The sequence below is a fragment of the Marmota flaviventris genome, chromosome 1 (assembly GCF_047511675.1).
Source record: "Marmota flaviventris isolate mMarFla1 chromosome 1, mMarFla1.hap1, whole genome shotgun sequence".
NCBI lineage: Eukaryota > Metazoa > Chordata > Mammalia > Rodentia > Sciuridae > Marmota > Marmota flaviventris.
Window position 1 is genome coordinate 147,931,086 of NC_092498.1, and position 105,692 is coordinate 148,036,777.

Below are 105,692 nucleotides of genomic sequence, written 5' to 3' on the forward strand. Positions count from 1 at the left end.
AGAAGGAGGGATTGAAAGCGAGGATGATCGCGTCCTCCTTCAGCCAAAGCAAAAGGACAATAGTTGAAGCAGCAATTTCCTTTGCTGAGATGGTTCAACTCAAGTTTTTACAGCTCTCTCATGTCAGGATCTTTTTGGGTGAAAATCAGAGCCACCCAAATCAACTAATAAGCTAAAGCAAAAACTAAATTGATTGGCTCATGTGACTTCAATGCCTGGCCCAAGAGTGTGAGGCTAGATGCTCGGTGTCATCAGACTTCGTACCATGTTATCTTCCGATCCCTTGTACCTCTTTGCTTCTGTATTGGCTCAATGGGTAGCAAAGATGGCCCTTAACAACTTAGGCAGAAATCCTCAAGAGCTGTGGAAAAAGGCCTAGAGATACCTCTCATGGGTCCAACTTTGGTCACACGTTCTGTCCTGAACCAATGCTGCAGTCAGAGGGATGGAAAATGCAGGTTGGCCAGGTGCAGATCATGTGCACACCCCCAGAGCAAAGGCATGAGGACCCCATAGGCTAGGAGGAAGCGGTGCTTTCCCACTGGTCACCAGCTATAGCTGGAGGAAGAGGGAACAGATCCCGGGCATCCAAAACCTGACAGCGTCAGCTCTGTGGTGATGATGAGATGTCTGGAGCTTTCTCTAGCACCCCTGAGCTTTCTCCTGGTGGTCACTTGTTGCCCAGTACTCCTTCTGTATCTTCTCCTGGCTCCTGGTGGTATCTTCAACTTTCCTAAGGCTGAAGTTCATTCTGAAGGTGACTCACCCCAGATACAGACACAATCCCCCCCTTTCACTCCCTAAAGCACTCTTAATCTAAGGTGTTGTACATAATCCCCTTTTACCAAACTTTTGGGGTTAAGATGGATTTGGAATTATAACAGCATAGGAAGCCACAGAAACCCAAATACCAGGTATCACTGACTGTCCATCCTGTGAGCCTCCTGATATCTTGATGCTGGATTTGGCTTCCTCCCAATCCAGTGCCTTCTCCCATCTTTGATATCATCCTCTCTCGAGGCCCTCACCACATGTCTCTTATTAGATACCAGGTAAAAATCAGTATTACACACAATAAAAATGTGGAATAATTTAGCTGTCTTTAACTTTCTGTTGCAGACTGTGTTCTGGGCTTTGCCTTTATAACTGAAAAATCTGCTAAAAGTATTTTCCTATGGGCTGGGGCTGAAACTCAGTGGCAGAGCACTTGCCTAGCATACATGAGGCACTGGGTTTGATCCTCAGCACCACATAAAAAATAAATTAATTAATAAATAAAGGTAGCATGTCCATCTACAACAAAAAATATTTTTTAAAAAACTATTTTTCTAAGCCAGTTACAAACCATTTCTTTCCTAAGTTAAAATTGATACCTCTGAAGTAAATCAAATCCATAAAGAAATACCATTCCATACCCAATAGGATGGCTATAACTTGAGAAGAAAAAAATAAAAACAAGTCCTGGCAAAGGATGTGGAGAAACTGGAACACACATGCATTGCTAGAGGGAGTGTGAAGGGGTACAGTCACTGTGGAAAACAGAAGTTGAGATATAGAACTACCACATGACCAGCAGTTCTACTCCTGGGTATATATTTCAAAGAATTGAAGACAGGGGCTCTAACAGATATTTATATGCCAGCGCTCACTGCAGCATCATTCACAGTAACTGGAAGGTGGAAACCACCCAAGGGCCCATTAGTAGTTGAATGGATAAACAAGATACGTATGTGCACATAGCAGAATAATATTTAGCCACAAAAGGAGTGAACCTTTTACATATGCAACAACATGAATGGACCTTGAAAACATGCTTAGTGAAATACGCCAATCATAGAAGAATGAATATATATGATACCACTTATACAAAGCACTGAGAATAGTCAAATTCATAGACACAGAAAAAGAAGTTTCTAGAGATTGAGGGTAAGGAGGAAGAGTTATTGTTTAATAGAGGATTTTTCTTGGCAATAATGAAAGGTTTTAGGTCTAGATTGTGGTGATAGTCACACAGCGTTGTGAATGTATTTCATGTATTTGATGCCATTGAATTGTTTGCTTACAACTAATGAAAATGTAATGTTTTATATATTTATTTAACATTAACTAATTAATTAATTGGAAGCTACCACATGACCAGATTCTCCATTTTTTCTTTTGTTTCTATAGAAAAAAAACTATAATGGGAGTATGTCTCCTGAAATGTTGTAACCTGAATATAAGTCCCTCAGTCTGTAGTCATGCAATTATTCATTGCACAAGAGTTTATTGAGCACCTACTGTGTGTAAAACACATGCCAGCTTGAACATGGGAAGAGAAGGGTAGAGAGGTGAATAAGTTCCAGATTATGCTCTGAAGGTAGGGTCGCCAGATTGAGCAAATAAAAAATATAGAATATGTTACCCCATGCAAATCTTTGGGATGTATCTTTACTAAACATTATTTATTGTTTATCTGAAATTCAAATCTGGATGTCCTGCAACCCTGATAGAGGGAATTTATTGTCCAGTTAGGGAGATAAGAGTTGTTCTGAAATCACCAAAATGCAAGGTATAATGAACCAAGCATCAAAAGATCAAGAGCGGTGAGAATTTTGTAGCCAAGATTATTATATTTAATTCTGAGTGGTCCACTCTGTTGGTAGTGTGCAAACATATGTGAAGTTCATAAGTGGAGAAAACAGGCTGTTTTTTAAATATATTATGCTTATATTTTTTAATATCTTTATTTTATTTATTTATTTCTCTATTTTTATGTGGTGCTGAGGATGGAACTTAGGGCCTTGCACGTGCTAGGCGAGTGCTCTACTGCTGTGCCACAGCCACAGCCACAGCCCCTCCTTCAACCCTTTTTGACAAACATGTTTCTCTTTTACTTCCTCAACATTATTGCTTCACATCCACTCAATACATATTTGAAGATATGCTCTGTTGTAGGCATTGCTCTGGCACTGAGGACAGAATAGTGAACCCGATGTTGTCTCTCCCTTTGTGGGGTTCAGAGGTAAGAGAGGGAGACAATGACAACAGAAAAAAATGAGAGAATAAAATGCAGACAGTGGTGAAAACTAGACAGAGTGACTGCAGGGCTTTGAGGTTTGAGGCATGGGCACCCTAAGGAGTGCTTCAGGCAGAGGCCTGCTGGGTACAGTTCTCAAGAAAGAGCACTGTAAGTAAATCACACTGCATGACCTTTCTGTTCCCGCCTCAAGATTTTTGAGGTGAGAACAGAAAGGTCATGCAGTGTGATTCCATATAACACATTTTCTTTAAACAACTGCTTATCCTCCTATGTCTCTTTTGCACATCCTTTAATTGAAGGGAATTTGAGAAATAGTTCAATGATGGGCAGCACAAGAAAGAATAGAAATCGAGGCATCTCAATAAGACACAAACTATTTGACTACATGACTTCTAGGGTCCATTCCAAACCCAGTTTTCTAAGGCATATTTCCCCAAACAAACAAACAAAAATGATAGCTAACATGTAAGCCACTTACACTGTGTGATGTCAACTACAAGCATTTTCTTAATTCAGTCCTCTAACAGAGATCAATTCTCTTATCCTCATTTTCCACATACAGGCACTGAGGCTCAGAGAGGTGAGCACTGTGCTCACTTAACTACTAATGCTTAGGTGTTACTCCATTCCACGACTTGCTTCTACTTTTAAATACATTAGAACCCAGCATGAAATAACTGACCTGCCAGGAAACATCCCAAAGAAGTTAAAGAGGGTCCTAAACTTGTCTAAAGAGAACCATTCTCTATCCTCCTCTCAGATGGAGGTTCTTTTAGTGCCCTACATTCCACAGTTCCCAGGACCAGATCTCACAAAGCTATTCCACCAGCCTGATGGGAATTGCCTCCCTGATGTGTAAATTCAGTACCCTGTTGTTATTATTTCTCTTTATAGCATCCATTGCTATTTTGAATCATATAATTCTCTTTGTGATCCTTGATGATCTGCCTTCCTAACTAGACTAAAAGTTACATCAGGACACACAAGTGGTAAGCGCTTAATTTTTCTTTTCGGTACTAGGGATTAAACCCAGGGCCCTGTTGCATGCTAGGTAAATGCTCTACCACTGAGCTACATTCCCAATCCAATTTTAAAATAAATATATAAATGAAGACCTGTGAGATCTCATGCATTTGGGTATAACTAGTTAGAGTTGGCAGAATGCTTTCCATTATCTCTTTTGCATGCCTTGTGTTTTGTGAGGTAGATAGTACTAATCCTACCACAAGTCAAACCTGAACAATGACATGAGACAGTGGGTGAACTGGAAAAGCCTCCAGTTTGAGAATGTATAATAACGGGGTCAAGTTCTAGCGCTGCCGCTTACAATATGTAGCCTTGGGGCAAAACACTTTAAGCGCAGTGTCCTCGCTTGTTCAGCAAACATCCATTGCACATCCTGTGCTACTCTTCTCTCTGCGATAGAGCAGTGAGCAAGAACAAAACCACTGCCTCCTGGAATTTACATTCTAGAGCGGAGGGCAGGAATATCACAAAATGTACATCAAGTGTAAAAGGTAAATGGTGGTGAGTTTAAGGACACTGGGGATGAAAGAACGAGGGTAGGAGTGTGCATTCTGAGGCAGAGGGAGGGTTGCAGAGTTAGCTAAGGACTCCCTCAGGTGGTATCTGTAAAATGGGAACACTATTTTTCAGGTCTGGTGGAGATTTAGTAAGAAAAGGCATGGATTGGTACACACACACACACACACACACACACTTCCATAGGTCCAGAATGGACCTAAGAGACTCCTACCGAATGATGCCTCTTGCAGCCCAACGCACGGGGCGACGTGGGTCCCGGAGGATCGGTAAAGACAGTGGAATGATGCCCGGAACGTGCGGAAAATTTGCCTGGGCGGAACGTTAATCCATAGGGAACCCTTGCAGGTTCGGAACATTAGCGGGGAGGTACTGTCACCCTAGCAACGACACGCACCGGGCGGATGCAGGCTGCGGAAAGCGGGCCGCGGCTGGAGGCAAGGGCGGGACTTACGGCGGAAGTGGCCTCTTTACCACTAGTGCCGCGGAAGATGCTGCGTTCGGTGTGGCTGTGGCTGGGTCTGGGCCTGTGCAGCCTCTTGCTGGGGCAGGCGAAGGCCCCAAGCCCAGTGGAGCCGTCGGAGCGGAGCCGGCCGTATGCGGTGCTGCGCGGACAGAACCTAGGTGAGCAGCGGCGGGCGACAGGCGGTGGGTCGCACTTCCGCTTCTGCAGCTTCGGTCCGCAGGAACCTGCCACACAGGGTGGGAGATGTGTGAGGGCCCCGGGGCAGGTGGGGACTCTCAGGAGCCTCGAGACCCTGTCTCCGAAGGCCTGATGCTCAGCACAAGGCCCGGTAATTTGTTATTTTCCCGGAATGTGCTGGTTGTGCCTAAATGAACCGGAATCGACAACAGCCTGCATCTCAGCCTGGGCCCCCTCCTGTGTGGTTGCGAGGGCTAGGCAATGAGGCGCGCCCTAAACCCCTGAGCACCCTGCGAAGTCGCTTCCACACGTTGTCAGGATTTCTTACCCTGGACACTACTGACATGTTGGATCAAAAGATTCTTTCTCAGGTGGAGGGAGCTACCCTGAACACTGTAGGTTGGTTAGCAATACCCCCACCCTTTACCCTGTAGATGCCAATAGCCCACCCTGTTTAGATCATCGAAATGTTTCCAGTGGTTACCAGTGACCTCTGGGTGAACATCCCCAGCGCTGAGACCAGTGCTGTAGATCAGCACTCCTCCGAGGGTGGTCTGCAATCTAGGTTATCTTCAAAGAGATGACTGCAGAAATTGAGTGTTTCAGAATTTAACACAGTGATGTTGTAACATCCCAGCAAGTGGAGAACAGTTTTAGGTATCTCTAACCTGGAACGCTTCGCAGGTGAAGGGAGCTGCAGGTCTGGGCCATAAAGCATAAAAACTAGTCCTTTACCATTGGTAGTACCAGAAACATGGCCCTAGACAGTCCTGTGCAGTGGGTATTTTTACCTAATTTTACAGACAAGGAAACAGACACGGAGGTTGGATGACTTGTGTAAGCTTATGTAGCTTGAAAACATACATGGAAACCCAAACCTGTGCCATGTTGCTGATCTTGACAATAGTAACAGTGCTTATTATATGTCCAGCAGTTTGTTGAGCACTTTTTTATTTGGCCCTCAAACTTTTTAAGTGGGTGTCATTTGTCCCATTTGATGGATGCAGAAAATCATGCTCCCTTATGGGAACTGACCCATAAGAATGGAGTGAAATAGTCTAATAGGTTCTGTCTGGACCTGCCAGTCAGATAACTGATATTACATGGAAAGTGCAGAGAGAGGTGGTGAGCAGGAGAATCAATCAAGCCCCAGATGGATTGGTAGCTGTCCCAATGGACATTGTATACCTCATAACACATGCTTTTAAGCTGTTTTTAATTTATTTTAAGTAGATTTCCATCCCCCATTCCAATCCTCAGAATTTTTGCTTTGGGAGTTTAAATTTTTTAGATCCCTTCTAAATTCAAGAAAATGGCTTAAGCAGAATAAGACGGTTTTGAATCTAATTACAGTCGGAATTTTAGGAACTTGGAATTCAAGACTTTTGAAAATTGGGGAAGGTGTTTAGGAAACAAGGGCTATTTGAGATATGATATTTAGCTCACATAAGATGTAGATTTTGTTTAATAAAGACATTAAAGTTACTTGTAACCTTTTGGAGTTATGGCACACTGTCTTTGTCATCTCTTCTACCCTTCTGCTCTCCCTCACTCACCTAAAAAGATGAGCTTCCCATGCAATAATTGGGTTAAGTGTGGATGATGATGGGGCACTGGGGGAAATACTCTGAAATTACTGTTTCGAAGAAAACTGGTGAAATGTTGGTTTTCCAGAGGAACAGTAACTTGATTGGAAAACAACCATGGTTAGGCCCCAGCTGGAATTTGAGTTGGGCCCACTTACTTACAAGCACATATAAATATACTTGCTTATTAATGGTAACAGCATTTTGAATGCTTCCTAAGATCTCTGTTATGGAAACACGGTTGCACATCACTACTGCTGTTGAGTAAACCTTCTGGCAGGTGACTGGTTAATATTTTAAAGCACTGGTCCTTATCATCCTGTACCAGCAAAGCTCAACTTGAGTAAATAGTTGTAGATCCCACTTCTCACCTGAGCACCTTGAAAATTTTAGTTGTGAACTTTATTCTCAAAAACATAATAGGTTTGTGCAGTTGGTTAATTGCTTCTTTGGTGAGAAGATCCTGGTCAAGACAATATTAAGAGACTGAAATATTTTATTGTTTACTGAATTTCCAGGTCTTACTAGTGGCTTTCCAGACATAGTTGGGCTCCCTGCACCTGTTACCTGTCTGTAGTCAGATGGTTCTCCACACAGCAGCAAGAGGGATCTTTTCCCCAGCAAAATCCAAGCATGTCTCCCTTTGCCTTCAGTCCTCCTGAAGCTCCTCTTTAAATTTTTGCAGGGAAGTCCTTATTTTCTTCATGGGCTCCAGGGCCCTACATAAACTGGCTTCAGCCTTCCTGTCTGGCCTCTTTCCTTTCTCTCTTTACTCCTTCATATTTGTCTCCTTTTCTTCTGGCCCTTCTCTGATCCTTGGGAGGGCAATGCTCTCCCTGCAGAGCTGCACACAGCTGCTCCTTCCTGTTATCAGGGGCTCAGCTTGTGTATCACCTTTGAGCTTCCTCCTCCACCCTACCTGCTGTTGCCCGCCATCCCATCACCATCACAGCACTGTTTTCTTCACAGCTTATCAAGGTATGTGAAAGGCTTTTACTTATGTCTCACTGCACAAGGGTTTATTCACAGCTCTCTCCCCTCCTCCTGGCACAGTGCCTGGCAGTAAGTGGCATTTGAAAAATCATAGTCAACAAATGCATGAATTGCAGAATCTGTGTGCCCTTAGGAGTAACATATTTTCTCTTTGCAGTGTTGATGGGAACCATTTTCAGCATCCTGCTGGTGACCGTCATCCTTATGGCATTTTGTGTCTACAAGCCCATTCGGCGTCGATAACAGCCAAGCAAGCAAGTTCCGCCACAAGCTTTTGGGAACAGGATAAGTTGTGTTGCACATGGGCCAATGGAGAAGTTGGAATCAGAACTTTTCTATTTGGAAATGACCTTTGGTCATTTGTTAAAAGCTAAATGGTTTAGAAAAAAAATCTACTAGTGATTTTTTTTCCCCTAACATCCTAATGCAAGTAATTTGGCTGCTGAGCTGCTTCTTGATGTTTCTTTTTATGTCTGACTGTACTTGTAAAAGACCTGATGCTCCAAGGTTCAGGGCAAAGATGGAGTATTCACAAGAAAGAAAACATGGTAACCCTGTACCCATAAGAACCACACTGGAAAGGACTACCATTAATGCTTGAAATAGTAGTAAGAGGAAGGCTTAACCTGTAGAGACACTGCCTGCACTAGAGCCATCTGCTCACAGCAGATTAAGAATCACAATTTTCATTATACTGAGTTGACTTAGAATGCCCTGGTTGCAAAGCAGTGTCCACTGTAGGGAACTTGAGCCTGTGACTCTCTATCTGCATCCAACTCTGTATGTGGATGTCCCCCAATGAAGTCAGGGTCGCATCAGGTAGGCCTATTACTGTATGCACCCTTGGCATAGAAAGCTCTGGGATTGAACTGGAAGTGTTTAGGTGGCCCCTCAGGAAAAGAACTCCATCCTGTTCAGACACAGTGATCCCTTTGTTTAGTACTTAAGTCTTTCCAGCCCTAAAACTTGTGTTAGCTTTTCAGATGGGGAACCGAGACTCAGCAGGAACCCTGTTCAGCCCTGGGTATGGGGGGGCTCAACCAAGAAGTACATTTCCACTGTGGGCTGCTGTGTGTTTACATAAATTCAATCTCAGTTTTGAAAATGCTGAGATTAGTTAGTTTGCACTGCTGGTAAACTGGATTTTTTACCCCTATAGAAATGATACTTCCACACTTATAGACTGGTTATTAGTATTTATTTTAAAGGTGCTAGATTTAATTTTGTTATGAAGTTGAAATGCTTATCTTGTGCTTTATTTAGCACAGCACTGATATTTTCTTTTCTCAACAACCTGCACTTAATGTGAAATAACTGATGAGGCATACTGTAACAGTGTGACCTAAGGACTTTGTTTAACCTTGTAACATTGAGCCATTGAGATGTTCTTCGTTCTGTACTTTTGAGCAAACTGTCAATTAAAATGAAAGCCAAACCCTATGTGCTGTTTTACTCTTAGTAATTACTTCCCAAGTGTTAAAGTGCAGGTAGGGATGTGTGTGGGTGGGTGTGGGTGTGGGTGTGGGTATGTATGTGTGAACCTGATTTCTTAAGGAAGCACTATGAAGTGGAATTTTAAATTCATGTGAAACAATTTATTGCCACTAGACAAAGGTACTAATTTTAAAAAACTGAACCATGTACTTCAGGGTCAAGATTTAACAGTTCTCACCTTTTTGATTTTGATTTCTACTTTGACTGACTATACAGGTACTTAGAAGGTATTTTTAATGTTCAAATGTATGCGTTTTACCAAGGATTTAAAATTCAAACTTTATGACTTTGTGGTTACAAACTGTGATCTGAATACTGCTAATTTCTTGGAAAAAAATTGATTTAGGTTTCTGATCTCCGTGGTGACCTTAGGAAAATTAATTCTAATATTCTGTATCTGTTACATCAAGTTTATTTACAGCCTTTTGCTTTATTTTATCTTAGTGGGTTTTTTTCCCTCAATGTTTATTTATTATTTTTATGTGGTGCAGTATGTGATGGAAATTCAAAGTCCAACCTTGACCTATGTCTAGAAATAGGTAGGCATGGGTTAAGATTGACGTCCAGTTGAGAAAAGTATAATACACGAATAGTACCCAAGAGTCCTCAGATCTCAATCAGCACTGAAAGGCTTCTGAATCTCAACTTTAAGAAGTTTATTTAGTGTTGCTAACATTTTCTTATTGGTGCAGGTTAAACACGTGTTCATCTGGCTACACAGGTAGTATTCTGAGAATGGTTTAGTTATGTGGTCTAGGGTTGACAAGCATACCTTCAGAGATGAAGACTAGGGAAGTAATCTATTTGAAAGTACTAGATGGCTAGTCTTGACTGCATAAAAGTCAAAAACCCAGGGTCTCACACATGCTAGGTGAGTGCTCTCCCCGAGCCACAACCCCAGCCCTTATCTTAGTGGGTTTTTTAATTCATTTCATCTACTTAATCTATCAATCACCAAGAAAGATTTTAAAGTATCACAAAATGGAAGTCCATTTTTTAAAAATTTCCTTTGATTAACCAATTAATGCGTACTTTATGCATTTGAGACTGTGTTTCAGTAAATATAATAATTTTAAAGAAAAAAAAAGGAAACTAGGCCATAATCAACTCTCAGGCTGGATCCAGGTAAGGCTTGGATTCTTGTCCCATCTCCAATTATAAACAGACTTAACCTCTCTAGAGCCTCAACTTTCTAATCTGTAAAGTGGTGATATACACACTCTCTTAATTATTGTAAAAATCCAATGATGTGAAAAATAATACAAATGGAGGAAGAATCACCACAGCTGGACCATCCCATAGAAGTCCTAGGTTACTGACTGAGGAAGAAGGGGGTAGGATACAGAGACTGGCATTTACAAGAGTCCAGTCCTAGGAATACATAACCATTACCATCTCATCTGGAAGAACATCTTCAAATACTGCTATGATGTTCATTGCCATTTTTAGAATTTTAAAATGAAACAGTAAAAACTTGTCAAACAGTTAAATCTTGTGACTTGCTTTTCGCTTAGAATTACCACTCATCTGTTCCAGTTTTCTGAAACAACTGTGCAATAATGATATTCTACACACAAATCCAAGACCCAGTCTACATTTATGTTCCAGTTTCATCATCTGTATCAATTCAACAAAATAATCTTTGCAGAAAGAGGCCTTTTGTAGAGGGAATTCTGGGGGGAGATAATTATCCCCAAAACTTTTATGCAGTCAAGACTAGCCAACTAGTACTTTCAAACAGATTACTTCCCTAGTCTTCATCTCTGAAGGTATGCTTGTCAACCCTAGACCACATAACTAAACCATTCTCAGAATACTACCTGTGTAGCCGGATGAACACGTGTTTAACCTGCACCAATAAGAACATGTTAGCAAACACTAAATAAACTTCTTAAAGTTGAGATTCAGAAGGCTCTCAGTGCCGATTGAGGTCTGAAGACTCTTGGGTACCATTCGTGTATTACACTTTTCTCAACTGGACGTTAATCTTAACCCACACCTACCTATTTCTAGACATAGGTCAAGGTTGGACTTTGAGTCCCATCACCAGTCACTTGTAATTTTCATAGCCCATCTTTTTTAATGCCATCTGTGGTCAGCAGGAGGCTGGAAAATTTACGTTTCCTTTCGATATTGAGAACAGACTTTTCTATTTCTTTGACACCTCACATCATGTGCAGTGTGACAGGCTTCTTTATGGAACAGAAAGTCTTAGAAACTTAAAAGTTGCTTAGTTAAAGTTTCTGCTGATATTGGGTCATTCAAACTTGAATGAACCTAGAGTTAAAAAAAAAAAGAAAAAGAAAACTATTGTTACATCATCTGATCATCCTTCTATCAACTATTGTTAAATCATCCATCCACTTGACCTAAGGAGAATCATTTTCTTTTCTTCACAGTGCTCTCATGGCTCAGTGAATTGGTATCTACTTTCCCACAAAAGCAAAGCAGCTTTTTCACATCCTCCCAGAAATATCAAAGCCTCATTTCCAGAACCCAAACAATTTTTACTGGCCGTAAACTACCTTTTGTGACTTAGTAAAACGTATTAAGTGTAAGATGAGTCTGGAAGCCCTAAGTATCATCTGAATGTGTAAAAATAGCCTCCCAAAGCACACCAGGGAAGGAGTGTTCAGCGGGCCCTCCTGTCCTCCTCCAGAGCCAGTGCGCCTGGGGACACTGCTGCAGGGCTGGCTGAGCAATCCAATGTGGATGCTTTTCCTTTTCATCTGGAACAATTTGTGTGGCACATGTGGTCTGTGTGAGTTGGTAGGAAGGTTGACAGAAGTGTGCCACCTTGTCATGGTATACAACCGAGCAACTTGTTCCAGTGATGAGAAGAAAATGCAAAAAAAAAAAAAAGAGACAAGACTCAGGGCTGGGGTTGTGGCTCAGTGGCAGAGTGCTTGCTTCGCACATGTATGGTACTGGGTTTGATCCTCAGCACCACATAAAAATAAACAAACACAATGAAGATATTGTGTCCATCTATAACTTAAAAAAAAATGTTTTAAAAAAGAGACAAGACTCGGACTGAATAGGATACTGGATGAGCACCCTCTACAGAAGCAGTCTTTATTTGCATTTTAAGAGAACACATAGGAAAAACGCTTTGACAGGTTGACATGTTGCTCAGTCCCTTTTTAAGTGACTTCCTAGGGAGAAAGTCAAAAGACTTTGGGAAGCAGAGCAATGGAATGCAAACACAGAAATTGCCTATGATTCACCTTAGTGAGTAAATGACGTGGCCTAACTAGAGCCATTCCCCAAAAGTGTCTTCGCTCACAGTAAATGCCAAGTAAACAAAACGCCAAGCTGCATATGAAACAAAAGTGATGTTGCCTGTACTGGCCTCCTGTGCAGAGAAGGAATTTTGGTCAGACCGTGACAAAAAGGCAGATGGCAATATGGAATTAAAAGCACAATTCTTTGTGTGTAGAAACCTTCTACTGGCAACACTAACTGTAGGATACAGACATTAACTGGAACGGTAGTATGTTTCTCTTCCTATCCTGAAAGAAGCGCAACAGGAAATAGATGTGGAACAGAGGAGGATATTGTTTACCAGGTTATTTCAGTGCAGCCTGTGGGAATAAATACATGGGCCAGAGGGAGAGGTGCCCTCAGCTGTATTCCCCAGGGGTCTGTCTGTTATGCGATGGGTATTTACAGGAGGGTTAGACAAAATAGTTAACTACTAAAAGTATCCAAAAAAGGCCTGAGAAAATCTGGTTAAAATGTATAACCTTGTATTGCTACTGATGGGAGTAGTCATTTTTTTTATATCTTTTAAAAATAATAAAAAGATTCTGTTAAAAAATATATTCATCCAGAAAGATGTTGATTTGAACTCTAAAAAGCAACATGGAATCCCTTTTTCCCTTTTGAGTGAAGAACCATTTGAGCTCTACATTAACTCCCTTTCTAATTTCAAATCCATCCCTATCCTTTGGGTGACATGTGGCCCGTTTTTCCTAAGTGTCTTTCTGGAAATTCTTACCAGACGAGGTGCAGAAGTCACCCTGGTTTAGTTCTCTGCTGTTCTGATACTGTGGCCAGCTCCCCCAGTTCAAGAACGAGCCATGGCTTCCTCTAGCAGCTCCTTCAGGGACAGGATTAGCTGCCTTTGATTTAGCCTGGAGGATCCTGCTCCCAAAGGAGCTGCCTTTACAAATTCAAATCAGATCCCTCAATACATGGAGTGAGGTGGTTTCAAACTATTAGTGATTTTTAAGGCTAAGGCAACATCCGTGGTCATCTGTATATCTTAATTTGATGCAAATAGTTAACCATAATCTAAAATAGATCCTGTACATATCTCCTCTTTAACTTTAGCTGGGGGTGGAAGGAATGGAATAAGGTGGAGATGGAGGAGGAATAATGACAATGTTCTAAAAACCCTATATATAAAGGTAAAAATAAAGAATAGATCCGCACAACCCATTTCTTTGGTGAACAGTAAAGAAGGTCTCAGATTCTCATAAACCACTCTACAGAGGCTGCTGCTGCTGCTGCTGCTCTCGTATATAAAAGCACCCTGACTCTGCAATAACTTGTTTTGTTATCACTCCTTGATAAAAATGTATCTATAGACCTGCAGGGATTGGGTTTTTGTCTAAAGCTGGTAGTAAAAATGTGACCTGCAAGCCATACAACTAATGGAAAGTGACAATGTTCTTCTCCCCTTAGCCTGGAGATGGGGCCTGCCAATCCCCCACTCTTCTCCACTCTGGGGAATGTCCTGGATGGGCCTGGTAGTCCCTGGTCCTGCACTTCTGTGTAAAGAAGGGGCAGCTGTCATCTGCAGAAGTGTAGGTCCTCAGCCCTGAGGCCTCAGTTGACACAGCACTAATGTGCAGCCCAGAGCCTCTGCTTTGTGCAGCCCGCGGGCAGCAAGTTCTACTTCTCAGTGAGTGACAGTTGTAAGACTTGCTGGAGCTCAGCCTCCTCCTCCTGGAGACGGAGCTCCTGCTCCTCCAGCTCTTTGGCAGAGAGCTCCATGGCCAGCTGCAAGTCGCTGTCGAACCGGCTCGTGTCTCTCAGGGCATCTGCGCACAGGCCTTCTGTGCTGGTGAGGAGGCTCTCCTGGATAGCTCTGTGTTGGAAAAAGAAGAGAGATGCTTATTACTAAGGTCATGGTGACAGCTGCATTTTGTAACTGCTTCCCAGGTTCATGCTGTGTTTTGTGTGCACAACGCCATCTTAACCTGAGGTGTGCCAGTGCTGAACACGGATGAGAAACCCAGTACTCAAAGAAGACTGCCTAAGCTTATCCAGCTACTAAGTGATGGGGCTGCAAATTAAATTTGAGTCTGTTGTGAGGCAAAACCCAGGTTCTCCATAACAGTTTCTCATACATCCTTAAAGTATAAGAAAATGAATCAGTTTTTCCCTTAAAAAGTGATTCTAATCATCTCTGTAGCTCTTACTCCAAGTGTGGTGATCTTTAACACTGTATAAACTTCCCACTAGAGAAACTTCCCCTGTGATCAGACATTCATAGAGGATCAAACCAATCAGAAAACATTTCCTTGATCTTTTTTGCCAATGGCACAGACCTGGGAACCAGTCGGCATTACCACCCCTTCCTGGAAAGGCACTGTCAAGGGTTCAGAGCTGGTTTAACGACTAACTGCCAAAGAGGAAGCAGCAGAGCTTACACATTGTCTCTCCTGCTAGGGGCTGGGCCATGCGTCTGCCTGCGTTATTAAGTGCCTTTGTCAACTTTGGTTTGACAAGAGCCACATCATTAAGACTCATGTCAATTACCTCTCGTACTGGGCCTCATAGCTCTGTGTTGGGCTGATTCCTCCATTCGAAGCTGGTCCAGAAAGTTCCTAGCAAAATCAAACATGACTGACATGAATACCTCTTAGAAGGAATAGTTACCACACTGATAAGGAAACCAAAGCAGCAAGAAACAAAATTTTAAATATTTACATGCCTATTATTGGTAGTCTGGTGTGAAATACTGACAAGGACTTGGGTTACCTCAACAATGACACCAAATGTCAGGTCACAACCGTACCACCATGCAGTGCTACCCTGATGAACAACTACCACCATACTTTACACAAAAATCAATCTAATGAAAACAGCTAAACTTGGGCAACATTTAAATGACCAAAGCAGGTTTTTAGGGCAGAAGACATAATTCAATATTTGTCATACTGAACTTTGGCTACTCCCCTTTTCAAAACTTAGGTCAATAAAGTTTCCATAGATACTGGGTTTGGAAAAGCTAATCCTACTTACAGAAGGGACGGAAGGAAGGGTGTGCTGGGCTGGCACTGAGATTTGGGGCCGAGATCTACCAGGGAGCCTCCCAAGGGAAACATGCCTGCTCTGGGATCTGGCCTTCAATCCAGCAGCCTCAGAAAACTGAAGGGTCTGTGAATTGGTCTATGGTGGTAGCAGGGAATGTGAAGGAGGGGACTCGGATTACTCAAGCTTAAGACTTGATAAACTCAATAAGTAGAGGTGCTAAAATGTGGGTACTACTCTCCAAGCTTAGCAGCCCCAGGAGGATGGGACAGGGCTGCCTCACCAAAGAATTCCCAGCACACTCTGCAAATACCTGCTGAGAGAACACTGGGAGGAAAGAAAAAAGCAGCAACCAAACCAACGGACAGCAGGAGCCCAGGGATTCCATCAGAAGGTGGAAAAAGCAGACCAGACCCAGCAGAGTAGAGCAGAGAACCAGAGAAGGGAAAGGACAGAAGGAGCCAATGATGGGGGAGGAGCTGAGGCTCAGACTGTCCCGGGCAGGTGAAGTCTGCAGACACCACCAACAGGACATAAGGCCACTATTCTTACCCAGGTCTCTCCTGTTCCTAGCTCCACTTTTTGCTAGAGAAGCAGAGAGTTTAAGGGGATGACGCCTCTCATGAGTCAAAAAATTTGCATACTTCAGAATTAAGAGCCATTTTCATCACCTACTTACTGGGGAACCACCACCCCATGTTGTTCTTTCTTGGGGAGGAGGTGGGGATTAAAAGCCCATTACTACCTTCATCTAAGTCTACTGACAAATAGTATCTCAGGAAAAAGACAATAGTGTAAGTTACCCTGAAATTACCGCTTCAATACTAGAAAATTATAAAGCACACCCTGAAATGTACATAATCATTAGTTACCCGGGTGAACACAACAGAAAAAGGAAAGCCTGTCTGAAGGCACCTTGTGAGTGATGCTGACTGGGATTACGTAGATGGTCTCGAACATGACGAGCTTTTGTAAAAGACCTGGTTTGTAGAACATTGAATGATCTCTGGATATACCCGATGCACCAGACTTGCTATTTAGGCTAAGTCTCTGGTGATAGCTGAAACCTGAGGGTAACACTTCCAAAGCCCTGTCATTTATCCTGCAAACGCACCGGGCTCCTGCTGGACTCCAAGAGGCTCTGCTGGATGGCAAACTGCATTATCTCATAATCTTCATCCTGCAAATGCACATTTCTGCCATTGTCTTGAATGTGATAAGATTCGGGAATTTCAAACACAGACTGATCAACCTCAAAATTGGTGACCTGGGAAGCTGAAACACAAAAGGCAACCATCCAGCGTCCAAGTTAATTATAACAACTTTCCAGTCAAACTTCGAGGCGGGTAGGGAGTTTGTTTTGTTTTGGAGACAGGGTCTCACTATGTTGCTCAGGCTGGCCACAAACTGCTGGACTCAGAGCAGTGCTCTGGCCTCAGCCTTCCAAGTATCTGGGACTATAGGCACTCACCACCATGCCAACTTAAAAAAAAAAAAAAAATTTAATTAAATAAAAGAATGAAAGGATCAAAGTTGAATAATCAAGGTTTGCTATTATGTAAAAGATTTTGAGAAAATAATTATGACAATAAAAAATATCATAATGCACCTTTTTCTTTTGCCTTGATTTTAGCAAACAAATTAATGCAGTTATAAAAAATAAAATACAGCACAGTAGCATATGCCTGTGATCCCAGGGACTCAGGAGGCTGAGGTGGGGGGGTTGCAAGTTTGAGGCCAGCATCAGTAACTTAGCAAGACCCTGTCTCAAAATAAAAAATAAAAAGGGCTAGAGATGTTAGCTCAGTGGGAAAGCGCCTCTGGGATCAATCCCAAGTACCAAAAAATTAAAAAAAAAAAAAAAAAATAGAAGACTACAGAATGAAAAGTGAAGATTTCTCTCCTTAATTCTATTTCCAAACTCCAGAGGTAACAAGGGTTTCCTTGTGTGTCCTTTGAGGACTGCGCTATATGTATGTCTACATGGGAGTGTTTATGTGTCTTTATACAGGGAGTCACACTAATGTGTTTTTCCTTTTAAAATAGGAAATATGGTAAACATATAAAAAAGGGAGTATATGAACTATCTAAACACTTAAAAATGACAACCATAAAACAAATGCCTGTGTCTCCTTCCCTAGCCTAAGACATGGAATACTGCCCATGCATATCCCAAGTGTACATCCCTTAATATCCCCTTCCTCCAACTGCAGTTTTCACTACCTTGCTCTTCTATGGAATTTTACTATATGTGCAAAATCTGAGTGGTTTGTTTAACCCGTTTTCAACTTGACTTAAATGGAATCATATAGAATTATTCAAACTGGTTTTATTTTTCATTCAACACTATGTTTTTAAGTGTTGCTACACTTGGCTATAAATTTTTATTTTCACTACTGTATTTTATTCTGTTGTATTATGTAACACAATTAGCACATTCTGTGATCTCATGACATCTATGTAGTTTTCAGATTTTCACTATTGTAAGCAATTCTGTTGGCCATTACTGGGCGTCTCCAGATGCCCATATGAATGAGTTTATCTGGGGGTAGATACCTAAAAATTGTTAGATCATAGAGTGTCACATCTTAATTTACTAATTAATGCCAGGTGTTGTTTTTTTCAAGAAAGTATTCCAATTTACACTTCCTGCCAAAAGTAAATGAATGTTCCTTTGCTGCACAACCTCATATTACCCAACTTTACTGCCACATGGGAGTATAAAATTGTATATTATTGTTCACTCCACAACTTTTTTAATTTCAAATTTTAAGTTATGTACACTAAAATGCTTCATCAGACTGGTAGACTAAAAGGAGAAAAACCATATGACCACCTCAATAGTTGGAGAAAAAGCATTTAATAAAAATCAGTTAACAATGGTAAAAACCCTCAACAATGAGCTTGATCCCCAATACCTCAAAACCACAACAGAACAAAAACAACTCTCAACAAACTAAGGATACAAATGGAGAATCTCCTTAACCTACTCAAGAACATCTACAAAGAAACCTACAACTAATATACTTAATAATGAAACAGCCCTTGCTCCACTAAAGTCAGGGACGAGGCAAGGATGTCCATTCTTACCACTCTTATTCAACACTGTACTGGATGTCCTAGCCAGTCTGACAAGGCAAGAAAAAGAAATAAACGGCTTAAAGAATGGCAGGGAAGAATTATAACTGTATTTATTCACAGACAAAATGATCATGTACATAAGAAATTCTAAGGAATCTACAAAAAAAAACTACCAGAATTCAAGTAAATTCAGTAATGTTACATGATAACAGGTCAAAATTTAAAAATCAATTTCTATATAATATAACTGGACAAAATAATAAAACAGATCCATTTATAATAGTATCCCAAATATGAGTTGGATTGACGCAAAGGAACATGAGGAAATAAATAATGGAGACACCTAGGAATGCTCTCTGTCTTGATTGTGGTGGTGTCCAGTACACATTCATTCAAATCCACTTTAAATGGGAGCATTAGACTGTACGACATCACTCTTAATAAAGCTGATTTTTAAGAATATACTGTCTTTTTAATACGAGTAGGGTCATACATATTCTACAAGTCATTTTTTTCATTTAATTTAAACTAAATCTAATTTTTCTTATCCAACAGAGATCTACTTCACAAGATACCCCCATTTCAAACTGAATAATTAATTTAATGACTAATATATGAACTTCTTTTAATCACAAAACAACTTTGCTTTCTTACCTGAATCAGCCTGGGTCCCTTCATTTTGCGTTTCTTCAGCAGTGCTGCAGCCATTAACATTTCCAAAAGTAATCCGTGCATTTAAGACGTGAAACAAGGGAATTTCTATAAAAAGTAAAAATTCTTATAAATAAACTTCTTGAGAAGAATACTGAAAGTATTCCCTTACTGTGTCCTTACTGGTACTATGCCAAGCACTTCTTACCATTATGATTTCACTGAAACCTCCTAACAACATACAGGGAAAACAGTAGATTCAGAGTTAAGCATTTTCTTCTTGATCACAGCGATTAAGTGACTGACCAGAATTCAAATGTCAGGAATGTTAAAATTCCTCACAAATCATATGGATTATATAAAACATCATACATACTAGTTCAGGCCCTAAAATATATTTATGTTATCAAAGGATCTTGGTGTCAATTGTCTTAAGTAATTATCAAATTTGAAGTTTCGCTGACAGTTGACATTAAAACAATGAATTCTTCCATGCCTTTTTAATCTGTCAGCACCATATATAAATTGAACTGATGGTTGGAGATCCCCAAATTTTGTTATGTAAAATGAACTTATTAGCATCATGACACTTCTTTAAATCAAATCAAACCAGAGAATAATTCAGATCCCTGCATTATGTTTATTGTGTGCTACCCTGTACCAAAAGTGCTCCAGTTCTGTGATTCTGTCATCCACAAAAATGGGCAGAACTTACAAGTGTTCCTGAGTTTTATTTAATGATACCTATTTTAACAGGAAATCCAGGTGGGAATTCCAGCTTGATGAAATCTCTCAGTCTTGCAAAATGAGCACTAGTTCGAGCCATAAGGTCAATGATAGGAATGACCTGCTCCACCAGGGAGAGGGGAAACTCTTCGCACATCCACAGCATTGCTTTAAACCTGTAGAATTCGATCAAAGAAATACTGAGGCCAGGGCTGGGGTTGTAGCTCAGTGGTAAAGCACTTGCCTCGCACGCATGAGGCCCTGAGTTCAATCCTCAGCACCACATAAAAATAAATAAATAAAAATAAAGATATTGTGTCCATCTACAACAACAACAACAACAAAAGAAATACTAAGGCTACCTCCACCACGTGGGGAGAGCACATTATTGCTATGCAGTAAGCTAGACAACACCAGCCTCCTTATTCCACATTCTTCCCCATTATCTCTTTTTTTTTAATTTACTTATTTGTTTATTTTAATTAGGTATATATGACAGCAGAATGCATTTTGATTTGTTGTATACAACTGCAGCACAACTTTTCATTTCTCTGGTTGTACACAACAGACGTAGCATCGCACCTTATGTGGAGCCACACATGTACTGAGGGTAATGATGTCCATCTCATTCCACCATCTTTCATGCCCCTATGCCTCCTCCCCACCCCACCCTGCCCTTTGCCCAGTCAAAGTTCCTCCATTTTTTCTCTGCCCGCCCCCCCATTATCTCTTAATTCAGAACTACTGAGGGACTGGACCCATGAGGAATTCAGATCACCCTGGAATCGGGCAATGGGGAAAACTGTCTATATTACAACCTACTCTTACAGCAGCCTTAACTGATAATAAGCATGAAGAAATTGATAGCTGATGGAAATAATTTCATTTGATTGGCCAAGATTTGTTCATAATAAAAAAATTAAATAAGAAAAAAGAATTCTTTTTCTCTTTTCTTTTTTGGTACTGGGGATGGAACCCAAAGGCACTTTACCACTGAGCTACATCCCCAGCCCTTTTTTATTTTTTTTATTTTGGGACAGAATCTCTCTAAATTTCCCAGGATGACCTCAAATTTACGATCCTTATTCCTCAGCCTCCCAAGTAGCTACTTTTACAGTGTGCACCACTGCACCCGGCAGAAAGAATTCCTATATCTACTCTATAGTCCATTTGGAAAAGGGACAATCTACAATTAGTTTTCATCAGACAAAGTAATTTAAAAATTCTTTTGAAAGGAAAGGAGCAGAGGAATGACAACCTAACACCATAAAACAGCACCTCTGAGAAAAATCCATCAGTTCAAAGTAGCAACCAAATCATTCTTACTTTTGTGTTCTAATTGTCAGCTCTTTTGGCCTTCCAATATCCCTGTCTTTCAGATCAAACTCTTCACTGAAGTACTCTTCAGGCGTGATGGCCGTGGGGTTGTTTGCAGTGGCACACTCTGTGGTGAGGTCCTGCTGAGCCAGAATTCAGGAGAGTCAGAAGTGCCAAGTAATACAGGTTTCCACCTAGTGTACCAGGTCTCTGAGGCGGATATGTTAACCAACTACAGATCAAGAGGTTCCAGTCATTAACCTTTTAAAATTAAGTTACTGCATGGAACAAGAAAGTCTATAAAGATATTACCATGGCAAGTCTAATGTTTCCCAACTTTAAATTTTTCTCTATTCTCCTCCTGCTTATGAAAAGAAAAGAGAGAGGGAGATAGAATATCTGAAAGTGTGTACGACATGAAAGACTTGAAGTGCTAGTTCTATCATTCTCGAGTTTCAACACTGCAAAGAAAATTTATTCTTTTTTTTTTTTGGAACTTCACCCAGTAACATGGATTGTACCAACTGCACATAGTTTATTGTGAGGAACAAATCAGAAAATGTTTGTTAAGATGCTCTATTACAATACGGTCCCAAACCCTTTTTTAAGTGCCATTTTAATAGAAAGGACCATAGTTTATACTGGATGAGTGACTGCGAAATCGAGAGCAAGAACACCTGATTTCTATACTCTTACCCCTCCTCCAAAACCTTTATTTTCAAAGACTCCCTCATCTAATTCTCATCCAAAATTATACCTCCAATTCCAACTTGGGAGTTCTCTAACATTTCTGAAGAGAGCAGCCTAATCAGGATCCATCACAAGCACACATAATTTTTTTTTTCATTAAACTGAGCTGAAAGCATGTGGCTTCAACTTACCCCTTGAGCACCAAACTGGTGTTCCACAGTTCCCAGCAGAGATTCCAGTGGATTCCTGTCCGCTGCAGAGGGAGGGAATGTTTAATGTCTAATATTACAATTGACTATGACTATAGAAAAAGTTCCTTATCATATTTTAATGTTTGGATCCAAACTACCTGCATTAGGAAACCCATTTATAGTCAGGCTGATAAAAATCATCCATAACTCTAATTTATCCTTTACAGAACATTTTTTATTAAGATCACTAAACCAAGAATTCAGCAGAATAGTAGAAAGAATTCAGCAGAATAGTAGAAAGAGTCGTGATTTAAGAGTGAGCCAGATCTGGATTCTAATCCCGCCTCGGTCACTCACTGCCATATGTTCTGGGCCTTAGTTTCCTGTCAAACTGAGCAATGGGCACAGTCATGGTGGTGCTGGTGGTAAGCGGCAACCCACATGCTTACCACATGCTTACCACATGCTGCACGTGCCGTACTAAAGGTTTGCACGTGGCTGCTCATCTCATTCTTCTCAATAACTGAAAAAGGACCAGTATCACATTCATTTTACTACCAAGAAAATTTAGGCATGGAGCATGTGTAACTTCACAAGGCCACAGAGCTGACAGAGTCAGGATGTGGCAACTGTTTGGCTCAGAGCCCAAGTTCCATCCAAATCTTTCACTGCAATAGTTAAGACTAAATCACTTATTCCCAAGATACTATTCTCCCACATCCTTATCTACATTTTTTTGGCTGAATATAACAATTGTTCATCATAACACATAAACAAACCCTCATGAATGGCTTTAATTACAGCTGAAACAACTACGGGGAAACACTCCAAGAATGAGTCAGTCTCAGGAAATTTTCATAAAAAAGAAGTCAGGCTTAGGATTAGCATGTCCAGATCACATTACTGCAAACTTAACAGAACAAACAAAGGCTCTCTCTAGATTGAAAAATACAAGGAAAAAGAGAAGAAGAAAACCAAAGAGGCAGGAGGGTGGCGGTGATTACCTTTGTACCTCTTCTTTTCCTCCTCAGTCAGATGTTCTGTGCGTATTTTGGTTATCACATTCACATTGTTTACTGTGTAGACCTTGAGAGATGTGTGCAAAAGAAAATAGTGACACAGGGAATCAAATCTCAGAAAATAAGCACAGCAAGAACAAGAATGCTGAAGCCAAAAAAAAAAAAAAATCTAGCAAAATAAAAATGATAAATGGTTAACAATCATTAGGAACCTTTAGAGAAAATATGTAACTACCACTTAGAAATGCATCAGCAGATACTTTCCATATTTGACAGTTTAACACCGAGGAGTGAACAGCGACAGATTGCATCTTCCTACCTGGCCTTCTTGTTGCTAAACAGTCTCAAATGTCCTGCAACTAGGATTCCCACCTGGGCTCCTACTGTACTAAGGTACCCAAACCTGACTCCCAAACTCCCACTGATCTGTGGTAATCTGACAGTACTGCCTTAAAGGAAAAGGAAAGAACACAGGTTCTCTAGACCTGCGAGAGGCAGGGAAAACCAGCAAATCACTACTGGAAAGGTATTCTGTGTACTGACAAAATATACACATATATCTATTTTATAACTGCCAGAGGAAATGCTGTTAACAGGAATGACTGAGGAAAATCAAATATAACAGTTAACAGACAATTAACTGTAGATGCCATGTGTGGATTCCCAACATTGAAAGCTGCAGAAAGTACACTCAGCACCAGAATGACTATTTCTAAATGCATCTTGCTGAGCATGACATAAGCTTTCTCTGCTCACTCAGAGGCCACCAGAGGACCTTGCAGCACCTGGCACCATCCCCACAAGCCATCAGTCCCTCTGTACTGCAAAACTAAGGGAAGGCCAGCAAACAGCCTTCCTTCCATCTGACAAAAGGCCAGATGACTCAACAGACAATCATCTCCGCCATTACAGCGCTTTAAAGTCACTGATGTCATGCAAATAGGCTGTGAGCCTTTGGTTACAATTAGGCTGATTTTTTAAAAATAGAGGCTTAGAATCAGCTAAAGACATAAGTTAAAAAAGAAAAAAATACAAGTAATAGAGACACAAAAGCTATCATGATTTAAAAAAAAAAAAAGCACTCAGGTTATTTTTAAAAATGAAAAAGCATGTGAAATCTAATCCCTTTTCTTTTTTCGAAGCATTAATGACTAGCTTGTCCTTCCCACTGGGACAACTGGTACCTATACTCATTTCTCTACAACATTGTTTCTCTTTGGCATAGCTACAGACCTCCTCAGAACATGCTATCCCTTTTTCTGAAAGTCAATAAAACAAACATCCAAGTGAGAGACACATTAAACAGTATTTAATCCCCAGAGGACCTTCATGGCACAGATGCATGAAAAAAAATCTGAACAGACTCCTCATTTGCATAGAAGCTAAATAGCTATATTAAATCTTATTTTAAGAGTTTCCTTTTACCTTTGCTTCGTAACCATTAACAACTTCTGCTTTATCTGTCCTCCAGCCCCAGAATCCGGATTTAGTTCTGATAAAAAGTGAACACCACAAATTTCTACATGTACAATATGCCATTCAGATTTATCCCTGCAGCCTTTACAGTTTTTCCCCCAGCTTAAGTTAGTGAAGGACACTTGGAAATCATAGTCCTATTGTCCACAAAGGATGCTATCAATGACAGATGGCTTAAACACCCCCATCCCCCACCCACAGTTATTAATCAATTTGCCTCACTCCAGGCGCAGACAGCCTCTGTTCTTGGCTTCTTTACAAAAACTGCCAGCAAAGAAGACAAGGGTGGTGACATTTATTGGACAGCTGTCCTAAAGAAGTGAGTGGAGAAGACCAGCATTCAAGGACTTGCCACAAGGAGATATCTGGGTCAGAGCCTTTATCTGGGTCATCTTAACTATGAGTATGAGCAGAGGCTCTGTCTGCATTAGCAGCCACATCTCCATCGAGGAATCTTAAAACAGTGAAGCACAGAGCATTCTGCTCTTTGGAGGAACGTGGATGGGCAGGAACTCATCACTGCGGCGAGCTGCTTGGAGAAGCCATTAGAGCTGTGAAACGGCCTGTGTATCACACATTCTATCTGGCCTAGTACAACAGGGGCAAAGGACGTTAAAAATGGCTTTGCAGCCCAGCTGTTGACTCCAGTCTATGGAATTTCTTCTAAAGTAGCCCAGCATTCCAGGGGCAGCTGCAGCATTGGTTTCACACCCAGAAACCCAGTTATTCAACTTTGTACTCCTGGGAAGGGGTGATTAGGAACCAGGAAGAGCCAAGAGGTTCTAATTCTTCTTCAAAGCAGCTTTTTGCCTGGGAAATGCTACCATTCAGAGGGGACTCCTGAGCAGCCCTGCCATTTGTCTAGGACATCACATCCTAGCTCTACTTGGCCCTGTGCCTTCTCTGACCCCTAGTGAAGCAGGACATTGTGCAGGAAGCTCAGGGAACAGGCAGGTTATCCAAGTCACAAAGAACATATGTGGTCATTTACATTTTGTGTTTTCAGTCTGCTTTCCTCCCAATGAGATTTGGTAATTGACAACAGCTATCAAATTTGTCAGATGGAACATAAATGGGATGTATGTGTGTATTTTAGCCCAACACAGGAGGAGGGACCAGGCTTCAAGATTCCCCTTGCTGTCTACAATAAGTGAAAAATGACCCCAGCAGGGATGGACAGGAATCCTAAAGGGATTACCCCAAATGCTAGCTATCTCTAACTTACACTTCAGAAACAAAATAACAGTCACAGGACAGGGGACAGGAGCTATACCTGACTGATTAATGAACCACTATAATTGATAATCAAGATATTTCTTTCAATTAACTAATTCAACCCTTGGTTCCTCATCTTTACGATGTCAGTTGATGTCTGAGGTGGGAAATCACTGCTCCCTGGCACACAGTCCTCTGAGGGAGTAAAGAGTGACACCGTCTGCTCCACCTCATCCTTCACGTGTCTGAGAAGATGGAGCTGCGCTGTGCCCTGGAGGATCACAAGCTCTTCAGTCATCCACATCTACTCTGAGCCATCTTGACTTCCACTGCCCACTCTGACAGCAGTTTAGTTAATGAACTCAGTGGCTATGCCTGATTTAAAACCAAGATTCTAATAACTCCTGGGCCTTGGTTGACCCTGCAGCTCAGGCATCTGAAGATGACAGAATTCCTGCTTCCCTCTCATGCCCTTTCCACCTCTGCACATCTCCCCTGAGACAACCACACCAAAGGCCACTTGGCAGGCACTGTGGATTGGTGATCCTTCCACAATCTGAAGGAAAGCTCTGAAGGTGGCAGGGAATGTTTTATTTGAGGTGGGAAGAGCAGAATCTTTCAGAGAAGAGAAAAATCCAAAGGGCAACCAGAGCACATGCTGCAGGCCAAAAATTCTTCAAGCATCAAGTCTTGAGTAACAGACTAGAAGAAAGAAATGGAGGAAAGTGACTATCATAAAATGGGAGAAAGCCACGCCTTCCACACTCAATCAATGAACACTCACAACTCAAGTTAGAAGAAGTTGAGCAGACTTTTCATATTAGCAAACCGCACGCTTAAGAGTGGTTCAAATCCTTGCTCGATGCCTGACAAGCTCACTGATCACCATAAAAAAGCAGCTCCTTCCAGGAGCCCCCACTCAGCAGCCCACTGTCAGCTGTGAAGGGAGAATTGGCAGAAGGTCTGAAAACCCTGTGACCATGCTGTACACAGCGTACCTTCCTCCTCAGTACAAGTGGAGTGGCTATCACTTCTCATCTGTACTCGGGGGTAAAGCCGGTAACTGCCACACTCCCTTCAGAAATTACACTTCATGACAAACAATGACTCCAGCAACTCCACTAATGAGCTACATTAGACACAATGGCTCTTAGTCACAGACTTTACAGACTTCACCTCAAGACTCATTCATTTTCTTCTTTTGGCTAAGGAAACAGAAAAGCAGAGATAAGGCTACTTGCCCAAAGCCACAGTGATTTATACCTGCTGAAGCACGCAGTCTCTCCCATTCTCTTCTCAGGGCTGTGGTGATGAAGGCAGCCTCCTCTACACTCTGGGGTCACGAGCACCCCTGAACTGAAGGTACCCTCCTGTCTGCAGAGGCACATGCTGAAGCCTAGAGATACCTTTCCAACACTCTTCCAAGTAAAGTTATCACCAGTCCCTAAACCCTACTGTCCCAGGACAACAACAGCTATCAATGGTGAGACTGGTACCAGGAGGCTGATGAGGGGACTTCCCTGCCTCAGGGGATAGTCCTACCAACTATGGGCTCCTACCAACACAGAAGAGTTGCTGGACAACACACAGGCTGCACATTCTGGTTTTTCTTTCTGCTATTGATACCCTAATTCCACAGCCCAATCGAAATTAGAAATTATTTGACTAAATAGAAATCTCTTAGTTTTATTAACCATTTTTTTAATTGGAAATGAAGAAAAGAAAAATTTTAAGAGGACAGTGAACATACTTATGAAGAGAATATAACATCTAAATCCAGGATAATAGTGTCCATTTTAGCTCAGGTTAAGCTACTTTGTTTTGCAGAGAGCTGGATGTGACATCCTAGGCAAACACTAAAGGCTCTTGTGGGCTCCCTCAGCTCAGTGTGTTCCACAGTAAAGACACTGTGACGGATTCTACCTCCCCTACACTTAAATGCTCTCCATTCCCTCTGTGGGACCCAGACCTAGATAAACAGGAATGGTGCTCTCATCTGGATTAATGAAGACACAGACCTATCTAGAGAATTTTTTCCATAGAATCTGGAAGAGAATTGAATCCCCTCCAGACTCTTGCTCCAAACTATCAGGTCTTACATGCAGAAAAAAGAACCATACTTAACTATATGGTATGTGTAAATCTGACTGGCTAAAATCAGTACAACAAAATTCAATACTGGGTCAATTCAACTTCCTGAAACTCAGAACTCCACACTTTAATTAAAGAGTGTTGTGGATCCAAAAATACCAAAAAATAAAATAAGATCCAACTAAAATCTACTAGGCAGGGCCCATAATAGAACATGAAGACACTTTCCCAAGACTTAACCAATGCTGAACTATAAAAATGACAGGCAAGGTAGGATATATCCACTACCGTTTATATTTGGTTAGCAATCAATCTTAAAACCCACTAGTGTTATTACATCATAATAGAAAAAAATCCTATATTGTCCATAATTTCCAGTTAACACATACATGTCACTAAAGATGGCAGCACAGGAAAGACATTAAAATTTGGAGTCTAAATTCATACCTTTCAAAAGCAATGTTTTTAGTATCGAGGCTGGTGTTAATGACTGGGCTTGTGAGCCGCCTCTCAACTTCCCTGCTTTTAGGCTTCATCAAGTCCAGAGTGAGGCGCTCCATTTCTTGGGAAAGATCAAAATGTTCGGAGGTGACCACTTTGTCATCGTGGTTGACTTCCATCAACTCTGCCCAATTGTCTGTTAATAGAAACAAAGACATAACTACGGGCAATGCAAGGAAGAGGCACAAAAAAGGATGGCCGTGTATTACATGTATGATTGGGGCTGGGGCTGGGGCTGGGGCTCAGAGGCTCGGTGGTAGCACACTTGCCCTGCCTGCAAGCACCACATAAAAATAAATAAAGATATTGTGTCCATCTACAACTAAAAAGTTTTTTTTAAAAACGTATTATCAGGGCTGAGGTTGTGGCTTAGTGGTAGAGTGCTCATGTGGCATGCTTGAGGCACTGAGTTCGATCCTCAGCACCTCGTAAATGTAAAATAAAGATATTGTGTCCATTGAAAACTAAAAAAGTAAATAAATATTTTTTAAAAATGTATCATCGGGGCTGGGGATGTGGCTCAAGCAGTAGCGGCTTGCCTGGTATGCATGCGGCCTGGGTTTGATCCTCAGCACCACATACAAATAAAGATGTTGTGTCCGCCAATAACTAAAAAATGAATATTAAAAAATTATCTCTCTCTCTCTCTCTCTCTCTCGTTAAAAAAAAAAAAAATGTATCATCAATCACTTTTTCCTCCCAGATGCTATCTGATGAAACCTAAAGAGTAATGATCATCAATTACTTACTGGCACTGGGATTATCTGGCCAGCTTTCCCCAACTCCTAGGTGTCTCCAGGCCATCTTCCCCAAAGACATAGATTTTTTAAATAACTTGCTTTCTTTATTAGGAACACATTAGTTGTCTATGATCTTTATAAAATACATTATTACGGAATTAGTATAAACTATTTGTGTATCCCATTGGGTGATCCTCCATTAGAAGGATCGGGCCTCAATATAAAGACACTCAAGACAAGAGACTTGCACTCAAAGCCTTGAGCTGTCCCACAGGTCAGAAGGGTTAACTGGTACATGACAAATCACATGTGCAAGAGAACTAGCCAGAAAAGAACTAAGAGGGATGGAGAGCTGAATACTTAATAAGAATAACCAAAAACAAAGGTCCCAGATAGGATCAGACAGACTAGGCACAAGAATATGAACACATTTTGATGGTGAGAAATCACTGTAATTTTAGCTCAAGCAGTGATTATTACAATGGAATCACTTACCTTCTCCCTTAAATATAAAACTACGCCTCCCTCTTATCCAGCTCATGTTTTCAAATCCCAGCAATGTGATATCAACACGCAGTTTGGCACCACTTTTCCAAATTCGACAGACATCATTAGGGCATATTCTGGAAACCAAGGGCACTGGAGGAGAGAAGTGTACTACTGAGAAAACCTAAAGGCCAAGCAGAACACCCAGGCCAAGAATTCAGGATTATGACTTTAATAAAAGGAGACGAGTGGCAAGATTGTGACTGCTAAATAGAACTAGATTTCTTGCCCCTGTATCCCACTTATCATATAGGAAGTCACCTTTAAAAATAAAAATGGGCTGTAATCCCAGAAACTCAGGAGGCTGAGGCAGGAGAATCACAAATTCAAAGCCAGTCTCAACAACTTAGCAAGGCCCTAAGCAATTTAGTAAGACCCTATTTCAAAATAAAATAAAAAATAAAAAGGCTGGGGATGTGACTCAGTGGTTAACTGCTCCTGGGTTCAATAAATAAATAAATAACAGTAAATTAAAATTGGCCAGGCACTGTAATGCACATCTGTAATCCCAGTGCCTTGGAGACTGAGGTAGGAGGATCACAAGTTCAAGGTCAGTCTTAGCAATTTAGTAAGGCCCTCAGCAACTTCGTGAGACCCTGTCTCAAAATTTTAAAAAAGGGGGGCTGGGGGTGGGGGTGGGGATGTAGCTCCATGGTAAAGCACCCCTGGGTTAAATCTCCAGTGCCAAATAAACAAAATATGGAGGTGTGGGGGTGCAGCTCAATGGTAGAGTGTGTGCTTAGCATGCACAAGGCCCTCAGTTCAATCCCAACACCAAAAAAAAAAGGAAAAAAAATTAAATTAAAAATAAATAAAATAATGGACCTTCTGTTCCATTGTTGAGAAAACTCTAAATGAATATCCCAAGAGTATTCTCAATTCCAAAGTGAACTCCACTTATGACCCCCACCAGGGCTATTGAGTAGGTCCATCTGGCCTTTCTCACACACGTCCTACTCTTGCCATATGGACGCGGCCTTCCATATTGACATATCCACCATTCAAAATATCAAATGTCTAAAACGTATCACTCTTCAACAAAACCTGAAATCAGAGTGGCTATCTGTATGAGAAAAGAATCCCTTAGTTTCTCAGAACAATCCCATCCTCTTCCTTTATATACTTTTTACCTCACTTGTTTCATTACAAATAGAACTTTTTGCCTGCAAAGAAAAAAAAAAAAGTCTGGAAATGAAAATAGATGAAATCCTGGGAGTTTGGAGTTACTGTTAATGGACAGACAAGAAGTAAAAGTAGAACACCTATGAAAACATATACCCAATTGCCTTATATAATACTCTGGAGAAATATATCCATTTGGTGAAACACACACCATTCCAATATTTGCCTCATCTTCTTCCCTAGAGTAAGTTTGAAAGAATCAAGCTGAACCATATATAGAAATGAGTAAGTAAATTATGCAAGTAAATTATCCAAAATTACTAAAATTTTAGCATTTTACAGTGACATGTTAAAAACTAATAAGATGGCTGCGCTGGTTGATGTCTCCCCTCAATTCCCTAATACCCAAGCCACATATGTTGCTCAGCTGGGGACAGCAGCAGCCTATCCCCACTGATGCTTTCTCAGTCTGCTTGCTGGCCAGCAGGGAACCTGGGTGCCCATGCTCCCAGGGCACCCTCTGAGGCACTGTGATCTGGGACTACACCCAGAAGAATGAGCTGCAAGGGCACATTGGATCCTGGCCCAGTCTTGCTTGGCTTCCCCTGCAAGCAGTTTGGGCATCAGAGAAGCAACTACAAAGAGATTCTGAATTCCCTCAAATACGTCCAACCTGGTGGTGGGTTCTAGCCCAATTTCACCTTTATGGAGAAATGTGAGGTGAATGACACCAATTGCACCCACTCTCCACACTCCTGTGGGAGACCCTGCGAGTGCGGAGCCATGACTCCACTGCCCTCAGGACCAACCCTGGTTCATCATGTGGTCTCTGGTGTGCCACAATGACATTGGCTGGAACTTTGAGTAGTTCCTGGTGGGTCCTGCCACTGTGCCAGTATAGAGGTATAGCTGCAGAACTTGAATCATCAACATCCAGCCTGACATCAAAGCTGTGCTGTCTCAGTGGCCCAACCATGCCTAGGGCAACCCTCCTATTCTGACTTCGCATATGCCTGCTGCTTTCTTTTTTTTTTTTTTTGGCAGGGAGGCGGGGTAGGGAGGGTTACTAGGGATTAAACTCAGAGGTACTCAGCCACTGAGCCACATCCCCAGCCCTTTTTTATTTTGAGACAGGTCTCACTGAGTTGCTTAGCACCCCACTTTTGCTGAGGCTGGCTTTGAACTCATGATCCTCCTGCCTCAGCCCCCTGAGCTGCTGGGATTAGAGGCCTGCACCACCACACCTGGCTGCCTGCTGCTTTCTGAGGCTCTCATCCATAACATCACTTCCATAAGAAGTAGATTTCCTCTCCACTTAACTTGCATAGAGAACCACTTGATTTCCAGGAAAATCCCCTTACATGGGTACTAGTCCTGTCCATCTCCTCTTCCTCTCTGCCTAGACTAAAGTGATTTCCTCCACTAATGAAGTGCTAGATGCCACAAACTAAATAAATATTAAAAACTTAAATAAAAACAAATAAGATAACTTGGCTTGGTTGAACATGCCTGTCATCCCAACTACCAGGGAGGCTGAGGTAGGAGCATTGCTTAAGCCTAGGAAATCAAGGCCAGCCTGGGCATGACAGAGAGACCCTATCTCTTTAAAAAAAAAGAAAAGAAAAATAACTAATAACATAGATAAATGAAAGGAGAAGCAAATGTCCATATACTATCTGTGTACATGTTTGGGGGCAAAAGTCTAATGCTTGCGGATAAAGACTGGAAGGAAAACAAAAGGGGGGCTAGAGGTGCATTTTTCTGTATGCATTTCCTGTATCTGATTTTTTAAAAAATACATAACTTTTACAAAGGAAAAATAAACCTAAATACAGGTACTGTAAATATGGAAACAAAAATAAATTATAAGCCCATAGTCACTCACCCCAGCTGGTGAATTCCCATTTCATCTGCACATAGAAATCCGGAGCCTGAGGACAAACAAAGGGTTAAAATAGATGACCTTTGGCACTATAAACCAAACACGAGCACAGCAAGGATTAAGATGGCTTTTTAAAAAATTAAGGAAAAATGGAGAAAATAAGAAGAAACAAAGTACAAATCCACTGAAATATTATATTCAAGCCATTACTTTTTATCTTGATATAAAATGTATCCATACAGTTAAGAATGTTAACAGCAATGAAGTTGGAAGGGAATACAAGTCAAATCTGATTTGGGGGTTCAGTCAGTCTCCCAACAATTATAGAAAGATGGGCTCAGGTACTGCAAGACATCACTTCCATAGGAAGTAGATTTTTCCCTCCACTTAACTGAAGATTTTGCCCTAATTTTCTCTTAAATTTTTAGAATTAGGCTTTCTGAAGTTCTATACCAGCAGAGCAGCCTGTTTAGAGTTCTTTTCTTAGGAAATCCAACAGTTATCACTCAAGAAGAGAAATACTACAATTCCAGGTATGTTATTTGTTTACTTGTGCCCTCACAAGTCCAGGTTTTGCTGTGGTTTTTACAGACACACAGGGCAGGAAAGCTGAGAATCTACCCTGGAATCATAAAACCAGCCAGGATTCGGTGAGAGGCACGGACAACCTTCAAGAGTGGATAAGCAAGGCTGGCACAAGTTATTAAGGAGACACTGTTAAAACACAGGTCAACAACAGCCTCTGGTGCCACTAACAATAGGAGGCACCTGTAGTTAGTGTCTATAACCTCAAGCAGAGAATATAAATACATGCGGTCCACTGCTGTGAATCAATACAGGTGAAAAAAGTAAATCCTTTACAGTGAATTTTTTAAATGCAAGATTCCACATTAAATAATTAATCATTTTCTGCCCTTGTCAAATCAGCAAATGATGTTGTTCCTCCTACAGTTAGATAAAATAAATTCATGTGACCCTTGCACACTCCTAAATATATATTTTTTTTAATATTTATTTTTTAGTTATAGTTGGACACAATATGTTTATTTTATTTATTTATATGTGGTGCTGAGGATCAAACCCAGGGCCTCACACATGTTTTAGGCGAGCACTCTACCGCTGAGCCACAACCCCAGCCCAATACATCTATTTTTAAAACAATGCATACAACCACTTCATACTTTATGGGAAGTTTCTTTGTTGTACATGAAAATGAATATATTGGTCATGGCTTAGGTTCATACCAATGAAAAAAAATTTAAAGAGTGCTCAAATAGGAGCCAGGTGTGGTGACACATTCCTGTAATCCCAGCAGCTTGGGAGGCTGAGGCAGAAGAATCTCAAGTTCAAACCCAGCCTCAGCAACTTAACGAGGCCCTAAGCAACTCAGCAAGACCCTGTGTCTAATAAAATATTAAAATGGGGCTGGAGATATGGTTCAATGGTTAAGCACCCTTGGGTTCAACGATTATCTTATAACAAAGTTTTTCCTTTTTTCAAGAAATGTGCTTTACCCAAAGTTGTAAAGCTGATTTAACTAGCAAACATCTTAGGAGATATTTGAGAGAACTCAACTCTGTGCTTAATTTGAGAATGAAGAATGTTGAAAACTGAACCACTGCTACTTTCTTGTTTCCTACTACCCTGGGAATACAGCACATGGTTGACTGATAAGATGGTTCTTTCAAATAACAAGTATTATCTGAAGAATGGCAACCATCATCCAAAACAACCCAGGAGCCTAGCAGGAATATTTTTTAAGAAAGGCATGAGAGTCAGAGAGCTCATAAATTTGACTCATAAGCCAGATAAACTTCCCCAAAGCCAGGAACTGTAAATAAATTGAGGCAATAGATTAGAAGTTGCAAAATACTAATGTCTAGAAATGACAAAAGAGTGGCAAGGAGAAGTGGCACATAGACCTCCAGGCCTTAGCTAGCCTGAAAATGCCTACACAGTAACCAACGTTCATTCTGCTCTGCACAGGGCGCTGCTGCTTTTAAGAAAACAGGCACCTAGACAAATTGACTGTATTTGATGTCCATTTTCCTAAGTTATAATTTCAAAATAGCACTTAAAAAGATAATCCCAGTGACCTAGAAGCCCCCACACTTCCACAAGGTGGACAGGCAATCAAAATATCATATTAGCTATCCATGAAACTCTTCAGGAAGGTACATAACAATGTCAAACTGTGTCCCACGACTGCACCAGCGTGGTGCTAAACCATGTACGGCATGGCTGGTTTTATGGATACCTCGAGAATTTTATGTAGCAGTTCAGGAACTCCCTCAAGGGCCATGGACGTGTTGTGGTAGTCTCGATGCTGAAGAACTGTATACACCATCTCAGGGTCACCAGTGCTCACCGCCTCATGTAAAACTGGGAAACAAAAGAGTGAAACTTAATCACTGAGTATCCTCATACTTTCTGACAAATCCCAAAGCCCATTTATCTATATGGATCAAAGACCAATATTGCTTCAAAGAAAGAATGAGGCTGCAGTCCAACAGAGGTATGACCATGACTTCTGATGGCTAGCTCATCACTAAAGAGAAGCAGACAGGGCATACTAAGCCTGCTGGTCAAACCTCTCCTCCTCTCCACTCCCTGCGCTCTTGCCACTGGTTCTGAAGTCCTAACAGTGTATCCTGAGAGCTAGCTTTCCCTGTGGTTACATGTAGAACTAGCAGGAGGACTTGCACTTTTGAGTATTTTTGCTTAGTCAACAGAAAATTACTCTGACTGATAATAAGAGAGCTTGCAAACACTGAAATGACAGGATTTTAACAAAAGAGCCTATTTCTACCAATAATTGCTTTTTTTTCTTTTTCCCTACCCTGCTGGACTCAGTGGAGTCCCCGCCATACTCATAGGGCAAAACTGGCCTCCACACTCAACTTGGTGGGCAAGGTTTGCATGAAGGCTGTCTCAGAAAGAGGAGTCGAGTCACCTCTACTAAGGGTGACTCTATGCAACAGACTAGCCAGCCAGCATCTCTGGCTCCCATCCCCCATCCCTCCCAAGAAGGATACAGCTGACTCAAAGGAAAATCATGATTGAAACTAGTTTTTTTTTCAGAAAGAGAAACTGAAATGAGTGACTTTAAATTATTTTACAAGTATACTTGCCTGTCCATCCTTGGCCATTTTCTTTGGTCACATCTGCTTTATGCCGGAGCAAGACTCGAGCAGATTCCAAATGGCCCAAAGAAACTGCAAGGTGTAATAATGTTCGACCTCGTGGATCCAGAGCCTCCACATTCTGTGAAGTAAACACTGGTATTTATACAATTGGATGCATAAGAATATGAAAATGAGAGATATATTAAGTATAAAAAGCAGAAAACAATATTTATACATTAATTACAGAAATATATAAAAAGGTATGTTTGCATGTGAGCACAGTTGAAATATGAATTTGAGGACTATAAAGATAATAGTTCAAGTTCCTTTTTTAATTAAAAAATGTTTTAAGCAATGAGTTCCTTTCTCTATAAAGTTAAGTGCCTAATAAATAAGAATGATTAGGCCTCGGACCACCAAACCCAACCTAAGCTCTAAATAGCACTCCAGTTAAGCCTAAAAAAGGCTAGGGACTTTGATGAAATGCAAGCACCCTGTGACACAGAACATGGGGGATTTCTCAAGCACATATCAGCATTCAGGTCTAGAACAGGAAGTGCAGGACGTTAATCAAAACTGAAAGTACAAAAGATAATTCGGGTCAGAATAAAATTACATTGTGTAGCTGGACTGGCACCAAAACACCTCTCTCATGATTGCATACTGAGTTCTAAGTGCCCTGAAGTCACACACAATATCCAGCAGCCCCTGGCAAGGAGTATGACCTGCCATGGACCCGCACACTTGTGTGCTGCATCCCCTGGAAGGTTTCTTCTCTGTGACAGACATACACATTTGGCCTCGACCTCTTCATTCCTGCTCAGCTGTTGAAGCCCGCCTTTCAGAAATGCTTCGGGTCGCCAGAGCCAAGCAGCAGCTTCTCTGGCATGAGTCTCCGACTGAGCACTGCCTGCAAAACGGGGCTCTGAAAGTTCTTCCAAGGACAAAATGAACTGCATGGGACTTTCGGAATGTAAAACCTTTCGGAACACCATAACACTTCTTAGGGAATGTGCTTTATCTTGATTTGAGATGCTAGTTGTTGTACAGGCACTAACTTCAGTCTCCAAAGACAAACACCACACGCCACTGAGGAAGGGAGGCGAAATGGAACTGTGGGTAAATAACCATAATCCGACAACTATGGAACCTCCCAAGTTTGCTAAAATTATATCATGGCTATTGTGCAGCACACGAATTATTGTCGCAGAATAATAGAAGCAGCTGAAAACATTCTGCTAGCTGACACGGAGCTTGCTAGACAAATCCCAGACTTCAGTGTCCTCCCAGGTGCTAAAATACAATAGTCCCCCCCTTCTGCATGGGGGGCATGTTCTAAGACACCAGTGGACTCACGAAACAGAGGACAGTACTTGGTTCTATACATACCACAGGTTTTTTTTTTTTTATATTGTTTTAGTTGTAGATAGACACAATACCTTTGTTTTATTTATTTATGTGGTGCTGAGCCATAGCCCCACCCCTATACCATGTTTTTTTCCTACATACATGCATATGACAAAATCAAGAATTTGCAGACAGGAGTGTAGCTCAGTGGCAGAGCACTTGCCTGGCATGTGCAAGGTCTTAGGTTTCATCCCTGGCATCACAAAACAAACAAGAATTTTCACCTCTATACTTAATGGAAGCACGTTAGAGCTTTCCTTTGGCATATCTGAGTTGCCAACATTAATGCTCTTGTTGTGCTATGGAGCCATTATTAAGTAAAGCAAGGGTTACTTGAACGTAAGCACTGTAATACTGCCCCCCAATAGTGGATCTGATAACAAACATGGCTATTAAGTGATTAATGAGCAGGTAGCACATACATCGTGGATACACTGAACAATGCGGTGATTCACATCAGAGTGGAATGGTATGAGGTTTCACCCTGCTACTTAGAATGGCATGCAATTTAAAACATATGAATTGTTTATTTCTGGAATGTTCCATTAAATATTTACAGAGTGTATAGACCATGGGTAAGTGAAACTTCAGAAAGTAAAACCCTGGAAAAGGAGGGACTACTGTACCAAAAAGCCTTCTGGAACGTGGTCCATAACACTGTCCCATCATTCCCTGTCTTTTTCTAAGGGATGGCTTGTCTATCACAACAAAGAGATTGAGAGTTCTAAAAGGCAGAGTTCAAGCATTATATTTCTTAGCTTCTGTCACCCTACACACTAACTTGCATTAAATAATTGTTTTCTTAAAATAACAAGACTATGAACTTATGAGCTATGTTTAGCAAGAAAGAAATAATCAGCAAAGTCATTACCTTCCTACACTTCTATTATATAAACCAGTATTCAAATTCAGTCTACATGAAAGGTGCTAGGTTTGGCACACTGCCTGCCACATAGGAGGGGCTTAACAACATTTATCACATGAAAAAAGAAATTCTACTTACTGCAATTCACATTCCAGGATGAAAGTAACAAATCAGACTAAGGATTAACACTCAAACTGCTAGACAACTCTCAGATATGATGCATAAAATAAAATCCAAATATATTAAATTGTTAACTTTGTTCTACCTTGGACCACAGGGGGAAATGTATGCATAAGCCAAAGAGCTTTGTATGTCTGATTATAATTCTTCAGAGCCTCCTCCTGTGTCTGTCTCACTTGAAATGAGAGAGACAGGGAAGAAATATATTATGGTGACAACGTGATTTAAAAACTGTTGTAAAGCTGAGCGTGGTGATGCAGCTACCAGCTACTCAGGAGGCTGTAATTCCAGCTACTTAGGAGACTGAGGCAGGAGGAATACAAATTTCAGGTCAGCCTCCACAATTTAGGGAGACACTGTCTCTAAATTTTTTTTAAATGCAGTGGTGCAGACCTATAATCCCAGCAACTTGCAAAGCTGAGGCAGGAAGACAACAAACTCAAGCCTAGCCTCAGCAACTTAGTGAGATTCTGTCTCAAAATAAAAAATTAAAAAAGGACTAGAAATGTAGTAACATGGCTCAGTGATTAAGTGTCCCAGGGTTCAATCCCTGGTACCAAAAAAAAAAAAAAAAAAAAAAAGGTGGAAAGGATGCTGAGAATGTAGCTCAGTAGTAGAGCACTAGCCTAGCATGCACAAGGCGCTGAGTTCATTCTCCATTACTTCAAAAAACATTTTTAATTAAAATAAAATAAAACAGATTAACAAAGATTAGATGTTGAAATAGCGGAAAAAAAACAACAAAGCCAAAAGTTGGTCCTTTAAAAATATCAACAAAATTGACAAATATTTAGTTAGATTGAACAAGAAAAAAAAAGAACTCATTTTACTAAACTCAGGAATGAAAGGAGGAATATTATTATCAACTCTACATAAATTTTAAAAAGGTTATAAAGGAATACTATGAACATGCCAACAAATTTGATAACTTAGATTAAAAAAAAAAGAAATTCCTATACAGACACAAACCAGCAAAACTGACACAGAATAGAAAATCCAAATAAATTCATAATGAGATTAAATGCACAATTTAAAAACTCCTACCCAAATGAGTTACAGTAGATGGGGTAGAGAGAGATGATGGGAGGGGAGGGGAGGGGAGGATAGGAAGGGGATAGGAAAGGCAGCAGAATACAACAGACACTAGTATGGCAGTATGTATAAACGTGGATGTGTAATCAATGTAATCCTGCAACCTGTACACGTGGTAAAAATAAGAATTCATACCCCATTTGAATTAAATGTATGATATATGATATGTGAAGATCATTGTAATGTTTTGAGAACCAATTAAAAAAATAACTCCTACCCTCTCCCCTCAAAAAAAGACAGGCCTAGATGGCTTCACTGTTGAATTATATCAAATATTTTAAAAATTAATATCAATTATTCACCAATTCTTTCAAGACTCAGAAGAGGAAGGGAAGCTTTCCTACTTATTATATGAGCCCAAATTTATAAATCTGTCATGAAAAAAAATTTATCAATCTCTCATAAACACAGATGCAAAATTTTTCAAAAACACACTAGCAAGCATATTAAAAGGTTAACCATTGTATACTATAACCAAGGGAGATTTATCTTATAATTGCAAGATTGGTTTAACATATGATAATTATTACAATATACCTGTCAATAAAATAAAACAAAAACCACATGATTGTCAACAGATAGAGAAAAGGTACTGACAAAATCCAATACCCCTTAAAAAAAAAAAAAAAAAAAAAAAAAACACCACACACACAACTCTCAACATTCTGGAAATAAAAGGCAGATCCTCAAAGAACACCTATAAAAACCCAGAGATAACAGCATACTTGAAGGAGTGAAATACTGATGCTTCCCTCTAAAATAAGGAACAAGACAAGGATATCCTCTTTCAACACTTCTATTTAACACTGTCTGAGGGTAACAAAGCAAGAAAAAGAAATAAAAAGCATCTAGATTTAAAAGAAGTAAAAGTATTTCTATTCATAGACTACATAATCTTGTACACAGAAAATCCAAAGAAATCCACCAAAAAACAAATCAATGAATTCAGCAACACTGCAGGATATAAGATCAACAAACAAAAATCAATTGTATTTCTATATACTTGTAGTGAACTCAAGAACAAAATTAATAATTATGATACACTTGTGATGGCATCAAAAATAAAAAAACAGAAATAATTAAAATATAAGAAAAATTGAAACAAATGTAAAAGCACCCTATGTTCATGGTTCAGAAACATTTATTATTAAGATGACAGGGCTGGGGTTGTGGCTCAGTGGTAGAGCGCTTGCCTAGCACATGTGAGGCACTGGGTTCGATTCTCAGCACCATGTATAAATAAATAAAATGAAGATCCATTGGCAACTAAAAAATATTTTTTAAAAAATGACAATACTCTCCAAACTAAGGTGGAGTTCAATGCAATTCCTATCAAAATCCCAGTTGTCTTTTTGCAGAAATTAACAAATTGATCCTAAAATTCATATGGAAATTCAAGGAACCCAGAATATTCATCAAAAAAAGAAAAGTTCAAGGATTTTTATTTCCCAAGTTTAAAATTTATTCCACAATGTTACAGCAATAAGGACAGTGTGGTACTGGCATAAGGACAGATATTTTCTCAATGGAGTACAATTTAGGAGTCCTAAAATAAACCCACATATTTATGGTCAATCAATTTTCAACAAGGGTGCCAAAATAATTCAGTGGGGGAAAAAAGCAGTCCTTTCAACAAATGGTGCTTGATCAGCTGGACATTCAAATGCAAAAGACTGAAGTTTCTTTCGTTATACATGAAAATTGGTCCAAAATGGATCTTAAAATCCAAATATGAGAACTAAAATGATTTTTTAATATTTATTTTTTAGCTTTTAGGTGGACACAATATCTTTATTTTATTTTTATGTGGTGCTGAGGATCGAACCCAGTGCCTCACGCATGCCAGGCAAGCGCGCTACTACTTGAGCCATATCCCCAGCCCCAGAGAACTAAAATGATTTTTTAAAAAAACTTTCAGAAGAAAATATAGGAGTATAGCTTCACAAACACAGGTTAGGCTGTCTTAGCTGTAACATCAAAAACATAGATCAGGTGATATGAATTGAATTGCATTCTGCTGTTATATATAACAAATTAGAACAAATTTTTCAAAAGCATTGATCAGTATAAAAGGAACATGTATGATGATAGTATTTTTGGCAGGGAGGAGGCGGGGTGCTGGTGATTGAACCTAGGGCCTATGGCTCGGTTGGTAGAGTGCTTACCTTGTATGCACAAGGCCCTGGGTTCAATCCCCAGCACCACCACCACCCACCCCCCCACCCACAAAAAAAAAAAAAAAAGGAAAGGAAAATGTAGAAAAAATGAACTTAACAAAATTAAAAACTTTTATGCTTCAAATGATAACACAAAGAAAGCAAAAAGACAACCCACAGAATGGGAGAAAAAAAATTGCACATTCTATATCGAATTATAAGAGCCCTTTCATATATTCTATCTAAAATATATGAAAGGGCTCTTATATATTCTATCTAGAATATATGATAGGGCTCTTATAATTCAATAAAAAGTCAAATAACTCAATTTAAAAATGGGCAATGCATTTAAATAGACATTTCTCTGAAGATTAACATATAAGTAGACAATAAGAACATGAAAAGATCTTTAACATCACAAATCATTAGGGAAATACAAATAAAAATCACAATGAGATACAATTTCACACCCATTATGGTTAAAACCTAAAAGACAGATAATAATAAGTGTTGCCAAGGACGTGGAGAAACTGGGACCTTTACACCCTGCTGGTGGGAATGTAAACTAGTGCAGCTACATATGATCCAGCAATTCCTCTCCAGCATTTATACACAAGAGAAATGAAAACAAACACCATCTAAAAACTTATAAAGGAATATTCACAGAATTACTCATAATAACTAAAAAGTGAAAACAACCCAAATGTCCAAATAACACAAAAAAATCCATACAATGGATTGTTATTCAGTCATAAAATAGAATGAAGAACTAATACATGCCATAACATGGAAGAGCCTCCAAACACACAGCCTAAGGGAAAGAAACCAGACAGAAAAGGTCATATGTCACCTGATTTTATTCATACAAAATGTCTAAAATAGGCAAATCTACAAAGATTAGCAGTTACCTGGAGCTGAAGGGACTGGCAGGAAATGGGGGATAAGATGAGACTTCTTTTGGGGTGATGAAAATATTCTAGAATTGACAGTGGTGATGGCTGCACAATTCAGTGAACATACTAAAAATCGCTAAATAGAACACTTTAAATGGGTAGATTGTCTGATAAGTGAATGATATCTCAATAAAGCTGCTGGAAGAAAACAGTAGTATATTATATGTAATACATAAAATTAACCTATCATCTAGATACTGCTTTGCTGCTTGACTAGTTGCTTAATTTCTCTTGAGCTCTGGTCTGCTAGCATATAAAATGAGAGCCAGAAATAAATACCCCCCCTTATAATTCTTTTGAGAGTAAAGGCTTAACTTGGCACTGTGCTTGACACTACAGTGCACACTAAGAAAAGTTAGCTCTTATTAGCATACACCCACACAATGGAGTTTCATATTAGCTGTCACTCTCTTCTTAAAAGACATTTGTTCAAACTTCATCACAGTAGCGGGGTTTAGGATCATCAACTAATGATATAGTTCAGACCCAGGCTTTCAGAATTTAACTGGAATTCACTTTTAAAGATGATCATTTAGGTTTATCCATTTAAGTTTCTTCAGACACCCCCTTTTAACTGAGTATCTCAAAAGTCAAGGAATGAGGTGTCTACACATCTTCTTGCTTGCTAAGTGATGCCCATGGACTTTTCTTGCTCAAACGCTTTCTCTACTATGCCACTGTCCTCCAAAAGGAGTAAATAACCAAGTTTTGAGGATAGGCTGCAAAGCCGGACAGGGTACCACTTCTAGCTTCCCCACCAGCCTCAGGTGAGTTATCAGCCCCTCCATACCCCTACCTAGCCTGCTGTAGGCTCTTCTTCTGGGGACCTCTGGCAAGAGGCTAAGGAGCCTTCCTTTCCCCCAATAGGATAAACTCCCTGATTCCTCTTCACAGACAGACCCAGCCCCAGCCCCCCACCTCAACACCTCAAGTCAGCTGGGAAAAGGGATCCACAGGCCAGTTTCCTATGGTAAGCCTGAGTCCCCAACACCCTACACTCTATTTCTAGGCACTTCGTCAGGGATGGCTCCCCACTGGCACTGACTTGAATATATGCCCAGTGGTCTCATCTGGCCTGCCACAGGCTGCAAATGGGAACCCCATGGTGGTTCCCTGCTGGGTTCCAGGTATTGCTGATGCCTGGAACATTCTCTTCCTCCTGCCTGGATGCTATATTTCACTTGCTGGCTTCCAAGGAGGGTGTTGGAGTCTAACATCAGGCCTTATCTGCCACCCTTCACCCCACTTGGTCCCAAAGTTTTCCCTATACTCCCTGCAATGCATGAACTCACCTTTGCATTTGTCCCCATAAGTGATCCCGCAGTCCCCAGCATTGGTAAAAAGGCCAAAGGAGTTGAACAGAACACTCTAGCTAAATGACATAACCAGAACACAGTTTCCAATGTCAAGGCCCCACTGAACATTAAAGAGTGGATGGGTTAAGAGGCACTTTACTAAGTGCCTCTGCTGGGCAAGCACTGGAGGCCTCAAACAATTGCATAGTTGGCAAAGTGACACCAACACCAGCTACTAGCACCACTGTGGGATTGTGGCTGAAATGTGCTCATTCTCTTCATCTGGATAAACTTGATTTTTTCTGTGCTGCAGAAGTTCCTGAAACAAATTAAACCCTTCCAGCTACCATTGTGCCTGCTTCAAGTCCCCCTAGTGTGATGGAAGGAATGAAGTAGATGGCAGAATCTCAACAGCAAACAAAACATTAAGGGAAACGGCAGGTTTTATTGCTGAGGTGAAAGGGAATTTTTCTCTTTTTAATTATGCAGCCAATACATGTTCCTTGTAGAAAAAATAGAACACACTTAAAAGAAGCTAAATTCAAGGCTGGGACTATGGCTCAGCGGTAGCGTGCTTGCCTGTCATGTGTGAGGCGCTGGGTTCAATTCTCAACACTGCATATAAATAAATAAAAAAAGGTCTACCAACAACTCAAAAAAACATTTTTAAAAAATGTTTTTAAAAAAAGAGCTAAATTCCCAGGTTTATAAATGACAATTACAATTAAAAATAGTGGTAGCTACTCCAAATGGTACCGTTCCCATTTACTATGGGCCTGCACTTTCAAATCTGTTATCTTCCTTATTCTCCAGTTTTACTGAAAGAGCAGAGGGGTTAAGAATCCAGGATTTGAGCCAGGCGCAGTGGTGCGTGCCTATAATCCCAGTGGCTCTGGAGGCTGAGGCAGGGGGATCACGAGTTCAAAGCCAACCTCAGCCACAGCAAGGCACTAAGACAGGGAAACCCTGTCTCTAAATAAAAATACAAAATAGGGCTGGGAATGTGGCTCAGTGGTTGAGTGCCCCTGAGTTCAATCCCGAGTACAAAAAAAAAAAAAAATACAGGATTTGGACAAACCCTAATTCAGACTAAGCCTCTCTTCACCTCGATTGCCTCATCTATAAGGTGGGAATCATAGTAGCACCCACCCAGAGCTGGTGTGAGGATTAAATCTAAGATTACACATAAAACATCTCAGCGCAACACCTGATAAAACAGCAGGCTTTCAGCGTCCCCCATCTTAACAGGTGATAAAACGATTCAGCAGAGGTAACACACCCAAGCTCACAAATTAATCAGCATTCGTGGGGGCCATTAACCCCCACTGCCAATGGGTCACAGAAGCAGGTGGTTATTTCATAATCAACAGACTCTAGATAAACAGGAGGGCAATAAAATATTTGCTGTCATGTATTTTAATGTAGTTTAATGATATTGATAATCCACTTCTTCACCCTGAACCAGTTATATAATTTGCAGGGCCTAGTAAAAATAAAAATGCAAGGCACCCCTTATTCAAAATAGTTAAGAATTTCAAGATGGTGACAGCAGAGCATTGAACCACGCATGGAGAGGAGCTGTGCAACTGCCCTGTCAGGGCCCTTCCAATGGCCAAGTTTCAAGACTGAAGTTGGATTATACTAACTTTCCCAGTGGAGACCTGCCTTATGAATACATGTCAATTGTCTCCTCCTCAAATGCTGCACAATAATTCCTGAGAACTGAGTCAAAACCAAAGAATTTGCATGTATGAATATTCTTCCTGACCTCCTTGACAGCATTGAGGACCCAAAGTTTACTTGGGGAAAGTCTGCGGCAAGATTTTAATTCCCAAGTTCTAATCACAAATGTCCTAAGTTTTTTCAAGGTAAAAGACAAAAAACTTTCAGTAGACATTCTTATCATAGTTTGCAGAGGAAAGAGATAACTTTGATACACTTAAAATAAAAAACCAGAATTAGGTGCGTGGCCCATGCCTGGAATTCCAGCTACTCAGAAGGCTGAAGCAGGAGAATCACAAATTTGAGGCCAGCCTTAACAACTTGTCAAGCCCATTTCAAAAAAAAAACAATAAAAAAGAGGGCTAGAGATGTAGTTCATTAGTAGAGTGCCACTGGGTTAACTCCCTAGTACCACTTTAAAAAAATAGATTATAAACCAAGACTTTGTTTAGACTTTTTTTATAAAAATTTAAACTTTTTACTTCACCTCCAATGAGTGGAGAGCACACTGTTTTCAGAAACTGGAATTGAAAGTGTGTGGTTTAATGATGATGACTCTTTTTATGATACAGAATTTTCATTCGTGATAGGATCTTAATTCTGTGATTTTCTTTGTACTTTTTCTCTGCGTTACATAATTGGGCAGCTACAATATTGAAAAGTGCAGATGCAAAAAGCAGACCCCTAAAAATCAGAACTAATTATTTTTAAAATGCCCCTCGTGAGACTTAGAGCTAAAAGTAAAATGGTAGAGACTACCTCTGAGCCACATCTAGTATTAGGGTATTAAATCATCAGGTATACTGGGATACCTAATGGTGAATCACTTTGTCTGGGAACATGTGTCATATCTCCTTAACTCTTAAGTAGCTACTGTGTCATTTAATTAAGAATAATGACTCTTACAAAACTTTGTTCTGTCTGGAGTTCTTTTTTATCTTTTATTTTTATTTTTCATTTTACTGGGGAAGGAACCAGGGGTGCTCTACCACTGAGCTATATCCCAGATCTTTTTATTTCTTATTTTGAGGCAAAGTCTCTCTAAATTGCCCAGAATGGCCTCAAACTTGTAATCCTCCTGCTTTAGCCTTCCCAGTAGGTGAGATTACAGGCATGTACCCAGCTGGAGTTCTTTTCTTAATTGAAAAAAGAGCAACTTTGAACTCCAGTGGATGTTCAACCAACTTAAATATAGCAAATTGCAAGCATGCACTTAGCAGTAACTGTTCAAACATGGTAAGGCTGATCTTCCTCAATTCCTGCCAACAAAAAGAGGACCAATGCTCCTTTTCCTCTAAAATTTCTTGACAATTACAGGGTCAATTTTGAGGCATTCAAAAATTAGATCTTTAACATGCTGAATAAAATGAATGAAACCAACAAGAACAATTACACCAGATTGCAAAGGTAATTTCAAATCCCTATCCTACTCACTAAATTTGTTGGTTTGTAACTTGAGGACACCAGAACTTCCTAGAATTGTCAGGATCCCTTAAAGAAAGATTTCTCAACTAAGACACAAATGACATTTGAAGCCAGATAATTCTGTTGTGGGTGGCTGTCTTGTGCACTGTAGGATCCGGCAGCCTGGCAGCCTCTGCCCACTAGATGCCAGTAGCACCCACTCCTCACAGACACCCAAAAATGTCTCCATACTTTCCCAAATGTCCCCCCCACCACCACCAGGAGCAAAGTCACCTCCAATTGAGAACCTCTGCTGTGAATAGATGGCAATAAATAAAAAACAAAAAATTAAGGCACTTCGGAACAAGACGGAATTTTAAGGAGATCAAACACCGGGAACTCTCAAACTTTACTATGTATCAGTCTTTCTGGGGAGCTTGTTAAATGCTGATTCCCAGGCCGCGCCCAAGAACTATCAATATTGTCAAGTACTGGGTTCGCCTACATCACTACCCACATCCTCATTCTAAGGATAAATGAACGTGGACCTTAGAACGAAAATGCCTTGCCCAAGGTCACAGGGCAAGTTGGAGCCTGGACTATAAAACCAACCAAGCCCTTCTTCCCAAGGGTGGGTGGGGTAAGGGTGTGTGTGTTGTTCTTATGCCTTTGAGGCAACAGAGCTTAAAACTGGTAAAGGTGATGCATTCTAGAGCTAGCCCCCCGAGTTAAAATTCCGGTATTAATGGCGGGGGGCAGCCTCAGGCAAAGCAAGTGCTCTGAGAGCCTCAGTTTCCTTCTCTACTAAATGAAATAATAATAATACCTACCTCCTAGCAGAAAAGGTCAAAAGAGATGACACACAAAATTCCCAGGGCCGGGCCTGGCCTGGCATTACAAAAAACACACGACACTTATCCTGTTATTATTACTGTCCCACGGCTGCAAAGCTGAAAGGGTCTGAGGGTCCCTGGAGGGAGAGCGCTGGAAATGGGCTCAGGAAGACGAAACGACCCCCCAACTCCTTCCGCCCCACAGCTCACCTGGCCCCGCAGCTCCTTCTCCAGCTGCCGGTAGTCGTTGTTCCAGACCAGGAGGTGCAGGGGGAAGTGACTGCTGGCGTCGCTGGTCGAGGACATGGCGAGGAGGCCGCGGCCGGGGTCTGGCCGTCCGCCAGGCAGAAGCCTCGGTCCCGGCGGGGTCTCCGCCGTCCGCCCGGCGGCTGGCAAGCGGAGAGAACAGGAGGAGCGGGAGAGCGAGCGAGGGACGCGGTAGGCGGCCGGGCGGCCTAGCGGGCCGGGTGTGGGGCGCGTGAGGTCTTGGGGTCGCGGGCCGGGTCGGGGACCGGGTCGGCCGCGCCCACCCCGCGCCCCGCCGTGCTCGCGCCCGCGCTGACAGCTCCCGAACCGACTTCTGCGGGCCGAACTGCCCCAAACAGGGAAGTGCGAGGGGCGTACTACCGCGCGCCGCGGTAGGAGGGGCCGACGACAGGCAACGGGTCCGAGGTCCGCCAGGTCCCATCCACCTCCACGTCCACACCGCGAAACATAGTGACACACACAGAGTAGAGCTGCGGTTCTCTCCTTTGGCCTACGATCTCAGCGTGAGAAACTCTATCTCGCCGTTATCAGCGTCTCTCCCCCTGCTCCAGCGACTTGAGGTGGTTCGGTCCACAACTGGGCCTCTTCCATTGGCTCTGCAGTCAGGGGGAGACGACAGGAGCCTGGACCAAACCATTCGGGCTACTGACTCCCTTGCAACCTTTTTGGACCGGGGCAAATCCTGCTACGATTGGTCAGAAGCCATTTTGGAAGTGGGCAACACCAAATAATTTTCAAGGAGTTACTACCAACCCTAGAGAGAGGTGGCTTGAGATGTTTGCATTGTAAGGGGATAATTCTGTCTCCGGATTTCGTAACCTTGGAACATTTTGAGCTGGATAAATCTTTGTGTGGAGGTTATAAGATGCTTTGTGAGATATGGGGCAGCATCCTTGGTTTTTCTACCTACTAAATGTCAATAGCACTCCCCAAAACATGTCTCCAGATATTGCCAAATGTCCTCTGGGAAAGAAAAATCACCTCTAGTTGAGAATCACTGTTCTCTCTGAATTCCAAACCGGGTTATGACTCAAAGCTGCCTATAGTGGTGGTTTATTCCATTTACACACACACACACACACACACACACACCCCACAGTGAATTGGACCCAGGCGTGCTCTACCACTGAGCTACATCGCCAACACCCCTTCCCTTTTAAAAACTTTTATTTCGAGACAAGGTTCCACTAAGTTGCCAAGGCTGAAAGTGGTCTTGCAAACCTCCTCCCCAGCCTCCCCAGTTATATGCATGGGGTTATAGGCAGGCACCACTGTCTTAATGAAGAAACAATCACCATTTCTGCCCACCTGTCTACAACTAGATCCCATAACTGGGCAAAGTTATTCAATGCATTCTGAAAACATTCCCTCTGTCTTCCTTTTGTATGTGCACGCAGCTTTTCAGATGCCTGCAGCAGCTGTTCAAAAATCCTGGCCTAATCCATTCTCCACACGTGTGGAGTGAAGCCCAGAAAATTTGTGAGTTGTTGAACCAAAACAGGACACAAGAGCATCAGGATGACACCAGGAGCTCTAACCGAGGGATGTGTAGGAATTACATGTTGATGTCCACATTACACATTTATCACAATGAAGAGAAGGACTTAACACCAATGCTTCTGAGGCCTCTTCAGGAGTTGTTCTTTTAGAAGTCTCGTGAAACTTGATCTTTTTTCTCTTCAACATCCCATGTTTATTGAACATTTCTCCTATCTCAGTCTGAAAATTTCACAGTGGCTGCAACCACATCTGTTTTGCTTACCAGATAACCAAAATAATACCTGGCCCACAACAGGCATCCAACATTTGATCAATGGAGATCATAGTTTTATGTTTATGTATCATATAACAATAAACAGCCATTACTGTTAGAGTCACACTTGTTTTTTCCTTCATTCTGATTAACCTCACTTCATTTAATTCATCTCATGACATTCTGTGAATTACTCTAGATTAGCTATTCTTATTTTCAAATTCCAAGTTTATGAAGAAAAGCAGTAATTAGGGGCTGGGGTTGTGGCTCAGCGGTAGAGCACTCGCCTAGCACATGTGAGGCCCTGGATTCCATCCTCAGCGCCACATTAAAATAAAGGTATTTTGTCCAACTACAACTAAAAAATATATTTTTTAAAAAAGCTACTAATTATTGAAGGCTTACTACGGAGCAGGCATATCACATTTTCCCACAGCTTAATCCATTTCTCTAGCCAGCTAGTAAATATTTAGTTTTGCTGGTTACATACAAATTTTGTTACATATTCTTCTTTCCCATTCATTCTCATTCTCATTCATATTCCCTCTCCGTCTCTCTCCCCTCCTCCCCCTCCCTCCCCCTCCTCTCCCCCCTCCTTTCCAGCACCCCCACCCGCTTCTGTCCTACTGGGAATTGAACTCAAGGATATTCTACCACCTAGCTACACCAGAAACAGGATCTTACTAAACTGCTCAGGGTGGCTTCCAACTTGTGACCCTCCTGTCTCAGCCTCCTGAGTTGCTGGGATAGCAGGCATGTGCTACCACACCTTATTTTTCTTTCTTCTTCTTTTTTTTATGCAAAAAAAAAATCCTTAGATGACGGGCTATACAAAAACATATTGTAGATAACGCATTATCTACATTTTTAAAACAAAATTAGTATTGTAGCCTACAGAAATTATCTAATATATCTTTATTTGACTCTTTTTTTTTCTTTTGGCATAAGCTACCCTTAGTAGAACGTAAGCTCCATTAGGACCAAAAGTGCTATTTTCTTTGCTTACCGACTTTTCTCCAGTGCCTGGAACAGTGTGTGGGATATACATATTTCTTGACTACAGGAATGAATGGTCGAACCTGATTTAACCACTTAATGCTTCAGGGAGGTCGTGGATACAGAGTTCTAATCATGAGATTTTGCTGATTCGACTGGTATTAATCAGTGCTGGGAGGAAGAGAATCTTTTCCAGAAAGGATGACCCAAATGCAAGAGGATTTTGGAGCAGGATAGAGGATGCTGGGGCAGGTACCTGCCCTTAATTGAGATGGCGACAAGGAAGACTGCCCTTTCCGGTCACATGACCTGCCAGTCGCAGAAGAGCCCCTCCCCGCGCTTGCGTGCTGCGCCGCGGCTGCGAGGCGCTGAGGGGAGAGGCGCCCGCCGCCAGCGCTGCTGAGGGGACCCGTTAGAGCGGAAGCGCCGCCGCCGCCGCCGCCGCTGCCGCTGCCTTCGCGGTTCCCGGGCCCCTGGTTCCCGGCAGGTGGAGGCGGGAGCCATGTCGAAGAGGCTCCGGAGCAGCGACTTGTGCGCTGACTGCAGCGGGCCGGGTGAGTCGCACCGGCCGGGCCCGCTCCCCTATGCTCCCCTGGCCGGGACCCCTGTCCCGGAGCCGCCCCCTCGAGGCCGGCGAGTTCCAGAGATGGAATCCCGCATCCCGCGGCCGGGGTCGTAGCGAGCGGGGCCCCGGGGTGGCCTTGGAACCAGACCTGCCCCGGGCCTGTCAGCCGGGCGGGCGGGGGGCCGCCGCCCTCCGCTCCCTCCCTTCCCCTTCGCCCCCTCGTCCGGGTCCGGCCGGCGGCGGGGTTCGCGGCCGCTCCCCCGACAGGAAGGGGTTTGGGCAATCCACAGGAAGACCCGATTACAGAAGTAATGCGAGCGTCCTCCCGGCTGCGGCCCCCAGAGGCTGCAGGTGTCACCCCTCGCCAGACCCCCGCCCCGCCAGCCCAGGGTGGGCGACACTCCCAGCTCAGCTCTTGGACACTTGCCAGAGGGTCTGGGTGGATGACGTCTCTGCTCCTGACATCCCGGCAGCCGCTCCACGGGAAGAATCTGCAGGACGAGGTCTTGCACACACTACCAGCTCTTAGGAGTCAGTGCGAGTCTCAAGTTTGGAGATCCCAAGGGCCTAGGTTCACGCTGGATTTTGCCTCTGAATGACCTTGGACTGGTGACTTCACTTGTCCAAGGCTTGATTTCCTCATTTTGCTGATGAGAATAACCTGATGAGTACCATGCTCTACATTTAGGGAGATTTCAGTGGTTCTTCTAAGAATTCTTTCACCTGAGCTGCAGCTACTGTTTTTTCTTTCTTTTTTTTCTTTTTTTTTTTTTTTTTTTATTTTTTCTGTTATTCAGTTCAGAACCCTTGCAGTCCCCTAAAACTAGCGTGGAATTTCTAAATGGTACATGCATTACAGTTACCAGACACCCACACAGCCACTGGTAATATAAGCATATATGAGCACTAGGGCCCAAACCCTTCTCCCAACACATACTATTGAGATTTAAAAATCTGATCTGTTTTAGTAATTGGAACTCAATTGATTATTACATGTTGGTTTTGGTCCTTGGATTTAGCTACTTTGAGTTTGAAATAATTCAAATGCCAGATGATTTTTTTTTTTTTATGGTTCCACAGGGTCCGATTAGCAATCTTAAGTAAATCTTTGAAAACCAGTGGCTTTGCAACTGTTCCAATTTTCATCTTGTCACTTGAAAGCAAAGACTGATTTTAAATAGTATTGTGATAACTCAACCTTATATGGTTATTTCATGAATTGGATAGTACAGGTGGTGTTTCCAATTCCCTTTGAAGATGGGAATGGAGGACTTTAAGAAGAGAATTTATAGATCAAGTTTATACAGACTGTCATTTTCTCTAAAAATGTTCATTTGTTACACTTCCTTCTTTTCTTGCGCGTTTTCAGTCAAGCTTTCTGTGATCAGTTTGATTCACATGTGTCTGGCTTCAAACTTCCTCTTGAGATGCATATTGTTTGGTTCCTGATGGAGTATATGGGGCAAAAGCAAATTGCTCTTCTGTAGCCACTCTAAATACTGTCTTGTATTTTTGCAGCTTTTTGTGCATTTCAGAACATTTTTTCTTCCATTGTATCGTTTTAGTTGCCTTGAATACCAAACCTACAGAGACTTGAGTCATTTCCTTCCTGTTTTGAACATAATGAGGCTACCTTGAAGTGTTCTTTGAATTTGAACAGCTAGGGATTTGTGCTCCCTTTTCTACATGCCCTGGTGAAAGAGTTACCTATAGGATTAGGGGACCCTTTTGACAGTCTGATGAACACTAAGGCCTTCTCCCTGGAAAAATGAACCTATACTTACTCTTTCCCACAGAATTTACCTAAGTTGTCGGGGAGGATGCAGACATTTTCAAAGTCAATCTATAGTGACCATGGAGCCTAAGTTAAGCCCTGGCATCCATATAAACTGGAAGGGTTTTATCCAACCTCATTACTACAAATTCAGTTTTAATTTTTCTAGGTTGTTAATATTCTGATATTCTTTCTGTGGGTTTTCTGATCCATGATGTTTAAAGAAGTACTCAAAAACCACAATTAGATGTTGTCTTGTTCCTGTTTAATTTCCTCCAAGAATACTGTGAATTCTCTGAATGATATGTGAAAACCAAAGCTCTGCTCTCAGCCTGTTGTGTCCTTAGCAGTGTTGTGTGATGTATCTTCATAGGGATCTTTCATCTTGATGTTTCTGGTTTTTGCTCTTTAGAATAGCATAGTGGTACTGACACATTTACACTTTGCTGAATTGTTGTATTTTACTTCTTTGTTTCTTTCATGGTGAACATTTAATTACAATAATATCCTTTTTTTTTTTTTTGGTACCAGGGATTCACCCCAGGGGTGCTTACCCACTGAACCACATCCTCAGACCTTTTTATTTTATATTTTGAGACAGGGCCTCACCAAGTTGTGGAGGCTGGCTTTGAATTTGTGATCCTTCTGCCTCAAACCCCCAAAGTTGGTGGGATTATAGGCGTGTGCCAATGCACCCAGCAAGCATGTCTTCTTAAATATTGTTTTTTAGTGAATCTAGTTCATTTTAAATATATCATAGTCGTAAGTTGCCTAAAAACTGCTGAAATGTCTATTACAGTGGCACAGTATTTGTGTGAAACATTCGATGTTACAAGTATTTCAAGTCAAAAACTTTTTCCAGTGATCATGAATTTCAGTGAGTTCTTTAAAATATTTGAATGATAATAAGAAAATAATTTAGAAAAGTTACAACAGCTAATATTTCTGAATACTTACCATAGGAGTGCTACTTTATATTCTCACACCCTGGAGATGTGTTTTATTCCCACCTCACCCATGGTGAGGATACTCAAGTAACTTGCCTGAGGTCATTGTGCAAGAAATGACAGTTATGGGGATTCAAACCATGAATGTGTGCCTCCACAGCCAGCCCTCCTAACCACCACACTCTTTGGCTCCCAGTATTTGTCTTTGATTGGAATCCCATAACTTTTCTTTCTTTCTTTTTTTTTTTTTTTTTTTTTTTTGTTTTTTGTTGGGACCGAGGATTGAACCCAGGGCCTGTGCATGCGAGGCAAGCACTCTGCCAACTGAGCTATATCCCCAGCCCCCTCCATAACTTTTTATTATATGGTTTGAGAGGGTTTGAATAAACTGTTAAAAATGGTAAAGATGATATGTATGCATTTTAGAGGTTTTTGAGGACATTGAAGAATTTTAAAATAGAATCCTTAGACCAGACAGCTTGGGTGGCACCTGTTGTCACCCTATTGTGAATCTTTTGAAAGGTAGAGGTTTGTCTTTATTTGGGTTTTGGGTGTTCAGTTTATTTATGCAGATCCATCCTGCTTTCTAAGTATGTATTACTTGTTGTTTGAAAGGATGTCTATTGAAGCTCTGTGGAACTTCAAAGAAAAAAATATTAATACACACATCAAATATATTACTTATTTTTATCTTACATCTTTGTCTCCATGAAGCAGCTTCTTTTCTTTCAGATCACTTGCAAGCTTGGACTCAGTAGTTTGTTATAAACAACTGATGGATACCATAGAATATTTTCTATGGGAGGAGGCCAAATTTCCCTGTCCTTAGAACCCTAGCAACTCAGTAATCCTGTCACTCACAGCTTTCCATTAACTTGTAGACATGTTGATTTGTAGCAGTGCATTAGGACAGTAGTCATTTCATTTACTTTAGGTACCGCTGTGTGGATAATTCACTGTCAAAATTATATTATCTTGCTCTTTGCAGAGATTCATCTGTACTCTCTCAATTTGCTTTTCTTATGTTGAATGAAAGAGCATCTAACTAAGATGGTAGATCCACATTAGGGTTATAGATTGTAGCCCTGAACCAGAAAGAAGGAAACTGTTCATTTAGGGCCCTTGGTGTCAGTTAACATTGTGCTTCATCAGCCAGGTAGGTAGTGTCATTGGGTGTGATTATCAGCACGATATGTTGACAAGCGTGCTAAAACAACAAAAATGGTTTGCTTTTCTGAAAAACCAAACATCAGATATCTTTTGCCATTCTGTCGTATAGCTACCAGCTGGTATTCTTGTCACTGAGATTTCATTATCTTTCCAGATCCTTCCTGGGCATCAGTAAATAGGGGAACTTTCATATGTGATGAGTGTTGCAGTGTCCATCGGAGTCTAGGGCGTCATATCTCCCAAGTAAGGCATCTGAAACACACACCGTGGCCTCCAACACTGCTTCAGGTAAGGGGTAAGAAGAACACAGTTTGTAATTTATGTTTTAGCAAATAAAATTTCTCAACTAAAATATATGTTTATGTGTATATGTATATATATGTGTATATATATGTATATATGTGTGTGTATATATACATACACATACAGGGCTGGGGTTGTGGCTCTGCGGTATAGCGCTGGCCTAGCACACGTGAGGCACTGGGTTCTATCCTCAGCACCACATAAAAATGAAATAATAATTGTATACACCTATAACTAACAAAACAAATATTTTTTTAAAATAATAAATAAATACACATACATATACACACACACACACACACACACACATTTTTTTTTTTTTTAACCTGGGGATTTTGCCAAGTTGACCAGGCTGGCCTGGAACTTTCAATCCCCCTGCCCCACCAACCCAAGTAGCTGGGGTAGCAGGCTTGTGCCACTATGCCTACTTTTCCTAGTATACTTCTTAAATCTTATAAAATGTTTGGATCATAATCCAATAGAGGTTTTTGCCCATTGATATAGAGTATAAGTACTCTCCATATTGAATTTATCATTTAAAAATTTTTTCCATTCCTAACATAAATCTTGTTCCAAAAGCTCAATTATAGATAGATAAAAATTAAAATTTTCTAGTAATATTTCGCTGCTGACCTTCTAGATTATCCCCAGAAATTATTTTTAAATAACCCGTCTTTTGTTTCCAAAAGCTGCTGCCTGAAAAACTTTTCATTACTGTACCTAATCCTGAGTACCTACTAATATCTTTAGAACTTTTTTTTTTTTTTTTTGCTTTAATAGGAGGACTGGGGTTCTTTAGAAATTTCTGAAGTATCTTATTTACATTTTTTGAAGCTGTCATTACTAATCAGACCAAATTAAGTTAATGTGTTTTGATTGCATGCCTAACACTCTATTGAGTGTTAAGTGGGCTCTTTGTCTTATTTGGGGTCTGATGTCATGTTACATGTACTTTTATTTGGGGTACACATTCTTCAAGTTCTCCTGGAACTTAGGATTAAGTGTGTTTTTTGCCTTCATTTGTCTTGAGTACACATCACTAAATCTGTGGCAGCTGCATAGCCCTTAAACTTGCTTGCACGAACCAAGGGGCACAAACAAGTAGGTTTGGATCTCTGATGTGAAAATATCTCTATGAATATAAAAAGAAGATGGAAACATTTTAGGAGGCTGCTTTGAGATGAAATTGGGAGGTGTGGATTATTAATAATTTTTGCTTAGAAGTTTCCAGTAGCCCATTGTCCTATGAAAGGGATTGCATACTGTTCCAGGTCTTCGTTTACAAAGTCATACTATATTATAGAATCTGAATTAAGTTCAGAGATGAGTATTTTAATTAAAATGCCAGAGTTGATTCTAAAGCAACAATTCCCAAAATATGGAACATAAGCCATCAGTGGTACTCAAGACAGATGTAGGTCATAATCCAATATGCATTTGTATAGTTGTGCTATGTTAGTGTATATAAGAAAACTGCAACTAACACATCATACCATAATTATCAATATAAGTTTTGAAAATGAGCATATTTAAAGAAAAATGTTGTGACTAGTATAGCTAATATGTGCGTAAAATAGTATTTGTTCAGGCTTGGGAAACACTGCCCTAAAATGTTCCTCATCCCTCAATATATGACTACAGTACAGTCAAACCCATTTAAAGATTTAACTGCCCTGCTGGTCAAAACTGGATCCCGAATACAGGTTCATCTTTCTCATTCTAAAATCAGAAAACAATAACATGAGTAATAATCAAAACATCTTAGTATATGTATAGGGGCTTTGTTTTCTACTTGTCAGTGATTCTCTTCTAATATTTATGTAAAAAAATTAAAATATGATTTCATATTGCTTGATTTTAGATGGTTGAGACCTTATATAACAATGGTGCAAATTCTATATGGGAGCATTCTTTACTGGACCCTGCCTCCATTACGAGTGGAAGACGTAAAGCTAATCCACAGGATAAAGTACAGTGAGTGGAATCTTTATAAATACTTCTACTTCTTCATAACAAATGGGACCCACTAAATGGAGTACAGCTATTATTGATCAGCCTCCATCAGGGCAGTGCATGAGGTAGTTACCCCAGTTGCACATGAGCTCTTTGCTGGTAGAAACTCAGAATGAGGCAGGTGGGGACCGTCTGTTTTGCATGATTACTGGACAGGAGTTAATGGTTACTCCAGTTGGAGACCACGACTTGGAGGCTATAGATGTAATCAAATTGAAACCTCAGCACTCAAGCAAGGGGCAAGCAGATCAGAAATCTATGCGCTGGGCACCAGTCTGCCGTAGGCCTCACCTATAAGATGAGACTAAATGCCACTTCCTCCCAGGATTGCAATCAATTGAGAAAATTACACAGAGAAGAAAACTGCTATAAAAAGCAGGTATTCTGCAGTCCCAGTCATTATGACTAATGTGTGTTTTCAGACTTCAGGTCTTGCTCCTGAAACTTATTTCAGCATTGTTCACTTAGTGGGGGATGTGGGCCACTTCCTCTCTTTTTACAGTATAAAGAATGGGGAATGTTGTATCTGAACTGTGAATGAACTGTTTTCTTTTTTTGTTTATGAACCAGTCCCAATAAAGCAGAATTCATCAGAGCCAAGTATCAGATGTTAGCGTTTGTCCACCGCTTACCCTGCCGGGATGATGATAGTGTGACTGCCAAAGATCTTAGTAAGGTGGGTCATAACCTTTTGAAAGTCCCTAAGAGATCTGGATGAGACAGCATATTGTTATTTTTGTAAGGGGGGGGGGCTCAAAAGGGAAAAAAGAAAAACTCATTTTTGTACATTAAATAATAAGTATCAGCTTTTTTTTGTAATCAGTTTCATCTCTAATTTTTTTTTTTTTTTTTAATACTGGGGATTCAACATTGAACCCAGAGCCACATCTCTAGACCTTTTTGTGTTTTGTTTTGAGACAAGATCTCACTAAGTTGCTTGGGGCCTGCTAAGTTGCTGCGGCTGGCTTTGAACTTGTGATCTTCCTGCCTCAGCCTCCAGAGCTGCTGGGATTATAGGCTTGCCCCACCACGCCTAGCTTCATCTCTAATTTTAATTCGAGTGGAAGCCATTTATTGTAATGGGGTACAAAGGTAAAGGGGAGAAATAAGTATATGCAAAGCTATTTGTTTTCTCAATATGGTTTTTAAACTGTATTTTGATAAATTTTTATTTATGTTTGGAATTGGAACCATGTGAAAATTTGTTTCTAGAAGGGACTGAAAAAATTTTAAACCATTGTTTCTAATAAGTACTAGAAAAACATAGTAAAGACAGGGCTAACTTCCTTGGGTTTCCAGGTTGAGCAGTAAGAATGGTCTTCAGAAAATAGGGTGTGACCCAAAGCTATAGCACACAGAATCGTTCATTATACTTGTGGAATGAATAGATGGTTTTCTTTATGTGGCTTCAGCATGTTTTTGAGGGATGCCATAAGAAATGCACATCTGTATTCTCAAAACATTGTTTCTGACAAATCCAACTGCATGGAGCAGGGGCGATGATTCACAGTTCAGAATATTAAATTTTGCATAGAAGTGTATAATTGTTACTTCCTCTAGTTAATAAGACTCAGGAGGTTTTCTTTTTAACCAGCTTTTCAAAAAAATAAAGGTATTTGAATGGAGTGCTAGAGTAGTTTTTCCTTTCCTATGATGAGGGTTATTGAATCTTAGAGCCTTTAAGGAAGTCAGCTCATCTTCTTACTGGTGATGAACTTTTCTGCAATAGTACAGATTTGGTGTGTCACAGCCCTATTTCCCACCCTGAGAGACTTCTGGAAATCATTGTGTATAAGTCAGGAATAGCATTGTGGAGAGGGTACAGTGTAAGGCAGAGACCTGTAACTTGCATAGCATAGAATTTGAATCCCTAGGTTCGGTAACAATGACAGCAACTAATAATTATTATTTTAATAACGGCATCTGAACTCTTCAAGCACTTTATTATATCATTGAATCCTTACAATAACCTTGTCAATAGGTAGCATTATTATCACTCCTTTTTTTTTTTGGTACCAGGGACTGAACCCAAGGGTGCTTAACCACTAAGCCACGTTCCCAACCCTTTTTATTTTTTATTTTGAGACAGGTTCTCACTAGGTTGCTTACATCCTCACTGAGTTGCCAAGGCTGGCTTCAAACCCTCAATCCTCCTTCCTCAGCCTCCCAAGCCTCTGTCTAGGATTACAGGCGTGTACTACCATGGCTGGCTGTTATCACTATTTTAAAGATGAGGAAACTGAGGGTCAGCTTACTTAAGGAACTTTCTCAAAGTCCTACAGGTTGAAGGGGCAAGAGATTGAAATTCAGATCTGTCAAACTTCAAAGCCACATGCAACCATCCTCCTCATATTGTCTCTCACTCAGGTTCTGGTTTTGCCACTTGTTTGAATGAGTCCTGCATTTGGGCAGGTCAACCTGATCTACCCTCCAATTCAGGAATGGTTGTAACCAGCAAAGGGTACTGAGCCAAATAAAGATTATGTGTTATTAAAGCTGTGTATGTTAAAATAGTCTACCAGCTGCTCTACTATCTCATTCCTGGTGCTTTTGAAAATTCTTTTTTGTTTATGTGTTTTTCAGCAACTCCATTCAAGTGTGAGAACTGGAAATCTTGAAACCTGTCTGAGACTGTTGTCTTTAGGAGCCCAAGCCAATTTCTTTCATCCTGTAAGAAAACGTGAATTGCTTCAGATATTAAATTGAAACTGAGTTGTTTTCAGATAGCCTTTAGTTTGTCTAATTTGCTTTTCTGACAACTTTTTATTAATTATTCTTAGGAAAAAGGAAACACCCCACTCCATGTCGCCTCCAAAGCAGGGCAGATTTTACAGGCTGAATTATTGGCAGTATATGGAGCAGACCCAGGCACGCATGATTCTAGTGGGAAAACTCCTGTTGATTATGCAAGGTAAGAAACTGGGATTCTTGGCCTGGGGCTGGGGCTCAGCGGTAGCGCACTTGCCTGGCCTGTGTGAGGCCCTGAGTTCTATTCTCAGCACCACATATAAAATAAATAAAATAAAGGTCCGTCAGCTACTAAAAAAAAAAAAAAAATTAAAAAAAAAAAAAAAGAAACAAATTCTCTTGACACTTCTCTGTGTGTTCGGTATGAGTCATGAGTTGTGTATGATTAATGTTTAGCCCCTTTGAAGATTTATATTCTATTATTTTGCAGGGAAAAAAAAAGGCATTTCAAACACATTCTAGAGTAGCCTGGCAAAATCAGGGAAGTGTAGAATCATAAAACTCATGTGCTTAGCTTCTAGTCTTTAACTTGGTCCTTTACCATGCCTGCTATTTGAGCCATAGTTAGAGTGCAAATCAGGTATCATGAATTAGAGACCCACTCTTTGTTTTATTATGCAGTACTGGGGATTGAACGCAGGGGCACTCTATCACAGAGCTACACCCTCAGCCCTTTTTCTATTGTATTTTAAGATAGGGTCTTGTTAAGTTGCTGAGACTGACCTCAAACTTAGGATCCTCCTGCCTCAGCCTCCCAAGTAGCTGGGATTTTAGGTTGCACCACCATACCTGTCTCAATTTTTTAATATTCTTAATCATTGCTTGAACTTAAAAGCAAATTCATGGATGCATATGTAATAAAACAAATGTAATAAATGTTTAGTTGTAATTTTTAGATAGAACATCTGAGTTCTCACTGTAAAATCCTTGTAATTTTTCTTTATTTAAAGGTTGTGAAAGGCTGAAAAACAAATAATCCATCAGTTAGCCTTGAGTATCATTTAAATGATAGAAGATCAATCATCTTTCCTTCTTTTTTCAAATTTCTTTTATTAACTGCAAAGTGCCATACTTTGCTACATAGAGAGTAAATGAGGATAAATGAATAAACTCTGTCCTCCAAGAATTTATTGTCTCTTGGAAGAGATGATTTATAAGTACCTGAAAGAGTTCACTGAAGCAAAATAATATGTGATTCATTGGCAAAATGGACAATAGGTCTTAAAGAGCATATTTAAGTTTTCCTCATTGTGGCCCAAAAGATTAGGAAATTCCTTTAGTTAAAGAATGGGTTATTTGTGGGCATGCAGATGAGGAACTACATCGATCCAGGGGAGGGGAAGGCAGAGTCAAGGTCTGGAGATGGGCAGACAGGCACATTCAGCACAGCTGGAGACTCTACTGAAGACATCCAAGCACATGTGAGAATGACCACAGCAATACAATACTTCACCAGACCTGCAACTTCATTGATTCTACAGTGCATCATTACTTTTTATGGCACTAAAAAAGAAAAAAGCTCTGCCAGTTAAATTATCACATACCATCGGTTATAGAATGTTTTGTGATTTACAGATTTTTTAAAATGAGAAAAAACATGTGGTGTAGGTGCCCTTCAACAGATGAATAGTTAAAGAAAATGTGGTACATATAGACAAGGGAATATTATTGTGCCATAAGGAAGAATGAAATTATGGCATTTGCCAGTAGATGGATGGATCTGGAGGCTATCGTGCTAATTGACATCAGCTGATGCCAAAAAAAAAATCAAGGTTGAATGTTCTGTCTGATATGTGGATGCTCACACACAATAAAGGTGGGGAGAGAAGAAAAGTTCATTGGATTAGAAAAAGGGGAATGAAGGGAAGGGAGGGGCATGGGAATAGGAAAGACAGTAGAATGAATTGGACATAACTTTCCTATGTTCATACATGAATACACGACCAGTGAAACTCCACATCATGTTCAACCACAAGAATGGGATTCTGATTAGGATAAGTTATACTCCTTGTAGGTACAATATGTCAAAACAGACTCTACTGTCACATATTTCTAACAAAAGAACAAATTTTTAAAAAGTGAAACAAAAGAAATGGGAATGGTAAAAATAAATCAAAGATGTGTGGTAAGTTAGAGTATTTTATAGTTTTTTGAATAGTAGGAAAAGAAACTGGTTGAAACTAGATTTGATCTTTGAAGAGGGAAAGAGTCTGCACTAAGTACTTTATCATTTACTTTGGAATTTCCTCAAACCTCACATATAATAGTCTTTCAATCTAATAATTTATTTATAAGTGTTGTTACTAAAAGGTTCCAAGTAGCTTCAATATTTATTTCATGAATGAAGAAAGACAAAGGAAGAAAAAGATAAAAGTAGCTTAGATCTGAGCTTTGCATTTGGTTGATTTGTCTCTGCCTAAATTGTAGCTCTAGAAGTGGTTTCTAGACTCATCCAGAGGTAGACTGGCTGCCTCAGAATCATCCAAGGGAAAGGCCTTCTTCAAAATATTGATGCCCAGGCCCATCCCAGCCTTATGATTCAGAATTTCCAAGGGTGAGGTCTGGACATTGTATGTTTCTAGAAACACTCCAATTAATTTTTTGGAACCTCTTTCTTTAAATCTCTCATGAGTCTTTGAATTTCCCATTAAGTATTCTGTTTTGAGCATTAATAAAGGAAAAGGGTAGTTTAAATTGTTTTATAAACAATTTATAAAAATATGACTCACAGTAGATCTTAACAATCTACCTCACCAAAAAAAAAGGTTGATTATTCTAAAAAGTCATGTTTGCTAAGCTGCTCAGGTGTCTCAGGGGATGTCTTTGTACTTTCCTACTCTCCAGCCAGTGAATCCTGAGCAATATCAATGGTACTTTGTTTTCTCTTGGAAGGCAAGGAGGGCACCATGAGCTGGCAGAACGCCTTGTGGAAATACAGTACGAGCTAACAGACAGACTGGCCTTCTATCTCTGCGGCAGGAAACCGGGTAAGTGAAAGGCTAATGGCCTCGCCACACCTCCACTCTGGAAAGTTCTGGGAAAACAAGACAGGACACTATTTTTTATGACCTCCTCTTCTTTAATGTCCTTCAGAAAATTAGGAGTAATTTCTTTATAGGAAAAGATGATGGTTGAATTTTCAGCTCTATGTAAAAGATACAAAGTTGGTTAAATCCCTTTGAACTTTTAGTTTGTAAAACTTCCTTTTAGCTCTGGAGAAGTGGCTTCTCCAGAATCAAAGAGCATAATCATCCCAGTGTTGAATGTGCTCCACAGTTCTTGAATGTCATGGAACTAGCAAAGGAAGAGCAAAACAACAGCTTTTGTACTGATTTGAAGAATTCTGCTAAGGATAGAAAAAAGTCCAAATGTGATTTTACCTGTATCTAGTCATCTTATTTGTGATAGGGAACAGGGATCTACAAACCATGGTCTGTAAACCAAACCCAGCCTGTCACCTGTTTCATTAAAGTTTAATTGCAAGCCAGGCATGGTGGTGCATACCTGTAATCCCAGCAACTCGGGAGGCTGAGGCAGGAGGATCGTGAATTCAAAGCCAGTCTCAGCAAAAGCAAGGCGCTAAGCAACTCAGTGAGACCCTGTCTCTAAATAAAATGCAAAATAGGCCTGGGGATGTGGCTCAGTGGTTGAGTAACCCTGAGTTCAATCCCTAGTACCCACCCACCCTGCCGGAAAAAAAAAGTTTAATTACAAACTAGACGGACCAACTCACTCACATCTTGTATGTGGCTGCTTTCACACAACAATGGCAGAGTTGAATAGGATATATTGTCACAGGACACCACAGAGCCTAAAATATTTACTGTTCAGAGCTGTGCATAGTTTGCCAACACCTGATCATAACGTCCACACACATGTCCATGGTGGTTATCCACCCTGGTTGTAGAGTTAAGAGCCCCTGGTGCAGTTTCACCACTGAGTAAGATGGAGTAGTCACACCCCATCCTGTCTCCTGGGGATTGGCACTAAAAACCCTGGACCAAATGCTCAGGGCAGCTCTCTAAGGACTCCGAAGAGTAAGTAAAATCCAAGTGGTGGATTAAGGAACTTGAAGTGCCATCAAGCTGGTATTGAGGGTCCTGTTTGTTTTACTTCTGATATGAGTGAGTGGCAACCTGAGACCTGGAACTGTATAACAAGTGCAAAGAAGCCCTCTCTTTCTGGTCTAAGGAGCAGTAAATGGGACTCATACAAGACTGAGAGTAGGGGATTCCCCTGGGTTTTTTTCCTCTTTCCTTTTTCTGTTCCTTCCCATCCCAGGAGCAAGCCTGTGGCTACACAGTTGCCTAAATGTCTGATAGAGGCATTAGGAAGTCTAGATTGCTCTTCTTTTTCTCCCAATTCTCTCACCCTGCCCCACAGGCAGAACCCAACCTGCTCTGCCTGCTAAAACAAAATGTTTACATTCTCCATAGAGTTTAAAGAAGGCCCAGAATCTCACAACTTAATATTAAAAATATCCAAGTACCATCTGTAGAGACTGAACTGATGAAGAACCAAATCTCAGGAAAGCAGTCAATTGATAGCAACCCCAAGGTGACGTAGGTGTTGAAATTATCACTTATTAAAGAAGCTAGTAAAACCATGCTCTAAAAAGATAAGAGAACTCACTGAGTAGGCTTAATAGCAGCTGAGAGATATCAAAAAAAAAAAAAAAAAAGTCAGCAAACTGAAAATAAATTACTAGAAATTATCCAGTTTGAGCAATTGGAAAAGCAGTGGGAAGGAGAAAAACCTGAACAGAGCCTCAGAGACGAATCAAAAAGTACCAGAAGATCTGACATTGGTATCATCGGACTCCCAAATAGAGATGAGAAAGACTGTTGTTCAGAAAAAATATTTGACGAAATATTGGCCAAAAACTCTAAAAATTTGTCAAAGACACTACAGGTTCAAGAGCCTCAACAAACCCCCAAGATGATGAACTGAAAGAAAGCCGCGTTTGGAACTTCAAAACCAAACTGCAGAAAGCTAAGATTTTAGAGGAACCTTCTTGACTGCAGCCAGAAAAAAAAAAAAAAAATCCAACACACTTTAAAGCTTAAGCATCCCTCATCCAAACTATCTGGGACAGAAATGTTTTTGATTTTGGAAGCTTTTAGATTTGAGAAAATTTGCATAGATTTCACCAATTAAGTATCTGTAATCAGAATGTCCCACAACACCAAACTTTTTGAACATCATCCTTATTCTCATCAGAAACCATGAAGATGAGAAGAAAATGCAGAAATATTTTTAAAGCTCTAAGAGAAAGAAACTGTTGCTTGATGTTATAGTGCTCACCTGTAATCCCAGCAGCTTGGGAGGCTAAGAGAGAAGGATCACGAGTTCAAGGCCAGCCTCAGCAATTTAGTGGGGCCCTTCCTCAAAATAAAAATTAAAAGGACTGGGGGTTGTAGCTCAATGGGACAGCACTCCTGGGTTCAGTCACCAGTACCAAAAAAGGAAAAAAAAACCTGTCAATCCAGAACTCTACATCCAATGCAAATGACCTTTTGAAGTCAAAATAAAGACATTCTGAGGTGAAGTAAAATAATAATTTATTGTGCTAACAGAAATTCTAGGGAATATTTTTTGGGTGGAAATGATACCAAAGACATCTTGGAACTTTAAGAATGAAAAAAATCAGCAGAAATAAGTACCAAGGTAATATAATGGATTGTGTTTTTCTCTTAAATTCTATAAGATACATGTGAGAGTTGAAAGACATGATTAGCAGGTAGATGTATAGAATATGTCATTATCGTGCTACAGTAGGAAAAGGGAAAGAATAAAGAAATACGATGATAATATTTCTACATTGTACTTAAAATGGTAAAATATTATTTCTTAGTAGCCTGTGAGAAGTTAAGTAAATATATTGTAATCCCTAGCACAACCACTTAAAAGAGAAAAGTTGTCAAAAACTGTAAAGATAAACTAAAATGGAATGTTAGAAATTATTCGGATGGTCAAAAATATTTTGATTGAAAATAGTTAACCCAGGCATGGTGGTGTATGGCTATCCTATAGTCCCAGCTACTTAGAAGGATGAGCTGGGAGGATTGCTTAAGCCCAGGAGTTCAAGACCAGCCTGGGCAACATACATAGCAAAATCCCCACCCCTACACCCCACCCGCCATAAAAAAAAATTAAAAGGGGAAAACAGAAATCTGAGAATCAAGCAAAATAAATAATAAAATGATAGGCGTAAATCCAGATATAGCAATAATTACATTAATGTTCTAAATACACCAGTTTTTTTAAAAAAAAGATTGAGCTATATGCTGTGTACAAGAAACCTGCTCTAAATATAATGATAAAATTAAATGCCAAAAGATGTACAAAAACATTCCATACAAACCGTAAGTCAAAGATGGCTAGAAAGAATGTATTCATGTCAGACAAAGTAGACCTCGGAGCAAGGAAAATTAGCAGAGATAGAAAGAACATAAAATGATGATCAAAGGGTCAGTTCACCAAGACATAAGTCTAAATTGTCCATAACCAGCAACAGAGCTTCCAGTTATATGAAGCAGACCTCAATAAAGCTGATAGAAACGGACAGATCCACAAACACTGTTAGAGACTGAACAATAAATAGAACTAGTGGGTAGAAAGTCAGTAAGGATATAAATCTAAACCAAATGAAAGATCAACTCAATCTAATTGACATTCTTAGAATTCTGAACCCAACATCAGAATACCCACACTTTCCAAGTATACATTGAACATTTAAGAGGGGAAACCATATCCTAGGTCATAAAACAAAACTTAGCAAATCTAAAAGATTTAAAATACTACAAAATATATTTGCTGATCATAATAGAATTAAGCTAGAAAGGGATAATGAAAATAAAACTGTAAAATCTCAGGTGCTTGGAAATTGAACAACATGCTTCTAAATAATCCATGTGTCTAAAAAGAAGTCTTGAGGGAAATCAGAAAATATTTTCAACTACATGACCTATCAAAATCTGTGGAATACAACAAAAATAATGCTTTAGAAAAATATTTTATAACCTTTAATTCTTGCATTAGAAAAGAAGAAACGTCTATCAAAAGTTTCCCCCTGAAGAAACTAGAAAAGATGAATAAAATAAACCCAAAGCAAGCAGAAAGCAAGAAATGATAAATAGCATAAATCAGTGAAATCAAAAGAGGAAAGAAAGCAGAAAAATTAATGAGACTGATTCTTTGAAAAGATAAGTAAAATTGATAAATGTCTAGCCATACTAGCAAAAAAGGAAAGAATATACAGATGGGAATATTGCTAAAATAAAATAAAATCAAACATTAAAAGATTAGTAAGAAATAGGAACCAGAGATGTCAAACATTTTTTCATGTATTCGTTTGGCCATTTGTATTTATTCTTTGGAGAAATATCTGCTAATTTGCCCACTTATTGATTGGGTTATTTGGAGGGGTTTTTTTTTTTTTTTTTTTTTGAGTTCTTAATATATTTTGGATATTAATCCCCTGTCAGAAAAATAGCTGGCAAAGATTTGTTTTCATTCTGGAGGATCTGTTACTACCATCTTGTTTCCTTTGCTGTGCAGAAACTTTTTAATTTGAGACCATCCAATGTATTGATTCGCAGTTTTATTTCTTGAGTTTTAGGAGTCTTATTCAGGAAGAATGGTGCCTGACCATTGCATTAGTTTTCTTCTAACTGTGGTTCCATTATTTCTGGTCTAATTCCTAGGTGTTTATCCTCTTTGAATTGATCTTTGGTGCAGGTTGAGAGAGCGAGTCCTTTACACATGGATATCCGTTTTCTTAGCACCATTTGTTTAAAAGGCTATTTTTTCTCCAACCTATATTTTTAACACTTTGTCAAGAATCAGATGATGGGGGCCAGCATTGTGGCTCAGTGGTAGAGCACTTGCCTAGCATGTGTGAGGCACTGGGTTCAATTCTTAGCACCACATAAAAAATAAACAAAATAAAGGTATTAAAAAAAAAAGAATCAGATGACTATCTCTGTGGATTTGTCTCTGTCTTCTATTCTACTGGTCTTCATGGCTATTTTTATGCCAATACCAGGCTGTTTTGATTACTGTAGCTTCTCAGCAATCAGGGAAGTGCAAACCAAAACTGCATTGAGATTTCCTCTCACTCCAGTTAACATGGCAATCATCAAGAACACAAATTGCAATAATTGCTGGCAAGGATGTGGAGAAAGCTACACTTCTGTATTGTAACAACAATATAAGGTCTGAAGATTAGTACAACCACTTTGGAAAGCAGTATGGAGATTCCTCAGAAGATTGGAATTAGAACCACTATATGACCCAGCTGTCCCACTCCTGGGTATTTATCCAAAAGAACTGAAATTAGCATAGGCTATATAACTATATAACTGAAACATGCATATCAGTGTTCATAACAGCACAATTCACAATGGACAAGTTATGGAACCAGCCTAAATGCCTAAAAACAGGCGAATGGATAAAGAAAATGTCACCTGTATATTCACAATAGAGTTTTATTCAGCTGTGAAGAAGCATGAACTTGAGCTGGGAATGTGGCTCAGTGGTAGAGCCTTGCCTAGTGTGCGCAAGACCCTGGGTTCAATCCCCAGCACTACAACAAAAAGAAGAAGAAGAATGACATAATGGCATTTGCTGATAAATGAATGGAACTATAGAATATCATGCCAAGTGAAATAAGAAACTCAAGAGTGAGATATTTTCTCTTATGCGTAGAAGCTAGAGAGAAATAAGGAGTTTTTAAGAAGGAGATCTCGTGAAAATAGAAGGCAGAAAATAGAATGGAGGAAGAAGGAGAGAGAGGGAGGAGGAGGGATGGGAAAGGGAGGAACCATGGAATGAAATTGAACAAACTATGCTATGTGCATGTATGAATGTATCACAATGAATTCTACTTTTATGTACAATGTATCAATTAAAAAAAACAAATAAGTGGAAGGAAGTTCAGTAGAATAAAGGAAGAGGATCAGGTAGAAGGGGGAAGGGAAAGAGGAAGTACTGGGGATTGAAAGGGAGCAAATTGTGTTATATGCATCTATGGATATGTCAAAATGTACCACACTACTATGTATAGCTGTAATGTCCTAATAAATGCATTAGCAAAATTAAAAAAAAAAATAGGCTGGGAATATAGCTCACAGTGGAAGGCTTTATCAAAATTGAACACTTACTCTGAGAAAACTGTGATTGAGAGAATGAAAAAAATAAGCCACAGTCTGGAAGAAAATATTTGGAAATCACATATTCAATAAGGAATATGTATCTAAGGGATAGGATGTGTAAGCCCAGAATTTTTTCCCAGCCCACAAACAAAATGAAAGAACTTGTATCTAGAATATTTAAAGCACTCTTAAAACTCAATAGTAAGGGGCTGGGGATGTGGCTCAAGCGGTAGCGCGCTCGCCTAACATTTGCGGGGCACTGGGTTCGATCCTCAGCACCACATAAAAATAAAATAAAGATGTTGTGTCCACCGAAAACTAAAAAATAAATATTAAAAAATTCTCTCTCTCTCTTAAAAAAAACAAAAACTCAATAGTAAGAAAAAAAAACAACCCAGTAAAAACTTGGGCAGAGACAGATGTGGTAGCACATACCTGCAGTCCCAGTACTTTGGAAGCTGAGGCAGTACCAGCCTTAAGAACACAGACACCAGGAGAAAGGAGAGCTTGGGCAAAGACAGTATGTAGGTAGCAAAGAAATAAGCACATGAACGTAAGCTCAGAATCATTAGCCAATTGGGAAATGCAAATTAAGACCACAATGTGGTCCCACAGAATACTTATTAGAATGACTAAAATTTTTAAAACAAAGTAAACCTAAAATTGACAATACAAGTGGTGGGAAAGAGCTGGAGCAACCATAACTCTCGTAGATTGCTGTTTGGAATACAGAATGATAGAGCTAGCCCCGTGTAGTGGTACATGCCTACAGTCCCAGCAACTCAGGCAGGATGATCACAAATTCAAGGCCAGCCTGGGCTTCTTAGTAAGAACCCATCTCAAAATAAAATAAATTTTTAAGAGGGCTGGATATGTAGCTCAGCAGTAGAGTGGCTCTGGGTTCAATCTCTAGCACCACATACACAATAAAAGAGCTATTCTGGGAAAAAGTCTAGTGGCTTCTTACCCTATTAAACACACATTTACCATATAACCTAGCAGTCCCTTCCTAGGTATTTACTCAAGAAAAATACAACTTACACAAAAGCCTGTGTAGATGCCTATAACAGCTTTATTTTTTGGAATGTGGACCAGCATCTCCAAAGCTAGAATAGGACCAAGTCAGTCAGCATCTTGGGAGATGGAATTTCTCTCTGAATCTGCAAAGGCCACCTGCCTAAGCCCTGTCTTGAATAATTTGAAGAAGCTACCAAAGCTCACTGAAGCACCAGGGTCCCACACAGTGAGGTTATAGAAGCCTGCTGTGAGCTAATTCTACCCCCTCATCATTCCTCCACAGCTCAGGACCATCGCTCACCCTGGGGTGAACAAGCCTAAGGTTTAGAGTGAGCATTGTTTCTACTGGGTGTCTAGACCTGCACACTAAGGAAAACAAGACTGTATCCTCCGTACCACCCATGTCCTCAGGAATTTATAGCCAATCCAGCAACTTCTTTTCCCCACATGATTCATAATTACAAAAAAATGCTAATTGTGAAGCTTATATTGAGAAAATAATGGTGGTATTCCTTTATAGGTCCTATTCATATTTTATATGACCAAAACTTTGGTTTTTGTTTCAGATCACAAAAACGGACAGCACTTTATAATACCTCAAATGGCAGACAGGTAAGACCCTCAAAAGATCAATCAATTGTATCTGCCCCCAGTATTTCCTCGGTAATAAAGTATTTAAATATATCATATTTTTTGTGTTTAACAAAGCCCATACATTTTTCTCTTTTATGGCTATACAATTTGGAAATAAGACGTCTGTAAGTAAACCACCTATCAAACTTTAGTTCAAAAGAGCACAAGTAACAAATTTACTGATAAGGAAATTGGAGTCAGTGTCACTGTTTTACACAGTTGTGATAGTACATTGTGTCAACAGATCATATTCACAAAATATTTTTGTACCATTAGAGATGATATTCTTTTTCTATAACCGGGGTCGGCAAACTTTATCAAGGTCCCCTTGCAGCTTCTGTTGCAACCCCTCAATTCTGCCATTTTAGATGAAAGCATCTGGGTACACTAAATGAATGGGCATGTCTGTTCTAAGGAAATTTTTTTTCCAGGCACTGGAATTTGAATTTCATATAATTTTCATATCTTATGAAATGTTGTTCTTCCTTTTTTTTAATCCCCAATCATTTAAAAATATAAAAAAGCATTCTTAACTCATGGGCTAAGCAAAAAGAAGGCCATAATTTGCCGACCCCTGATTTGTAACATCAGATGAGTTTGTTGCTTTTATAGGGATGAACCTTAAGCCCTATTTAGCCAGTTACCTTTGCACAAATGCTGTCAAGAGTTATGAAATAATTAACTGCTGTTCCAGATATAATCTTGCCATTCCAGTTTTTCATATTTTCGTATTTTCTTCTATCTTGCCTTTTCTTTTCTTTTTTTTTTAGTACTTCAAAAATTATAGCTGGGCATGGTGTCACATGCCTATAACCCCAGTGACTCCAGACACTGAAACAAGATTGAAAGTTTGAGGCCAGCCTCAGCAACTTAGCCAGGCCCTAAGCTACTTCATGAGACTCTGTCTCTAAGAAATAAAAAGGACTGGGAATATAACTCAGTGGTTAAGCACCCCTGGGTTAAATCCCTAGTACCAAAAAGATAATAATTGTGACTCCTCACATAATAAGGACCTGGAAATTAACCTGACAGTAGCTTTTGTCATTTAGTTGGTGGGTGATTTTTTTCTCTTTATCATATATGATATGACTACTGTACTTCTGAAATGAATCACTCTGACATGTTGTTTCGGTTTCCTCACGAACTCTTTTGGGCCATAGAATGCTTGACTCAGTGTGTCCATGAACTATAACTAATATTTTCATCCCTTGGGTATCTTAATCTACAGAGCTCACAAACATGGTTCTATTTATTTGCTTATTAGTTTTGTACATTTTCTTAGCAGCCTGGATTTGTCTGAATTGGCAAAAGCTGCTAAGAAGAAACTTCAGTCTGTGAGTATCTCTTTACTGTGAACCCGGTGTGGGAATCAGTGTATTCTGCCAATACCTGTTCTCAGTCCAAGTTACCCACTGCATCAGATTACTTTATTTCATACTTTCAGATGATAAATTAGAAGCAGACCATTGAGTATGTAGCAATGAAAACTGAAAGTACATCTAGTTCAGTATATCTAGTTCATAGGCTCTGCTTCAAATATCCCCATTTTTCTGTCATATTGAGAACTAAAGACAGGGCCTGTGACATTAGGAAGTTGTTTCCCCTTGTGAAAGTTGCCTAGTTCTCTCATGTAAATGAGTAAGTGGGCACCCTTCCTGGAGTTTTGTCTAGCCGTGCTGGATGCCAGGGAATGACAAAATCTGGTGCTGGCCTGCTGGTGAGTTTGCAGGTTCACTCACTGCCACGATGGTGACTCTCTCACCCATCCTGTGCCATTCATCAGAGGTTTTCAGATTCGTGCTTCAAAGCTGGTGGTCCAGCCCACTGTGTCCTGACAGCTCGTGGAGCCCCACGGGTCACAGCCTCACTGTGATCAGTGTGTGTGTTTGCAGCTGGCCCAGCCAGCTGTAGTCAGGTCCCTTGGAGACTGACTTCTCTGGGAACCATTTCCCCTGGTCCAGCTGCCTCAAGGGGAGCCTCCCAGCTATTTTAACCCCAGACTCTACTCTTGACCTCCTCTCATTGCTCTCTGAATCAGACTCTTAACTTCTTTTCATAACCTTGAAGGGCATCTTCCAACTCATCTTTCAGACCCTGCCCTGGTCCCGTGTGTGTGTGTGTGTGTGTGTGTTTGTTTTCACACTCTCTGAGACCAAGAGCTGCTGTATTCGTGTCCTCTTCTGAGGCCCTCTGTTGCCCACGTGTCTGCCCCGCGCGGCTCCCCTGCCTTTCTCATTCAAGGAGCTGGAATCTGACCACCTCCCCAGCGTGGGCAGCAGCCTTCCCAAAGCCCAGCTCTGAAACTGCAGCTTCCCTATTTGTGACTTCCTCCCATTCCCCTTCTCAGAGAAGACCCTTTTCTAGAACCTCATATAACATTAAGTATTAAATATTACAGAAAATGAACCTTTCCTTACTAGTACTTAACTGTATTATGAAATAAATGTGTTTTATGCAATTTGTTTGGCGTCTCTGTGTTCTATATCTACGGTTTTGTGTGTCTGTGTGTTTTACTGCCTTTCTTAAAGAGACCATGTATTAAGATGATATGCTTTGAAGTCAGCACCAAGTATTTTGTGCTTTCCTTTTAATTGTTCATAATATAAGAGCAAATTTTTATTGAAACTAATTTAAACCTAGATAAACCCCAGATTCCCTTTGACTCTCTTGCATTTGCTCAGCTAGAAGCTGCATGAAAGCTAAAGTTGTATCTAATATCCTGCACGCACAGGCATTAAGTAAATAGCTTGGAGGGAACATAGTAGAGCTCTCGTGAACTTGGTCTGTGAGTCAGGTGGGTCAGGTTCACTTCTCTGCAAGGCAAGGTGCCGTAGCCTCCCAGTGCCTCGGTGTCCTTCCCCAGAAGAGGGAGGCAGTGCTCAGCAGAGCTGCTCAGGAAGGGTTGCTGCTCCTCTTACCTGTGGACCCTGCCCTGCCGGCTCCTTGCAGGTGCTGCTCTTACCTGGACCGGGTCACCATTTGTTCCTTCTCTCCTTTCTTCCCTCCCCCCTCATTTCTTCCTTCTTTCCCCTCCCTTTTTCCCCCTTTCATTTTCCTCCCTACCATCCTCTCTTCTTTCTTTCTCTTTACCTCCCTCCTTCCCTAATGAAAAACAAAGATCAGTATTTTCCTGAATTAGTAAATGTTAACATTTTGGTAGACTTAAACCTGAATCTCAGGTCCGGCACTTATTAGCTTTTGACTTTAGGCAAGCTACTAACTTCTATGCCTCAGTTTCTTTGTTTGTAAAATGGGACAATAGCAAACCCTATCTTCATGGAGGTGTTTTAAGTATTAAATAGGATGCTGTTAGCACAGTGCCTGGAATGTGAGCCCTTAGTCAGTGTTGACCAGTGCTGTCGTTGTTAGTGATAGCAATAATGATAAGGCCTGTAGTCCTTTGGAGGAAGAGATGAGTGTTTATCAAGCAAGTTCAAGCTCCCAACCCTTCATTTTCTTATCTAGCAGCAGGCTTTCAGGGTTTATCTTTAATGTAACTACAGCGTGACCATGCTAGAGGTATCGAAAATAGAGGGGAGAATCACCCTCAGTCCTGTAAGTGGACTCAGGCTCAGTGTTTTGGTGTATTTCTTTCAAGTCTTATTTCATGTGTATCACACTTTTGTCTCCTGCTTTTTTCAGTCAACAATGTATCATATACCTTTCACTATTCCTTCCTGTGAGGTGCGGTGGGAGGCATTTTAAATTGCTGCACAGAAGACCTTCAGGTCGGTTAGTGAGTGGATATTCCTGAGCCCCTGCCGAGTATCTGGTACTGCTTCAGGATGTGAGGAGGATGGTTGGCAATGTAACAAATTGAGCATCTGCCCTCACAGAGCAGGGAAGAGTCACAACGGCCAAGTGCCAGAGTGAGTTTCCTGAGGTAGAAAGTGCGGAGACAGCCAGTGCCACCTGTCAGGGGTCTAACCTCATCTGAATTGGAAAGACCTTGATTGTCCTCCCTGATCCTGCAGCCAGTAAGACCCCTCAGCCTATGGTGATTGTGTTGTGAGCTGACACTGCTCAGAGTATTGATGAGTCAGGTGGTGTTTTGTCAGGGACACTCGGCCCTGGGGTTGAAGGACTGCTCCCAGCAAGACAGCCAAGAGGCCTCACCCAGTTCTGGTTGGAGTTTTTGTGCAGTGGTGCAGATTATCCTGTCAAAGGGCATGTTTTTACCTCTTAATCCTCCCGGGGGTTTAGGAGCCCTTACATTTTGGGGAAATGACAAATGCTGTCAAGATGGAAGACACTCATAGGGGCTCCCCAAGGAGAGTAGAGGACTGGGTCCACTTCTGAGCGCGAGATTAGCCACCTCTAACCTTCTTGTAGCAGCGACCCTGCCGGGTGTCATAGAATAGTGAGGTTGCTGCGGGAGGCAGATGCTTCTAAAGGCTCTGTACAATTGTGGCATGTTGTCTGTGTAACAGGACATTTGCTAGGCCCTGGCTTAGACATTGGAGATAAAAGGGTGAATAAGTCACAGTCCCCTCTCGTCCTCCTGGTGTTAATCGTTGTCCCTTGTGTCCCTGATATTTTTACTTTCAGCTAAGTAATCATTTGTTTGAAGAACTTGCCATGGATGTGTACGATGAAGTTGACAGGCGAGAGACTGATGCAGGTGACTTAACATGTGCCTTTATCTACTAAGCTTCTGTTATCAGTGGGCAGTGACAAGCTGCCAGCCTCAGTGTTTTACTTGCCCAATTTCTACTGTCCTGATAACTCGTGTGTCGACGTGTACCTTTGCGTGTGTTGGCTTCAGAGTGTGCTTCCCTAAGTCTCCCTAGTAACGCGTGAGCCGTGCCTCCCAGCAGAGCAGTGGCACCCCAGGTGTGATGAGATTCTGTCTCTGGCTCTTTCCTCTGGCTAGTCTGGCTTGCCACGCAAAACCACAGCACCCTGGTAACCGAGACAACTGTCGTCCCCTTTCTTCCGGTCAATCCCGAGTATTCATCAACACGAAACCAGGCAAGTAGCTCAGTTTAAAAAATAATTAGAGGTATTATTTGGGGAATGGCTGATGTCATGGTGTTTGATATTTCCAGGATGAGTATCTTAAGTGTTTTTTGATTGATTAAAATTGAATGTCCTTTTTATGCATAAACACAAAATTCACAACGCCCTAAGAGCCAGTTGCAGTAATGCATAACTGTGATCCCAGCAACTCCGGAGGCTGAGGCAGGAGGATCAAAAGTTCAAAGCCAGCCTCAGCGACTTAGCGAGAGCCTGTCTCAAAAAGGGCTGGGGCTGGGCGCAGTGGCACACACCTGTGATCCCAGTGGCTCCGGAGGCTAAGACAGGAGGATCACGAGTTCAAAGCCAGCCTCAGTAATCGCAAGGCACTAAGCAACTCAGTGAGACACTGTCTCTAAATAAAATACAAAATAGGGCTGGGGATGGGGCTCAGTGGTTGAGTGCCCCTGAGTTCAATCCCCAATACCAAAAAAAAGGCGGGGGGGTAGGTGGTCTCAGAATGTAGCTCAGTGGTAGAGCATTCCTACAAGATGTAAATAGCTGACTAGGAAAGAATATAAAACAATTCACAGAAGAAATATAAATGGCTTATGAAGAAATCTTTGACCCTATTAGTAATTGAAGCAAGCAGGCCAAAGGCAGATTAGCCAAATGTATAATGAAGGTCCTCTGAGTTGGCAATGTGGGATGAGCTTGGTCATGCTACAGATAGGATTTAAAGTTGCTGTAGACTTTAGAAATAAGCAGTTTGCTTACCAGTTTCTCACAAGACTCAAAATTAAGCATATCTTTTACAGAGGAATTCTTCATTTGGGAAAATATCTTAGTAAAATTAAAATATATTTACACACAATAATTTTCATCAAATCACTATATATATAAATGTAGAGCATTAAAAATAGTTTCAGCATCCATCAAGAGGAGAAGCAGTGAGTAAATGAGGAAGGTGTTTCAGTGTTTATGATTAGTGGCTATAAATAAAGATAGAGCCCCCACATCTGGACCACAACTATATCTTGAAATTTAGAAATTTTCCTTCAAACTGATTTTCCACTACTCTGTCTACTTCAAAACTAAATCATTAGTGGAAGAAAAGCATTAAGTGGAACCATTTTATTTGTTTAGGTAGGTAGGTAGGTAGGTAGGCAAGTGGTCCTGGGGACTGAAACCAAGACCTTGTGCATGCTAAGCAAGTGCTCTACTACTGAGCTGCATTCCCAGCTAAACCCATTGTATTCTTGTTCACAAAAACAAGTATGTATTGTGAGAATTTAAATGTAAACGTTTTTTATATAAATGGTTTTAACCTAGTCTCATGGAAAATACTAATGTTTTGATTTGATTATGGCTATGATTGATTATGCTTTGATTGGGCTGGAAGATTTTTGCAGAATCCTGTCAGTAGTCTGACTAGTTTGGGATAGCTGTTCATGTCTATATTTTTACAGTGGGGAATATTTCCAATTATCTTCTCACCCTTAGGGCAGACAGAAATTAGCTCGGTTTAATGCCCATGAGTTTGCCACACTGGTCATCGACATTCTCAGTGATGCCAAGAGGAGACAGCAGGGCAGTTCTCTCTCTGGTTCAAAAGGTAAGCATCTCACCTCTGACTGTGTGCTTTTGGGGCCTTGTAAGACTCAGGGGTTAAATTTTACATTGTGGGCTGGGGTTGTGGCTCAGTGGAAGAGTGCTTGCCTAGCATGTGTGAGGTACTGCATTCAGTTCCAAGCATCATGTATAAGTAAATAAAATAAAGGTCCATCGACAACCAAAACATAGTTTTTTAAAAAAATTTACATTGTAAATGAATCAAAGCAGTCATTGACACATAGCTTGCAATCTTATAAGTTTTATTGGTAATACAGTATGATAAGAAGTTCAGCCCCGGTGAATTAACGGTATCTAAAAATTATTAACTATTTCATATTTACCTTAAGTATGATTTTTTCTTTTGGAGTCACTACTTTACCTATAAAAATGTACCCCAAGAGTTTAACTTAAATCTTACTAAGGATATAAGAAATGAAACTCTTCTAATTAAATGACATCTCATCTATTACTGCTTATCTCCAAAACTGAGTTCTAAAAATTAAAGTTCTAAAATTAAAATGTGTTGCTGTTAGTTTTAAATGTCTGCAGTGAGAAGTTTATGATTCAAAATTATGAAGAGAACACTGACCATCTGTTTCCAGAGTGCCCTGTCAGGTCTCACGCAGTAGCTCAGGGCCCTGCACTTGGGAGCTGCTTCCTCTGCAGCCCATTACTGTGTGTTGCTGCTGCCTGTAATTATAGAAATTATACTTTTCTTATTGCAAGGCATTTAAACAAAAAGGTATGTACCATAAAAATTAAGTTTCTAGCCAGTATCACATTCACCAAAGATAGGAATCATTATCCAACAACATTTTGTTCTTTCTTCTTGCTTATTCAGGAGTTTGATTTTATCAGGTCACCCAGGAATAAAGACGTTCTAAAAAGGTGTATTCAGTTTTGGTGAAGGTGCAGTGCCAAGAGTTTGCATAAATTCGAAGTCTGAAAATGTGCCTACACTTAATTGAAGGGAAATAATCAGAAATGTTATATGTATGTTATGTATAACATCCAACTTAACAGTCTAAATAATCATCAGTAGAGAGTGATTAGTTACATATTTGAATGGTATACAAACATCTTTTTTGTAGAGACTATGGAATAAAGGAATAAATATTTAAAGGTTTAGTATAATCCCAGTTTTGTAAGGAAAACATTTATATGCATACATATGTGCAAGTGTATATCACATGTTAATCAATACACACACAATTGATCTTCGTCTGCATAGTCCATATTTGCAAATTCATCTTTATTTGTAACCCCCAAATTAACTACTTGAAGCACCTCGAGGTCATTCTCAAACATATGCTGAGTGGCAAAAAAACTTCAAACATCTAAAACACACTCCTGGCTGAGGTGGAGCCAGGCAACTCCTTGCCTCCTGTTTCATGACATATTCTTCACATTTTTGTGCTTTTTTTTTTTTTTTGTGTGTGTGTGTGGGTGGTGGTGGTTTTGCTTTTAAAAAATAGCCTGGATGGGGACTGGGGTTATGGCTCAGTGGTAGAGTGCTCACCTAGCATGAGTGAGGCACTGGGTTCAATCCTTAGTACCACATAAAAATAAGATTTAAAAAAAAAAAAACAATAGCCCGGATGCCTAATATTTTAAATATAGTGCCAGGTGCCTATTATCTCAGCGGCTAGGGAGGCTGAGACAGGAGGATCGTGAGTTCAAAGCCAGCCTCAGCAACTTAACAAGGCCCTAAGCAACTCAGTGAGATCCTGTCTCAAAATAAAAAATAAAAAGGGCTAAGGATGTGGCTCATAGGTTAAGTGCCTCTGGGTTTGATCCTTGGTAACAACAAAAAAAAGTAGCCCTTAAACATAGAGCCAAGGGTGCTATCTAGTGTTCTAAGGACAAGGAGGCTTAGATAGTTGGGGTTGGGATGTAGCTCTGAGGTAGAGCACTTGCCTACCACATGTGAGACCCTGGTTTCCATCCCAGCACTGAAAAACATTAAAAGGAGGAGGCCAAGATGTGCCTTCCAGAGAAAATGATGCTCAGTGAGTATTGTCCTAGAAGGACTTAAGAGTGCTAGTGGTCAGAGGTTCAGTGTTACGACTCAACAGTGTGTATTAAATAAAATAAACACACAAAACAAGACTGTGTGTTGATCAGTTGGTGAAAATGTGACCAGAGGCTCACAAGGCCCTAAGCCTGACTTTGCCGTGGGAACAGTGGTTTGGTGTTGGCTCAGTGTTCACAGCAGCTTTCTAGAACTTAACTACTGAGATTAACAAGAATTGACTGTGTGCATATGTAGAAAACAGACATGAAAGAGAGAAATCAGCACGTAATGATGACCATGAGTAATTTCTGTCCTCTTTGTTCACTGGTTTCCAATTCTTTATTTTGAGTCTTTTTATCGTTTTGGGTACTGGGGATTGAAGCCAGGGGTGCCTTAACACCGCTACACCCCCAGTCCCTTTTATCAAGCTATCTGTTTATTATTTAGTTATTTATTTACTTTGAGACAGGTTCCTGCTAAGTTGCTTAGGGCCTTGCTAAGGTGCTAAGCTAAGGCTGGCCTTAAGCTTCTGATCTTCCTGTCTCGGCCTCCCAAGTTGCTGGGATTATAGGTATACACCACCACATCTGGCTTCTATATTGAATCTTTATTACTTCTGTAATCACATATATTTATGAGTTTTTAAATATTAATTTAAAAAGTTAAAATAGAACCTGGTTCTCTTAAGAAACTGTAATCCGTAGCCCAGATACCAACCCTCAGGATATCTGGATTAAAACATTAGTAGTCAGAGGTGAGCCTGAGTCGCCTGAGAGAAACAGGAAAGACCTGGGTAGTCTGTGAGATGAGATTTTTTTTATTCAAAATATGTCAAAACCTCTAGATCGTCCCTGCCCCTCCCCATGGAATCAACACTCCTAATAGTGCATACATGGCTGTCTACTGGGTCCACTCTCTCCCTGCCCCTTCCTTGGATTCTGGTGACTAACTGCCAGTGTTTTGAGCACCTAGTTTCTAGGTTCTAGTTTAACAGTTTACTTTCAGTTTTACCTTGTGAACATGTTGCAAGTGGAATCAAATCATATTACATTATTTTACATCTTTATGGTCTGGAGCCACTCCTGGGCATCCGCCTCCTCAACCTGGCAGTTTCTTCCTAAGCTTCCCTAATTTGCCCACCTTGGGCCTCTAAATCAGATGAATGCTTGAGGCCCTCATGCATCTGCCCATGAGGTGGATCGTTTTCTCTGCTGTCCCTCTATTGGTATAAACATAATGTTACCATTCTGCTATTTTCTTTCAGACCTTTAAATGGCTAAGCCAAAAAGTCATCCCAGTAATTTTTTGGAAGGGAAAAAATGTTCTGAGAGGCTGGGGTTGTGGCTCAGTGGTAGAGCGCTTGCTTTGCATGTGTGAGGCACTGGGTTCCATCCTCAGCACGACATATAATTAAATAAAGGTATTGTGTCCATCTACAACTAAAAAACAGTTTTTAAAAAAATGAGCCTGAAGTAAATTATTTGCTTCTCTTAACAGACAATGTGGAGCTCATACTGAAAACAATCAATAACCAGCACAGTATTGAGAGTCAAGACAATGACCAGCCAGACTATGACAGTGTGGCATCTGATGAAGACACAGATTTGGAAACCACAGCAAGCAAGGCAAACCGGCAGAAGGTGAGAGGACATGCCTGACGCAGTAGGGCAGATATGTTTGTTTACCACACCTTCCTCCTGCAGAACTGCCTACCTTGTCAGGCGAGGGCGAGCCCTACCAGAGGTGCTGTAGAGGTAAAGTCAGGTTCACTCTTAGCTCAGGCCAAGCGAAGGTGACACTAGGTCAATGGCTCTAGAACAGGGTCCTTTTTCCCTTAGCCAAGTACCGAGTCACAGCTTCGCTGCTGTCGTGACTTGAGGAAGCTTGTGAGGCGGGCGTTTACTAAGAGCCTTCTCAGGATCATAACTCTCCCAGACAAGTCCTAGTTTCTGTCCCATGAGGATGGTGCTGCCTGGGAGGAGTGATGACTGCAGTAAAATGACAAAGCAACAAGTGTCAGGCCAAACAGGAGCAAAGCCGAGGGAGGGAGAGGAGAGATCCAGTGCTGAGGAGCGCTGAGGAGGCTTTGTTCCTGGCATGCACCTAAGACCCAGGAGGGGCGTGAGCCAGGCCTGGCAGGATGCTGAGCAGAGAGAAAGTGGACCTGGGGTGTCTGCAGGAAAGCTGCTCACAAGAGAGGACCGTCTAAAAGAGCGGGACTCAGAGCTGCAGCAGGAGGAATGTGACACCCAGACTGAAGAGCCAAGGCCTCCCGGGCAGTTCAGAGCCTTGGAAGCTTTAGGCAGGAAGGAGGACAAAGGTCAGAGGGCGGAGAGAGAACCCAGTTAGGATGCTCCTGAAGAAGTCCAAATGGGCTGATGGGAGATGCCTCAGCACATAGGCTACGAGAGTCCCAGGGGGAGATACTGAGGCACCAGAGTGTGAGCTGGAGGAGAGGACCACAGGATCCTGGGTAGTCCAGTCACTGGTGAATCCCCAGGACTGGCCCTCAGAAATCTTCTGCAGACACTGAGAATGCATGAATGTAGACAGGAAGGGTCTGGAAGTTCAAAGAGGGAAGATGGACTTACAGAACATGTGTCTGGAGTCTTCTGTCTTCCATGACTGAGAATTGTAATACCATTGGCAGATGGAGAGGACACCTCTGCCAGACTGTGCAAAAGCTTCCAGTTCCCTCAGTGAAAGCCAAGGCCATGATGGGACCCTCCAGGACGGGCCCTCTGTTGACCAGCAGGCTCCCACCCCTCCGCCTCCCACACCTGCTTCCTCTAGCTGAGCTCTCTGCCAGCTGGAAGCTCTCCCTCCAGACACCATCTGACTGATTCCTCACCTGCTCAGGCTCTATTCAAAGGCTTACCTCAGCTCCCTGATGTGCAGCCCACCTGCACCCCTACTTCAGCTCCTGCACCCCTGCCATGCTCCATTTTGTCTGTTTCTACAGCACTAATCACCTTCAATCGTACTGTATATTTACTTATTTTTATTTTTTCCCTCTGTCATGTGGCTGGCTGGGATGTAAACACCATGGAAGCAGGAATCTTTGTCTTATTTTCTTTTCTGATACATCCCAAGCACCTAGAAATTGCCTATGTTCAATAAAAAGTGTTGGAATGAATGAATTAATGAAAGAATGGATAAAAAAGAAAATGACAGGGCTGGGTTGTGGCTCAGTGGTAAAGCACTTGCCTAGCATGGGTGAGGCACTGAGTTCGATCCTCAGCACCATAGAAAAATAAAATAAAGGTATTGTGTCCACCTACAACTAAAAGTTAAATGTTTTAAAAAAAAGAAGAAAATGACAGAGTAAGAGAAACGTACGCAAGACAGGACAAACCTCCTCAGACAGTCAAAGTAGCCCCACTGACTGCTCCATTAGAAAATACTGACTTGAAAAATTATTGAGTATCACAGTGACCCTACTTTTGTGTTTCAGTTTTACATTTCTCTCAGAAGCCTTGATTTGATTTAATTTTGCAATTCAGTTGGCATGGCCAGAATTGGACATTCTTTAGCTGTTAGTCTTTAATGTTATCATCATCTCAGATTGTGAACATTTTCCCCAATTTATTTTTAGAGCCTAGATTCAGATTTATCAGATGGACCAGTCACTGTACAGGAATTTATGGAGGTCAAAAACGCTCTAGTGGCTTCTGAGGCCAAGATACAACAGCTAATGAAGGTGAATAACAACTTGAGTGACGAGCTGAGAATTATGCAGAAAAAGGTAACATGTCAATAAATGACAGGATGGTTGACTCTCTAATCCCATAGTATAAGGAAGAATCCCAGACACCATGCTTGATCAGAGGGAAGGAAAACAGTTACTGTAACAGACCTAGAAATCTTGGGGCCAAGCTGTCTTTTTGGAAGCAGGATGTGTTTGCATATTTGAAACGAAATAGCTCTCATTAGGAGTACGTCCAGAGAAAATTCCTCAAGTAGGAGAATCCTAACACCTAGTCTGTGCTTCTTCGGTATCTGGATCCTCTGCATGGGTGTGATTCTTTCTATTGCTGGTCCTATAGAGTACTCACACCATGGAGATGGAGCAGGCCAAAATCCTGGACAGATGTGTATGTTTGTCCACATGTTAGTCCCAGCCCACCCCAGCCTGGCAGTCCTCCCCAAGATCCCTGCCTTATTTGCGGCATTCTCAGAGCCTAGAGGAGAGCCTGCCACAGAGTAGGTTCTCATTAAATAAAAGAACACACTCACTCCATGTACCAGCAAGAACTACTAGAAAGAGATGATCCCATCAGTTCAGAATTTTCTCATTCCTTACCTTTTGAGAGAATCAGAACCACATGAGTACACTAATCTCTAAAGGAGTCTGGCCATTAGTAGCAAAGCATTCGCTGAAGAGGGGGCTCGCACATGTAATTCTTTACGAGGAGGCCAAGAGAAGGAAATGGAAAAGTTCCATGTTGCCCAGACTTCATGGGTATTGCTCCCATCATCCAGTTCTCTTAAAAAAAATGACATTTTAATGCTTCCCTTAAATAGAAACTATTAAAAGCAGACTATAATCTGTCTTTTACTGTCATTAAGGAATAATGTTGCAGATTTATTTTCAAGACTTGGTCACAAGGTACATTTCATTTTGGCTGGGTGCTTTTCAGTGGCTTCCTAAAGGAAGGCCTACGACTCAATCCTCGCTAGGGAAGTAAGCTGCTGTGTACCTTCTCTGGGGTTTGATCTAGGATTCTTTTGGTGTTGAGTTTGGGGACGTGTTTTGATAACTTTGGAAATCAGCGGCTCTGATAACCTACAGTTCAGGGAGCGAAAACACTTGCAGATCAGTTTGCCTTTAAACACAGACACTGTACCTCCCAGCAATGTGGGCTGGGGAGCAGCTGTGACTGAGACAGACCAGGAGCCCCTTTGCTGTAACACGCAAGACTTGCACTTCCTCTTGCCTTTTCTGAAATAAGATTTGTTTAATTGATTATAGTTTGTCCCATTAATCAGACTAAAAATTTTCTTGGAATTACTTTTTCTAAAACATTCCTAACATTGACATTGTAATTCAGTCTTCCAAGCATCACCTTTTTTATTCTATAATGTTCCTTTTGGTATTTGTTGAAATCACCAGAGATAACTTTGTTATCTCTGAGAACAAATGTCTTGAGCTTTAAGAAATGCAGAGTGGAATTACTTGCTATTACTCATTGATTATCTCTTCAATTCTTAGAAATGCTTTTGATTTCTGAAACTGTTGAATTATCTTCAACTTTTTATTTCCTGCCGTACTCCTTCCAAACAAAAAATGGAGCCTGATTCTTACTAAGATAAACTTCATCAAATTTATCCAAGGACATCTCTCTAAATACAGAGCACTAAATTTTTTTTAATTAAAACCAGAAACGTGCTCATCTCAAAACACATTCCAGCAAAATCTAAGCTGGATGTTTCACAGGCATGAACAGTGTTAGATTATCTGATTTCAAGGCCCAGTCTGTGAAAACTCTTAACAGAGGCTTTCACATAGGCAAACACTCGAAGTCATGTTTGGGACATGAGTCCTTATGCTGATCATTCTTTGGACCTTGACTACTCAGGTCACAGGTTCTTCAATAAGTAGTTCTGACAGGTGCCTCAAGCCTGTCTGTACCCCAGAATGTACCTTGCAAATGTCTCTTGTTGGAAAGAAGATTGCAAATACAAGTTACACCCTCAAAGACTTTGTGGTGTAGAAGCAGTCTGTCACTCCATGGCTTGTACTTCAAGGAGGCTGAGAAGGAATGGCCTTCCTGTGCCAGTTAGCCACACTATCACAGAGGTTTGGCACTACTAATACCAAGGTATGGAATCTGTTTTATTTTAAATCTAGGCGAAATTTTTTCTTTATTGAGTTGACAAAGTAGCATGATTTTTATCTGATCTTTCACATTTAACAGTTGCTTGGAAAGGATGCTAATTAATGAAGAGGAGCAGCCACTATTGGTGTGTTTTTCCCAGATTGGTGCTTTATAAATAGAAATTGAAAGTAACTCCTCCTAGCACTGCATGGGTTGCTATTGGAAGAGTAAGGATCTTCTGATGCAGAGACAGTTGCTTATGGACTTTAACCCTGGCACTGGAAGGGAATTTGGTCAGATTTTACAGTCTCTGTCAAAGAGTAGACAGCTGAACTTGTACTACACCCTGCTTATAAAATGTCGTGGAGGATGAAGGCGCACCAGAGGGGAAGGACCTTGTGCAGGATGGCCACGGTTATTTGTTTAAACTGCCAGATGCTAAAGAGCCCCAGGATTCCTTGCTGATCCCCTAACCATGAAGCAGCCTGCGTATGAGGAGTGGAGAGAGCATTTGGGGTCTCCAGTGACAGTGTCTAACTAGAACGGGGTGGTGCCAGGCAGCTTAGCATGTTCAAAGCCAGCCCCACCATGCTCGTGGTTTTTGGGTCACAAAGACAAAGGAGAGAAAGGCCAAATACTCCAGCCCCAGCCGAATGATGACCGATGACCAAGAAGCGAGCGAGTGTGCTACGTGGAGCATTCCTTCCTATGAAGAGGCTAACGGTCCCATAGGTCTCCAGTTTGCTATGTTGACATATCACAAAGAAAACTTAACCATAATCCAGTTCCCTCTGACTTTTTTTAAAAAGTGCTAAATTGTTTGGAATATCAAGAGTATTATTATATAATAAAAACTTGTTGATCATGATTTTTCTCGTCGGCTTCTTGGAAAGCAGTAGCTGATCTGATTTTTCGTAAGCTGAGCCTCCCTGTCTTTCTTGCTTTGCAGAGCAACTCTAGTTACCTTTGTGCTGCTTCCATGGTGTCTGCTGTCATTTTGGGCATTGGCAATTGCTCAGGGCTCATTTGAAAGCAAGTTACCTAAGTGATGTTCTAATGGTCTCAAGCTCTTAGCTGAACCAACCTTAAAATAATCCAAAGTACAGCTTGCCTGCAAACATGTCCCAGCCCCGCTATCACAGATTTTAAGTAGTGAGGTGATTAGTTTTTAAAAAGCCCAGATTGCAACTTTTCCACATTCAGAAATTAAACCATTCAATTAGCTGCATGATGAAGTAAGTTGATTGCATTTCACTCATTCTGGAAGAAAAAGTCCTTGTTTGTGGTTGCCTTTTACTTTGAATCCAGCTAGTCCTTTTTGTTCTTATTGTTTAGATCTGGTATCGTATTCTTTCACTTGATGTTTGCTTTGTCTGCTTGCTATGGAAAAACACAGTCCCTCGCTAAACATTTCTTTCAGCTTCAAACACTCCAGAGTGAGAATTCGAACCTCAGGAAACAGGCCACAACCAATGTATATCAGGTGCAAACTGGTTCTGAGTACCCAGACACTTCCAACCACTCTTCCTTAAAGCGACGTCCGTCTGCCCGGGGCAGTAGGCCCATGTCCATGTACGAGACGGGATCAGGTCAGAAACCATATCTCCCAATGGGAGAAGCAAATCACCCTGAGGAGAGCAGAACAAGACTCCAGCCCTTCCCTGCACACGTAAGTAGCACCGCTGGCGCTTCCACTGTTCCCTCTGCATAGCCTGACTGCTCTGTTCCTTCTTCTGAACCCACAGATTTTTGTGCCTCTGCTTGGCCAAGCTGGGCTCTGAGAGTCGGCTTTGTGTTTGCTGTGTGAATGTGTCCACCACGGGTGGGTGCGGTGTTCCCGCAGCACACAGGACCATAGACTGAAAGTTTTCTGGTCCAGCTGGGGATTTGGGCTCTTGCTCAGCTCCTACTCCCCTTTCCTCCTCATTTCCATGATACATTTCCCAGTCAGTTCCTGTTGGAACCTTTTGTGTAAAGCTTCCTTCCTTCCTTCCCCACTTGCAAAAACAAAAGCAAATGGTAAAGGTTGCTAGCAGAGGTGTCATCTTTGCGGTAGACAAGGTCGAGCCTCTTTATCTCTGGAGCCTGAGGAGTAAAGATGCCTTTTTGGCTGCTCCCTCATGAGCAGGTGGCACCTGTGGCCAGTACACCAGCCAAGTGCAGAAGACCCCAGGCTCTGCAGCCTGTCCATTGGCTCACAGGCTCCCTACACCTTCGTTGTGAGGCTCTGCATCCTGCTTCTCCCCTTCCCACCAGAAGTGTAGCCTTGTCCTCTCCTCAAACTTAATTATTATAAGAACTCTTCATCCACTTTAAAACTGTTGAATTCCAAAGACTATATTCTATATCAGAGGTCTGACAATCTCATTTTGCAATGAGATAAGTATTGTGTTTTGAGGTTTACAAAAGTTATTTGTCTTTTGGATAAATTTATTAAAAAAAAAAAAAAATCCAGGTTTGGGGTCTGGGGATGTGGCTCAGTGGTAGAGTGTTTGCCTGGCATGCGTGAGGACCTCAGTTTGATTCCCCAGAACTGCCAAAAAAAAAAAAAAACTGTTACAGAAGTTTTGAACTTTACACATTGCTTTCTTTGGAGACTAATATTTATCATTTTGAACATCCAGTTATAATTTCTTCAGTCAAAACATATAGGAGTTCCAAAAATCAAGAGTAAATGCAAAGTAAAGGATACAGTCGAGTAAATTAAACTCTAGTTTAATTGTGTTAAATTACACAGTGGTAAAATTGCAATGTTGTTATATATAATTGAGTCCATTATTTCAGCTTGAAGTTGTTTGAGTTTAAAACTCTAAGGCAATTGATTTGATACATTTAGTGTAAAGGAATGCTGTTGAACTTATTTCTTTATAACTGGAAAAAAATGAGGAAAAGCAACCTTTGTTAGCTTTCACAGTGTACTTTCCTATTTTAGAAAAGTTAAGAAGGTAAGGAAGTCATATTATTGCAGAAGCTCTGTGATTGCAGTGTCAAGGTTAGAGTAATGGCATGGACCACCTACAGTCATGTATGTAGTCTCTCATTTCATTCATATTAGTCCTGATTGAAAGACACGTTCGGTTTCGACAATCCATTAGAAATAATTGTTGGCAAATGTGACACAAATGCGAGGTCTTCTTTTCCCATACGGAAAAAAGTAGTCCTTTAAATTCAGAGTAATTTCTAGGAGGTGTTCCACCAGGGGATTCCACACCTCTGGGACGTGGCCTTGGGCTGTCACCTAGAGTTCAGGACTCACCTCACATAGGATGTTGTCTTCTAGGACTCTTTTCCTGAAGCCAGGGAAGGCGGTTGGGTTTGTTTGTTTTGTGTTTTCCCGAGTGTGTTTCTCTTTCCCCTTCCAGATCGGGAGGAGTGCGCTTGTGACCTCCTCTTCATCTCTGCCTTCCTTCCCCTCCACACTTTCCTGGTCAAGGGACGAAAGCACCCGAAGGGTTAAGTACACTCTGAATGGTCTGCTCTGGAGGAGGGACAGTGCTCCTGGGCGCTTTGTGCTTGGGCGCTGGCCCTCCTGTCCCTGTCCCCTGCTAACTACCCTCTGTCCTGCATGAGGCAGTGCTGGCTTCCCTCCTGGTTTCCCACAGTGCAGCGGGCACGCGCACTCATGCACACGTACATGCACGCATACCGTGGAGAGGCGGCCTCCCTCTTGTCTAACTTCACATTGCTCACTTTCACATCATGTTTAACAGTTCGCAAATCACCCTACAACATTTATTCTGAGCATACTGTCTTTTTAAATAATCATAGAATTAGCTGGCTGCTGGTTAAATATTATAATAGGGCACATCTATCCAATTTATTCAGAGCTGTTGTCAACAGATTAAAACTGTTCCATTTGGACCAGCATGAAAACTTTAAACTGCTGGCATATTTTATGTCAGCACTATACTTTACAAACCAAGGTTTACAGACCCTGCATCCTAAACCAGAATTGTAACACTTAGCATCCAGGGAGGGTACAGGTAGCTGTTAGCAGATAGCTGTTCACCTGTGCTAGTTGGTCGGACCCAGGCCGATGGTGTGTAGTTTACATTCCCAAGAGCAGAACATGACCCAGGTAAGCGCCTCTTAGTACAGCCAGGCAGCAGGTATTCAACATCTCTTTTTACCCATCCTTTTGGTAAATCAGTTATAAGTAGCATAGTCCCTGTTCCCAAAGGCTCTGTTAGTTTAAAAAAAAAAAAATCTTTTTTCATGTACTAAGAGAACATGACTGCAGCAGGTACTCACCTGGGGAAGCCCTGAACAGAGCCCAAGTTTGAAGACCTGCATTCAGATTCTGGCTCAGTCTTTTTTTCAGTAAAGGATACTGTAGAAAAGGTGAAATGATTGAAGGTGTCAGTGAGCCTGGGAATTTGTGGAATTTACACTGAGCCTTTGTCCATTCCCTTATACTCAGGAATGATGGAGAAGCTTCTGTCCACTGTCAGTGGCATGCAACTAGCTAAGGCCCTTTTGAAATTCCTTATTGTACTTTTGAAGTTATGTATTAAAAATAATTCTTGAGGGGCTGGGGTTGTGGCTCAGTGATAGAGCACTTGCCTGGCATGTGTGAGGCCCTGGTTTTTTTGATCCTCAGCACTGCATATAAATAAACAGATAAAATAAAAGATCCATTTACAACTTAAAAAAAAAAGAATTCTTGATTCATCATACTCAAAGTCTTCTGAGCAGTCCTGAAATTGATTTGTAATGTTGTTATTCCTGTAAAAAACTAAAAGACAGCAAAACAGTAATGAAATATCTCATTTGAAATTTTGTAAGAGTCAAGTAAACCTCTTTCATCCACTGTGAAATTTTGTGGGTTTAGAAAATGTTTGTGGTTTTTTTTTTTTTTTTTTTTTGGTAGCTTCAGAAATCATTGCAAACACTGCTTGGTGAGAGACAGTTTTATACAAAATTAACAGTGAGGTCATTTAAACTGACCACCTAGTTGTTCATGACAGCTTCATCCTAGGTTTAGATATTCATGACATGTCTTTATTCAGAGAGAACTGTAAATCTCTTAAATAAACTGAACCAGCACCAGCTATAAGATAACTTTTCTATTAACAGCTTTGAGAGAGCAACACTTAACCAATGGCTCTTGGCTCTGCATGTTCACAATAATTCTCATAAAATTAAATGGCTACATTGAAACCTGTTTGCTTTTGTTGACAACGATGAAGGACATAATGCGTAAGTAACTGATTTCCCCGTGCATGGTGGTTTCTGTACTTGAGGAACATTTCCTGAGGACATTTAGTGGGTATGTGAGTCATTACTCCTCTAAAATGTTTAAACGAAACTTGGTACTGTTGATCATTGTGGATAAAGTATTTGATCTCTAACTATCAAATTTACATCAAGGAAGTCAAAAAGATCCATTATAAAAAGTGTGATTTTTCTGGATTTAATTTTATTTTATTCTTTCCACTAGAGCAGCTCTGGATGAACAACAACTTCTCCTCCTCCCCTCCCCCTCCCCCTCCCCCTCCCCCTCCCCCTCCCCCTCCCCCTCCCCCTCCCCCTCCTCCCCCTCCCCCTCCTCCTCCTCCCCCTCCTCCCCCTCCCCCTCCTCCTCCTCCCCCTCCTCCCCCTCCCCCTCCTCCTCCTCCCCCTCCCCCTCCTCCCCCTCCCCCTCCTCCCCTCCTCCCCCTCCCCCTCCTCCTCCTCCCCCTCCTCCTCCTCCCCCTCCTCCTCCTCCTCCCCCCTCCTCCTCCTCCCCCTCCTCCTCCTCCTCCTCCTCATCTTCCTCCTCCTCCTCCTCATCCTTCTCATCTTCCTCCTTATCCTCCTCCTCCTTATCCTCCTCCTCCTCCCCCTCCTCCTCATCTTCCTCCTCCTCATCATCCTCCTCTTCCTCATCCTCCTCCTCCTCCTCCTCTTCTACTGGGGTTTGAACCCAGGGCCTCATACATGCTAGGCAAAAACTCTACCATTGAGCTACATCTGCAGCCTTTTTTTTATTTTATTTTGAGACAGGGTCTTACTAAGTTGCCAGGCTGGCCTTGAACTTGTGATCCTACTATCTAGGCCTCCTGAATAGCTGGGATTATGAGCGTGCACTACTGTGCCTGGCTTAACTTACTCTCCAGTAGCTATGCTTTGGATGAAGGTACAAGTCTGCATGTGTTCAAGCATACAGTCACATTTTATTGCAGCATCAATAAAATTTCTCAGTCATATGTTTTGATTAACTTGAATGAAACTCAGGGTATATAGCTGGAAGTAGCCTCGTACTTGCATTTTGTAAGGTAATCAGTTTAAGATTTGAATAGCTTACATCAATTTCTGTTAGATAAAGAAATCCTCAAACGTTATGGAGAAAAGCATTCCAAGGGAAATTAGCTTTCACTAAACATCCTGGAACTAACACAGACCCCTTCTAAGGTGTGTGATCCAGTCCCCTTCACATTTTGTCACCCTGGAGTGCACTGTATTTAGTGATGCTGCCATTTTTTCTTAGAACATTTCCAAGATTCCTCCTTTAAATCTGCATTCCGTTTTTTCATCTCTACAACTACACCAAATCTCTCTATTTTAAGGGGCAGATACTTTTGGAAACAAAATTGGTTTAAAACCAAATGTCAAACTGGGTTATCCATTTTGATTGACAAACAACATGTGGGTGTAAACTAATAATGCCAGTTTTCTCAGGTGGCTCATAAAAACCATCTTTGAAGGCAACTCTTGGAGAGCAGCAACAGCTATCTGAGCGCAGGCATGGAAGGTTGGAAATTCCTGTAGCAGGATATGGGGGCCTGGGCTCTTGGTCCTGTTTCTCAGGAGCCTCCGTGTCCTTGGGTAGGTCAGCCGTCTTTTTTGGCCCTTTATTTTCTCTTCTGGTGTTAAACCATCAGATCATCTGCCCGTAACTTCCAGCACTGAAAGTCTGTGGTCATATAAATGCTGGCATGTTTGCTTATTGACTGCATCCATTATATTATGAATTTCATATTCCTTTGAGAACTAAATGAGACAGTCTTGCGCATCTGTGTCAGCTTAGTTTGTGGAACTGTTTGTGGAGAAAGAAAACATTTCTGAATCCACTGTTCATTTTTACTAAATTTCAGTAAAGAGTTGGCTCCTGTCCCAAATGAGGTGTAGGTATGAAGGCCACATAGACTCACAGGTAATTGATTCCCTAGGTAGACTCCAAAGTGTCCTGTGTTCTGCACTAATGGGGGTCTCCTGTTCTTTCCTGTAGGCTTCCAGGCTGGAGAAGCAGAACAGCACACCTGAGAGTGACTATGACAACACTCCCAATGACACGGAGCCAGATGACACAGGGTACATCTGAGGGAAGAGTGTGCTGGGGGTGGGCTCTCGAGGACCAGCAACTGGCAGGCCTTGGCCGTCTGCATCCCTTGTGCCTATTTTCAAACCTGTAGGTCTTAAGATACTCAGGCACAGACTCACAGTTTACAGGTTTTAATTCACATTATTGCCAGAGGGGCTTTTTGTCCTTTTACCAGCTGGTTAGACATGTCTGGGTATCTGCTCTGTGCTTAAAATCAATGCTTTACTTTAATGTTAAGTTGACAGTACCTAAGGAGTTGGCTCTGCAGGGATTCTAATGCCACACCCCCCAGGTATTCCCTCCCTCTCCCTCTGCACCCATCTGCCTGGGTCCTGGCTTCTGGTTTGAAGGCAGAAGGAAGTAGCCTCTAGGTGAGCTGACAGGATGAAGTGGAGCCTCCCCTGTTTCTGCAAACAGATGAAGGAAACCACAAAATCTGCCTGCCTGTGTGTTCAGCCGGTGCACAAGAGGCAGCTCCTGGAAACTGAAGCAGCTAATATGCGCCTGTCCTGTTTAGCCACATCCTCACTGTTCACAGGTCAAGCCGAAAGGGAAGGCAAAGGAGTATGGTGTGGCCAGGTGAGTGCTCAATGCCAGATCCACCAGAGCCCCACACGGCCCCAAGCCCCACGCTCCCCAGCACCGAGGATGTTATCCGCAAGACTGAACAGATCACCAAAAACATACAGGAGCTCCTGCGAGCGGCCCAGGAAAATAAACATGACAGGTGAGTGGGCTAGAGTCCTGCGCTGGGAGGATGTGTGTTCATGCTCCGAAAGGGACAAGAGGGACACAGGGAGCCCTGAAAGGGAATTGCTTCTACCTTGTGACTTTAAGGTAGTTGAAACTTGTTTGTTTTTCAACATGTTATCAAACTCTGAAAATAAATGCCTCCAGAAATAAAGCTGCTGTCAGTGTACTGGGGCAGCAGTCCTGATTATTGATGGAGAGGGGAAGAAGCTGCCTCCAGACCTTCCATTGATTCTTCTGGCCTCTGCTGCTCCAAAGTCGCCCTCCACTAGGGGCAAGGTTACCCAGGCCGGCAGTGTCCCGAGAGGGACCTGATTTCTTACCTCTTACCTGGCTCCCCTGTGTGTGCGTATGTACGCTTGTAAGATTACTGGCTCCTACTGAGTAGCTGATCCTTTTGTTCTCTGAGAATTCTGGTGGTTGTGAACTGTTTTGCATAATGTCCTAGTTTCCCTCCGCAGGCGGGATTAGACAGACACACTCATAAAACATTGTTTAGCAGCTTCCCACCAGGTTTGAGAAAATAGCAGAAATTCTTCAATCCCAAGAACAGTCTCATGCATTAGGTCAGCAGAGCTGAGGATGCAGAGAAGTCCTCCTGACCCCTTCGAGGAACAGCACCGCTCCTTCCTCTTCTTCCTCTTCTTCACCACAGCCTACCTGTGACCCTCCCCTGTGCCCCTGACACTGCTGGGCCACCTCCCCTTTCTCTGCCTTTTTTCTTTTTTATGCAGCTCACACTTCTCCCAGTAGCACTATTTCCCACTGGAGAAGAAAAGAACAGTACGTTTATTGAAAGATAAGAGCTTTCCTTCCTGGGTGGGCTGCTGCAAGCTCCTTGAGAAAAAGAGGAACCTGTCTTTCCTCAGCTTCCTTTTGCAGAAGCCACCGAGCTGTCTGGCTTCCTGCTTTCCCAGGTGCTTGCACTTCACGTGTTACAAGCACACAGTCCCTTTGCCTGGGGCTACAGTCTTGGCAGTGAGTAACTCTGTCTTGTAGAGTGAAGTGACCTGCAGCTTCCCACGACACAGTCTTGACAGTGTTTCAAGTAATCTTGACACAAAAACGACTCCTTCCTCAGTCCCCCAACCCCATTTATCAGTGTTCTTCACTTTTTGTTTCCTCCAGTTCAGAAGTGCTGTGCTGGTATTTCTAACTAAAAATGTGCTTACATCGTATTGCTTTCTTTAGTAGTTGTCAAAAATATAAATATCTGCCCTGAGGCCATTTCTGGCTTCAGAGATTTCAATATGGTGCTTGGTTCTCTTTGTTAAGATGTACAAATCCGGGGCTGGGGATGTGGCTCAAGCAGTAGCGCGCTCGCCTGGCATGCGTGCGGCCCGGGTTCGATCCTCAGCACCACATACAGACAAAGATGTTGTGTCCGCCAAATACTAAAAAATAAATATTAAAATTCTCTCTCTTTAAAAAAAAAAAAAAGATGTACAAATCCATTCAACATATTTCAGGATCTGATCTCTTTTTATTTTAAGACCATGAGAGAATGATGCAGAGATTTTAATCATTAACTTATGCTTTGGGTTTAAACTGGAATTGGTCTAAAGAATTCATGCTTTATAAACTGTTGCGTGTTCTGTTAAAGTCTCTGGCTACTCCTGTATCCAAGACGCTTCCATTTGCAGCCTGGCGCTGTACTAATGAAACCTAAGCCTTTTTTGGTGGTTTCTCCTTTTGCCAATCTGTTGCTCACCTCATCTCAGGTAGACCTTGCAGCCACTTTGAGGCTCTCTCCTGGTTCCCTGGGCCCAGCAAGCTCCCCTCAGCCCCTGACCTCCTGCTGCCTAGTGCTGTCTCCTGGGCCTGCAAGTCCCACTTCCTCGTTAGCTCTTCTCTCTTTGACACGCACATGTTCGTGCACACGGGGATTCAAACAGATCATGTACAGAAGCTTTTATCTATTTTTTTGAAAGATACCAATCTGATACTGTGAACATAAACTCCCTCAGACACAGGAAGACGACCTCCTCACTCATATGTGCCTGCCTGTTGTGCGTGTGGCTTGTCAAGGATGTCCCAGGGGTGAATTGTGTTTCTCAAAATGAAACCCTAACCAGCAAAGCATAAAACTCTAGGTGTGGTTCTCAGCTGCAGGGATATTATTGGGAACATTCTTGAGTGATAGAAATGATTGCTGTGGATGTGGCTCTTCCAGTAGGACCAGGGAGGCTATTGTCCCTTCACATTTGCAAGTTAACTCCTTATTCATTGGCATTTTTGTTTGTTGGTATATCATATATGATTCTAATTGTTCTCAAAAATAGAAGGCTAGGCATGGTGGTGCACGCCTGTAATCCCAGCAAAGCAGGAGACTGAGGCAGGAGGATTGCAAGTTAAGCCAGCTTCAGAACTTAGTGAGGGCTTAAGAAACTTAGTGAAACCCTGTCTCAAAATTAAAAATAAAAAAAGGGCTGGAGATGTGGCTCAGTGGTAAAGAACCCCAGGGTTCAATCCCCAGTACCAGGAAGAAAAGAAAAATTAAAGTCAGGATTTTCAATTTGAAGGCATGTTTAGATATATAAACCATTTTCTTGATGTAATTAAAATAATCTTTCTTTTTTGGGGGGTAGGGATACCCGGTATTGAACCCAGGGGCATTTAACCACTGAGCCACATCCCCAGCCCTTTTTTATATTTTATTTAGAGACAGGATCTTGCTGAGTCGCTAAGTGCCTCACTAAGTTGCTGAGGCTGGCTTTGAACTCATGATCCTCCTGCCTCAGCCTCCAGAGCCGCTGGGATTACAGGCGTGCACCACCATGCCTGGTGTAGGCTGTCTTAATTAAAATAGTTTTGATACTAAATGTCTTACAAAGGAGAAACAGAGATTGCTTATATCATCTTTATTCAAAAGCCAGCTCCCTGGGTTCTTCTGTCAGCCAGCCACACCCATCTGTGGCATGTCTCTTAACATACTAAGCATTGCTCCAAAAGTGCTTCTCTCATACCCAGCATCACTCCTGCGCTGTGGATCAGTCCTCAAAGACACAAGCCCAGGCCCGGTGGCAGTGTCGTATCTAACAACCGTCACTCAGCCTCATCAATTTTGTTTTGCTTCTTTTTTCTTCCATGCTGGGATTAAACCTAGGACCTTGTTCGTGCTCAGCACATGCTCGCCTGCTGAGCCACCACGGCTGTATTTGTCCTTGTGCATACTGCAGTGGTACACTCCTCAGGATGCAAACTTAACATTTTTTTAAGATACGAAACTGGCCTCATCTGTTGCTTGCCAGAGTACTAAAAAAAAAAAAAAGAATCCTAGGTAAAAACAGTCTTAACTCTTTCCTTTCTCATCCCAAGAAGTCAGATTACTGTTCACGGCTGGAAAGAGTCTTGCCATAAGGATGATGTGGATCTGTGGCCAGCGGGTTTGAGCTCAGTCCTCCTCTGACCTCTGTGGGATCTGGACCTGTCTTCCTCTCTGGGGTGCAGCTTTCTCATTCGAAAAGTGGGTGTGATAAAATTTCCATTCTCTAAGGCGACAGGGAATGTCAAGTGAGTCTCTAGCCCTGGAAGGCCAGGCAGCCAGACAGCACGGAAGAAAGGGTGAGGGTGGCAGATGGGGTGTGTGCTGTTTTCTTAGAGCTCATCAAAATACGAGAAAGTGCTGACGTGTAATAGCATTTTATCAGAGACAAGCACATGGTGACTTCGTGACAAAGTAGATGAGTGTCTGAATGGTATATGAGGCAGACCTCAGTGTTTTCTCTTTATCCAAAATGAAAGATACGCGTCCCTAACAATTCAGATGGATTTGAGTGAAAGGGATTTAGAAGGGCCCACTGATGAAATGGCCTTGGATACTGAAGTAGGAGCTCCGATTATAACTTTAAGGAATTTGTCTCAGTCCTTTATTTTTTACCTTTGTAGATTTGGGCATGGAAATCCTTGTTTCTCTTTCTAGAAATAAGGGAGAGGAAACATTCAAGGAGTAAAGGATGAACTTGAGGTATAAATGGCTTTTATCCTGTTTTCTGGCTTCTCCTGGCCAGTAGTATATGTTGCCACATTTCACAATTAGAGTCTATTTTTACAGATTGACTGAACTTTCACCAGAGGACGGAGACCCTGCTATATAACCTTGTGCCTTCTGTTGGTGTAGGATGCTCGGCGGCCTTGTCAAAGAAATATACATGGAACCTCTCTGGTCCCTGAGAATTGTCTGCCTCCAGATCATTTTGACAGTCTTTGAATAACCTCTTCACTGTTTTGCAGTTATATTCCCTGCTCAGAGAGGATACATGTAGCTGTTACAGAAATGGCAGCATTATTCCCCAAAGTAAGTCACTTTCTACTCACTTGCTTTAGATGTTTTTTTGTTTTTGGTTTTGGTTTTTTTGGTACCAGGGATTGAACTCAGGGGCACTCAAACACTGAGCCACATCCACAGCCCCTATTTTGTATTTCATTTAGAGACAGGGTCTCACTGAGTCGCTTAGGGCCTGGCTAAATTGCAGAGGCTGGATTTGAACTCGCGATCCTCCTGCCTCAGCCTCCTGAGCCGCTGGGATGACAAGTGTGCACCCCAGTGCCCAGCTAGATCCTTTTAATTGCACTGCAAGAAATTTCTTTATGATCTTCATGTCATATTGACCATTTTATAATCTGTAGAATTTTTAAATATGCAGTCACATTGTGTTTTGGACTGTTTTCATTCTACATAAATATTGATTTTAATAAGACAAGGATATAGAAGTCAAGGCAGACCATTAACAGAATAAAATTTTATCTGGAATCTGTCACTGCACGAGTTAATATTTTTAAAACATTCTCAGAATAGCCCACACTACTAAAATCACCCTGCACGCACTTAACGCCTGGAGTCAAGGCGGTTCTGCATCTTCTGCTCCAGGGGCTGCAGGGCTTATAGCGTTTAAAGAACCCTGTTGAAGGGCTGGGGCTGGGGCTCAGCAGTAGAGTGCTTGCCTAGCACGGGCAGGACCTGGGTTCGATCCTCAGCACCACATAAAAATAAATTAATTAATTAAAGATATTGTGTCCAACTACAACTAAAAATAAATTGGAAAAAAAAAAAAAAAAGAACCCTGTTAAGAAGTGAACAACCAATCAATGTGCCTCTGGCCAGATGGAACAGCCAGAGGAGTTTCCAGGCCTGTTTGTCCCTTGTTGGTGGGTGCCTAGCATGCAGTCCCTGGTGACCGGCTGTGGTTTTTCCGTTTAGAAACCCAAATCTGACATGGTGAGAACCTCCCTTCGCCTGCTGACATCCAGCGCTTACCGGCTCCAGTCAGAGTGCAAGAAGGCCCTCCCTGGGGACTCGGGCTCACCCACGGACGTCCAGCTGGTCACGCAGCAGGTCATCCAGTGTGCCTACGACATCGCCAAGGCCGCCAAGCAGCTGGTCACCATCACCACCAAAGAGAACAACAACTGAACAGTGGAGTGCTGTCCTTTCTTTTTTCTAGACTCTTAAAAGTCCGATTCAAATTTAGACATGGAACTCCAGATTTTTACAAAAACATTTAACGACGATTTAAAACTTTTTAAAAGAAAACTCAGTATTATTTTTGCATGTTTTCTAACAAATTTTCAACTATTAATTTAACCCACTTGCCTTATTTCGTGCCTGTTTGCCCGTTTAGTTTCTGATGTCTCGTTGTGTTGTTGGTGACTGAGAGACCATGATCATACACATCCAAAAGTACTTTCATTGTTCAGAATTCGTTAAAATCCCTTTAAGCTCCCTACCTGTAGGTAAGATCATAAGTGAGTTTTTTTAGTAAAACGTTTTCTTGAGAGAGTTGGATCAAAAAAAAAAAAGTGAACACCACCTGTTTCCCTATCAAGCATCGTGCAATAAGTGGATTTTCCAACCAACTGCAAAACAAGTTCAAGTTTGGGGTATCTTAAGTTTGGGGTATCTCCAAGCATGTATGTAGAGAAAGGACTTTGCCATGTTCTAAATTAGTGTTAACAACCTCGTGTAGGAGGGAACAAGGAATTGCCCGTGTCTGTTTTATCATGTCTGAATGTTCTGTTATTTAATTTTTTGTCTTTATTTTCTATCTGTTTATATTTTACCATTATTCTGAAGTCTCCTTACAGTCAGATAAAGCATTCACCTTCCACACCGTGTCCCATGTGGCCATGTTCAGGAAGGAGCACTACCCATTGTCACCCATCATCAAGTACTCTGCCTTACCCCAAACCACACGGCTCATTCAGAACGTGCGGCAAAGACAAGCATCAGTTTAACAAGCCATAACTAACTTTGTTCCACCTACTCAGATGTCACTGCCACAAACTGACACTGCATGTCCCTTTCATCCACACCTTGGTTCTCCTTTCACCGCCGACAGCTTCCTCACATGAACAGCTTCACGTGTCCCATCCTCTGTCGGGACCTCCTCTAAGGTAAGGTGAATGTCATCCGAGTCAGCGTCTTCCCCTTCACCTCACTGGCATTTAGACACCAGCTCTCAAGAATTCCTGGCAGGGCCCAGTGGCGGAGCACATGCAGGTTTTATCCCCAGCACCACCAAAAAAAGGAAAAAAGGAAAGGACTTCCTTCGCATGCTCCTAGGAAAGGAGTGGTTGAAGTCTAGAACATGCTGCGGCTCAAGAGCCCGCTCTGAGCAGCAGTTCCTGTGGGGGTGGCTCGTCAGTGACTGACCTGAAGTACCCGTGAATGCAGTGGGCCAGAGCACAGCAGAGGTCTGAAGAGGGACAGCGGGACCCCTGGCCACCCAGGCAGGGACAGGTGCTCCCCCACCGCACTCGTCACCAGTAGAAAAGTGGGCCTGGTGTGGCCAGAGCTTTTTTTGTGCCACAAGAGGCACCAGAAATCTGAATTTTTTTGGTGCCATCTCTCCAATTAGAAATGTTGACAGCCAATCCAGACACATCCACAGGCGGCTACTCCCAGGTGAGCTGCGGGCTAACGGCCTCTACCCGGGGCTATGAACTTGAAACGGGAGCTCCTGGCTTTCCCTGGCCTCTGAGCCTGACCCAGAAGGTGGCGGTCCCACCCTCTGATGTCGCCGTCTGCCCTCTTTTTACCCATATGTTCTGTGCCATGGTGATCATACCTGAGGAAGTCAAGTGATAAAAGTACAGGTCACCTCGCGTGCTGACCAGGGCTGTTTTCACAGAACCAACTCCCACACTTTTACCCCTTGACCTGTGCTGTCCTGGAAGCAGTGTCACTATGGTGCTGTGGGGTTTGCTACATCATGGCCTGTGGACACCTTTGGTTCGCTGCAGTGTGAACAGCACAGGAAAAGGGTTCATGTCTCTGAAGATTTCTTGCTTACTGTCTGCACAGCCCTAAGTGCCACAGGAGTGCTGGATGCTCAGCAGATGCCTTCTAGAAGGGGCCTCCTGTCTGAGCTCCAGTGCTGGCTGGCCCCCTCTGTGTGCTTCATGGACTTGCAAATACCTGCTACTCCCAGGCTCCCGTCATCCTTGGGAAAGACCCAGTGGCCTGCTGAGCTGGTACCCTTGGCTCCCAGGGAGAACAGGTCTCCGTAGAGTCGTCTGCAGGAAGTGAAGTGGTGACTTCCCTTGAACACTCGGGACCTGCAGCAGTTGTCTTTATACCCTAGAGAGAGTCGAGGATTGTGGGACCAACAAAGTATTTCCAGCTGTGAGAATACCACCTGGAGAGCTGGCTCAGTGACCCCCAGTGCCAGACCCTGGACAGAGGCTCCCAAGTGCAGTGACAGGCAGTGGTAGGAGAGCCCCAAGTTGCCCTCCTCATGACGTTCCCTTGTGTGAGACCTCTGTTCCTCTGTTCCTAGCGCCAGAGTTCTCTGTTCCTGTTGGCAAACCGCACCTTGTCTGCGCACTTGTCCTGGCCATTTTTTGCACATGGATTCCACAGCCTTTCACGAGTCATGTCTGCATCCTGAAGTGTTTCTTCGCCCTTATTCTCAACTCTCCCTCCCCGCCTGTGCACCCCGCTTCCCTGAAGCCAACAGGACAGAGTTGCACTTTATGAACAAGCACTTGTGCTAAGCAGGAGGAAGCAGCTCCACCCCCAAGCCCCCGCTCCTTGCCCTGAAATCATCTTCCAGCTGGGAATGCAGATAGTTCTTATTTGCCAAAGAACAATGGATTGGGCCCAAAGATCAAGTACAGCATTTCATGAAATTGGAACTAGAAGCGCACAACTTGGGAGCTACTACCCAGTTCCCCAGGCGACTTCAGTCGCAGAACTCAGAGTGAAACTAGCATGTTTTTACCCTCGACAGCACCCGTGAGCTTCCCAATAGTAGGATTTTGTTTTCCTCCTTGTCCTGGTTGAAGCTAATCTTTGTTCTTACAAAAGAAAATGCTGCATAGGAAAAAAATGAGATGCCTTTTATTCAGATGTGTTTTCTCTGTGTCCCTCATGACTGTGCTTACTTCTCATTTTTACTGTACATCCTATTCCTGTAATTATTGTACCCTTCACGTGTTGTAAAATCGTTTTGGGATTTGTGCCTGCTAGTTATGCAATAAACAGGCTTATCTATAAATGTCTTGTGGTCATGCTGTGCTTTCTGCCAGTTAGTGGTATTTCCAAATATTCATAGAAGCATGGAGAGAGTTGTTCTCACATAACGCCGTCTTTAAAGACAGTGTCAATAATGACCAGATTTTTCTTCCTCTGTTCTTATTAGCAAATAGCTTTCTTAAAAAAAAATTCTAGCCAAGCACAGTGGCACACACCTATACCCCAGCAACTCATGAGGGTGAGGCAGGAGAATCACAAGTTCCAGGCCATCCTTAGCAAGACCCTGACTCAAAATAAAAAGGGCTGGGGATATAGCTCAGTGGTACTGCATTTGCTTAATATCGCGAGACCCTGGATCCAATCCCCAGTACGACAAAAGAAAAGGATATCCTGCATCAATTTTCTTGGTTTCTCCCTTGCTCTATTGTTTTGGGGTGGGGGTGGGTTGTTTGTTTTTTTGAGATAGGGTCTTGCTGTGGTGCCCAGGTTGGTCTCTAATTCCTGGGCTCAAATCATCCTCCCGCCTCAGCCTCCAGAGGAGCCAGGTCTAAGGCATCAAGGTCCTGGTTCCATTCCAGGCTGTCTCTCCCTCTGGGGATAGTCTGCATTGTGCTCTCAATATGTATCTGTTTTCCTAATAAACCTCTCTGTGCTGGGGGAGGGAGATCCTAGTTCCAGGAATCTTTCATGATGTATTTTCTCCTTAAAATTTCTAACTTTTAGGTCCACCAAAGCCAGCCCAGCATGGATGCCCTGTCCTTTTCCCAACAGGTGATCAGGTAGAGGGATTAGTTCATCTCTTGAGGCCACACCAGTTTTCACTTTCAGAGGAAGGCCTTGTGTAGGTTCACACGGGTCTGCTATAACTTACATCAGGCAGAGACTTACACCTGGGTTCCGCAGAGCCAGCCAGTTGTCCTCTGGACAGGTGACTTGAGACGCTCCTTCCGGACAGGAGAAAAGGGTGGGGTAAGGGCTACCATCTTGGGGACGTTTTCCAAGGAGGCAATCTGGAGAAGTGGAGCATGGTTGCTGTGGAGGTCCCTGAACCACTGGGCTGGAGGCTCCCACCCAGGAGGCCTTCGGAGCAGGGCTTCCTGCGGAGGTCGCTGGCCCCACCTCCCAGCCGGAGCCTCAGGGGCCTGGGAACAGATGTTTCTGCCCTGTGGGGCCAAGAGGCTGAGGTGGGCCTCTTCCTGGCCCCCCCACACTGCCCGCCTCTGCCTTGAACATGGTTTCCTAATGCGCTTTGGTCTGAGCTGCGCTCACTGCAGGTCGCCACTAGGAATGTCACCTCCATCTGCTTCCTTGCCAGGCCCTGGGAGGAGGAGAGCTGGCTTGCACCCCATGAATGAGGGAAACGCCCGTAGCCCAGGGGAGGCGGCGGTGTCGGCCTGTCCCTATTTTCTCGTTTTTGCCAAGTCACTACCTTAACCAAGGAATGGCAGAGAATGTGGCCTTCTGGGGTGGGGATGCCGGGTGGGCTGGTTTCCTGCAGCAGCCTCAGGGCCCTTCCCCTCTAGCCCAGAGGAGGCAGGTGGGCAGCTAAGGCCACATCTCGACAAGGGGCCCTGTCAGCCTGAGTCCAAATCCCTGTGACCCTCCAGCGGGAGGCTGCATCCCTCAATTGCTGGCACCTGGACCTCTCCAGTATCGAGTGGCCAACTAGCAGGACAGACCAAGGCCTCTGTCCACCTGCTCAAGACACTGACAGAAGTATCCTCCATCCACGAGGCTGTGCACAGGCCACCCCTCAGGCCACCTCACCACCCCACCAAACAGAGACATTTGGTGACCATCAGAGGAGGGACCGCCTTGCTACCCAGCAGTCAAGGTGCATGAGACTGTCCAGGAGCCAGTCTTGGCGAACTACACTCTTGAGGGTCCACACTGCTGCCAACTGACTTTGGCTCCTCTTGGCCGGAAGCCAGAGCCACCCAGATAGAGGCCATCCATCCACTTCACAGATGTGCAGGTCACACCACAAACTAGGTCTGGAAGGAAGAGCCACTGGAGGTCAGAGACCGCATGGACTCTCACCTCACCCTCCCATCCACCCACAATGTCTGTCTCTGCCCCAGGCCCCTGCTGGGCACATCACAGCCCAGGTGCCCCCTCTCTGCCCAAGTCCCCAAACCATTTAGCCCCATTTCTCTCCCCAGTGCAGCTACTCTCCAAGGACCCTGGTGCCTCTTCCTCCTCCAAAATCCCTCTCTTCACCCCTTCCAACACCTTGCCCTCTGGACCCCACAGCCCCACCTTGGCCTGCGTGCCACTGTCTCTCCCTTTTGGAAGCCCAGATAATCACCACTCACCTGGCCTTGGCCTCTTCCCTGGGCGTGGTCCTGTAAGCCCTCTCTCTGGCCCCAACACCTCACAGACAGGGAAGTTTTAAATCTGACTTGGTCTTGCAGATGCACCCATCAGACTACAGTGGCCTCTTTCTCCCCTTAACTGCCTGGCTGTCCCCGTCTCAAGCCAGCCTTTCCCTGGGACCTATTTGGTAGTTTGCAGATGGGGAAGCTGAGACTCAGCCCGACAGCCAGGTAGCGACAGCCGGGCAGAGCTCTGAGCCTGGGCTCTGAACGCCAGGGCTCTACGTGCACAGTGGACGTCCCAGATGAGGATGGCAGACCTCCGGGAACTAGGAGGGGCAAGGGACCTTGGCCAAGGCCCAGCAGGAAGGAGGGCCGGAGCAGAGCCTGTGGTCCCCACCTCCTTCGCACTGCTTCTGGGGGGAGTGTGGAGCTGAGCCAAGATGCAGCCTCTGCCCAGCGCGCCCCAGCTCAGGGTCTCCACTTGCTTTAGGAGGAGGCTTAACCGCTTGGGCAGTTGGGTCTGTTTTTTCTATATTTTCACAAATATTTCTCATCTTTTCTATTTGTTTTAAACCAAGATATTCAGGAACCATTGCTCAACCAGGCCCTGATCTTTCTGTGGTGGTTGCCCAGTTCAAGGGCAGGAACGATATGAGGACCTCACAGATTTCCACAGCTCAGTGACTGAGGGAGCAGCCCTGTGCCTGCTGCGGGGGGAGGAGGGCTCCCTCCAGGACAGGCGCCTCCCCTCAGTAGAGGGAGCCTCTGACCCAGAACTGGAGAAAGAGGTGTGAGTCTGACCTGCGTCTGATTAAGACAGTGAAAGTCCTGCCCAAGTCCAGCAGCAGGGCCATGATCCAGTCCACCACTGGCAGGTCACTTCCTGTGGGGAGGCATCCTCTTGCGGGAATAATGAGGGCTTCTGAGCTCTGTATTCCCTGCACTTCATCTTCCCACACCCTCGAGTCTCTGCAGTCAATTCAGATGAGGGACTGGGCTCAGAGAGCGGTCACTAGGCTGCTACACCTGGGCCTCAGGATGGAACCCACAGATGGTCCTTCGCCTCACCTTCTCTGTGGCTCACATGTTTATACACCCCTTTCTGAAAGTCTTGACATGTCTGCAGAATGACAGAGTGGCCATTTGTGTGCCGACTATCAGGTAAGGAAACAGAAGATGGCCATGGGCCCTCCTTCCCCTAGTCCTCGTGTGTCCCCAATTTAAAAGCGTACTTTCCCCTGTTTTTGAAACGTGCCCGTTCCCTCAGGATGCCTTCT

General features: G+C 41.9%; 3 protein-coding genes, 1 non-coding gene and 1 pseudogene across 20 annotated transcripts; 4 read left to right on the top strand and 1 right to left on the bottom strand.

The window, feature by feature from the left end:
• Positions 1-5,036: 5,036 nt before the first annotated feature.
• C1H12orf76 (chromosome 1 C12orf76 homolog) lies at positions 5,037-9,226 on the top strand. Its single transcript, XM_071617166.1, has 2 exons — positions 5,037-5,188; positions 7,944-9,226. The coding sequence occupies exons 1-2, from the start codon at positions 5,056-5,058 to the stop codon at positions 8,027-8,029; spliced, it is 219 nt and encodes a 72-aa protein (XP_071473267.1). The 5' UTR covers positions 5,037-5,055; the 3' UTR covers positions 8,030-9,226.
• Positions 9,227-12,318: 3,092 nt separating this feature from the next.
• On the bottom strand, positions 12,319-48,389 carry Ankrd13a (ankyrin repeat domain 13A). Of its 2 annotated transcripts, none has more exons than XM_027923250.3 (15): positions 48,035-48,389; positions 35,924-36,056; positions 35,050-35,174; positions 32,796-32,841; positions 29,738-29,881; positions 28,449-28,638; positions 24,645-24,711; positions 23,205-23,286; positions 22,201-22,262; positions 21,329-21,459; positions 20,021-20,178; positions 19,280-19,384; positions 16,659-16,819; positions 15,050-15,117; positions 12,319-14,375 (listed from the first exon to the last, which is right to left on the bottom strand). In XM_027923250.3, the coding sequence occupies exons 1-15, from the start codon at positions 48,128-48,130 to the stop codon at positions 14,180-14,182; spliced, it is 1,764 nt and encodes a 587-aa protein (XP_027779051.1). In that variant the 5' UTR covers positions 48,131-48,389; the 3' UTR covers positions 12,319-14,179. The 2 variants fall into 2 exon arrangements, with proteins under 2 accessions (XP_027779051.1, XP_027779050.1); XM_027923249.2 differs by having other exon boundaries at positions 21,329-21,462.
• Positions 20,216-20,288, top strand: Trnaa-cgc (transfer RNA alanine (anticodon CGC)). Its single transcript has one exon. It is a non-coding gene; the product is annotated as a tRNA-Ala (tRNA).
• Positions 31,327-31,892, top strand: LOC114081801 (glutathione peroxidase 1 pseudogene; annotated as a pseudogene).
• Positions 48,390-51,201: 2,812 nt separating the features above from the next.
• Git2 (GIT ArfGAP 2) lies at positions 51,202-102,119 on the top strand. 16 transcript variants are annotated; one of them, XM_027923271.2, is made up of 20 exons: positions 51,202-51,394; positions 55,451-55,584; positions 57,461-57,573; positions 58,183-58,288; positions 60,196-60,282; positions 60,393-60,523; positions 63,253-63,347; positions 71,099-71,144; positions 72,448-72,499; positions 75,714-75,786; positions 76,039-76,136; positions 77,625-77,736; positions 81,247-81,389; positions 83,345-83,494; positions 86,989-87,237; positions 88,931-89,020; positions 92,779-92,861; positions 93,410-93,598; positions 97,855-97,918; positions 98,822-102,119. In XM_027923271.2, exons 1-20 carry the CDS (start codon positions 51,343-51,345, stop codon positions 99,032-99,034), a joined length of 2,280 nt encoding a protein of 759 aa, XP_027779072.1. In that variant the 5' UTR covers positions 51,202-51,342; the 3' UTR covers positions 99,035-102,119. The 16 variants fall into 16 exon arrangements, with proteins under 16 accessions (XP_027779072.1, XP_071473278.1, XP_071473277.1 ...); XM_071617177.1 differs by having other exon boundaries at positions 83,345-83,449; XM_071617176.1 differs by having other exon boundaries at positions 72,451-72,499.
• The last annotated feature ends 3,573 nt before the right edge of the window (positions 102,120-105,692 follow it).

What these genes read in the sequence shown, in the direction of transcription:
- C1H12orf76 (XM_071617166.1), top strand. Translation starts at nt 5,056, where the DNA reads ATGCTGCGTTCGGTGTGGCTGTGGCTGGGTCTGGGCCTGTGCAGCCTC. An exon ending in GCTGCGCGGACAGAACCTAG is followed by an intron (nt 5,189 to 7,943) that starts GTGAGCAGCGGC and finishes TTCTCTTTGCAG; the next exon opens with TGTTGATGGGAACCATTTTC.
- Ankrd13a (XM_027923249.2), bottom strand. Translation starts at nt 48,130, where the DNA reads ATGTCCTCGACCAGCGACGCCAGCAGTCACTTCCCCCTGCACCTCCTG. An exon ending in AAAAACATTGCTTTTGAAAG is followed by an intron (nt 24,712 to 28,448) that starts GTATGAATTTAG and finishes ACTTTTTATCAG; the next exon opens with AACTAAATCCGGATTCTGGG. An exon ending in ACCAGTTTGGTGCTCAAGGG is followed by an intron (nt 21,463 to 22,200) that starts GTAAGTTGAAGC and finishes ATTCTGGCTCAG; the next exon opens with CAGGACCTCACCACAGAGTG.
- Git2 (XM_027923271.2), top strand. Translation starts at nt 51,343, where the DNA reads ATGTCGAAGAGGCTCCGGAGCAGCGACTTGTGCGCTGACTGCAGCGGG. An exon ending in AATCCACAGGATAAAGTACA is followed by an intron (nt 57,574 to 58,182) that starts GTGAGTGGAATC and finishes TTTATGAACCAG; the next exon opens with TCCCAATAAAGCAGAATTCA. An exon ending in ACTCCTGTTGATTATGCAAG is followed by an intron (nt 60,524 to 63,252) that starts GTAAGAAACTGG and finishes TTCTCTTGGAAG; the next exon opens with GCAAGGAGGGCACCATGAGC.